At 45.7% G+C, this 142,598-nt stretch overlaps 1 protein-coding gene and 1 long non-coding RNA gene across 2 annotated transcripts; one reads left to right on the top strand and one right to left on the bottom strand.

Annotated features, from left to right (window-relative positions):
* Positions 1-50,225: 50,225 nt before the first annotated feature.
* Positions 50,226-139,633, top strand: LOC122374046 (the record flags this gene model as incomplete). Its single annotated transcript, XM_043352552.1, has 5 exons — positions 50,226-51,505; positions 56,670-56,803; positions 118,369-118,540; positions 119,972-120,165; positions 139,439-139,633. Coding segments are annotated over exons 1-5 (838 nt in total), but the record flags the coding sequence as incomplete, so codon positions are not given.
* On the bottom strand, positions 100,310-104,413 carry LOC122374045. Its single transcript, XR_006255147.1, has 2 exons — positions 104,267-104,413; positions 100,310-100,796 (listed from the first exon to the last, which is right to left on the bottom strand). It is a non-coding gene; the product is annotated as an uncharacterized LOC122374045 (long non-coding RNA).
* Positions 139,634-142,598: the final 2,965 nt, after the last annotated feature.

Genomic DNA, 142,598 nt, shown 5'->3' with positions numbered 1-142,598 from the left:
AGACACTGAAATAATTCATAAAATAAAGATATTTGCTGTAAAAGAGATAGGTGCAGATTTGGTCAAATCAGGTGCACTCGCCGGATAGCCCGTCGTGAAAAAGGCTAATATCAGGAGCTGACTTGCACACAAGTATCATTGAGGTTCAGATCCTACTCCTCTCTCTCTCTCTCTCTCTCTCTCTCTCTCTCTCTCTCCTCTCTCCTCTCTCTCTCTCTCTCTCTCTCTCTCCTCTCTCTCTCTTCCCTCCTCCTTTCTCTCTCTCTCTCTCTCTCTCTCTCTCTCTCTCTCTCTCTCTCTCTCTCTCTCTCTCTCTCTTTCTCTCCCCTCGCTTCCTCGCCAGTCGCCATATCACTCTCTTGCTGAGGTGACACAATATGGATGATCTAAAACGCATGCTCACATGATATTGCCGATCGCACAGCTAACAAACTTCTGTCTATTTCAGGTGCTGAATTTAGCGTGATCGTCAGACACCCATCATCTCAAAATACCGCCCGAGTCGCGGACACCTGATCAGCACCAACTAACGAGAACCAAACACCCTGCGGCGATCATCACGTGACCCCTAACGAGCGGCGGCTATTAGCAGCGTGAGGGGTCACGTGACAGATCAGCTAACGAGCACCGAGCCGCACGAAAGCCGGGGTGTGCGTTCGACGGTAGCCAACGTGCTGTGTGTGGCCTACCAGAGACTATTATTCTTTCCGCAGTGTTATTGTGAGGAGGTGTAAATCGTAACGCTGCGTGTGACCCATGCGGTGAATTTAGCCTCGGGCTCTAGGTCATCTGACTGACGTAGTTATAGAGAAGACAGTGGTGAAGGTATGATGATGAAGCAAGGTATGCTAAAAGTGAACAAAGTGTCGTCAGTTCTTAGATAGCCGAGAAGTGCAGAAAGAGAAGAGAGAAGTGATCTGAAGAGAAGATGGATTTTCCGTTTGTGTTCTTCAACGGGTCGAGAATGCCGCCAGGATTTCCAGCCATGTAAGTAGCATGTTCAATCCTCTGCAGAGGATTGAACATGGGATTGCACAGACGGTGTAAAACTTGAAATCACAGATGGATAGTTCATGGACTTTCACACTAAAGAGCCAATGATCATCTTTGCCAGACGGGATACAGAGGTTCATGCCTCTAAAGATAATTTGATATAGCGTCACAGCGATTTTCTTAGATTGAGTTTACTTTGCCGTATATCGAGTGTACGATCTCGCAGCACGCGTACTGCACAGTGCACAAACAGCTTTCACAAAGTCATGACATCTTATTAATCTCATCGGGTAATATTTCTCATTTCACAACGTGACTTGTATGTACCACACTTAGGTGTTTCAGTGTGTTTCAAAAGAGCACAAAGTGAAAATACCCATTGTTCAACTATGTGGTCCAACACTGCATTAGCCAGTAAGCTGTAAGAAGCTTGGATTTACCGGAAAAGATCAGTTCACTAAGCCATTCTTTGGAGGATGTATTACGACTATATCTTTGTTTATCACGTCAACTGCATGTGATACACGGAATGGGCTTCTGGCAACTGTCTGTGGTGCCAGGATGATGACGTAGTTTCAGTGTATATCCACAAACGCTTTTTCATATACGACTGTCGAAATTGGAAATTTGTTAGCTGCCAACCTTTCATATAATGTCATGCTGTCTTTTTATCAATAATGGCTGAACCAGCCTTCCACAGAAATAAATACTTTTCTTTATCGTAAATTCCTTATCGTTATTTTGATGTTCCCCATTTTGACTGGTTTTCATTACGCTAACTCTGAAATTTAGCCTTGATCACGATTTAGCCTCACCATACGCTGAGTTACTGGCTAATACTGTATGTGCTGAGTTTGCCTCCGATTGACTAGCCATATAGTAAGTCATGACAAAATCATGCTTATGCTTTGACCCCCGCTGTAAATGACCCTCATGGCTCATCCTCATCGTTTGACCCCCATGGCTCATCCAACGCTTATCACTAATCGCACACGCCACATGGTTACTGTCATTTGCAACAAATTCTTTGTCGCACCTATTACACCTGTCACATTGTAACAACCATCACATCTGTCACACCCTCTCCCCCCGCTGTTTCCAGCTCTGAGGAGAGTGAGGAGGTGATTTTCGAGGACATCAAACCCCTCCGCTCCACCCTCTGTCTGGGACCCGGAGCCAGCTTTATCGACGATATCGACGACCTTGCAGAGATTCTCCGAGTCAGGTGAGAGAATAGAGCGTGAGATTCTGGGTGTCACAGGTGAGAGATTTGCTCAGCAAGATTGTGTATGTAAAGTGATATATTCATTATTTAATGGGACTATCCCACCTTTAACCCGCGCGGGGCTGGGGGGGGGTAAATTTTACCCCCCTCGCGAATTTTTGCGATATCTCAAAAACGGCGGCGCGCAGCGCCGCCAAACTTTCAGTACCTTTTCTTACATCAATTTGACACGTTCCCTGAAAATTTGAGCGAAATCTGTCGGAAAATTTTTGAGAAATTGACGTTTTAGTGACGTCATGTTCGCCATTTTCGCCTCAAAAACGGCAAAAGTTCAAACGCCGCTAACATCTTCATTTTTAAAAGAAATCAAGACGTAACAAAAAAGGTTATACGTAATTTTACTTTGTCTATCAAATGGCGATCTCGTTTTTTTGAAAATTTTGGATTTTGGCCTAAATTTTTTCAAAAAACTGACTTTTTTGGGAAAATAATTATAAAATCCAAAATTTTGAGTCTATCGAAAAAACCAGAATATATGTCAGAGAAGTGGTCTATGTGCACCTACATACCAAATTTTAGAAGAATCGGGTCAAAAATGTGGGAGTTATTCAAAATTTTATGACGTCACGACACACAAAATTTTTGAAAAATGACTTTTTTGGAAGTTCTAGACCTCGTACGGAAACAAAAATAGCACCATTCGATTCGCCGTGAAAAACTGCATCAGATAGACACCTTTTTAGGCCTTAACAACCAACTTCAAAATTTGACCTCACTTGACCTGACCTTGACCTGACCTCGACCTGAAATTCATCCAGAGGTGGTCCATATCACTTATTGAGTGTGCCTTTTGAATTCTATGAGTAAAATGACCCATAAAACTTGTGTCACACATGCCCTTTTCTATATTTTGTTTTTTGGTGACCTGACCTGACCTGACCTGACCTTGACCTTGACCTCTGAATGATATTGTATGCAACGAATATTGTCTTGGTAGCCTAAGAACACGTTTTGGGCGATCAGTCTCAGTCCATGACTCCATTCTTCGGCAACTACGGTGCAAGGCCGATACTGTAGAAACTTGCAATTTTTACCCTTGACCTGACCTTGACCTTGACCTCAAACTTTAAATTAAGTACATGTTTTTAGTAGTTCGTGATGAGAGCTTTCGATTGGCGTTTGAATTTTCCAAATCGGACCATTAGTTCGGGAGATAACAGGGGGGGGGGGGGTAAAATTTACCCCCCCCCCCCAGCCCCGCGCGTTCGGCTGGAGACCCCAGCCCCGCGCGGGTTAACATGGGGTTTGAGTTGAGATAGCCAAGTTCGCGGCGAGGTTCAGAAACCACTATCTATTAGGTTGCAACCCCCGCGGCCTCTTGGTGTTGAAGAAATTCGTTCCCTTCATTTGAAAATGGGCCTTGCGCAAGGCCCTATCTTCAACATGGAGCGACCGTTAGTGTGACGTCACCTCGTTTAGTCATTCTGATTTAAATGGGTTTGTTCGTTGAAAAATCGCTTAAAACTTGGTCTGAACTTTGTTGTGGTGCCTACAGAGTAAAAAGAATCAGCTTTATGACAGTAATGTGGCCTGGGGAAGGAGGTAATTTTGGGCTGTGACGTCACATATTTGAAAGTTTGTGTTTGGAATATGGGAAGCCTAAGATGTTTAACCCTCGCCCGTATTGGTGTTTTTCCAGCCGCGAACGTATAAGGGGGGGGGGTCCGTTGGACCCCCCCCTTGCCGTTTCGCCCCTGATCGAGCTAGAGCTTCGCGGAAAAAACGAGCGTGTTGCCCGTGACGAGAGGAAGCCGATGATACCTAATTTTAAGATCCTAGGTCATTGGTTGACCTTGCAGGTCAGGTCAATGACCCAAAAATCGGGAAAATCGGGACCTGTTAGAACGTCGTAAAGTGTGGCTGCTATGGGGTTTTTCAGGGCGCTGATCACGAATATCATGTTAGTTTTGATCACAGATGATGTCTTTATGAATTTAGTCCAGGTCGGGTCAGGTCAGGTCAGGTCAACCAGTAGGGGTCCTGCCGGGTATTCCTAGTAGGTGTCAACCGCCTCTGACAGCTTCGTAACATGTTACGAAGGTACAAAACTACTTCGTAAACGTTCATATGGTTGCTAAATTCGAATTCAGCTCCAAAAACTGGCCTAGAAACATGTAAAACTCGAAAAAGTGAACCGAGGTCACCAAAGGTCAATGACCTGACCTGACCTTCAGGTGACCTTGACACCCACCCTAATGCATGGGGGCAACATCATATCACATGTTTGAACGCTTGAAACCAAGAAAAGTCTGCAAACGCGCGGCTAATGCGAGCCGACATACGCCGAATCGCGATTCCGGCCAAACATGGTCTCGAAAAGTAGGTCACAGGTCAAAGGTCATTGGGGTCAGGGTCATGAAATTTTCAGGGTAGGTGTAAAATTGATTAACGCGAGGGTACTGAAAGTTTCGTCGCGATCGGCCGCTTTTTACGCGAGTTATTCGCGAAAAACCATGGGGGGGTCCGTTCGACCCCCCCCCCTATACGGGCGAGGGTTAATGAAAAATAAATGCCAGAACCGTGTTCCTGGTCATCCAATCTATAAAGTCGGGCACAATTTAACTGGTTTTAACAACATTTTAGAAGGTGGGATAGTTCCTTTAACAGGCTACATCATTTGCTTGAGGTTGAGGTAAGCATTTGTAACCTGAAAACTTGCCTTCAGCAAATTAAATCATATAACAGAGTCAGTTCCCCTGCCCCACTTTCAATTCTCACCAGTAGCTATAGGCTTCTAGTCCAAAACGCTCCGCTCCGTCCTAAAATGGTTCCATGCCCCATGGTCCAACAGTTCACGACACACGTTGGTACGACGTTGGTGGGGTCTTTCCCTGAGCCGAGCAGATGTTTTTCTCTTGGCTTTCCTGTCATGTGGGTGAGCACGTGATTAATCGTCCACGCACCTGGGAAAAGACAACAATAGAGACCGCATTCCTGGCGTTCCATCGCGGACAGCCTGTGTTGTGTTACCTGGCGGATAGATGAGTAAGCATTAGTACTAATTTTGGCCACAGAGGTCGCTAGCGTGCAAAGCATTCGCTGCTCCGCCGCTGAGGCGACGTCACAACCTCGAGTTCGTGAAACGGCCGTATGGTGTCGCTGCTGTAGCCAAAGTCGAGCAATGGGGTTTGGTTTGAGCCCCCACATACAGTGGTGACCGGCTGGACGTTCTCTCACCTCTGCATGCATAGGTTGTAATCGCTCGCATTGTCGTTACTCGTTACCTAGCAACGACCTTGCCCACCCTGCCCCTTCAGTGAGCGGTGGCATTTTGGAAACAAAATGAAGATCAACAGGGAGCGTTCCTCAGTAGGAGTCATTAGTCAAAGTTGTGATTGTAAGTAGTTCACTGTTCCATGCTTCTATCCTCAGGAAACTGAAATCCTTCTCCTCCACGCCGCAACCCCCCTCCGGGCTGGACAGGCAACTTTATCTCATGCGGGCTGCTCCCTTGGAGCGGCACCGCTGCTCCCGAGGGAGCGCACCCCGTAGCCGGGTGCAGTGAGTACCTTGGGGCTGGGTGGCCTGTCCTCTGGACGGGCTCAGCCCCGGTGACTCACTAGGGTGCCTGCCCAGACCAATGTCTCCCCGTATATCCTATCATCCTCCCGGCTCTGAAATAGTCTTAATGGACCGAAAGGACCTAACCCAACAAAACAAAAAAAAATTGTAAGTAGTTAAGTTCCACCGATCAGTGATTCCATCCTCAGGATACAGAAATCCTTCTCCTCCCCACTGCAACTCCCTCCGGGCTGGACAAGCAAATTTATCTCATGCGGGCTGCTCCCTTGGAGCGGCACCGCTGCTCCCGAGGGAGCGCACCCCGTAGCCGGGTGCAGTGAGTACCTTGGGGCTGGGTGGCCTGTCCTCTGGACGGGCTCAGCCCCGGTGACTCACTAGGGTGCCTGCCCAGACCAACGTCTCCCCATATATCCTATCATCCTCCCGGCTCTGAAATGGTCTAATTGGACGGAAAGGGCCTAACCCAACAAAACAAAAAACCAAACAATAGTTTAGTTCAACGATCTTCCAATTTTTGGCCAACATCGGATAAAATGGAAACAACGATCGGATTCGTTCCGGCATAGTCACCCGTTCGAAATAAATTAAAAGCACAGTATTTGTAGGAAATATATTTACTTCTTTGTAGACCATGATTTGCTATAATTTGCATTCTTGGCATTTCGGATAAAAAGACAAAAAAAAAAATGGCTGTGAATGAGCATTGGAATAATGGACTCTGAGGGTTGAACTCATTCCATAGTCTTGTTCCATAGTCTTGTCCATATCCAAGGTGTGTGCCTAACCGTCCAAAACGGTTTGCGTGGGATGTATTGCGAGGCTTATTGGGCTGTGAAGGGGAGGTCAAAGCGTCAGTCAGTAATCTTTGTAAGCATGTGTGGCTCACGGAAACTCAAGGGTTTTATCTAGCTTGAATGCCGCTTTTGAAAAGCCGATTGGTCTCCGGCTTACCCTAGCTAATGCTTTGTTACACCACATATAAGCGCTTTATGTCGCGATCTTTGATCTTTTAAGATCATTAACGTTTGTCTAAGCACTGTAAAGGCATAGATCGGTGCACCAAGCCACGGTGCGTCTTATCTTTTGCGAACACTGAGAAGCAGTAACCATGCTTGCTCATACCTTCCAAACTAGCAGCTGCCTTCATCTTTACGAAACTGGCAACACAACTTTGCTGCAGTAGACGGGGCCTTGTATCCCGATGTTTCACAACCTCCCAATTGTTTGGCAAGCTCGCTAAAGAGTTGTGCTCACGCGGCTTATGCGTGCATGCTCTTAGCTTTGGTAAACCAAGTTTCAAAGCTCATCTGATTGATAAGTTAAGCTGGTAGTTTAAAGGGACTGTCCCACCTTAACATTAGAATTGAGTTGAGATAGCCATCTTGATGGGCGTTCTTTGAAAATCAGAGCCGTGAAAACCGTTTCTCCATCAATTACTTCATCGCAAAGAAATTTGTGTTTGATTTTGACATCTGTGCAAATAAGTGCCACAATGTATTGGTATTGGCACTTAAAACCTGTGACGTTTCCGAATTTTCCGAAGTTTCTGTATCTGTCGACTTGTTTTTATCGAAACCTTGAAAAATAACAACGCCTCTTGGAACAGCGCCCATTCGTTCCGGTGCCACGAGGTGGAGAAATAAATTAATATGCCAAACTAATTCTAATAGTCTTCTAATTCTTGTAGTATTTTTATTTTTGTATTTAAATAGTTAAGAGGCCGTTCTAAATGTGACTGAAGAATGCAAGAGCCATGAACTTATCAATGGCAGGTGTCAAGTTTAAGTGTGCAACTCTCTAAAATTAATCATAGTATCAAAATGATAAATGATTTGCTCACTGCTGTTTCAACTCCATAATCAAGACATGCTCTGAGGAGTCCACAATCTATTGATGGTGACAACTAAGGAAGAGACAATGAATGTTCACCTTTTTATTTCTGAGCATCCAAGACGACTAACCTTGAGCCGTTAAACATTGATAATACCCTGTATGCTGAAGTGTGGGTGGCCTGAGGTCGACCATGCCTAGTAAAGAACTGTTGTTTGTGTAAACACCATGCAGAGGTGTTTTGAAATAAATTTTAGTGATGTAATGTATCATTCTTTGAACTGAGTTGCTGATGGCGGATGAAAGCGGAAGTGCTGCATGTTGAATAAGAAATGCTCTGTTGGGCTTTTAAGCTTATGTTAGATTTTATAGATGGCTTAGTTTTCCTGCAGATTTCATCTTAAAGCTGTCAATAGTGTTTTACCTTTGTTTCCTGGGAGCAGATCCAGCTCTAACATGAGCATGGCCCTGGGCCTTTGTACCACAGTCGCTGCGCTGCTTGTCAAAACCTAGGTAATGTGCCTTGTTAGGCCATGCTGTGCATTTTTTTAACCCTCGCCCGTATTGGTGTTTTTCCAGCCGCGAACGTATAAGGGGGGGGGGGGGTCCGTTGGACCCCCCCCTTGCCGTTTCGCCCCTGATCGAGCTAGAGCTTCGCGGAAAAAACGAGCGTGTTGCCCGTGACGAGAGGAAGCCGATGATACCTAATTTTAAGATCCTAGGTCATTGGTTGACCTTGCAGGTCAGGTCAATGACCCAAAAATCGGGAAAATCGGGACCTGTTAGAACGTCGTAAAGTGTGGCTGCTATGGGGTTTTTCAGGGCGCTGATCACGAATATCATGTTAGTTTTGATCACAGATGATGTCTTTATGAATTTAGTCCAGGTCGGGTCAGGTCAGGTCAGGTCAACCAGTAGGGGTCCTGCCGGGTATTCCTAGTAGGTGTCAACCGCCTCTGACAGCTTCGTAACATGTTACGAAGGTACAAAACTACTTCGTAAACGTTCATATGGTTGCTAAATTCGAATTCAGCTCCAAAAACTGGCCTAGAAACATGTAAAACTCGAAAAAGTGAACCGAGGTCACCAAAGGTCAATGACCTGACCTGACCTTCAGGTGACCTTGACACCCACCCTAATGCATGGGGGCAACATCATATCACATGTTTGAACGCTTGAAACCAAGAAAAGTCTGCAAACGCGCGGCTAATGCGAGCCGACATACGCCGAATCGCGATTCCGGCCAAACATGGTCTCGAAAAGTAGGTCACAGGTCAAAGGTCATTGGGGTCAGGGTCATGAAATTTTCAGGGTTGGTGTAAAATTGATTAACGCGAGGGTACTGAAAGTTTCGTCGCGATCGGCCGCTTTTTACGCGAGTTATTCGCGAAAAACCATGGGGGGGTCCGTTCGACCCCCCCCCCCCTATACGGGCGAGGGTTAAACCTTTAAGAGTACTTTGTGATCATTGACACACATATTGCACCTGACAAACAGCAGCAAAATCACACCCCATCCTTACCTCTGTGCAGTGTCACCCAACAGACAACAGGGCTTCAAAACAGGCAGGTTCCGCATTCAAGTCGCTTCTTGCAACTATTTGACTAATGTTAGGACAATAGACGTGCTGTACAGGGAAGGCGTGTTCTGTGTAGCTCTTGAAAAATGAAGTCATGCCTAAAATTCAGTTTAGAATATTACAATTACAAATAACTTGGATAAAAGTTGCAAAACATGAACTCTGACTGGTCAGTTGAAATGTCTTGAGTCAGTGAACCACGCCTGGACTGGAGGTACATACATACATACACATACACATTTATTTTCAACATTACAAATGAGCAAAACATACACAAAAATATTATAAGATTGGTGCAAAAGAATAAAAATTCTTAAATTAAAGCACCTCTCTTAATCAATCAGTATAAAATAAACATGAGTATTACATAAAAAACACAACATAATATGAAAACAAGTCTGTTTGACCACCGCCAAGCCGCGCCACACCCACCGCTCGCTGGTTGAAATTAAAGTTGCTACCCCCAGGCGACACGACGAACCGTCCGGCCCGCCGTCCGCCGCTGGATGCTATTGGTTCTGGAATCTTTTAGTTTTGATAATATAGTTTTGGAATAATTTCGCTACTTTGATCTGATCGTTTTTGTTGAGGCCTCTACCATACAGCAATAAGTTAAGTTTAGATACGCTGTTACAGTTGTTAAATATGGGTATAATTATTGAAACTTGTCCGAAAAGTTCAGAGCGTAGCACTTGGAAACGGGGACAATTTAGAACGAAATGTGCTACAGTCTCTTTTGGGCTCCCACACTCACAGCAGGGAGAAGAAGATTTTTGGATTTGGTAGAGATGAGCTTTTAGGACAGTTGCGTTCAACCTAAGTCTTGCATGCTGAATGTTTCCAAACTTTGATCCAGTATTATTATATGGTGGGACGGTCCCTGCACAAAGTCTGGTCTCTATCGCTCGTTGGAAGGATTTGAGGCTGGGATCGGTTCTGATGGATTCTGGTAAAATGTTCCAATCTCTGGTCGTCTTAGGAATAAAAGATTGTTTAAAAAGTGATGTTCTGTTGTTTGGGAGTGTGAGATTGGTGGCATTGCGAAGAGCACGACCCGTATTGTCTTGTCTGGTTTGTGGTAGTATGTCCCTTATGTATTGCGGCAAGTCAGCGAAATGATTTATCAGCTTGTTGTAAAATATCAGTCGGTGTTTTTTCCGTCGTGTTTCTAAGGTGTCCCAGCCTAGGTCTAAAAGGAGCTTGTTATGAGATGTGTTAAATAACGCACCCGTCACTAGACGTGCTGCCCTTGCGTGTAGTCGTTCTAGTCGTAGTTTGTCTTTGGTCGTTATTAGTCCGTCGTATACAATGTCACTGTAGTCAAATATTGGAAGTATATAGGTGCTGTATATCTGGTTTAGGATGTCACGTGGTAAATATTTAGCGATTGGATATAGGGGACTTAGCGCAGTATTAACCTTTTTAATTATGATATTGATGTGGTTGTGAAATCTCAGATCCGTCGATAGTGTAAGACCGAGGTGAGTGTGACTACTTGACAGAGGTATGCAACTGTCATCGAATGACAACGATGGTGAGTGAGAAGACGTCACGTGACTAAAAATTACCTGTTTGGTTTTAGCCGCACTAAAGCTGATGAGCCAATCTGTACCAAAGTTAGAAATTATATTAAGGTCAGTTTGTAAGGATTTAAAAACTTCGTCTCGGTTTGAGTCGGCTACGGGTCGCTGCCCGGGAAGCGCAATGAGCTGTGAGGGGTTTCGTGAGTATGATGCGTATAGTGATGTGTCATCTGCGTAAAATAGAGATTCATTATGAGTGATGTCAGCGAGGTCATTAAGGTAAATGAGGGCAAGTAATGGACCCAGGACGCTACCTTGCGGGCATCCGGTATTAATAAGACGGGGCTGAGAAAAATTGTCATTAACACACACTCGGATACTTCGGTCAGCTAAATAAGACTTAAGCCATGCATGAAGTGTACCTGTAATTCCGAATAGTGTCTTGCATTTATATAAAAGACCTGCGTGCCAAATTTTGTCAAAATATTTACTTATATCTAAAAATATTGTTGTAAAATCGTTGCCAGTATCGAGTGCGCTGTACAGTTTGTGTGTGAGGTAAACAAGTTGAAGGTGAGTACTATGATGTGGCCTGTAGCCGCTTTGTTTGTCGGTAAGAAGATTATTTTCGGTTATGTGACTGTAAATGCGGTTAAAAATGATTTTTTCAAAGATTTTAGAAATGCAGGGTAAAAGACTGATGGGTCGATAGTTTGATGGATCTGATGCTGAGCCTTTTCTCTTAAAAATAGCGTGAACCTTTGCTTCTTTCCAAATTGACGGGAAATGACCTTGATTTATCGATTGATTAAAAAGTTTAGTTAGTGGTGTCACTATTAAAAGTGCTACTAGTTTTAAAATTTTTGGTGGGAGATTATCGGGACCACATGATTTGTTTACGTCAAGTGAGTTTAAAAGATTAAGTACTTCTCTCTCCGTAATAGTTATTGTATTTAAGATCGGAACCGGGGATTCTGGCGTTAAAACTGGTATTTGTTTGTCACTGGTCTCTAATATTGACTGATTAGCAAAGTAATTACAAAGTAAATTGGCTTTATCGTTATCATCAGTTGTTGTTTCACCGTCTGGTTTGATGAGTGGTGGTAATACGTGCGCTTTGGATCTTCCGGTCATTTGCCTTAAAATATTATGGTATTTGTGCGGATTGTTTTTCGTAGATAAAAGTTGCTGTACTTGATTTATCCTATACGCTTCTTTTAATTTTTTATTTAGTTCAGTAGCTACGTTTCTCTGCCGTCTCCATCTAGCCCAGCACTCGTCTGTCTGTAGTTTGAGCGCCTTTCTGAATAGTCTGTCTCGTTTTCGGGCTTCCCGTTTTAGTTCATTATTGTACCATGGCTTGCTATTTGGTCTAGTGCGTATTATTCTAGTCGGTATTGCTTTGTCTGCTGCGCTCAAAATTGCATGTGTAAAATCCACGGTGGCCTGGTCAGTGTTTTGATTAATAATATTATCCCAGTCGGTTTGTAAAAGTTCGTTTGTGTGCATATCTGCGTCGAGTAGGTGGAAATCTCGTACCGTCTTTGTAGTGCTCTCTGTAATTGGTTTTGTTATTTTCACTGTTACGTATACCGGAAAATGGTCAATCTGGGAGAATGGGGAAGCCACACCATGGTCGACCACCTGGTCTCTGTCAGATATAAAAATTAAATCTCTTAAATTTGCAGTGCTAGCGTTTGGCCTAGTTGGCTGGTCTATTAATTGTAAAAGATTCAGAGAGGACGCCATGTCTTCTAGCTGTCTTTCGAACGAAGTGATTTCGCTGTGATTTTGATGGCTTTTGTGTAGATAATTGTTACCGGCGTTAAAATCTCCTGCAATTAAAATCATGGTCGGATTGAGGGAATGAGCGAGTGCCACACTTTCGCCTAATGTCTCTAGAAATTCGCGCAACTTGTCTTGAGACATTTTTGGTGGGATGTAGACACAACATACTATTATTGTTTGTTTCTTTATTTTTATGAGCGTCCAGATCCACTCTGTGCTTCCAATTTCGAGTTCTGGTAAGCGTTTTGCTGCAAGTGAAGTCTTAAAATAAACAGCTACACCACCCCCGTGTCTAGAGCGATTTTTCAGATACGGTTCGTGATAATTATCGAGTTTATAAAGGCTAGGGTGTATCGTATTGTCTAACTTTGTTTCTGTCAACATGAGAATGTCGGTCCCAGAAGAGTCAGCAAAGTCAGATAGTTCGTCTAGTCGGTGTGGTGAGGTGATGCTATTGATGTTCACGTGGGATACTTTAATGTTCATGTTATCGCTACTGAAAGGACCAGGGTTCGACTCTATTCCAGATTTTAAGAGTAATGCGGGTGTGTCGTGATATATGTTCAGGATCCACCATGGGATATGAGGAGAGAGGGAAGTAGTAGGATGTGGGTGGTTATGAGAGCGATAGTTACCAGAGTCCGTGCAGGAGTCAGCAGAGAAGTAAAGTACCAAAGAAGATGTTGCCAAACAAGTGACCGGGTTGTAGGCTGGCGGAGTGGGGAGCCCAAGTTGTTGGTTAGCGTCAGGAGAGGTTGATGGTGCCCTCCAGCTGGCGGAGACGGGACGGGCGGCCGACGGCGCACCTGGAGGCAGCGGGTAGCATGGAGTCAGTGAAAGCGGCGTTGGGTTAGGCACTGCATGCACGGTGACCGGAGCACAAACATTATTGTGTACGTTACAATACAGGCTAGGATAACTTATCTATACATAATATGATCGGTAGAATAAATAAAGTTAATTGAACAAAAATACCGTCGACAACCAAACAAAGGAAAACAACCAAAAATTTAAACACGTTATGCACATACTCTGGTGAAAACAAATGCACACAATGAGGACTGCTCCATCTAAACAACCCAGCAGAACCGGCAGCAAAGCAATCGCGTCGACGGCTCATCAGACCTAGCGGAGCGCCGCGACGCCTGCAGCTTAAACGTACGTACGTGACCGTCTGTCTCAACACTCATATTCCACTACCACGTCGTACAACCCCGACACGCCTCCCTCAGCGAAAAAAAAATATCACTCTCACCCACGCTACCCCGCCCCCTCCCACCAGCTCCCCCGCCCCTCCTCGCTCTACCCCACCCCTCCAACCAGCTACCCCGACCCCTCCCGCTCCCCCACTCCCACCACAGAGCGAGTCAATAGTCTCGGAGTAATAAGAAGTTACAAACTGTGAGTATGAGCAGGACGTGGTCGTCGCTCTCTCGTCGCCGCGGTTGCCCGCAAACGCGGGACGCCAGGTCGTCACGAGTGCAGAAGGGCCGGCCAGCCGGCCGCCTCAGCGACGGCGGTCAGCTGATCGCTGGGCGCCGCCGCGCCCTCCTCTCGCGTCACCGCGGCGGCCGGCGCGGACCGCGCCCAGCCTGCCGAGCCGGCGGCGTCGTCGATAGGCAGGATCACTCACTGACGGGTGAGTTTTTCCAGGTCGTCCTCGGTCTGGATCTTGTGCGTTGGTCCTCCTTCCTTGATCTTGACCTTCATCTGGCACCCGTCACTCCACGCCGCCCACAGCTCGCCGCGGCGGCGGAGCTCGCGGGCCCGGAACATCACCTTCTGGTTGGCCTTGGTCAAGTTGTCGGTGACGAAGATCTTCTTCAAGTCGACGCCTTGGATACATGACGTTCTGGGAGGTATCACCTCCTTGAACTTCCGGCGCGCCGAGTACACCTCCTCGCGTTTCGTATAGCTGACGAACTTCACGAGCAGCGGACGGTGCACTGGCTGGCCGGTGGCGGTCCTCTTCCCCTTCGTCCCGATCCTGTGAGCGCGGTCTATGTCCGACTTCTGTACGACCACGCCGACAGACTTGGCTAGGTCGATACCAACCTGGACGGGGTCCTCCTTGTCGGCCTCTGGCAGGCCGTTGATGTTGAGGATATTCCGACGGGAATATTGCTCAATGTCGTTTATATCCGCTGCTTGACGAGTGACGAGCTGCTTCAGAGTACCCACCTCCTCTTTCAGCGCAGCGATCTCGGCGTCACGCTTGTCAAATTCACTTTGAAAAAGTGAGAACAGTGATAGTTTTACTTCAGTGTTCGAGAAACATGCAATCAATGCAGCTTCTAGCGTTGCAGGCGTGATAGCTGGTTCACTCCCAACCATGGTGAATGCGCACTCCGGTCACCGTGCTCACTCACTGTCCACCAGCCGTCACTGTGCGCGCTCAGCAGCCCTCACCCCACTGGCGGCTCACCGGGGCCTGTCAACTCGATCGAGCGGGCGCGGAGCGGTCACGACCCGGCGGCGGTCAAGGCCGAACTCAGTTCAGGTGGTCAGTTCCCTGACTTGCGCGACCTCGGGCAGGAGCTGTGGTACTTGTACATGGACAAATTGAATAGATGCTAGTCTAGATCATGTCGTGGCTGCAGTCCAAGACATGTTCACTAGTTGCTGTTGCTGCCGCCGCCTGCTGCTGCCCTGCGTACCGGCTGGCAGCTCACTGCTGGACTGTTTGCGCGCCAGGCATCCTACTGGACGAGTGGGGTGGGTCGCAGATCTTTGAGAGTGAAACGTTTGGTCTATGTAAATGTAGCTGAAACTCTTACAACTAATCTAATAAAAAGGCAAAATTTCAGAGGACTCCATTGGTGTCTCAGTGGTGACAATCAGAACTTGATCAGAACTGTTATCATGCTGAATGCTGAAACTGAGAATAGGGCTGAGCTGGTGGGCTAGAATTTAATATGCAGGCTTACAAGGACCCCAGTTAATCCACAAATTTGTCAAACTTGCCTGTAGGCAAATTTATGCAGATGAAATGTTTCTGGCAGATCATGAGATATTGAGAATGTTCATGAGATAGCCCTGAGGCAAAATGCTATTCAAGCTTGTTCCGCAGCTCGTTGCGTTCCACATGAGCCACTAAATCAGAGTCACACAACTCTGCCAAATGTGCTGAAAGGCCACGATTTTTCCAATAGGTAGGTATATTTATTATTTTTCACAGACACAACAAAAATACAAATGCAGTTCACTACAATTCATTCTGCTTCAGTTACAATTGCTGGAATGTGTTTTGCAGACTTATTATATTGAATCTTGAACAGACTATATTATATTACTTTGCTCATGGGCCCAGGCCAGTACTGCAGAGTATGGCTCGCAGGTCGCCAAGGAGCACTGGCCCAACTCCCAAGCTCAAAATTGACACAAACCTTTCAAACAGAGCCCGAAAATTCACACCAAAGGGGGCTGAGGCCTGAGAGAACACAAAAAATGCACCAAACCCCAAAATGGCCAGTCAAAATCTGCACTGACCTCAAATCCTCACAATGCTACACATCTGCACCACAGCAAGCCAAATTCGCACCCCGCTACACTACATCCGCACCACACTAAACCAAATCTGCACCGCACCACACTTAAATCCGCACCAGACGAAGGAGTCCGCACTGACAAAATCTAGACAAAATTGCCCTACTTTGCAGTCTGGCTCATGGCCATATCCATTGTGATTCTTAGGTCTGATTATTGAAGTTGAGCTCACTTCCATCATCCATGTGCCCAAGACATTGTGGGCAGCAGCAATAATCAAACATCAATATCTTGCTTTTGCTTATTAGGGAGCATTCTATAACCTTTTAAAAATGATAAATAAGGCCTTGTTGATATTCTTTGCAGTTTGCGACTTTCTTCTGGACAAAGTTCAAGCTTCAATTTTCCAATTTTCATTTCAATCCCTTCCATGAACATTGAACATGTTTACCAATTTCCTGAGTTCATGCGCAATGTTTGTACTATTCGCGGCAGAACCGTAACAAAACTTTGTGCCACCGATTTGGCAGCTAGGAAAAAAACTTTGCCCGATAAAAAACAATCATATGACGTAATCGATCCAAAAGCTTTAAATTGGAATTTTTAAACAATTAGCCAACTATGGGCCGAATGTTTGCCAATTTCGTGTAGAGGGACCCATAATCTATGTCTTGCAACACAAGAACAGTATATCAAAGCAATTTTTTGAAGGTGGGACAGTCCCTTTAATGAGTTCTAACTTGCAAGAGCGGTATTGGTTTGTAGGACAAGTCTCCCCAGATCCCGCATTACCTCCAGCTATCATATAATCATATATCATATATTGGTGAATCATATAAGGCCTAAACTACCTCCAGCCTAAAGTCTAAACTATAACGTATCCACTGACACTTCAAGAAACAACTAATTATCTCAAAGTTGTGTGTAGCTCAGAGCCAGGCTATTTATTTAGTCTGACTCAAGGCTATAGAACTCCTCTGACCACTGTTTTGTACAGAACCACTGTTTTGTACAGACCACTGTTTTGTACATGTCTGCTGACAGACCTATGCAATGTTTCAAAACGTCATTTCCGGCTGTCGATGAACCCCAATGTGAAGTGCCTCTTGGCGCTTAGGCTGGAATTTATTCAATTCATTTACAAAAAAAAATATTTCGGTCATTTTTGCAGGTTCGTTTAATGAAACTAGAAATAGGATCTCGCGTTTTTTCATCAAAGTTATGATCGACATTGTGCTAATATGTAGCAATGCGTTTGTCCTCTGGGCACCAGCCTTTTCTGTTGATTGACTAAATTCTGTTGTCTTAACTTTTATATACCAGACGAATCAAAAGCCCTTTAGAAATGCGTAGCAAACGCTATCAAAGTCAACGATTACCTTGTTTACGTTGAACAACGTAATGGAGAGCTGAATGCCGGGCCACGTGTACGTACTTCGGCTGAATCATTCAATCGCCGTGACCAAAGACGCTGTCCTTGGCTCGAGATCAGGATCGTGGCCCAGGTCAATACTGCAGCACACGGCACGTTTTCTCGTTAGGGCTATAGCCACAGGCGTGGTCTCGTCGTTCTGTGTGCTTGTCGTTCCCTTCGTCGACGGTAGAAGTGGAACCTTGCGCCGGGAGAGACATTTCGTGGTCTTCACGAGCAGAGAATCCGGACTCACGACTCACGTACGGTTCAGACGACTGGACAAAGTGTGAACCTCGTCAGGTCGGGTCAGAGAACTAAAACCATCCAAGGAGCTCACGGCAGCAAGCTGTATTTGCTGAGATAGGCTGCATGGGTTGTTTTAGGGTGAGGTCAGGCTTTCTTTCATACCCCTGCTGTTCGTTCGTGACGCCATTTTAAAAGCAATGGGTAAGCGTTCATCATATTCGATCATGTTTAAATCCTATTAGGTTAGGTGCCGCAATTGTTGAAACATCGAACAACGAACAGTACAAAACTTCATCTTTTCAAAGTTGGTCTAACAACCGTCTAATAGTGAGACTTTCGCGCCATCTGCCGACTCCTAACTGCACCTCAGTCCGCCTGGCTGGAATCGATGAAACTACTTCAACAACTGGGCCATATGTCCCGAAGTCAGTGGCGTAGCCAGAGATCAGCGAAAGGGGGGGCCATGGTGCTCGAGGGGGCGACTTTTTCCCTTGAGAGGGGCGCCATTGTCAGCTAGTGACAGGGGTGTCAGTCTAAAATGTAACGTCATGTTCATGCATGATTTACTAGGTGTTGCAAAATACAAAGAACCAGCTTTCGCTGATTTTCATAAAATCCAATTAATGCAATTTGCAGCCTGGTGTTTTTTTTATAAAAAACCTTGCTCTAGATGAATTTTTATCATGATATAGGAAACGAGCTCAGGCTACGGACATTTTATTCTCAAAATACGCATCCATGCGAATTCGAAACGGGAAAATAACTATACGTTGATCGATAGGCAGAATATTTATTCTTTGCAAAAAAAAGAAAAATATACGGGCTCACTCACTGATATGAAGTGACCTGTGGGCTGCAGCCTGTGGTCGGTCGACCGGGGTTGCCGTGTTTAGAATCTCAGAGCGCACGTATGTAGGATACACGCTGCGACTTATTGCCTAAATTGGAATCAAGGAAAGACTTGAACATTTGAGACCATGAAATCCACCATGAGATCCCAACTCATACCAGCAGCGACTGCAGTCAGAGGCGACCGAACGCTGACATACGTTCTGGATTTTTTCTCCACACATCACCTTTACAATTCGATGTCTAGTGCGTGCAGCCCCTACTTGTGGACATGCATGACTGCCTCCAGTGACTGACTGCCTCCAGAGGAAAACAACTAAAAAAATAAGTTTTTATTAAAATCGTTTTCTGCAATAACTTTTGACTCCAGACAGTGACGACATTTATTTTGCCAGCATCGTATTCCTCTCGTCGAAACGCGTCGAATGAACTATACGTCGACCTTGAAAGGTCATTTTGAAAATTTGACCTCAGGTCAAGGTCATGACCTTGACGGACAGGGTCATGCTGCATATCACCCGATCCGTATCGTCGAGCTGAACACATCTGACGTGTTTTCACCGCTTTAGCACGTCTCTATCAAAAGGTATAGCCAAAGAAATGCTGGTGACGGTTCATGACCTGAGATGACCTCAGGTGCACACAGAAGGGTCACAGGTGCATTTTGTCGATTCAGTGTGTTATGTTTACCTATGAACCGGTGTTTGAGAGGGTTTTGAACCACATTCGTCCAAAAGAGGCGCATTTCAATTTTCTCCAATTGACTTATACCTAATAGAAAAGTTGCAAAATTGACCTGACCTTAGGTCATGGATATCAAAAGCCCGAGATAAACATTTTATACATATTGTTGTCTTATCAATCTCTGAAAGTTTCAAAAGTGATCGTTCCGTCGGTGTGGCGCACGCTGGCGGCATCACAATAATGGGCGGCAATGCGCTGGGGGCAGCACTTGCATTGAGGGGTGGCATTGTACGGTGAATGGGCGGCGTCGCATTGAGGGGCGGTATCGCAACGAGGGGTGGCACTAACGAGGCTGCCTTATAAAAAACGCTTGGCACATCCTAGCCCAGCTCGGAGCCGCCTGGCTGCTGCATCTTGAAAATGGTCCTTGGTGTCGATGAGACAGCCCCATTGTCAAATAATTACCTACCTAGCGTCAGTGGTTTCGGGGGGGGGGAGGGGGCGCTATTGATCTTGAATGGGGCGGGGCCACTGAAGTCTCCATTCAGATGGGCGTCAGTGACTACTGGAGGGCGCCAACGAGCTCGGATAGGGCGAATGTGATCTTTAGAAGGGCGTTGAGGGGCGCCATTGGGCATGGATAGGGCCGCTGTTGCCTTCAGCAGGACGCCGGACGCTCTAGAGGGGCGCCTTGAACTTGGGTGGGGGGACTGTAGTCTCAAGGGGCGTTGTCTCGGATGGGGCGAATATGATTTTCAGAGGGGCGCCGGGTACTCTAGAAGGGCGCCATTGGTTTCAGAGGGTTGCCATCGATCTTACGATGGGGCAGCTGTGATCTCCGTTTAGATGGGCGCCAGCGACTTTTTAGGGGCGCCAGCGACCTCGGATGAGGACGACTGTTTATTTATTTATTTATTTAGGCTCGTTACAACATCCACGTAGTGGCTTTTACGTTGTAGTGTCAGTATACATGAAAATCATCTCACATCTCGGGCATAGATAAAAAGACAAAAAGAGAAGTAAAATACAAGAACACGATAAGAATATTAAAATACCACGATAACAGCATCTATAAAATGTTGAGGTAAGCTAAATCACCATCCAATAGGTACATGAAATATATGTAAAAGATGACAGTAAATGGAGCGGTACTAAACGACCTAAAAGGCGAACGAACAATGACACCTAAGATATAAACATTGCACAAACAATCACACTAACGCATTCTCTCTGATATTCTTCCTGCACTGCCTAACGGTCGGCGCCTCCCGAACAGCTGGTGGCGCTCCATTCCAGCTAGCCACGGCGCGGTAGGTAAAGAAGCGCCGGGCACGTTCAGTGCGCACCTTGGGTAGCTGGAGCTGCCCAGCTTCAACGGCCCGGGTGCTGCGTGCTGATATGTCTGCGCGGGACTCGACAAGAGTTTTTAGATTTGCGGAATAAGTTCCGTCTTTTAGAATCTTATGAATCGTGAGAATATCCTTTTCCACAATAAGTTTGTCTAAATTTTGCCAATTAAGCTCAGCGAACAACGGTGTGACGTGCACGTTGCGCCGTGATGAGGTAGTGATTTGGGCAGCATGATTCAGCACCTTCTGGACTCGTTTCCGCTGGACATCCCTGCACCCACCCCAAACAGTAAGGCAATACGCTATATGTGGGAAGACCAGAGCCTCAACAATGAACTTTTTTACTGCGGTGGGTAAAGAATGGGAAAATTTCGCCAGCCCTGCCAAAGTTGCGTATGATCTCCGGATCACCATCGAGACATGGTCCTCCCACTTCAGCTCGGGGTCCAATGTGACGCCTAACACTTTCATCTTGATTGCTGGCCGCACCTGCTGTGCGGCCAGCTACTGTGATCTTGAAGCGCACCGGACGCTCTGGAGGGGCGTCATTGGGCTTGAATGGGGCGACTTTAGTCTCAAGCGGGACGACTTCAGTCTCAAGGGGGGCGCTAGTGGCTCTCTTGAGGGCGCTATTGATCTCGGATAGGGCGACTGTGATCTTAAGAAGAATGCGGGTGCTTTAGAGGGGCGCCAGTGGTTTCAGGGGGCGCAATCGACCTTGGATGGGGCCGAATGGGGCAGCTGTGAACTTCAGAGGGGTGCAATCAACCTTATGTAAATGGGGCGACTGTTCCGTTCAGGTGGGTGCCAGCGGCTTTCAGGGGCGCCATCGACCCTGGGGGTTTCGGAATACCTATTCTGGTTTCCGGAGGGGCGCCCTTAAACATTGGGGGGCTCAGGTCCTATATGGGGCTGTCCTGGAGAACATTGGGGTGTCCAGGCACCCCTAAAGAGATATTGAGTTCGATCCCTGCCTGCACATCGCTTTTTAATTCATGTTCCCTCTGTAAAACGGCACCAGCCTAGTCGGCGCTAATTGGGGCGCCATCTGGGCGGCTGGGCGGAAAGGGGGGCCATGGCCCCCATGGCCCCCCCCCCCCCTGTCTACGCCACTGCCCGAAGTTCTCTAGCCACCTGGCAAGATGCAATTACGAGGCGAACTTTGTGAGCAATCGGTTCATCTGGTGAATGGTGAGATGGATGATCGTACCGGGAGCGAGTCGGGTGTTCTGTCAGCGCTTGACATTCGTGGTCGTGAAATGTCCATCCAGCGTGTTTTTATGCAAGTGGAGTGAATTAAGCGGAATAAAGTTCATCCAGTGTGGTTAAGTGCAAGGATGCTGCAGGCCTGTCACTCTTGTCTCATTTTGATTGTGTATTTACGTGCTAATTGTTCATCGGCCTCAAACAGAAACTCTATTTTTCTAACTATTTTAACACAAAACAAATAAACAAACAAACAGACGGAGAAGCAAGTACAAACAAGCAAACTCTTTTGAACCCACAAATATAACTGCTAACTATATTCAAAGTCTGCTGTAGACATACGTCATTAGCCTCAGGCTAATGACGTCATCTGTAACGGCATTGGAGCACCAGTGACGAAGGAAAATTGAGCTGATTTTAGCACGTTGCCGAGTCCCCTGATCAGGCCCCTGATATCCAGTTACAAGATGGACTGCAGGTTTTAAGGACGGTCATTTGTAAATATCTGAACTGGAAGGAGGGAACAACAAGGCGGAGGGAAGCTGTGACGAAATGACTTGCTGCTGATGGCATAACAGGAAACACTGACTGCCAATATTGACCTAATCTCAATTACGAACGCACCGTCCCAGTTCCTGGGAACAAGTTAACAAATAAGTGTGACATTTGCTCCCAAATGAATGAACTTATCTGAGATGATGGAAGAAACGATATTTGGTTCATTTAGCAGAATTGTTCCCTAGAACAAATTACAGATAAGTGGCCTTGAAATAAATCAATCTATTGCGTGCCTCAGAATGAGCGTTATCCGATTACCGGACTTGACGTGAGCTCCGCACTTTTTCAGAACAGAAACTTACAACAACAACAACAACAACAACCATTTATTTAGAGACAAAGTTGTCGACAGTGGTGTTATGGGGAGATGGCACAAAGGCCCACAGCCTATCACTAGGCACCATCCCCCACCCGGTTTGGTCATGTTAGCTTAGTCCTGGCCATTATATCGAGCAGCGACTGAAAGTAATACAGAGCTCCAACCAAGAAAAATAAAACAAGTAAACAAGAAATGAAATGAATACATTAGAACCGTTCAGTACATTTATGAATTATTAGAACCGTTTCGTGTCCAATAGGTATTTTTGGAAAAGGAACGCTACCCTCCGGGAGCAGTTCAATGTGTTAGTGTTAGTGCCGTATATGAGTGTATCGTGTTGTTCAGTAGATGTGAGGTGATTGAAGTTCCTACCAAGTACAGTTGATATGCTTTGGAAAAGGTTTTGTCTGATTGTCGTGTATAGTGGGCAGTGTATTGTGAAGTGCATAGTAGTTTCTGTTTTGTGACCGCACCGGCAGTGTGGATGAGGATGTTTTTGTATTTTAAATAAGTGTGCGTTTAGCCCCGAGTTCCCTAATCTGAGTTGTGTGTGTAATGTGTTCCCACGTTTACTGCCCATTGTATTAAATTGTGGTGGCCTCTTTGCCCCAAGTGCTTCCGTGAGCTCTCTCTTGAATGTGTGTTGGGTTTCCTGAGACCTTATGTGTGCTGGTAGCTTGTTCCATTTCCTAGCGGTGTTGGGTAAGAATGACTTTTGAAACTGTGTGGTTTTGTTTTGAGGTAAGGTAAGTGAGGTCGAGTTTCTTAATGTTCTGGTGGTGTCAGCGTGTCGGTGATTGGGAAGTTCTGTTTTTATGTACTCTGGGACAGAGATACATTTGTAGAGGTGCCAAAGTAGCGTCAATCGGTGAATTTCTCGTCTCGTTGTTAGTCGGTCCCAGCCAAGTTCTAGTCTAAGTTTGTCGTTGGAAGTGCTAAAGTATGCTCCTGTAATAAGCCTTGCGGCACGGTTTTGTAATGTCTCAAGTCTTCGTTCGTCATAAGCCGTCAGATGTCCGTCAAAAATGGCGTCACAATAGTCGAAGTGTGGTCGTACATGCGTCAAGTATATCTTCTCTATAACAGGGCGTGGCAAAAAGGGGGCAATTGCATAGAGTGGGCTTAGTGCTGTGTTTACTTTTCGTATTATTTCATTAACGTGTTTGTGGAATCTAAGGTCACTTGAAAAAGTCAGTCCCAAATGTTTGTGTGAGTCAGTCATTGGTATTGTCTGTCCAGCAAAAGTCAGGGTTAACAAGGGACGGGAAGGGTTGTTGCTGAAGGTTTGACAGACAGTTTTTGCAGGGCTGAATGTGATGGCCCACTGTCTTCCATACTCTTCAATAAGGTTGAGGTCGCGTTGCATGGAATTTTGCACATTGAGTTTGTTGTGTGAGGTATATGGTGAAAAAAGTGAAATATCGTCAGCGTAAAGCAAAGCGGTATTTTCTGTTTTGTCGGCTAGTCCGTTAAGGTATAGGATTGCTAGTAAAGGTCCAAGAATTGAGCCTTGTGGACATCCGGTATTTATTGTCTGTAGGGTCGATGCTGAATTTCCTATTTTTACCATATGTTGTCTGTCAGTAAGATATGATTTGAGCCAGTCGTGCACTTTGTCAGTAATGTGGAAGTCCGTTTTGCATTTATAAAGAAGTCCAGCGTGCCATATTTTGTCAAAATATTTACTGATGTCAAGGTATACTGTCATAAAGTGTTGTCCCTGGTCAAGTGATTTGTACATGTTGTGTGTAATGTGGGCTAGTTGGAGTTGAGTGCTGTGGTGAGGTCGGTATCCACTCTGCTTGTCAGAGAGAAGTCGATTGGTCGTAATATGTTCATATATCCTGTTGAAAATGATTCGTTCCATTATTTTTGATAGGGATGAAAGGAGGCTGATGGGGCGATAGTTGATCGGATTTGATGCAGAACCTTTGTTTTTGAAGATGGGAGTGATATTTGCAATTTTCCATGAGCGGGGAAATGTTGCAGTTTCTAGAGATTTGTTTAGCAACTTGGTGAGAGGTTCGTATATTAAGATAGCAGACAGCTTTAGTATTCTGGCAGGCAGTTTGTCAGGACCAGTGGATTTATGCATATCTAATGTATTGAGGAGTTTAAGGACTTCTTCTTTTTCCACAATAATATTACTTAACGTTGGTACCAATGTTGGATTTGTGTTCGGTTCTGGGCCTTGTAACATTGGGGTGTTGTCAAGTTGTGTTTGAGAGGCAAAGAAGTTATTCAAAAGGTCAGCTTTTTGTTGCTCGTCAGTTACTGTGTTTCCGTCAGTATTGTCCAGAGGTGGAATCCTTGCTCTGTGTCTGTTTCCTGTCAGAGTCTTCAATGTCTTGTGGTACTTAAATGGATTGTGCTTCAGGTTCAATAGTTTGTCGGCTGTTGTTTGGATGTAAAGTTTCCGTTGTTGTTTGTTTATAAAGGTTACATAATTCCTCTGCTGTCTCCATAGGTCCCAGTCCAAGGTTGTCTGTCGTTTTTGTGCAAGTCTAAAAAGTCTGTCCCTTTTCCTCATGCTATTTTTTAAATGGTTGGTCATCCATGGTTTATCTTTGTTGCTGAAGTGCACTGTTTTAGTAGGAATGGCTATAGAGGCTGCTTCTAATATTGCAGATGTGAACTTTTCAGTAGCAGTATTAATGTCACCTTCCAGCAATGTATCCCAATTGGTATTAATTAGTTGTTCTGTCATTTTGTCAGCATCTAGCTTGTCATAATCCCAGATGGTGACTGCATTTTTTGATGTTTTTTGGGGGGCTGGAATGTTCAAAGTGGCAAAAACTGGGTAATGATCAAGGGTTGAGAATGGTGGAAGTATGCCGAAATCTGATATAAGCTGTGTGTCATTGGTTACTATCAAGTCTCTTAGATTGGCCACTTGAGCTGTTACTCTGGTAGGTTGGTTGATTAATTGTGTCAATCCAAGTGTGTCAAATGTTTCTGCAAGTCTTATGTCAAAGAGAGTTATGCCACTGTTTGCTGTAAGCACCTGATTTAGGTATATGTTTCCAGAGTTAAAGTCACCAAGTAGTATTATTGATGATGGTGAAAAGAGCTGTGCAGAGATTATGCTATCAGCTAGTCTGTCCGTGAAATCTTTAAGACGTTCAGAGGAGAGGTTTGGAGGCAGATAGAGGCAGCATGTCAGTATTTTATGTCCATTGCTCTTTACCATTGTCCAGACCCATTCTTCTCCATCTAGCTCAAGCTCAGGGATTCTGGTGGCTGAAATATTTTGTCGAATGTATGTAGCTGTTCCTCCCCCATGTCTAGTTCTGTTATTTAACAATGGTGCTTGGAAGTGTGGTATTTCATAAAGGCTGGGATGCACTGTGTCACTGAGTTTTGTTTCTGTCAGCATAAGCACATCAATATTGTTCAAGCTCGTGAAGAAAGTGAGTTCATCTAGTTTTCCAGGTGCCGTTATACTGTTGATATTGACATGACAGATTTTGATTTTGTCATCGTGCAGTACTGGCCCTGGGTTTGGTTCTATCCCTGCAATTAGAAGGAGAGTCAAAGCAGTAATGAGTGTAATTCTACCTAATTTTTTCCACTGTGATATGCTGCAGTTGTGTATTATGTCTTTGTGTGTGGTTTGGTGTTTGTGTGTTGTTTGGTGTTGCTGAATTGTGAGTGTGTAGCATTGTAGGGAGTGACTGTGATGTGATGTACAGTGATTGAGTGCTCCACGGAGGGTAGGTTTCCCAATTAAATCAGATATAGAAACTGGCTCAAGGGAGGAGCAGGGTAGTAAATACAGGTTTATCTGCTGCACTATAGCAATGATATTAATCAAAAACCAGGCTGTGACATTCAGACACCAGTTGAGTGTTGGATAATAGCTGAAGGCTGGCAACATACCTAACATGGTAAATAATCGGCTGACAATATAACAACACATATATAATCGGTGTAGCAGAAAACAAACATATGACATACTGATAAAAAGCAACTAAGTGGATAATTAAATAAAATCATTGTCATCAAATCATTGTTGAATGCAAATATGCAAATGAGAAAATACAAACACATTACAGGTAAACTATTATCAATAACTAGGTAACAAAATAATGTACATGTAATTAATACAAGATAAATCAAACTAAGCATTGCTAAATGGCTCGTAAGTAAGCGCAATACTTCTCAATCAATGGCCGAAGTCCATATGTCCATGACAGACCAACATGAACCCAACATGAACGAACCCACTGTCATCCCCACCAGCTCCATATGTTCACTTCCCACCCTTCCAAACCCAGCCCACAGCCCCCTAATCCCAGACAATTCAGCCCTCCCAAACGCACGCAACTCTTTCCCCTGACCTTCCAACCACTGGCATGATACTAACCTATACTAACTACTTACCCTGACAGCCATGGCAGCCCAAGGCCCCGACAGCCGTTCACAGCCTCAGAGACACAACTGGACACAACAAACTGAAACGACCGGCACAGGCACGAACCATCGCACACTCGGCCCGCTCTCTGTGTCCAGCAAGTGTCGGCCCGTCCAAGGCCCGTCTATTGACTATTCTGTGTCCATCAGTGCGCCAGTGAACGTCTAAACTGCGCCATTAACACAGCCAAACTTTGTAAGTGGCAGCATACACTCGTTAGCGGCCAGATCGAGTTGAAGGTTTACCTTGGTAGCGCGGAGAGAACCTTCACGGCCAGGTCAGGCCATCGGCACGCTGGCCGGCAGCCGCCGCACGTGCAGGGGCGCACATCGGGGAGCGCACCGGGTCGGGCAGGTGATCGAGCCGGCGGGGACGCTGTGGACCGCCGTGCGCCGCCCTTTACTTCTGCTTGCGTCCGCTCCCGCCGCGGCCCGGGACCGGCCGAAATCCGTCACCCTCCTCGCCAGCGGCTGACAGGTCTGGGCGGTTGGCAGAGGCGCGTCCAGGCTCGGCTGTCTCGGGTGCGGGCTCGAGCGCTGGGTCATCTCCGACCAGTTTTTGAAGATCGGCGAGGGACTTGATGATCTTCGTCGGCGCCTCAGATGTGACGCGGACCTTCAACTTCCCTGTGTCGGACCATGTTGCAAAGAGCTTGCCTTTTCTCTTCAGTTGCCTGGCCGCAAACATGATACTCTGGTTGTGTTTGGTCAGGCTGTCCGCTATGAATACGTTCTCCGCCTCTGTGGCCGTGATGAGGGAGCCGCGGCCGAGCTCAGCGCTTCGGATGCGCTTGCGAGCGGCATACAGCTCCTGCCGTTTTTCGAACCGCGTGAATTTCACGATCACCGGTCTGGTGCCACTGCGGTTCTTGTTGCCCAGTCTGTGTGCCACGTCGATGTCTGTGGGGAGGAGCTCAACTCCGACCGCCCCCGCCAGAGCGACGATCGTCCGGCTCACCGTCTCATCTTGTTTCTCAGGTAAGCCCGTGATGGAGAGACAGTTCTTCCTCGAGTATTGCTCCAGGTCATTTATTTCTTGCCGTTGCTTTGCGATTTCTTCCTTGAGTTCGTTAATCTCTCGGTCTTTATCTGCAACGGCTTCAGTCACGGCTTGTCGGACGATGGGCAGGAGAACCTCATCCCTGAGCACCTCGGTCACTCCGGGATCTTTGAAACACTCAATCAGTGCCTGTTTCAAGTCTTCAGCCTTAAGCTTGGCTGGCATGGTGCCTGAGATGTCACAGACACGTTACCGTATCACTGTCGTCAGTGAGTTCACTGTCTGATCACTCGGTGCGCGTATAACGGTCACTGGCTCGCAGAGCGCACCAAAACACGTCCGTCCGCACCGGTGGCCAGGTGATAACTTAGCCATGTTATTGTGAGTGTTAGCAATTTTAGCAGTGAGTGAGCAGGAATGCAGAGACCAAAGCTGGAATCAAAAATTCAAAAATCACTACGACGGTCTTAGATCCCTGCCAATGGCATGGCCACGAATCGTTTCCAAACTAACAACGATGTAGCTGGTATGCCGTGAACCTATAGGCCATGTTATGTTCACTAGCTTTTCAGCAGACGCTGTATGTTGGTCTCCGCTTTATCGTCATTAATTAAACACAATTTTGCATGGATCGGGATTACTGGTTCTTTTTTTTTGTCCAAATCCGGATGAAGGAAATGTAATGACATGGTCATTTGTCACTGGTAACACCTCACAAAATGTTAGAGGGAAAGCCAGCGGTAAGGTAATACAATATTGCTTTGAAAACTTAGTCCTGTTGTATGGTCCGTGAATCCGTAATACCAGATCTGCAGGCATCTTTAATTTCAAATCGGCCCATTCATTGCAAGCGAAGTAACTGTTCCAACTCCTCAATTTTCCCACGGTGTTAGCGCACGTCGTCCCGTTAGCCACACGGGTGTGGAATTATTTTGCGTGAGGTGTGTAAAAACCGGTATCAACGGTTTCCCTGTGCTGCCGAGTGTTGTCTGGCCTGTTATCATTTTCCTCTGATGAAATAGCCTCACCTTCATGAACAAGATCCTCGTTACTTGGAGACATCAGAAGACGTCACGAGTAAAGTGCATTCATAAGGTTCGGTGGTTCATGGGCGCTTGCATACTCCTGCATTGTTGAGTCAGAATCATTTTTAGAATAATGGGCGCATTGTTTTTTCCCGCGCCCTGCTGGGGGGTGTTTGAACACCCCCCCCCTTGTGGTTTTTCGCGAATATCTCAAAAACGGCGGCGCTCCTTTTTGGTACACCTTATCATACATCAATTCTACACATGTTGTGAAAATTTCAGACCAAGGTCATTCAAGGTCAGGTCAACAGGTCACTTGAAGTGACCTCACCTCATAAAAACTTTCAAAGTCTGTCATAGCTACACCGAGTGACCGATCGCTTTGAAACTTTCAGCGATTGCTAAGAGCAATAGCATGTACAAAATGTATATCTCAGAATTTTGATATCGATGACCTAAGGTCAAGTCAATTTTGCGACCTCCCCATTATAAGTCAATGGGAGAAAATTGAAATGCGCCTCTTTTGGATGAAAGACATTATAAACACTCCCAAACACCGAATTACAAGTGTTTTAGACACACTGAACTTGAAAATGGTGTCCGTAACCCTTGTTTATGCCCTGAGGTCATCTTAGGTCACGAATGGTATCTAACAGTTTTTCGCAAATAACTTTTGATAGAGGCATACTAGAGCGATGAAAACGCCTTAGATGTGTTCAGCTCGACGATACGGATCGACTGATATGCAACATGACCCTTTCCGGTCAGGTCATGACCTTGACCTGAGGTCAAATTTTCAAGTTGACCTTTCAAGTTCAAATTATAGTTCATTCGATGCGTCTTGACGAGAGGAACACGATGCCGGTAAAAGTAAGCTCGTACAAGGCTTGGGTCAAAAGTTATTGCAGAAAAACTGTTTTCGAAAAAATCGGCTATTTTTGCAGTTTTTGCCCCCTGCAGGCAAAACCGTTGACGTTAGGTCAAATCTGAGGAATAACTCAGAAAGGGCGTTAATAGGGCTATCGAATGCGCTTTTCCGCGGCGCTGTAGCTCTATTGGTTCCCGAGTTATGCGTTGGCTTCTTGGAAATTGTCGACATTCGACCTGGAAATCGGCGAAATTTTGCCTTCAATGACCTCTGGTGACCTGACCTTTGACCTGACCAAAAAATTGACCGAAGTGATTTCGTCATTATTTTTTACGCTCTTTCGAACGCCGCCTTCCGCGTATCGCTACGTGGCCCAGGAGCCGAGTTACAAGGGGGGGGTGTTCAAACACCCCCCCCCCCAGCAGGGCGTGGAAATCCAGGACCCCCAGCCGGGCGCGGGTTAAGCTAATTCCATGCCCTAATTTACTTGTTGAAAGTCCTATTTAGATGATTTACTACCTAAAACAATAAAATGCAACAACAGACGGAACGCGGAACGTCCGTGTCCTTAAACGGTTCCATTCTACAAATTGCAAACAGTAGTCTCCGCTCACTGTTATTTGACGTTCAATGTTCCATGCCCCACGTAACCCGACCTCCACCATTCAAGGTCACGTCTATCGGTAACCCTTGAAGGCGTCTCTTCCAATGCCGCCACTGCCTTCCCGTCTGCTCAGACGCCACATTTATCCTCTCAAACACACCCTCTTGGGCCGACCGAGACAACCAAATCTCGTCAAGGTCATCCTTGAGCCGCATTTTCCGAATACCTCGCCATAGTAGCCGCGTCCGCGTCAGGGGCGTCTAATCCCGCGTCTGGCGAGCGGGGGACAATCGCCAGCCATCCTCTTGTTTGTTCTTTCCCACTTGTTTGTCTTGTGACCTGACTCCGAAGTCATTCGCCGCGCGAGGTATCCAGCAATCAGCATCCACTGCCCGCAGACTCTACGCTAAGCCTCTTGAGACAAACTACACAGAAGAGAGACTCTACAATCTACATGTCCCGCGGGTGGATTCCGCTACCTGCTATGTTCGTCCGATGCAGTTTATGGCCCCTCTGTCCAGTAAGCTCCGTGCAGAGAATACCAGCGTCCAGGTACTGACTCGGCCGGCCTGCGGAGTCGCCCCAGGCACTGGTACACTCACCGGAGTCTTCCGCGATTTGGCGGCGTCTTATGTTAGCGATCGTTTTCCTTTAGACGTATTTAAAACCTGACTAGCTACATGTGTGTATGCCATGTTTCTGTACCAACATTGGTGATATGCAAGGTGATGACGTCATATAAAACACGTGAGAGAGCGATCACTAATTGGTGATTACCTGTCGCGACTGGCTCGGCCGCGGCCGTGGCGGCGATGGCCCCAGCACCAGTGTTGTGCACAGGTCCAGCCTGGTGAGGGCGGTCGCAGCGAGCGACAGGTGCACAGAGTGGTGCGGTGGTGCTTTTGGTGCTCTGGTGATATGTGGTGCGTCTCAGTGGTGTTGGTGAGTGGTGAGGAGTGGTGAGGAGTCCCCCACGACAGGTTGTTGTCCTTGAAACAGGTGTAGTCTGGTCACTGGTGAGGTAAAAAGTGGAACATGGTCCGTGCTAGCCCGGCTCGGCAGAAGCTGGGTCAACGGGGACATGCAACCAAGCGGAAAACGCAACGTGGGTACTCAGTGGATACTTTGATGTTACAGTACGGACTACGGGGGCTACCCCATAGCCAATAACCATACAATTACAAACTGTACTCAGTTTGACGGAAGGTTTGAATCTGAGTTCGAAGTCAAACAGTAATCTTAGGCTAAGAGTAAGCAAGTACTCAAACATGTTAAGCTAATTTCATGCCTCAAACAAATGGTAGCCAGGGAAATGCATAGAACTATTCACATGACAGAAATGGTGATGCTGTCACGTGGGTGTCATGCATGCTCGCTGAACCTTTGTCAGGCCACGTTTTCGCTTATTCATGTGTGGAAGGGTTCACAAAACCACCTATTCGTTCACGACTTGGCTCATCTTGTGAAAAAAGTATTGGAAAATATCGCAATAACTGGTCACTGACTTAGTGCTAAAGTGCTTTTCCGCTTGATAGATGACAGGCGGCGAATAATTGCTGGCATGTCATGTGACACAATGCTATATGACAGATTAAACCTGAATGTCACGCATAAATTCATTTCAGCTGGTAAGGCTTTGTCGCTGTATCAAATATGAAAAATGACCGGAAATCGCACCATGATATCTCTCCGTCCCAAGAATTAAGCTTGTCATGGTTATCCCGCTGTGTGGCGATTAATTAATTAGCATCTAAATCTACCTGATCACTCCAGCCACCCTAAGGATACCGATTTATCAACCAGCCACTTCCTGACTTTTCTACGGAAAATCGCCAGGATTGGACGAAGAACGGCTAGCGTTAAAAGATCGCATCTTAGCAAAATTCCAGAGTGATCTAGTAGCATTCGAATGCACGAACCCAGCGAAAGGAGCGTGATGTCTTCGCAGTGGGCAAAAATCCAAACCGGTGTTGCAGCACTTTTCCTTTACGTGTTTTATGCGATGGGCGCGATCTGTGACGGAGTAAGTCAATTTTGGTGATTATGCAAAGCCTTATCCTGACACGCTATCGCTGTGTTTGTGAAAACAGTAGCGACAACACATCTATCCATATCTTCCTTTAGCCGACAGGACTGGACTGATGGCTGAAGCTTTCGTCGCACATAGCCCAATCTTATAAATGCCGTAGAAATGATTTGGTAGCACTGGGTGAAGTTCAGCTGCAGTAAACGGTTATTAGATGCAAAATGTTGCTAACGCATTTCAGTTCATCGCATAATGACCGTCGCAAGAATCGTTCCGTTTTCTCGGATATGCATTTCTCAACAATCGGACCCTTATATTTGCTATCAAGTGCCGCGAAGAAAAAGGTACGGTTCTTTTTAAGGTTGGACCTGGATGGCGGACCAACCACCATCAAACCATCACAGGTGAAGCATCCCGGAAACCATATAGGAGTCCTTTGCGGTCCAGCGGCGGCGTTTAGTCATCGATGGTTATGCATGACTCATAATTATACCCAGGGATATACATGCTGAAGGATATGCCTAATCCATAGTTAAACTCCAGCTTTAATCTGGTCTTAAGTCGTTGAAATGGAATTTCCGGGACCGGCGGCTCGGTTTGGTCATCTGTCTATCCCTTTGGAGAGGGTTACTTGCACGGAGCGCGAGCGAACAATACGACTGACGCTGGCAAAGTTCACGGCTTACCTGAGCTAACCAAACCACAGGGCTGGCGTTAGCAAGCTTCACGGATGGTGTGAGCCAACCACACCGCATGTGGCTGACGCGGGCAGCCTCACGTAACCAGGAAGTGAGGTCGAGACGGCGTCACACCGAATTAAATCGAATCGAACCAAATCTCGGCGATTCGAGTCGGATAGTTAGCGATTCGGACCAATCTTAAAATAACTTATCTAAAACAAACTTGAACAACTGAACTAGCCTTAAACTTAACCGATTCGAACTAAATCTACCGGTTTCACAAAGGTTCTATCTATTCTATCTATGGTCTTTCAAGTCAAATTTTGGCCATTTCGAACAATAAACAAAAGTACCGCGCTTTATTTTCACTCTTTTAATCTCGCCACTGTAACCTCTCCCTGATTCGCAACAGGAAAGCAAAGCTGCTTGGCTGAGGAATGGGCATTTGTCTCGGCACGAATCCGTCTCGGACCATAGCGGACGGAGATACGCTTTAAACTGTAAACAGTTACAGTGGTATGACGTCATCTCCAGGGCGGTAACAGGTGCGGTCTGTCCGAATCGGTCACCATTGGTCAAGAACGCTTCCTGGATTGGTCCAGCGTCGCTGAGACGGCAGTGATTTAACATGGCGCATCGTCAGAACTGCGATTACACGATCTGAATGTAAAGATGGCCACTCTACATATAGGTATGTCAGCCGACACAAGCTGAATGATAAACCGCCGGCCCGACTCAATGCAAAAGTGGCCACTCTACCTATACTTGTTAAGCGTGCGGGCGGAGTAGTGGTGTGTTCTATGGGACATTCATGGCGCACGTTTGGGCGTGCGACAACTCTGGCGCATGTACGGGTCGTTGTTCTTTATGGTGTGGTTGATGTGGTGTGAATACTGATGTACCGAGAGGCGTGCCGTTAGGTATTCACCGCTAGAGCCGGGGGTATTGTCTGCGACATTTGGGGCATATGAAAGTGTGTGGTGTGCCAGAAGGGTGCGGGAAGGTAATAAGTAAAAAGTGATTAAGGTGAATAAGCTGATAAATACGCATTAAGTCGGGTATAAAGTAGTCACAAACGTATCTAATGCTGTTGAAATCGGCGGAGTATTGATTAAACATTTTGCAGCTTCGATGGAAATGTCATTGGCATTTGTATACTTTCTAAGTAAGAACTAAGAAGTTGTTTGTTATTAGCGAAAAATAAATCTTGGAAGCATTTGCTTGCCAGGTTATGTTTCATTGTGCGCTCACGTAGCTATTCTTTCTCCTATTTCTGGCTACATATACATTATACAGGCTAAAAGTATGACCGATCGTTCCCAGAGAGCGCAGCCCTCCCCTGTCCCCACCCACGCCTCTCTCAGGCGTCTCTCATGCGTCTATCAGACGTCGGGCGGGACGTCTGGACGTCTGGGCAGACGTGGCCACCCGCTGCGATTCGCCACGCTTTCTCGCTGCTCCCTTCCCACGCGCTCGCCTGCGCCCGACCGCACTGGTCCGCCTCACAGACTTGGCTTGTCTCGGGCTGAGGACCAGGCCTGCCTCATGGACTCCGTCCGCCTCACCAGCATGGCCTTCTATATCCCTCGTCATGTGTATAGGACTTTTGCCTGCCTCATGGGCTATAGGCCTGTTTCTGTTTCTCGCAGTTATGCCTGCCTCATGGATTCAGCCCGCACCTGCATCCTTACGGACTCGCCAGGACTCTGCCTGCCTTATGGACTCGCTGTCTCACAGAGGTGCACAAATAGCCCAGCCTGTCTCCTACACGGTCTCCGATGGCTCCGGTTTGTCTCACCGATCATCCTTAGGTATATCCCAACAGGCAACATATCTATACTTTCAAGTAAAGCTGGTTATTTACATTACAGTGATTAATATTTACAGGACGTAAACGCTATTAAGTGTTTTTAGTTCTGAAACTATCCGCAGATATATCGTCATTTTTAAGAAGCCGACAGACATACAGTATGCGCTGATTTGGGCAAAGTGCGAGGCAGGACTTGGTACACCTCCACCTGAAATGCATACTGGACACTGCTGGTGTATAAATAGACTAGAGTGAGGCGGTCTGGTTGTTGACTGTGTCTGGAAACACTGGAAAGTCAAGAACTACCCTCATAAAACCATAGGGACGCTCAATTAATTCCTCTCATCCAATGAGGGTTCAGTTCCACATGGACCAGACGGGCGTCCATCTGCCGTCCGATAGCGTCCCTCTCCCGTTTAGTGGGGCAGTTACTACTTGGCGGGCTGAAGGTGAAGTGACGTAACGCTGCAGTGTACGGTGCACATCAGTGTTTCTGTTTAGGAATATGAAACTTTAAGGAGTGTGTAACAAGTTTTTTCCTGGATCAACATTACTTCATTTAGGTAAGAAAACATTATTTGAGGACGATTTTGCAATATTTGCTAATGGGACGAAGCCCATTAAATTGCTATGGAATACCTATCATATTGAAGACCACAAACGTTCAGAAAACGTTTTGACTGTAGGCTCTAAGAAGCGGCTTTAAATCCTTTTATAATCCATCGCTGACTACACCTAGGTATACTGCAATCTATACACATTTCACGTGCATCGCTAATCTCTTCGCTAATACAGATCCTGGACTATTTTTTCTTGCTTAGCAAACCTCAGCTGCCTTGTAAAATTTTCACGACGCATTCATACATTACAGTTTAGAGGCAGATAAATCCGATATTCCTGTTTTCTGCGTGGCTCTGTGAGGTCGGTCCCTGCCATGGATGGTGTGAGACCATCCATGCTGCCGATCGTTCGACGCGCTAGTTTTATTGGGGGTTATATGACCGAAGGACATCGACGGCCGACGGAACTGCCTCGCCTGGCGGGGTCACCAATGTGGAACACGCTGCCGGTTTTTCCGAAGTAAAACTGGAGATTTGCTAGACAAAGTTAGACTAAGTGAAATTAATGTACTTAGCCATATGAAAGCAAATGTTTGACAGAAAGTAAGCGGCCATTTTGTCGCTGCTGGAGACAACTGCCGGAAAACTAACTGCATTCCCGCAACATCCAATTACTCATCGATACATATCAAATGAAGCAGAGCAGATTACCATATTATTTTTCTTAGGATGTCGGAATATAACAACATGTTAAAATACCAAAAAGGTGCAATATCCTTGTTTATAACACAGCCTTTGTTCTGAGTCTGTGCCTTTGGATGGATCTCATGTGCTTAAAATCTTTAGAAAAATGCACTAAGTATCCATTTGAATTATTACTTATGCCAACATGAATGGTAGAAGAATAATCAATTGTAATTTGTTGTCAAGCCTAGATGTGTTTTCTCCACTGTCAATGACTGATTTCTTCTTGCTGAGTAATGTTTTGCAACCTATTAATTTCTATGCCAGTGGTGGCTCAAATATTACTGTTATAGCTATGCAATGTGTAATCTTATATTGCTTAAATAAAGTTAGGCAAATTCAACTGAAATCATGACTGTAATATTTGAAATATGTCATCTGATTGACCTTCATCATACCAACATATAGCCTGGGCAAGGATTATGTCAAAAATGGCAAGGCAAGAGGACAATAGAACAAGTCAGATTGTATTGCCACTCCTTAAGTCAGAGAATGAGGACAAGTTATAAGCAAAAAGCACAGATCACCTTGAAATCTTGAAATCAATGTCAAAGCCTACCTACCTGACAACTTGTATTGTCTCCCTCTTTTTAAAGTAATGCAATGCATTGCATTACTTTGTATGTACTATGTACCTACCTAGCAATGTACCTACCTAATAGGTGTGAAGTTTATGGAGAACTTCACAAACCCCATTACAAATCAGTTTTATAAGCATATGCTTCAAATTGCTATGCTTCCCACACTAACTGAAAGGTTTTTGAGCAAACTCATGAGCAAACTCCATGCCAGCATATCTTGTTATTGAGTAAACATGTTGACTACTTAACCGACCATTCCTTTTTCTATAATCATATTAATTACAATTCTACACAGACCTTTAGACAATTCATGACACGTTTTCCAACCACAAAATTATTATACACAACTGAACACAAAGCCTATGTTGAAAATAATCACATATCTCTGTTGCATTTTTGCTGTATAGGTACCTGTCCATAAAACATGAATAATTTGATGTTGTGAGCCTTGTGCCCAGATGAATGTTTGTGGTATTGGTGTTACAACAAGGAAATTGAAAATTTGTCATGCAGTTTAGGGAAGTTATGCCTAGGTAATGTTCAAAATGAAGTGAGATGCCTTCAATTACTAAATCTCCAGTACATTGAAGAGCCATATATTCTTTTGAAGGAAATTATTAGGTACCTATTTACATTAGAGCTAGGTAGGTAGTTACCTGCATGTTAGCATCTTTCAATGTTGTTCTTTATCAATCAAAATGAATGGAAAATTTAAAAAAAAAATAAGTAGAAGTGATCATATAGGATAGGTAAAGCAATTTCACAATTCATTTGACTTTCAGTTTCAGTTCTCATCAAGCCAATTAGGTTGGGTACCTTCCTACTTACCAGCACCTCCATAATCGCTCCCCAAAATGCCCCCTCGGCCACGAACCTCTTATGAAGAGTTTATAGAAGTGCAGGCTGCAGATTTCCGGCCCATGCAGAGTTTTCATTTCTTTGGCAATTCCTTAACTCCATTTGGAGCTCACAACCTTCTATTACCACACCATCACAAAATATAATGTGAAAGTCCTTATACACTTTGCTTACACTGCACAAGACACACATCCACAGCACAGTACAGCAACTGAAGCGAGCTGTTCACTGTTACAATTATCTTTCAAATTCAACTGACACCAATAGCTGGTTACCACGCAACGCGCTAGCAAATGGCGTCAGCTTGTCCCACGAATGGCAGTTGCTATGGAAACAAGCTGACGAAACTTTACCAGAACCCATTTTCGAACAGGAGTTTTGTTTTAACTGATAGGCGCCCCAAGAATTTGTGCGCCGTTTTTCGGAATATGCCCACCACTTTCGCAGTTTTTCATCCTACATTTTACCTACACGGTGTCTCATGAGACACAATGTTAATCCAATGGGAACTGTCTCGTGGGTGTCTCATGGAGGAGATTTGTAGGAACTGTTTTTGAAGACACCTAAAGAAATGTAATGACCAAATGCCGTTGACAGCTGATTGTACCGACCAATTGCTACCAGTTAGCTGTTTTTACAGGGTGTTTCACTAAAAGTGTCAAAAAGTAAAAGGTCATAATGCACATAATAACAATGTTTTCTAAGGAAATTTGAATATCATTTCATCCGCAATTGTTGGACATTTGAATATATAAAAACGATATCACCGTCACTCAAACCTATTCCACACATCTGCCCCTTCTTTTGATGCACCGTTTCGGCACGTGTCCGGAGGTGCCTCACAGCCCGTTTTCATCTTCAGCGTCCAGACTGTCGGCAAAGCCTTGAATTGTGCTCTTCAGCTCCCGAAGTGATGCGACTTGAGTCTTCCTCAGCTCTGCGAGAGCTACTGAGTCACTGACCAAACCAGAGGCTTAGCCTTGACAGATCGGGGCTTCGCGCTGGCCAGGGGCGGGCGGCGAGGCAGCTGATTATTCGGCCCAGGAGCTTCTGGTCCAGTCAGTTCCTGGTGGCTACAGCCGTTACAGTGGTTGATTTTAATAACTTGTAAGGCCCTGGCTATTTCTGATGTTGGAATTAGCTTCTTGTTATCTTCAAAGGCCCTCAAAAAGACCCTGACCTTCTCAACGGTTTCCGCCGAGAGGTGGGGGCAGCCCCGCCTTTTTTGGACTGGAACCGGCATCGAAGGAACCCTTTTAAACCTCTCAACAAGCCCTTTGAAACTTTTATAATCTGGAACGTAGCGAGGTGAGAGAGTAAAAAGTTTCCTGAAAAGTCGGCCTACGGTTTCAATGTTTCTGATGGCACCAAATGTACATAAGTGTAATTCATCCCTCCTGTTGCGGTGTAAATAACCTGTTCTTGTTCTGCATAAGGAAAAAATGACTAGTAACTTTGGCCTCCTGCCCTCGCTCCGTATGAGTGTAAAATATATCTTAAATGGATAAATAATAAATGTCCAAAAATTTGCAACAAAGCCACGTGCGCAGACACGTGATTTGCATATTCTATATATCTTTAATAGGCATTTACTTTTTGACACTTTTAGTGAAACACCCTGTATAGTCATTTTTGTACAGAAAACACAAACTGAAATCTGTCTCGCGGCTACCCTCTTCGGCTCTTTCCTGTCTCCTACATTGTAGGCAAGTAGGAAGGTTTGTGCACCTCTGATGTCTCACCAATGTGGATTGCTGTTTCTCTTGCCATGTCTCTCGGACTTATGCCTGCGTTATGAATAGAAAAAGCTGTTTCTGAGAGCCATACCTGCCTTACAAAACCAATCACGCCTCACGGACTTCTAGCTGATCACGGACTCGGCTTTCTTATTGATCCGGCCCGTCTTGCCGACCTCTTATCCCTCGCACGACCAGGCCATTTCTCATAACACGAACGACCAGGGGGGGGGGGGTTGTTACGACCCCCCCCCCTGGCGTTTCGAAACGGAAGGTCGTAGAGCTTAGCGGAAAAAACCAACGGATTGCTCTCAACGAGATCTCGCGATTGGTGGTATTTTTTTGGTCCTAGGTCAACATTTGACCTACTTATGACCGGTCAAAGGTCAAATTTTCCGAAAAAATCAAACTTTTTCAACTTTCCGCGGCGATTGCGGCAAAACGGTGGGAGATATCGACTTGAAACCTTCACTATCGTGTTCCTTGATCAATTCTCTATCGTTTGGTATGTATTTCGTTTCCCTAGCTCTAAAAATGGCGCGTTGGGAGCGCCGGAAGTCGGCAAGGTCACAGTCGGCGGCAGAAATTCGAAAAATCAAAATTTAAATTTTTGAAATCTGATTGTATTTTTGGATTTGGGAGGTCCATTTGCTCCCTATAGAAGCTAATATTGCTGCATATTCCCATTGAGGTGACAAGAATTAGCAAAATAGTGGTTCGGGCGCTTTTCAAAAATAGTACCGGACGCTGTTCCTCTTGTGACGTCATAGCTCCGTGACCTGACCTGACCCGGTCAATTTTCTTGCACCACACGATAGCCAATGCTTGCCCCAACATGCATGGGAAGTTTCATCATGATCCATCAAACAATGTGGGTATCACCGGCAGAAAACCTAGGGATTCGGCGCACACGTTTGGTAACTGTCGGCCGGAGGCTGTACCTCTTATGACGTCATAACTCCGTGACCTGACATGACCCGATCAATTTTTTTTCGGCAAAAGATGCGCAAAGGTTGCCCCAGAGGGTATTGAAAATTTCAGCCCGCTACGACAAGCCGTTTAGCGTGCACTTCGAAAAAACCTCAGGGGGGGGGGTTGATACAACCCCCCCCCCCTAGGCGTTCTAGGGTTATGTCTCTCCGACTTGTGCCTCTCTCAGGGACTCACGCATGTCATAAACACTCATGTATAACGGCCTCGCACCTGCCTATGGCTTGGACTTGTCTGACAAATCTTGTCAGCTTATTCAACTCCAGCTTTCTGGACGGGCTCGTGAGGATTATCGTGAGGCGTTCGTGTGCTCGGATAGCATGTGAATTGCGAATGAAGGCACAGGTACACCAATGCGTTCATAGGTATCGTGAGTTGGCGATACATGTCTGGCTCGCTGGCGTGCTAGCGAAATCGTGAGTCAGCCTGCACGCTCTAATTCGCGAGTTGACAGGGCATGCATGTCCAACAGAAGTGGCAAAAATTCACAAATTCACTGTTACGGTCCTGGCTTTAGTAAGATATTGTGGGATAGCCGAGGTAACTCAGGTTCTAAATGTTCAAAACTTGTCCATCCCCAGCTGCAAATATGTCGATATATTTCGTTTCGTATAGTAAGATGTTGATATGCACTCGTTGAGGCGGTCATATAAATGCACTTTTAACTTACATGCTCTAAGCATGAGCATGCATGCATGAGCATGTATCTTAGGGATCATTCTACCCAGATGGGTGTCTCAACACGCGTTTGTCACGTCGGCGCGCGCCTGTGGGTGATACAATTCGTGTTAACAAACGCAGATGAGTAACACACACGGGATTAGAGAGTTTAAACTGTCGGCTCTCTGTCGAAACGCGCGTGATTAATGCCGTGTTTAGATTGGTGTGGCACCGGCGTGAGAAACCGGTCCCTTCACACTGAGCTCTTTCAACACACATCAAGAAATGTCCAGATCGGTTGAACATCTGATGGGGTGATATGGTCTAACGAGTTGTGATCGAGCACTTTCAGAATTTGGTGGTGTCAGTTTGTAAACGATTCTATCATCATGCTGCATGTTTTCGCACGACTGTTTCTAAATCGTTTCCTATATTAATTTAGAGATGTTTGGTAGTTTTTCAAATCAATTTTTCTTACAGAACAAAACACTCTATTCTAGTTACTCTGCTATTGCACCACTGCACTGCACTGCCCGAGTCATTTTCTAAATCACTTGGAAAAATAAAAGTAAATATTCCAGCTGAATCTGAAAGTGCAATTCATTTTCCCAAATCATTTATTTCTGCTATTCAATCCCATGAGATTCATTGATCCACTAAAGGCATACAAGTTGGAGCGATAACCAATTACGGAACCGGACCAGGCATGAAATTACGGAACGGTCGCCGTCGGCGGCCTGGTTCAGACTGCTCTTTGGATGTCGCTCGGGGAGTGACACGATTTTCGCGGTATAACCGAGCTCTTAAATCCCTCACTGGGTGTGTGTGAGAGTTAGAACTCCTCTGGGAGGCTGCGGGCGATGGAGTTGGATAGGTCAGGCGTGCGTCAATGACAGAGATTGGAGGAAGTGGGTAGGTCATGTCCGCTGAAGGAAATAAAAGAGTGATAGGAGAAGGAAAGACATTGAATAAAACTCGCGCTGCGTCGATGAATTGAATGATAGTGTTTAGGGAAATGCGAGTAATGACTGTTAGATGTTTTGTTGTGCTCGGATTCGTTCAGTTCATATTTCTATATAGCATGCTGTTTGATTTTGGAAGGAAATTTTGCGCTACGCTTGCTCCAGGTTTGGTCAACTGTTCATCTTCTGTTTTGTTGGTCACGTGACTGGCCAGGCCACATTGAGGTCAGCTGAGGTCAAATGTCAAACGTAAGAGGTCACAGATATGCTTATTAGGAGGTTGACCTAAGGTGACCTCTGGGAGACTAATAAAATCCAGTCCGCCAGGGCTGTCATTTTGTTTGACCGGGTTAGTGGCACCCTGTCTAGTTCTGGGAACGTATTGGCTAAAGAATTAGTCAGCTAACTGTCACGAATATGTTACGGAATTATCTGAAACATTGCGATATTGCCTTCAACATAGCCCTTGATTGTTTCAAGGAGAACACCGAGTTCTATCATCTTTGAGAATTTTTTTCCTCACACGTAGAAACGAATGAAGTTACGCCCAGGCCCATGTCACTCCACTTTTGATGACATCATAAGGGGGCCCCAGGACAATAATGGCGTGGTGCGCCACAATCGTTTCAAAGCTACTTACCAACAGTTGCCATTTTTGAAAATATTAATTCGAAATAAAGTTACAAGTAATAAAAATATTGTAATAAAGTTGTTGATTAAATCGATGCCATGTCTAAAAACTTACTGAAAAATGATTTATTCATAGTAAAAATATAAGCTCGATGCGTTTTTACGTTGCATTCCTGCAACTGCAGAGGATTTTTAAATCGTCTATATCTTCAAAACCGGCCATTTCTTAGCATATTGCTGCTCTTTTTTATCGCTAGAAAATTAGTTGTACTTTCCAATGACATCAACGGTTGAGCGATATGTGTACAGTGTCACCAACAATCTTCAAATGAAGTTAGCCATTTTTACATTGTAAAGGAATGGAGTACCCCTGCGAGCATCAGGGATGACGTCACTCAGGATCTGTCTCTGATTGGTCGGCGGGGGAGTGACTGTACCTTCTATAGATGGCCTTGGTTACGCCCATGTTCGCAATACATGTTTAAAAGCTAGCCTTCCAGGAGCTCAAAGTCATTCTAAGTTCAACCGCAAAAAAGCAATTACGAAACATATTGAATGCCGGCATTGCCTGTGGTTACCTTGCATCGCAGTATCATTGACTAAGTGAATGCCTTTCACCGCGAGTAAGACAGCGTTCGACTCAAGATCTTCTAAATGAGTGTTGTGCTGTTGTGCCACCTTTTGCAATGATCCAGTTGAAAGTTGTCAATTACGACGAAGAATGGAAACTAAATGCAACGATTTAATACAATCCGGTGGGGACATTAAACATTCCATCGATTAGTGTTTGTATATGATATTTTACGCAACACGTCAAAAAAAAAAAATATTCCCGCTCCAATTATTTTCGTGGAGCTCCAACCTCCACTTGCCACATTTCGCCACGCTTGCATCGTTAGTGTTTTGCTGCCCATTGAATGTGCACTCGAGCTTCCGAGTGGCATCATTAATTTTGTCGGCCCTCGGTGGGTGGACGACCGTCGAATTTCAGCAAAATGCAGCGATATTCTGCTCGCAGACACAAATTCGTCAGCTAAGAGATGGACGATATCGATGGGCGACCTTAGCGATCGGAGGGAATCGTTGCGCATAGAAAGACGCTGCTTTTTTGCGGACTTGGACGACTTGGACGACTTGGCCCTGGGCCAAATACGGCGACGCTGTGCTCAGCTGAACGCTGTAGTAAAGATGAAATCACAAGCTGAGGACTTGCTGAGTAGACGAGTGACGGAAAGTAACTTTGATTTCTTGAGAAATGTCACAGAGCGAGCTTTACGTTCTTCAAATTATCTGTATTGCTTTATTTATGTAGGTAATGTATCTTATTCGCTGATGATAAAGTGAATAAACAACAAACCGACTGAGGATACTGTGCTGACTCTATCTTCTTTACTTCCTCTTCCAATTTGAACAGAAGCCTGTCTCAATTTTCCCATACTCAATTTTCTATTGTAGCACTCACTCGAGAGCATTGAATTTAAGTGGAACAGACTGAAGAAAGAAACTCCCATTGTGAAGGGCTGAACAGAGCCCAGCCGCACGCAGGCCTCTCAGAGGCCGGCTTGCACGGCTATGTCGATCGTGTCGGCGGCAACCTCTCACTTTCTCCGGGTGATGACCTTTGACCCGTGACCTGGACCTCATTAGCGTCGGCAGTCGGGCGGAGGGTCAGTCCAAGATGGCCGCCGCCAGTTGGGCCCGGCTGTCGACCGCATGTTTAGATATGTGATGGATTGGGGGTGTGGTGTGAAACAGTGTTCTGATGATTTACTGGATGAGTCGGGGTGGGGTTAAAGAGGGTTTATCATAGACTGATGGGTGTGAATTCATGGAGTTATGGTTAGGTTTGCTCATCCGATATGAGCCAGGAGCCTGGGTAGTATGCCGCCAGCAAATGTTTGGCATAGTTATACGAGCGAGCGAGCGCAGCGAGCGAAGTGAGTCTTTTCAATATAACGGAAAAATCTCAGTATGAGCGGCCCGGCCCGGCCCGGCCCGGCCCGGCCCGGCCTGTAACGCTTTTGAGAGGCTTATATCTCAGCAACCGCTGGACCGATTGGCCTGCGGTCTTTTTTGTTGGGTAGCCCCATCCCTTCTACCCCGTAATTGACCACTTTTGATACATCTCAGTGACCGTCGTGGCACGTGCCACGTGAAAAGTCAAGGGTGTTCAAGCTGTTTTGCAAAAGTAGTGATTTTGAGAGGCTCATATCTCAGCAGCCACTTGGGCGATTGACTTGCGGTAATTTTTGTAGGGTAGCAGCATCCCTTCTACCCAAAATAGGAGACTCTCAATGTATGTGGGTCACCCCCAGTGCACGTGCAAAATACAACAATAAGAGGTGCCAAATTTGTTCCCATTTCAGTAACTCGGTAATTACTGGGGCGATTTCGCTGAAACTTGGCATACCTACAGGTAGGCACCCACCAGGCAATGCATTCCCATGTGTTGCGGTTAGGGTGCTACTGCACGTGCGCACGTGCACGGGGCGTTTCCAGATCTCGAGAACGGCTGGGCCGATTGCGCTCAAATTTGGTACACGGTTGGGGACCAGTTAGTAGGGTGCCGTGCAAAAGTCATTTTGGACCCCGTTTGCACGTGCGCACGTGCAGAATGCCGCTTCCAGATCTCAGGAACGGCTGGGCCGATTGCGTTCAAATTTGGCACACCGCTAGCGACCGGTTAGAAGGGTGCTTTGCACAAGCCCGTTGGAAGCACCCTCTCGCCCTTCCGCACGTGCAGGGCTCACTATCTCGCTCGCTCGTTCTTCGCCCAAAAGGCGTTTTACTGGTTGTATTGAAAAGTAATGACAACTAAGCTAGACCCATCAATTGACTTTAAATAGTATGCCATCTAAAGAACACATCATATGACAAAAATGCGAACAACATAGGCAACTCAACGGAGCTGCTTGGCATCGTACACACATGGGTCGCTTGCATGTTACGTTGCTGAATCTTGCTTGAAAAAAAAAATCATTACAAAAATTCAATCATGTAAATGTTGATGTTTCCCCGCCCTCATTTCTATGCGAATGATATCTGTTTTCAGCCCACGTTATTTTGTACCGTCCCTAGAACGATGCACACAGAAGCACATAATTGCACTTTGTGTGCAACTTTTCTAATTATCTGTTGTATACATCTCTCTTGTCGAGTTTCCTCATTCAGAGCACTCGAGGATACGAAAATAAGTAATAAAACATTCTGACAAAACACTCCATGCAACCAATGCCGTCTCTCCCCCGTCCTCTCTCTCTCTCTCTCTCTCTCTCTCTCTCTCTCTCTCTCTCTCTCTCTCTCTCTCTCTCTCTCTCTCTCTCTCTCTCTCTCTCTCTCTCTCTCTCTCTCTCTCTCTCTCTCTCCCTTTATCTTCCGTTCTCTCCCCTCGCTATCTTCATCTCTCCCTTACTCCCTCTTTTCCTCTCTTTCTCTCTCTCCCTCATTTCATTTCATCTTCCTCCCCTCTCTTAACAGCAGTACGTGCACGCATACATTCACCCGTGCTCCGATCGTCCAAATAATCCAGTTTCCTCGCCCATTTACAACGTGTGGTAAAGGTAGGCCACGTACCCAGCGATGGTGGCAGAATTTGATACTTTATCTTAATTATTGCTGCTGGAAACTGACCAAATTGCCTCACCAGACGCGCACATTCGGTACATTATGCACTGAAAACGAGAAAATGGGCAAGAAGGTTATTCATGTTCTTCTTTTCGAGGCATATTAAAATGAATGAGTGTGTTTTAATACCAGAGTCTGGTATTTTTGACGAGACAAGCCACTTAGTAAATCAGCATGTCAGAAAAGATATCTGCATGCATGTTTCACGCTCTGTTTTTGCCTTCGGCGAGACAGTTGGGTCATGGATCGTGAGAAAGTGTTAGTTCTGAGGCTAAAATAACTTGGTTCCCTGGGAGTTACTTGGCACATTCTTCGAATCGCTTCCACTTTCATGCCAACTTAGCATGTCTCTGCATATTTTACTTTGTTCATGCTCTCCATAATTTATATTCCGCTATGCACTCTTTCGTATGCGGTGAACCCTGTCACACTAAGTTGAGTGCAGATGGCTATTTGCACATCAAACCCCAGGCTCGGAATCAAATCCCGTAAGGTTCTCACATGCTTCTGTTCTAAATTTTCCGTCAGAGTGCTTCAGAGCAAATGACGGAAATTGCAGAGGTGCCGTTTCCCTCTCGTGCTATTACGTGAGTCGTTTCGCCAGCACGATGAGAATAATTAAAGCGCATTCAGCCATGGAAACTAATCTTTCAGGTGAGAGGTTGATCTTTCTTGGGCCACGACTGTGAAGTGTGTATGTCCGAATATTCTTGCCTGTTACCGGGCCAGTGGATGTTTATAAATTGTTCGCCACTCTCCAAAAATGTTGTAGTAACCGTAAACGTTTCCGAAAAGACGAGCTCGTAACAAATTTGTTGGAGGCTGATTGCGTGCTGTGAAATAAGGAGAATATGTAGCATGTGATGCCTACTTTGAAGAAGGTTTGCCAATACTTTCATTCGAGAGTAGCGTTGTTGGCTGTTTTTGCAGGTGCCTTGCAACTCCAACTGCCACGCTTTCATGCATGAATTTCTTCTACGTCCGGAGTTCTATAGCCTTGCTACGTCCTGACATTTTTATAAGCTGTCGTGTAGCTTATTTTCCTCGATGAATATTTACATCATAAATGTCCGTGGTCTGTCTATTGACTAATGCTCACACTTCCTCGGCCCATCCATTCCCCATAGAAAAAAAGCGCAGTGAATAGACCTAATCGGTCCGAATATCGTCACGGTTGTTAGCATGAAAAATGGCCCATTGATGAGCGGGCGTCAGAGCGTAGAAAATGCATGCTTTCTGCTTGGCGTCTGGGCATCATTCAACGCAATGCGTTATTGCTAGGGAACGCGAATAGTTGTGTTGCCAAGGGGAGCTTCTATTAATAGCAGACATGGGTGAAACTATAGCATGTATGAATGAAACCCGACATAGAGCTGAGTTGATGCATGAACGTCCGTGATCCATCACTAAAGTGATGGATCTGTATGTATGTATGTATGTATTGACATCGCGTCTCATCCACTAGTGTGGCTTTTCATGAGAACAAGTACAGATATAAAATCTGTATCTGTAACTGCCACGGAAGTTTGCGTGGTTTATATAATGCTGGTGAACATCATGGCATTTTCATATGCTTTCGCATAGCTTATCCTTCTCGATGACTATTTACATCAGAAATGTTCCTAGCCTTACTATTGACTAAAACTCACACTTTCCTCGACTCCATGAAGGCAGCGTTCTAAGATGAATATAGCGTTTAGTAATACTACTTGACAGTAAGCAGGTCACCTATAAACCATGTTAAGTATGTAAAGTGAAACTGTTTATCGTAAAAAGAATGGCCGACAATAACCCGTAACTCAGCTTCTACCTCATCTTCCCTGCCAAGTTTGCCAAGGTTGTATATGTTCGTCTGAAACAACAAAGCTAAAGGACAGTAATGTCTCCGTCAGCTTTCATCTGATCGATCCTCTATTCTCGCCTAAGCTATGACCAGACTACACCTGTGAGTTCACATAATCCTCCTCTTTCCAAGAACTCCTTTGAAGTGAAAAGCAAGTGTCTGCAAATGCGGTGATCAATTTGTGTTAACTACAAGCAAAGGCTGGAAGTGATTGTCCGTCATCAAATAACGTCGAAATGCAGTGTTTCGCCAAGCTCGTCTCATGGTAAGTGAAAAGGACATTGGGCAGACTTCGGAGTAACTTGGGTCAGACTTGGGAATATATGTGTTATATCGGTTGCAAGGGAAGTAGAAAGGCTGTCTTTTAAGCCTTCTATCTTGTCTGTTTGTGGAAAGCAGTTGTTGGAAACTGTTAACCGCAATAACTTATTTTATGTTTACAGTGTGATGTGTGTAGTTGTTATTTTGTTGTTCCTCATGTACCTATACGGGACTGATCCACCTAAAATCAAAGTTCCTTATTGGCCAGTAGCTGGTTTCACCCATCGGATCTACTGTGAATACTAAATTCTTGCCTGAGGTATACAAATATTTGTACCTATTTAACACAACAAAATTTCATGCAACATTTTCCATAGTGCGCAGCCCGCCATTTCCTCTACTTACGGTCATGCGCTGCCCACGTGAACGTTATCACGTGACCTATGGCCCGCAACGTGGCAACAGTCACGTGGCAGCTATCAGTGTCAGGTCGGCAGGGGTCTGCGCAGGATCACCTTAATTGAATTAGTTGCGGCTGTGTTCCCTGCCTGCCCTGGTCACTCAGACTAGTGGCTATGTATGGTATGTGATAGCGCTCACCTGATTCGGTAACTAGAGAGAAATATATATATATATATATATGTATATATATATATACGAAGCGGATGAGGAAGAGGAAGAGGTAGAGACAGAGAGACGGAGGCGGAAAGTCTTTCACTCGCTTGCTCACTGGCGCGTACTCTTTACACTCCGAGACGTAAAGAGTACGCTCAGCCTCTATTGAAGTCAGTCACTGTTAGCCTATTTCCTTGCTTTTATTCTTTGTCGCCTCACCATATACCTTCTCTCTGCCTCAAGAAGGTTTATTTAAGTTAAGTTGGTTTCTTTATTCGTCTAATAATGCTTGAAGAATGGTGCACTCTGCAAGTCCTGACGTTGTTAGCCGCAGCGCCATTCGCCCACTATTGGAAAGCCTTTTATCATTGGAAGAGCATTAACCTTTATACCTTTTTATTGTTTAAGTTATTTTTACTCGAATGAAATTAATGGTTGGTAAGCTTGCAAAGTGCTGTTAACTATTTTTTATAAGAATTGATCGATTGAAGATATTTTTTTCGAGATGCTGCAAGTAGCATAAAGTTATTTGCATTCTTGTCTTTTGTGCTCAAAACCAAGGCCCTCTACTCAAAACCTACAGTAAGTACAGATTAATCTATTCCAAAGCTGTTGAGATCTCAATGACGTATGCATATTGATATAAAAGCTCGGGGCGGTCCATAATGCATATCATCAACCCCTTATCAGTACAAGCTGACTCGGTTAAAAGTCTATAAAACCACCCACGACCTTAACTCATCAGAAAGCATCAGCCTGTTCCTAGACCGAGGAACATCTCCATAAATCGTTTTCATGTTGTGTGGAACTCGTTGACCACAACGACACTCCCAAAGTCGTACCCTCTCAGACCAAAACGAGGGGCTCCTCGGTCCACATGACAGCTCGATCTCAACTCCATGCAAACTCATCGTGTCAACCGACCCATTCCTCCCGAACTTGAGGTCAAAGTCAATGTCACCTGCCGTGACTGTCGGCGGCCGGTCGCTGCCTCGCGACGGTGCCTGGGGCGTTTGACCCGACCGACGCCGGCCTCCGTCGGTTGCGACGAGAGTCGTCGCCAGCGACGCTGGCCACTGCAGAGCTCCGTCGGGGCTGGACGGGTTCGCATCGGTCCCGACGATGTGTGTCGGTCGGCGTTGAGTTTGATGAGGTGGCGGAAAAGTTCGGTGACCCTTCAGTGACTTTTACACTGGTGATGATAAGCAGCGAAGCGTGTTAGTAGTAGAGGAGTGTCTTTATGGTGGAGTGGTGATGGTTGAAGTGGTGTTTGGTGAAAAGTGAGGCATTGTGATGTCTATGTGGACGAATTAGCGCAAAGTGTGGCGTACGGATCACAGTCAGTGGCGTTTTGAGGTCAAGAGTGACATTTGATCTTCTCCGGAGTCAAGCGAACGACGTTTTCGTGATCTCAGTGAAGTTTTTCCGCTTTCCTCGTAAATCAAACTTACCTTCCTTCAAAAACATTTAGCTATCATCCACCTATATGTGCGGAAAATTATTCATCTCGGATAACTGAATCTCGGGCATTCTGCAGTCCCTAACTAGAAATCCCCGAATATCTCGACAGTCACTTTTCGCTGAACGCTGACTGACTGCTGACTGCGTGAGACATTGTTTACCTGCGTACATCAGGGTGTGCTTACACATCTTTACCGGCTATACGGAGAACTTTGCGTCCTGACAAACTTCTGCGGGCCGTGGCGGATAAGAGACACCTGGGTTCCGAAAACCAGGGACTACGTCAGCGAACGCAGCTTCCGAGAAGGACGACGAAGACGGAACAGGTTCGGTGAAGGTCGGTGCGAAAGCAGACGATGCGTGCTGGTGCGAAAGGTCGCTTCATAGCGTTGGCGTGCTCTTGAGAGAAAACGCAAAAGTGTCGTATTGACAAGCTCGCGAAGAAAGATCAGCGTCTGCTGGTTCTTTGCTGGCAAGAAAATATTAATTGAAGAATATTAAAAAACTGCCTGTTCAGAAGAGCAGCGGGTTCCGCTTTTCGCAGTGCTGTGCCGTGCGTAACTGCAAGCAGTTGATCTCAATCTTCTCTTGACCAGCACTTAAACCTGGGTCCTGTCACAAGACCGACTATCAGATCTCAGACCAACAAAATGAAAGAATGTTGACTTTGGAAGCGTCAACCTTGAAGGGCGCTGACCTTGAACGTTGACCTTGACCGCGTGTGCCCCGCGGCGGAGTGTCGTTTTGCGGCGTGTTTGATGTCCACTGCCCGTGGATCCGATGCTCGGAGGGGTTCTGGTCGTTGAAATGAATCGCCCGGAACCGAAGCTGTCCTTCCATGCTGCCGCCTTTCTTCTGCTCCGCCTGGAGCGCATGAGGAAGGTGTTCAAACGGCGCAGGAGCAAGCAGCGGAAACCCAACTGGTAAGCGATGGTCGCCTGTGAATCGAGGTAGTATGTGTTTTTGCGTTCCTATCGATGGAATGCAGGGGTAAGCTTTGACGATGTATTTTATTGGTTTCTTTTTATTGCAAAACGAATAATGATCCTTTTTACAAAACCATTTCTGATACATTATGTAAATTTTCACTTTATGCTTTTTTATTATGTGCACCAAGTCGCTTGCTTAGCACTAAATTATACATAACAATTAATAGAATATTTTGAAATGAAATTGCATACCGGACGTACACTATTCATTCTGTTTTGATTTTATCGCTCGCAAAAAAAATGAAAAAAGTAAAGCTAACTTATTTCAAACACAAAAGCTACAAAGCTAAATCAGTTCCTCGGCACTTGGTCTTGGGCAACGTCAAAGGGAGCACCAGGCAGAATAAAACCATCGATTTTTGTGGCCTGCTGAATTGCTGTTTGGACAGCTAGCGTGGAGGGAAGGGCCTCTGTTTGCCCGAACTATGGAGAGTGATTGTGGTGCTCCGATTCCGACACTGCGTGTGTGGGCGTGATTTAGTCCGTAGCCCTATTTCTGGCTGAAAATAAACGCCAGTTTTTGTCCGAATCGGGTGGTTGGATGCCGTTTTGTAGCCGGTGAAGAAGTAAATAAGAACGATGAATTTTAGCTGTTTATGTATGTTTTTTTATTCCTGCGTTAGTCTTTGAGTTAATTGCTCTTGACCGGATCAAAAATGCGAGCAGGGTTTGTTAGCTAAAATCGTTAATGTATCAGCATTTCTTGTTTGTTTCTAAAAATAGTTCACGATGATAAACACAAACTGTTGAATCTTGCAAACTGTTGAAACAGTGCACACACATAATTAGGCTATAAACTTATTCAGCTTCCATTACGATTATTATAGATCCAATTTACCACTATAATATCATTGCAATACATATATCCGACAAATAACAACATTCCTCGACGCACGGAAATATATACTACTGGGGGTGCGTTCGGAGAGGCAGATTCCCGGGGAATATTTCACGCCGGCATGAAATTTCCGCCGAATGTGCCGTTCGGAGAGCGATTCCCGGGGAAAGTTCCGCGGAACGGACGCGGAAAGCGCGGAATCTAAAAAGCATCTCACGCGTCGTTCCCGTCAAGATGGCGGCGCCCATCGGTATGCTCAAGTGAGTATATTATTGAATATAAATGGATATTTCTTGCGTTTGTTTCCACCCTGATCAGTTTTATTGCAAATCCAACAATTGATAATGCTTACTCAGTTGTGTGATTGTCCTCTGAAGCAATGAAAACGATAATTTGAAGTGTTGTGTTGTGTGTGTTTGGGGTGGGGTGGGGGGGGGGGCACAGTACGGGACTTTTTGAAAATAATTGTGATTTTTCTTAGTTGTTCTTTCTTCAAGAGCTTCATTCTTATTACATCTTGCCATAGATGTAGCGTTCCAAATAACCAAATAACCCAAATAACCCAAACAAAATCCTACGAACTCAACCTGGCGCAGTAGCGGCGATCCTTGAAATTGGCGGTATGGAATGTCCCTCTCCGAACGCAACACGGGGAATTTTCACGATGACGGGGAATATTCCGCGCTCTCCGAACGCACCCTTGGATGTTCTGTAAACAGCATTTGTGGCCTGTCGCCAGTTCCGGGGCTGTAATTTGTTAACTGAACCCTAAAGTTGTTGACTCGTTGTCGGTCTTCCAATGTGGTCTGTCGGCGTCTTTGCGTGAGTACTTTTCATTATTAAGTATTCATTTGTGGAAGTACTTCATCGCGTCGTTTTTTTTGCAAGTTATTTGTCAAATGGTTTGATGTAAGTTTGACATGCACCATTTATTTACATATAATATTATGACCGGTGTAATATTTAGGAGTCAAAATGGTTTGGCCTAGGGGGAACCGCCATTGCCGACCAAAACTTGGCTCAGATGATGCTGCCCTAACAAAATATGCTATTTGATTGCTGTTAGTAGGTTTGCTGAATAAACAAAAAGAATATTTCTTTACCTAGCAGTTCAACACCAAAACAGTATTCGCCAATCCTCAAAATAAAACTCAAATCCGTGTAAAATAAATTGTATGTTTGCCTTGAGAGACTTCCGGTTAAATACTGCTTGGATGACGTCACATAACAAATAAATTCGCCGTCGAATGGCACTGGCAGTCATTGACGACGGTGGAAATTGCGCCTCATTTCGTGTTCATGACTCTGACGGGAACCGGCTCGTCCCAAGGACAGATATAAAGAGCAATATCGATTATTTGAATTCCAGTCGCTGAAGTTTCTCTCTCCTCTCTCTCTCTCTCTCTCTCTCTCTCTCTCTCTCTCTCTCTCTCTCTCTCTCTCTCTCTCGCTCTCTCTCTCTCTCTCTCTCTCTCTCTCTCTCTCTCTCTCCCATCTCTCCTTTTGTCTGTTTCTCTCTGGTCTATAGATGAACACAAAGTGAAGATCGATGTTGATTCGGAGATGTTGACAGACAGGAATAAATCATGCATAATGAAATCCCATGAGCTGCTCTACGATGCCAGAAAGACATTTTTTATCCGAATTGAAATGGTTTCTGTCTGCAAGCATCATGAATTATTCTATATAGATTCGGCTTGAGCCTTGTGATCTGACGGTTGTAAAAACTATTGCTATGTGTATTGTTTTTTTTATAAACGTCACTTTGTAAATGATTGTTGCAGTTGGACGACGGACCTGAATCATATTTAGCTTTATGCACCTGCATAAGCTTTCTGCACTAGTACGCATGGCATCAGTCATGCATGCTATTCAGTTGAAAGCTTTCCGCAGACCAACTGCCTATCACCAACCTATGTCGCACTATAAACGGAGCACTAACAGCCAGTTGATATGAGTTTCCGGCCATGATAATCCGGTCCCGATGGCCAATTTTCACTTCGCACGCCTTTTCAAAGGTCACTTGGACGCTTTTAGGACTTTTCCAAGACGAATGCAGCGTCACCTCCAGCCGTTTCTCCATGTTAAAGCTGAGCTTTACTGAGCCGGACAACTTGGATGTCCATTTTCCATTGAGGGATATGTCGCTGGGGCTAAAAGTCGATGGCTTTCGGAAATCGGACTCGTGCTGTGAAATGTAATGGGGCGATGTTGGCTCTCAAAAGCCGGCCTAGCAGATCGATGATAAGGTCAATGTCACGGCTGAGAAGACCATTGATTGGCGGTCTCTGTAGAAAGGGTGCTGAACGTGTTTGTATTTCGTGAGTCGTGGGGCAGAAACGGACGTTTAACGCGTGACTGCATTCATGGGTGGAGAATGTTTGAAAAAGTTACCCCGGCCGGCGACCGATAGTCGCGGGAAGACGATATACGCACGTTGTTCTGAACGGTCATCATCAAACCCCTATTCTGACGCATGGAATAGGATGCTGTGCTTGCTCAAGGATGAGCGTTGTATCCGACACCGTATTATTCATAACATTTTTGGAATGATCGAAAAGGCAATTTCCTTTTAAGTTATTATTTCTTTTTACTTAAACTTGCAATTTCACACCAAACCCAAACCAAACCATATGCCATTTTGAGTACCTAAATGTTGCGTTTTCAGCTTTTTATTGTGTCTCAAAATAGCTACAAAAAGACAACTCACCACAGTAGAAGCTTTACAGAGAAACTGACAGATCGAACCAAACAAAGCACTAAAATAGGTCACTGACATCCACGGACGCAGCCTTTTTCAATGTTGGGCGGCTCTTATAAGACAAAAAGGGAGTCGATCCAGAAATATCGACCTGTCCCGGTCACGTAGCTCAGTCGCTAGAGCGTTGGACTCCGCGTGGCGAGAGCACGCGTCCCGGTTACAACAGTCCGAGTTCGAAGCATGATGGCCGCTCGGTGTTTATGAGCACCCTGACGGGTAAGCTCATAAACGGGTGTGGTTGCGGTTGGTGGCAGGCCAGTCGAAGGCAATGAGGTCAAGCAGTGGCTTTGAAAAAGTGCGCCGAAGGCGCGTAAAAATTTCGAAACTGAACAGGATTTGAGAGCAATCTTGGCATTGGCCACCACACGCGGGTCTTAGGGTTGGAGACTATGGCAAGTTAAGTAAATGGTAAATACCTACCTGATTTGCAATATTACGCCCATGGAAGTCAACATTCGAAGAGCGTGAGTTTTCTTTTCTCGTATGGAGACAGCTTTTAAGATTTACAAGAGTAGAAAAGTTACCCCGGCCGCGCCGGGGTAGGCTGAAAGTTACCCCGGCCACGGCCGGGGTGGCCGGGGCAGGTTCTCCACCCATGACTGCATTGGCTCTTGTTCACGGCATATGATGTGCGAGTGTTTAATCGGTCTTCAAAAGTCGAATAGCTGCGCAGCCATTCAAAGTTATGTGTTGCAAGTGTTCTTACTGAAATTTCGTCCGACGATATAATGATATGGATTAGATTAAATTCATTGTTTTCTAGCGTGTTTTATATTCATATCCTTTTCAATGAAAAGGTCTTGATAAAGCGACAAATGAAGATGTGCATAACTGGCGCACATTAGTTTTAGCTCTTCGGCGTACTATAAAATCAATACCACTATAAATCAGTGCCGGAATCTGATTCTGAAAATTGACGCCGTCCATTGACATTAATATCCAGTGGCGTCATCGATGCATTACGCCAGTCGCGTCATGTAGTGTAGTGGCTATCGGATCATTTCTCATAAATCGAAACGACGCATTGACTTGGGCATCCGTGTTGTGATATGCGCGTTGTTCTACATGGCTTGTTATACTTTGCATTATTCAAACTAAGATATGCGTGAGTTTTTCTTGAATATTTTACCGGTGGCTATTGGTTGAGAGCTTTATCATGTTTCAGCAAATTAATATTGGCAGTCTACGGTGAATGATTACCATTTGCCATTTGATCCCAAGCTGTCTATTGTGCTGACCGCTGTCTGTTCCCTGTTTAAACCAGATTTGGTGTCAATATTGACCCAAACTTGACCCGATATTGACCCGATGTCTGGTCCCTTTGTCGACCCACCTCTGGCCTACATCAACCCAAGTTTAACCCCTACGTTTACCCCCTGTTTAACCCCTACGTTTACCCCCATTTTACCCCTACGTTTACCCCTGTTCAACCCCTACGTTAACCCCCGTTTAACCCTTACGTGTACCCCCGTTTTAACCCCCGCCCCTCTCGTTCGCAGCCAAGTGACCGAGTCCGGTCTCCCGGCCACCTCACGACCTCAGTTGGTGCGTTCACGGACGCTGCCCGCCATCGTCGTGCCCGGAGCAGGGGACGGCGACCCAGACTCGCAGGATGATGGCGTCGACAAGAAAGGTAAGCTAAATGTGTATTTTATTTCAAATGAAGCTTTGAATAGATCGTCATATGGTCTATAGGGCTAGTAAAGTGAAAAGGAAGGTGCGCGTCTTTATCAATAACTTTATTTTTAATTGATCGACATTTAGTATGTCTAGTAAATGGTTAGTTTGCTCAATTCGCACATTGTCATGTTACATGGATATGGATTAATGCAACCTATATGTACGGTATACCCCCTTCGATATGCTGGCGAGTAATCTCACCTCCCCTCATGACTTACCCCGTTTTCCTGGAAAACCAATTTACGGTGCAGTGTAGGTATTTCTGGGAATATTAATCCACTGATGGTAAGGTGATTATGAATTGCTACTCAGTAGTGCTTCTACTGTGAGTAGGACTTTTCATAATATTTAAAAATTTGATATTTATTTTATCATCAGAAACTCTAAAGCCCTTTAGTGAGCGCTGTAGTAATGTGATTTAGAGACTCATTAGCCTCGACCCAACCTATTTGTGGCTGGTGCTTTTGAAAATAAAACTGGTAGGTGCCTGTAACATTCTGAATTAGGCTTCACTCTAAAACGGTCTGAGGTTTTAGCATTGTGGGGGCTTGTTCATTTCTATTTTAGACCCCATATCTACGTCTATTTTGGTGTGGTCCGTAGGACGAGCCATTCCGCTACCCTCATTTTCATGATTGTGCTCTACTTCAGCCGTTCTCTGCTTTTGTCCCATCTACTAATTTTAGCTATTCTGTGCCAAGTTTTCTACTTTGTTTTACGCTTGCGTGCACGCTCTGGTCTATTTTGGTGCCAGTCTGCTTTGCATTGCAAACTACGCAGGCGCCCGTTCAGACGCTTGTCCTGTGCACTCAGTTCAAGGGCCTATAGTGGTCTATTTTGGCGACCCCAATCCATCTGAGAGGGGTCTAGCTGAATGTTCAGTGCATGCTTACGACGGAGGGGTTGATAGAGATGCTAGGCTGAGACGTCACTGGGTTTGTCTGGTAATTTTTACGTCGCTATGACCGAGCATACAACAAATAAATTGGAGTGTGAAACACATTTGATAAAAAGGGACATCGATACGTAGTTGTGGTGTTTTCACATACATAGGTTTGTTACGGTAATACGGCATTAACTTGACCTCATTCATACTCGCGCCATTATTATGCTTGCCTTCACGTTTTTGTATGCCATTTTCTATGTATTTCAGCATTCTTCATATTTCATCATCAGCCACCTCTTTCGTTGCATTATCCTTTAATGATCACAAACTACCCTGATGCTGAAGACGTGCTATCGTAACTCCCTGCGGATATCGATCACTCATTTAGGTGGGGAAATTCATTTGGCTTTAGGTGAAGTCAACAAGGAAGGAAGGGGCCCGAGCCAGCCATATGCGCCAACATAACACTTGGTTGAGGTGTTTGGAACATTTTGAGTCACCAAAGAACGTATGTTATACAATCATGGCTTTGCAAGCATGCAAGACATGCGCATTGAATACGTTTTAATCAGCCGCTTGACTCTAATCTTTATCTAGCTTATAATACATTTCGATCATGCCCATCCAATGCAATCCCTACATCAAACAAACCCCTACATCATCTGCACCTTCAAGAGCAATTTACACCAGAAAACGATGTTTGCCTGCGACAGGTGCAAATACGAATTCAGCGAGCTATTCCCGGTGCAACATACCGCCCGCGTATCTATTTCGGGAACGAAAATTGCGTTGTCCCTTGTTAAATACTGCAAACGTCTTTCGCCTCGCTAGATTGCGTTTGCGGACGCAGTTGTGTCCAAAAATGTCACACAGTGCACTTCCACGCCTGTCGTGAGTCCGGTGTTCTCAATTTTGTGTCATGGCTCTCTAGGGGCGGACACGGTCTTTGTCTAAGATCGGAAATAGATTCGTACTTGAGGCTTGACGCAACGATACAGCGCTGCTCCGAAGAGACAGCTTCAAGAAATTAAAGTTTAAATGTGTTCACTGTGAAATGTACGTGTCCATGCATGATTGAACACTCACGTGTTGATGCAGAATTAACACACCATAGGTCAATTTTCCAACGGGATGTCGCTATCTGTCGGAGATTTTATCTCCTGAAGTCTCCCACAAGTTTAATCAGCCATGCGAAAAAAAGCCGCTGATGTCAATACATATGAGTTTAGCCCGCTGATATTATTCTTTCACATCGGCGGCCATTTTTTTTTCGCGTGGCTGGCGAAATTCGGGAGTGACTTTTGACAACAAAAAAGATATCATAGCCAACAATTTTCCTGTTAGGAAATCCACCTCAGATCAGGAGTGTTTTTATGAAAAGAGAAAATCAATTATCCCTCGAAAATGCTTTGTTTTTTATATACTTATTAGTTATAGTACTTCCATATAGCTTATCGGTTGAAGATACCAGTGAAATCATAAACGAATTTATTACCAAGCGCCCATTTAACCCTCGCCGGCACAGGGGGGGGGTTGATGCACCCCCCCCCTAAGGTTTTTCGCGAATAACTCGCGTAAAAAGCGGCCGATCGCGACGAAACTTTCAGTACCCTCGCATTGATCAATTTTACACCTACCCTGAAAATTTCATGACCCTGACCCCAATGACCTTTGACCTGTGACCTCTTTTCTGTGACCATGTTTGGCCGAAATCGCGGTTCGGCGCGTGTCGGCTCGCATTAGCCGCGCGTTTGCAAGCTTTTCGTGGTTTCAAACGTTCAAACATGTGATTTGATGTTGCTCCCATGCATTAGGGTGGGTGTCAAGGTCACCTGAAGGTCAGGTCAGGTCATTGACCTTTGGTGACCTCGGGTGACCTCGGTTCACTTTGTCGAGTTTTACATGTTTCTAGGCTAGTTTTTTAGCTGAATTCGAATTTAGCAACCATTTGAACATTTACGAAGTAGTTTTGGTGCCTTCGTAACATGTTACGAAGCTGTCCGAGGCGGTTGACACGTATTACGAATACCCGTCACAACCCCTACCGGTTGACCTGACCTGACCTGACCCGACCTGGTCTAAATGCTTAAAGACATCATCTATGATCAAAACTAACACGATATTCGTGATCAGCACCCCGGAAAACCACATAACAGCCACACTTTACGACTTTCTAACAGGTCCCGATTTTCCCGGTTTTCGGGTCATTGACCTGACCTGGAAGGTCACCCGATGATCTAGGACCTTAAAATTGGGTATCATCGGCTTCCTCTCATGACGGGCAACACGCTCGTTTTTTCCGCGAAGCTCTAGCTCGATCAGGGGCCAAACGCGAGGGGGGGGGTCGTACCAACCCCCCCCCCCCCCTTGTGCCGTCGAAGGACTCAAAATGGCCTGTGCCGGCGAGGGTTAAGATAGTACAATTCAACACCACCATCGGGATTTCTGCTCCGTCTTGAGCCTTCGTCTGGGAGGCCTGTGCGCTCGTAATATCCGATGGGATGACTTTTACTACTTCAAACAAGGTTTACGCTAGGGGTTGAGTGGTGTCAACACGCCCGCGGCGAAATGACCGCCTGACCTTTGACCCCATGCGTGTCACAGAACCATCCACGCAGAGGGGTGTGCACCGATTAATTGTGACCTCTGACCTTAGTGGAAGACTAAGCCTTAGGCGAAGACTAAGAAGGTGGGTCGTCTCCTTGCGAGGGAGTTTTGTCTGTACGGATAGAAGAGGAATCAAATAGCAGGAATAGTGTAACTATATCAGATGCGGGCCTGGCGTCAGTGGTATCAGCTGATGTTCGGTTAGAACATGGCGCATCAGCTATGCGTGGTGATGACTGTATTTAGGCTGCAGTTACGGAGGGGAGCTTTCTACTCGCTTCTTGGAACAACGCATCTGTATTTACGAGCTTGTAACATGTGAGCATCGATCCATGTAGTTGGTCACGCACGTAGTAATCCGGCGTTACATTGCTTCTTTTCTGGCATCGACCCAGCGTCTTTGTCAGTGCGTGCTACGCTACACGAGTTTGGGATTGAGCTATGGAACGGTTCCTTGCAATATGGCACACCATATTCGCGACGCATAAACATGTTGCATTAGCTATAGCTATTTGAACGTGTATATCTACGCATATGCAGATTGCAGAGGCTGCCGTTTCCTCGGCACAAAATACTCTCATGTCAATAGTCATTCTATCTTAGTCTCTGTCTCTGTCACTGTTGGATTCTCTGTTGCCGTCTCTGTTGCCGTCCGTCTCCATTTCCTTCTCCCTCTCTTTCCTTTTCTCTCCCTCTCCCTCTCCCTCTCCCCTCTCTCTCTCTCTCTATCCCCTCTTCTCTCTCTCTCTCTCTCTCTCTCTCTCTCTCTCTCTCTCTCTCTCTCTCTCTCTCTCTCTCTCTCTTCTCTCTCTCTCTCTCTCTCTCTATCCTCTCTCCTCTCTCTCACTCTCCCCACTGTGTGTAGGCCACACGGGTATCACCGACCGTTTGTCGTCTTATCCACAACGCACCCAATTTGAGTCAGCGCACGCACTATAATTTGTCAACACTGATGGCTCCATTACCCGCCGCGGTGTGTTGGCGCCAAATGGCGTCAGTTTTGGCGCGAGAGGTGTGTGCGTGACGCAAGTCGCACACAAACTCGTTCGAGAAACGAGCGCACAGCGTGGGTTGTGGGTCCCAATCTCAGACGCTTTGGGAGAAGGCTGTTTGTGAAGCGATGAAACGACGAATGGTGGAGATTGGACGGGATTGGGGACCGTGGAAAATGCATTGCATAGTAGGATGGATTTTGTGTGCTGAGGCGCGAGGTTCTACTCACAATACCGGCGAGAAGTCTCGAACTGGGCCGCAAGAGCGCCCCAAGCATATTGTCACCCAGCTGAAACTTGTCGAAAAGTTCGGCTTTTCAGTATGCATGGCTGCAGTATATAACACTAAGTGCCTTGTCTGTCATCAGATCAGCGGGCCTTAGAGACTGATGAACTTACAGAGCTCGAGTCTGGGCGTTCGATCCCCATTGCGCAAGATTGCTTCCCGGGATGCAGAAAAGTTTGTCTCCCGATGGACGTTGTCAGTGATATGCCCCGCAGGAATCAAATCTGTCTTGAGAATTAAGTGCTGGCCTGGATCTAGTTAGAGAGGGAAGGCTTTTCTGTGGGTGGCCGGGGTGCCAGCCAAGCTTGCTGACATTGCATTTCATTTTGATATCCTCTATAGCTGTACTTCACCTCACATCACGCCCATGCATACATACACGGGAATGCATGGTTATAAATAAATCCATCCCACAGGGATTCTTTCTTAGAGGCGGGCTCTGAGAAAAACAGCTAAAAAAAACAGTTTCCGTCGATAAACAGCGCATGGCATTTCCCCATTTTGAAAACACCATCATTTTCCACGTTATCTCAGATCTACTCTGGAATCATCTTTTTCTAAGCCTTTTTGAACAAACGAATAGTATGTGCGGACCAGGAGTAATTTTGACACTATGGTATAATGGTAACTCTCTGCTGACTGCAAATACTAAACCAGTATGACGCCTTTTGGGGCGACTAACGGAGCGAGCGAGAGGGTGAGCCTTGCACGTGCGAAATTTCGAGGGGGTACCTCCAGCTGACTTGTGCACGGCACCCTACTAACCGGTCTCTAGCGATGTGCCAAATTTGAGCGCAATCGGCCCAGCCATTCTCGAGATCTGGAAGCGGCACCCTGCACGTGCGCACGTGCAAAATGGGTCCCAAATGACTTTTGCACGGCACCCTACTAACCGGTCCCTCATCATGTGCCAAATTGGAGCGCCATCGGTCCAGCCGTTCTCGAGATCTGGAATCGACCCCTGCACGTGCGCACGTGCAGCAGCACCCCAACTCTGGCACATGGATATGCATTGCCTAGTGGGTGCCTACCTACATGCCAACTTTCAGCTCAATCGGCCAAGTAGTTACCTACCGAAATATTGCAACAATTACAAAAGTGACACCTCTTTGTTTTGCACGTGGCACGTGCATCAGGGGTCACCCACATGCATCGGGAAAAGTCCAATACTTGGTAGAAGGAATGAAGCTACCCTACAAAAATTACCGCGTGTAAATCGGTCAAGTGGTTGCTGAGATATAAGCGTCGCAGAATCGTGACCACGGCCGGCCGACCGGCCGGCCGGCCGCTCATACTCAGAAATTTCCGTTAAAGGGACCCTCCCACCTTAACATTAGATTTGAGTTGAGATAGCCAAAATGGGGTCCCTGACTCACAATTACCGGTTTCGGCACTCACAACATCGAGAAATGCCTTAAATCGGAAATATTGAATTTCAAAATTGCAGCATTTTGATTCAGAGGGGCTAATGCATAGGAATACCCCTCTGAATGTGTGACGTCATCGCAGATATCTAACGATTTTTAAATGTTTGACTAAAACGTTTTGTAGCACGCGGTGGTATATGCTGCTTTGCGCGCAACAAATGCCGCACTTTCAAATAAAGTCGCTAGGAACAGCGGAGATCCCAAAAAGTAAACAAAAGTAAAAGTCCAATATCTTGAAAACCGGTGAATATTTTTCGATGAAATTTGGTAGATATTCGTTTTTGCTCTTTCTGAACCGAGCGACATCACTTTCATGCCAATTCATTAACTTTTTTGAAGGTGGGAGGGTCCCTTTAATCTAAGGAAAGACTTCGCTCGCTTCGCTCGCTCCGTAATAACAAACCAGTATAACGCCTTTTGGGGCGACTAACGGAGCGAGCGAGAGGGTGGGCCTTGCACGTGCGAAATCAGAGGTGAAAAAATGTGCCAACTCTCCAACCGGTGTTGGAGACAGAGTCTCTCCAAAAAGGAAGGTTGTCGGAGACACAACCACTTTCAGTTTACCTATTCTCCTTTCTCGTTGTTGCTTCTAAGTTCTTCACATTTTTCTCTCATGCACGCAAAAATTTCAGATATATTGAATCTTACTTCATCACGAGAACTTCATAGCACTATCCATTGGCTGCTCCGGAGACACCGGAGACAAAAGGTGGCAAGAAGGTGATGACTCAGAGCCGGCCGCCGAATCCATAAAGACGATTCTCTTTGATGCTTGCCGCTAAACTAGACCTTACGGCTGTCTCCGGAGACACGGAAAAATTTCAGTAGCGAAAACGTTAGCACGAATCTTGCGCACTTGTGACAACGCGGCGCAGCTTCTGAAAATGCCGTTGGGATCGTTGGGATAGAAGCGAGGGTAATGTGTTTGAAGCGACGGTAGATACCAGTTGAATCTACAAGGTAAGAGGAAATAGTGGAGTTTTAAAGCAAAAGTATATTATATATTGTAGAAAATCCATTGTGCCATTGATGTTTATTGGCTAATGCAGAAACGATCGTTTTTCTTTCATTTGTTTTATATTTCCATGGTTAACAGTTCAGAATTTAGGTCTGAGTGACTGAACTGAAGCATGACTGCATGTAAAGTTGGTGCAATACATTAATTGCTTTGTTATATCTACATATACTTTAAAAGGAAATATAAAGATAATGCTATCCCAAACATCATATTTGAACAGGTTGTGTATGGATTGTAAATCCTCTATACTAGCAATCATTTACCTACATCTAAATATTTTACAATTAAATTGCTGAAATAAAATTCCTATCACTTAGGCAATCTTGCTGCTTTGATGACAGATGAAGACAGCACAAGGAGCTCTAGCAGCACATTTGCTTATATCAGGTTGAGCTATGAGCAAAACAATTACCATTTCTCCTTAAAAACTAAATTTATTCACAACTTAAGAAGCAGGCTGAAATGATCAGACAACCTGAAGTGATGTCTGTTGTTGATTGTACTTCCATTCTTTGAATTTTTTAAGGATTCAAAATAAATTAAGTCATTAGTAGGTAAGGTATTCATAAATCATATGTTTGTAATTTATAAGGCTTGATGTTTGGACTTCAGAAATAGTCTCTTGTCTTATAGCATCAGCCCATGATGCCTAAAACTTGTGTCTATGTACCTACTCATTTCACAATAAAAATGGTTTGATATTTGCAGATTATAGTGAAGAGCCTCAATGCAGGCTAACAACAAGCATTTGCCTATAGTATGGGGACTATTCCTGACCTTTCTGTTGGAGATGAGGAGCAAATGCTGCAAAGTCATCATTTTGCAAATAGGAAGGTATTCAATCTTGGTGGTTAAAGAGGCACCCATCTGGCACTTTTCAGGTAAGGTCAGGGAGCAGTTTACATAACAATGTGCGTGCATCTCAATGATTGAAACAACCAAAGCCTGACATTGGTGCTTTTTATTGTAATAATGCTATTTTCATTTTGGTTTATTTTCATACCAGCATCTTCATGGCAGATTCAGCATTTATTTATAATTGTGTTTGTCAATTTTGCTTTAAAATAGTAGGGATATGCGATATGACGTTCTCATTATCTATGCTAAGTTCATTTGAGTAACCAATTCAATCTCTTTCATTTCTTCATTTCTCTACCCCCTGCCAACGGTGGCCATGGCCATGGCGGCTGATGGCCTCGGGCCGGCAGCAGCGCCACCTGCTTTGAAAATCGGACCCCGAAGGACGCCCGGCCCGGCCCGGCCCGGCCGGCGGACCGGGCGACCGGACGGCGGGGGAGGGAGGGGGAAGGGGTCCCGACGACGGCAGCATTGAAATAGACTAACAAAATTCTTAAGAAACACTTTATCTCGAATATTCGGGAGACATTTTAAGGCAGGCGTGACGTTATTCAAATAAGACTCGCTTTTTATTGGAGAATTGGTAGGCAATAGGCATTTGCACGTTACTCATTCATTACCCTTCTGTTTTGAAATAATAACCGGTCATTATGACCATAATTACGGTATTAGCCTGCTTTGTCTGTCTTGGGTGTACACCAAAATGTTGGAAGCCTAGCTAGTAGCTAACGTAAATTTCTTCTTAATTCCAACGATTTGTTTGAACAATAGTCCTTTCAAAAGCTGACACTTGCGTCCGGCTTTGAACTAGTTTAAAATATAAACATTCAGATTTCATAAGTATTACTGATGCAACAAAATAAGTTAAACATCTTCATTACCTTGCCTATATGTAGATGAAACAGAGCAGCCGCCAACACCCACGTCCAGCCGATCTCCTCACAGCCTCCACACTGCTGCCCATTGCCCAAGGACCGACCGTAACATCTGTGTGCCATAAAATGGAACAACGGCGTCTTTCATCAGGCGGACCCCAATACGGACGCCACGCGGATCGTCCGTAATCGAACGCTTGGTACAGGGCCACTGTCGCATGGCTTAGTTCGATTTTGTCTGGTCTGATACAAGTTCTACAAGCATTGGCAAAACATCGGTGCAATAGCTATGAGCTCATGTCTCGATTTAAGGATGAGGGTGAAAGCCAGTAGCGAAATCCCAGGTGCAGTAATAAGTACAAATATACACTTCGCATTTTTGCTCGAGACATTCGTGACAGCTAAGTTTCAAATGCTGGCAACATATCAACACTGCCAGTCTTCCAGTGGGTATTGGTGGGCCCAGATGGCAGAAATATATATTTTGACGGTATTAAAGGTGACACACTACCCAAAAAGCAGCCCTGAATTCAAAAACCTTACATTTCCACTTTTTAATGTTTTTTTTTGTGTGCTTTTGAAAATACTCCACCTTTCTTCTACCGAAACTTGGTTGTCTTTCATAGCTCAAAAAAAGCTGGAAAGGTTGAATAGATAAAGGCTTTTCGTGTAAAAGCTTTCGATTTCTCTGGAGCAGGGTTGTGCTCGACTCAAAAAAATTTGCCGACTCGACTCATCATTCAACTTCAGAAAGCCCTGACTCAACTCTGACTCAAACATAGAGCTGATTTTTTTCCCTTGACTCGACTCATGACTCAAGCGGCTCAATAAAAATATGAGTCGACTCAAACTTGACTCAAAGGTTACATTTCAAAAAATGAGTCGACTCAACCTGACTCAAAATGTGTCGTTGAGTCAAATGAGTCGACTCAAAATTGACTCAAAGATAAAAGTTTTTGAGCGGGGGGGGGGGGGGGGGTGCGAAAAAATCAGGCAACGTGGCCATATATATATATATATATATATATATATATATATATATATATATATATGGACAAGGGATGGCAGATGCATGTGATTAGGTTTGATAATTAATTACCCCATGGTATGATATGCCTTTAACAGAGGACATTGCAACTTGATCCTACTGCTACCCAAATTATTTTCGAAATAAAACTGAAGTATGAGATGAGTGCATATTTAAAAGTTAAAACTTATGGTACTTCAACTTACGTAATTACCTCAGCATTACTTGCTTCATTTATTTCTGTGATAAGTCACCAGTTAACAGTTTGTACTGCAGCTTACACTTACCTGTGAATTGTGATCTCCCGTCCGGATTTGTAATAAATAAGTTGATAACGGCATGTCCTTCTGGCCTCCGTACTCCGTAGATACTGATACTAGCACTGGCTCACTGGTCATTACTATCAATTAACCACATGCTTGCACTTGCCAGTCGCCACTTGAAGCCAGGAGGCTGGAGGAATATTGCTGTCTCATTTATTGACTAATGACTAAAATATTCAAATTTTCAATATTTGGCACCGGTGAGTTGTCTTTGTTCCCTTATTCGCCCACGCTTGCGCCACTAGATGAAATTATTGCGCCATTTAAGGTCTCGTAACCATGCTCAAAAGCCAAAACGTTTGTTTGCTTTGTTCAAATGCAGTCATACTCAGATAACGTCAACCTAGTTTTAAATTCAACTTAACATGGTACTTTAAATTAAATTAAATTAATCTAAAAATAATATATAGTAGAAAATGTAAAAACATGACCTTATTTCCTCGATAATTGCCACAACTAATGCTGTACAAATATATACTTTATTTGAAAAAATGTAATATTTCGACCACAGGTCTTTTTTTTTCTTTTCAAAAAAAATTACATTTTTTCAAATAAAGTATATATTTGTACAGCATTAGTTTTGGCAATTATCGAGGAAATAAGGTCATGTTTTTACATTTTCTACTATTTATGAACATGTTCCTCGCACAAGCACTTACCTCATTAAAAATAATATATCACCAATAACCATTTTATTTTTTATTTTCATTGGCGGATTACCATAAAGCGTCATCAAACTCGGACGCTCGACGCTGAAGCTGCTGAAGGGTCGCGCCAAATTCGTCTCAATAGTCAAAAGCCGCACATAAAAGCCTGGCTACACTATGCGTTTTCTGCGCGTGTTTTTTTTTTTGTTGTGAGTTTGCGTGTTTTGCGTAATATGGTTCTAGAAAGAAACGATATTACATTTTTGTTCTGTTTTTTTTTTATGGAAACTTTACATTGATATAAAAGTTTTATTAACTCATTTAAAAATTGAAAAGGAATTTTAGTTATGACCTCTTTTCCAGAGCGATTCTACGCAAACTAGCAAAAAACGTACGCAGAAAGCGCATTGTGTAGCCAGGCCTTAAGAACCAAAGTGAGCTTGCCGACCGAGAAGAGAGCTGTGGCCTTGAGGAGGTGGGGTGTTGTTACATTTGTCATCACTCTGCGGCTTCTGCCTACCGAAATCAAACGCTGTTTCAATTTTTAGGGTAAGCAATTAAAAGTTTTTCGGCTTTGCCCCCCTCCACCAGATCGAAGGGCGTAATCATAAGAATAAATCTGACTTTTAGTGATAAACTTGTGAGTTGTGACAACAGTGGCGCAGATTACCTATTCACTTAACAAAATGAATTATGGTGCATATGGTTATTAGTTGTTACTTATCTGTTAGGATAAGGAGTGTTTTTCTTTGAATGATGCCTTTCAATTAGACACTTATTTAGACCATTTTTTTCTAGAAAGTTGAGTCAGCTGACTCATGTTAAATGTTTGACTCAACTCAACGTCAAAAGTTATTTTACTGACTCAACTCTGACTCAACTCAACGCCTTTGTATTTTTGTTCGACTCAACTCTGACTCAACTCAGCAGCTCAACATTTTATCCGACTCGACTCAAATCTGACTCAACAGCTCAGCTATTGCAACCGACTCGACTCAAACCTGACTCATTTGAGTCGGAGTCGAGTCAAATTTCCGACTCGACTCATGAGTCGAGCACAACCCTGCTCTGGAGACAGAGTCAGTATGCTAGTTCATTCAGTTGGAGACAGCCTAGACATTTTTTTCACCTCTGTGCGAAATTGCGAGGAGGTACCTCCAACTGACTTGTGCACGGCACCCTACACACACAGAAATATTGAGCGATGTCAAGTTCAATATACTCGTAAATAGTTCAGATAGCTTCAAAGTTTTGCTTCACTTAGTAAAATATCTTTAGTTTACGTATTTTCGTGATAAATAAGCAAGGTATCCGTTGCACAACGCCATAATGAGTAAAGGCATCAAGAATAAGTTTGTTTTTATGCGACGTTTATTGGTTAAAGGGACTATCCCACCTTTAACATGGGGTTTGAGTTGAGATAGCCAAGTTTGCGGCGAGGTTCAGAAACCACTATCTATCTAGGTTGCAACCCCCGCGGCCTCTTGGTGTTGAAGAAATTCGTTCCCTTCATTTGAAAATGGGCCTTGTACAAGGCCCTATCTTCAACATGGAGCGACCGTTAGTGTGACGTCACCTCGTTTAGTCATTCTGATTTAAATGGGTTTGTTCGTTGAAAAATCGCTTAGAACTTGGTCTGAACTTTGTTGTGGTGCCTACAGAGTAAAAAGAATCAGCTTTATGACAGTAATGTGGCCTGGGGAAGGAGGTAATTTTGGGCTGTGACGTCACATATTTGAAAGTTTGTGTTTGGAATATGGGAAGCCTAAGATGTTTAATGAAAAATAAATGCCAGAACCGTGTTCCTGGTCATCCAATCTATAAAGTCGGGCACAATTTAACTGGTTTTAACAACATTTTAGAAGGTGGGATAGTCCCTTTAACTTACAAACATCGGCAGTTTTTTTACACCACACAAGCATCTTTACGCAAAACAGGATAATGTAACAGCAAAACAGATGTTCAAATACCTAACTGATATGTTTCTATGCAAGGCAAGTGTATCCATACGCGAATGAGTGTTGTGTCGCACTGGTAATTGCGGTACACATCCAGAGCACCGTTCGTTTACGTCGATCCGTGTAAATTTAGCGAAATTTTGAGCTCACGCTGACGGCGGCGGCGCCATTTTCGCAATCTGTCAGTTGTGCGCCGGGGACCGCGGGGGCCGGCGGGGGTGGCTGCAGTGCGCAGAGTGGGATTGCCCATTCTTGTGCGATCAGTGAGATAAAACAGTGCTGTGGTGCTTATCTAGTTGGATAATAAGCTGAGTAATGAGTGAATAAGTGCAAATAATAAGTGAAATACTGCATTGTGGTCATCATCTGATAACTGCAATCAAGACCGAGTCTGAAATCTGAAGCGGAGCGACATTAGAGGAGCTGCTGGAAATTATCCAGCTTTGTCGGAGTGCTAAGGTGGGCTTGTAATTTTTCAACTGAGCTGCTGTCGTATTATGAAAATAATGGATGCACTTTCATGCTTTTCTAGGGTTGATTAGGTATAGTTATACTAATATTTTGCCTGATAGGCAATAGAGAGCCGATGGCTAATTAAATGAACGATAATTTTGGCACAGTGAAGTAGTGCGTACAGATGACATATTTTTATTTATTAATTACGGGCAGTTGACGGGAGACGGGCGGTGGCTGCGGCCTGTAGCGGCGCCCCATGCATTGTGAAATATCAGCTTATGTATATGATAAGGTTGTGCTTTTGCGCTAATCTAACTTTTATTTTCGTCAGATGTGATGTCGATTCTTATAAATAAACGACAAACAAACAAATATACGTGTTTACAGCATGGGGTAGGCATTGAGCATCACAATGTTTCGTTCCATTTAGCTAGGCTTGCGGCTGGCGGCAACGTCCCGCCGCGTGTCGCCGTTACAAATTTTGCGGGCCCAACATTAGCTTTACCAGAAAAAATCGTTACAATAACCGTTATATTTCTGTAAATTTACCGCCATGAATTTGTGTACGATTACCACACGAGTGTTCCTTTTGGTACTTTTTACCAAAAACACATATTTGTGCGTAAATGTAACGCGAGATTCGCGGTAAAGTGACACTGAAAGCGGTTCTCCTACACAATAGTGAAACACTCCAAAGCTAGCAAAACACACATATAAGTGTTCTTTTACCAAGAAAACAGAGTAATTTTACACCAAAAAAATGTTCCTTTTGGTACTTTCAATTACACCGTTTTTCCGCTCAATATTTCTGTGTGTGTACTAACCGGTGTCTAGCGATGTGCCAAATTTGAGCGCAATCGGCCCAGTCGTTCTCGAGATCTGGAAGCGACACCCTGCACGTGCGCACGTGCAAAATGGGTCCCGACTGACTTTTGCACGGCACCCTACTAACCGGTCCCTAACTGTGTACCAAATTTGAGCGCAATCGGTCGAGCCGTTCTCGAGATCTGGAAACGACCCCTGCACGTGCGCACGTGCAGCAGCACCCCAACTCTGGCACATGGATATGCATTGCCTAGTGGGTGCCTACCTACATGCCAACTTTCAGCGCAATCGGCCCAGTAGTTACCGAGATATTGCAACAATTACAAAAGTAACACCTCTTCGTTTTGCACGTGGCACGTGCATAATGGGTCACCCACATGCATCGGGAATAGTCCAATACTTGGTAGAAGGAATGAAGCTACCCTACAAAAATTACCGCGTGTAAATCGGTCAAGTGGTTGCTGAGATATAAGCGTCACAGAATCGTGACCACGGCCGGCCGGCCGCTCATACTCAGAAATTTCCGTTAATCTAAGGAAAGACTACGCTCGCTTCGCTCGCTCCGTAATTAAAAGTAAACTGTTCTGTGTTGTGCTGAGGAGATTATCCACCCCATGACGTCATTAGTCCCCCTGGTGACGTCATCAGTCCCCACTTGTGTCGTCGGATGGCCGTCGCCAATATCAAATGACGGTCGTTTGACGATCTAACACCTATGGGTCTGCCGACCGGCCTTTGAACAGCCCAGCGACACGGAATTTCACGGGTGTTGAAGTTATCGATTTTGGTTGCTGTCTGGAGGTCAGGCCAAAGTTGCTTCATGCTTAGTTGTTTCGACTCTTTGTTTCTTGATAGTTGATGCAGCTGTTAAAAAAAAAAACATTATACCTAAATGTCGAGCATTCTAAGGAGAGTCTCAAGAAGAGAGGGAGAGAGAGATGGAGAGAGAGAGAGAGAGAGAGAGAGAGAGAGGGAGAGAGAGAGAGAGAGAGAGAGAGAGAGAGAGAGAGAGAGAGAGAGAGAGAGAGAGAGAGAGAGAGAGAGAGAGAGCGAGGGACGGGGGACGGGGGACGGGGACGGACGGGATTTATTTTTGTTATTTTGCCATATATTTGCCTTCTACATATATGTCCGACTGCCGGCGCTATTATTGCCGTTTTGCCACCGTTTGCCGGCAGCGGCACCATTCTTTGACGACGTTCGTCGGCATTAGCACATCTGATGGATCGTTCTATTTGTCATAAAGATGTTATGTATAGCCGTAGGGATCTGTAGGGGTGTAGTAAGACTGTACCAACATGAGCGCACTGTTAATATTGTCTCTCAATACATACATATGTGCTCAATACATACATATGATGTCGAGAGGCACTTTTGTGGCGTGTAGGTAGATATTGTTTTAGTATTTTTGTGGTGGTTCATCTGTATAATTTTGTAGAGTTAAAAAGTCAACGGATGGCCTTTTCGAGATGGCAGATTCTTTTGTAAGACGTGCCATAACTTCAAAAATACCGTCATTCCATGTCAAAAAGCACTCAACACTGATTAGATATCGCGATACTCGTGTGAAATATAATGCATTCTTCATAAGGCCAGCACAAGTTTTTGGTCGTAACTTTTTCCAGCTGTTAAGGTGTTTTTCGCGTTGGGCTCCCGCGCTGTGTTGTAGCGCTGTTCATCCATCATTCAACTACGAACTTACGTACTAGGTCTTCGATGTTTATCAACAAAACTTCAAAGTCGTTTTAATGATAAATGTCAGCTATTATTCTACGTCATTCTATCTGTATCTCTTTGCCATGCCTCGCATCTGCCTTTGCTTACACCTGAGCATGCTCACACCTATTCCTTTCCCCGCTTAAGACGAAACCATTCCCCCAGCATCTAAAGGCGACAAATTCCAACTTATCCCATCCATCACTAGCAGCTTTTGCCACCAGCTCGTCCCTGCTGCCCCGTCCGTCGCAGTGGCAGAGCTAAGGCGAGCCCACTCCGGCGAGCCGGCCAAAGCTCGTAACTATCTGTCCCCCAGGGGGGGGGGGGGGGGGTTGCAGGGAGGATCAGGGCGGTGCCAACTCACTGATGTGATGCCTTCGATGTCCGCCCGTTTGGCGTCCGCTTTGTCGTAGGAAATGGTAGTCAATCGCTCTTGGCATGTGGTGACTTGCTCTTGGCATACGAGTACGAAGCGCATTCGTGGAATCCATTGTTGAAGTAAGTGCTGTCTTGAAAGCTTTATGGAATGTTTTTTTTCCGATAGGTATATTTTGCAATATTTGAGTTTTGTGATGTGCCTACTTTCTGCTACTTTTTTGTTTCAAATATGTTCACGATGAAGTGGTATTTATCACCAAGCGCTCTTGTGTTGTGTTGCAATACATAACACAAATATCGCATAGCTTTAATAAAAAAAACATTTATTCCTCAAGTCGCTGACATATTCATATGTGTCGTTAGCTCACTTTTTGGTCATATTATCATCATTTTTGTGTTACTTTATCTATCACATGTGTTTTTGTTTATCATTCCTTGGCTCTCCATTTCGGTAACATTGCCATCGCATTTTTGCTTCGATGTCGCCCGACAGTGCAATTCACTACAGACAAAGTGATGAATTGATTTTACCATTGGTGTTACTGCTCGAACGCGTTTCAATACATTGCCGTTCCAAGACAAACACTGCTCCTTTCTTTGATGGCTTCGGAGAACTGTTGTGATTGCGAAACTGGTCGAAAAGTAGCATGGTTGCCTCTGTCTTGGATTGACGTTTGGTCCAAACAGACCAATTGGTTGAGGCTAGACTATGCCAATGGTGTGAGACATTCCACGTATGGTTTGTTGTTTTGTGACGTCACATAACTTACTGATGACGTCACCAGATAGACAAATGACGTTGATATCATGGGATCACAATGCCGTTCGTAGCGTGAATAATCGAACGGCATTTTGAGACCGTATGGCAACAAGACTTCGTAGTACGGGTGTCGTAGACAGAAAATGAATCAAAATGAATATTTGCTGTTATTTTTTCTTTTTGCCATGATCTGAGGTCTTGGTTTCACGCATGGTATTGATGCTCTTAGTGCGAGCCCATTTCCATGAGCATCTATAAAAATTAGATGATTTACGATGAAAATATTGTTATTTTATCATCATCACGCCCTTGGTGCTCTCGATCCTCGACGCTCAGTTATAGCTGAACCTTGAAGTGTCTTAAGTGTCTAAAACCATTCAGAGTTTTTTCTGGTTCAGAGTTTTGTCTTTCAGAGTTTTTTGTCTTATCGTAATCTACCGAATCGTAATCCACCGAAATAACGTATCGTTTTTACCGAATCCTAATTCCCAACATAAAAACATATAAGACGCTCTGGCGTCACATTGACATGCTCGTTTTGTTGAGCGCCTTTGACGTCACTAACTAAATTTTTGCGCGCTTAAGATGTTGATTTTTTCTTGAAGTGTCCTTGACTGCAGTGCTGTGCCAGCTTTTGGCTATACCGAGAGACTATGCAAAGTATTAAGTAATGTTTGCGTAATTCCCAACCCAATGCGATCGTTGGAGCTCCTATTGCTGACCACTGACCATTGTGGCCACATCTCTGGTCGATAAAACCATTCGTCATCTCTCCCCCTTGCTCATTAACCCTCGGTCATCAGTTCTGTCATATGCAGAATTGCCTCAGGCGTCTGTGTGTAAGGATGGTGCACGCTACACGGTGTAAGAATGTGTTTGAAAGAGACGAAGCGACAGGGGAGAGATACGGAAAAATGGGACCATATATGAGTCAACTTGCATGTATTGTAGATGACAGCAGTGATAATGTTAAACCCGTTTTAAACTGAGTGTTGACCTATCCATAACTTTGCCCATTTCTTACCGTTAAATGATTGATGTTTCTTATGCATAGACATAATACATAATTTTTTTTCGATGGGAAAATGTGCAGAGGATCAAAACATCAATAAAACGGCTCAATGGTATAATGGAACAAAATTGAAGCAGAATGCGAATTTGAAGAGAGCTGGATTTGACTGGGATATGAGTCACAAACGGTACCAGAGCTAGAGGGCTGGGTTGAAGGGACGATAAGAGAGAGGCAGAGTGACTGAAGGGCTGGGGGGAGGGAGAGCGTGGGCGAAAATGCGAAGTGACCAGACGGCCGGAGGGGGGGGGGGAGTAGTGAGAAGAGAGAGAGAGAGGAGGAGTAACCAAAGGAGAGAGGAGAACTGGGGGAGAGGGCGAAAATGTTGAGTGACTGGACGGCTGGGTTGAGAGGAGTGGGTACGGGTGGGCGAAAATGCGGAGTGACCGGCCGGACGGGTGGGAGGTTTTCGTTACGGCACCTCGACTCCCCACCAACCGCTCAAGTCATACGTTATGGATGTGGTCGTGGGTAGTCATCGCGACGCTGGGGTCCGTGGTGGTCCAGTGAAGCGGCACCTCTGGGAGAGAGGGTGAGGGGTAGGGGGGGAGAGAGAGAGAGAGAGAGAGAGAGAGAGAGAGAGAGAGAGAGAGAGAGAGAGAGAGAGAGAGAGAGAGAGAGAGAGAGAGAGAGAGAGGGAAGGCGCAATGGAGCACACCAGTTCACCTGGAGAGTCAGAGAGGGGCTAGCCGTTAAATGGATTGGTCATCCACAATACATGACCTGCAATGCAGCTTGACGCAGCCGGGGTTCTACGATGGGAATTCGAGAGAAATAATGCAGAACGGCGCAATATGGGGCTTGGTGAGGCTTTGGGGTTGTGCTGGACTTCCGGCTTTGCTTTTTTCAAGATTTATTCGCGAAGCCTGATTGATTAATTATGTTGCTAACTAACACATTTGCCGCTAGGCATTTGATGCTGTGTTTATTTCATGTCATCCTATTTTTAGAAAAATCAACATAGGCTGTGTGAAATCAAGTGATTGGTGCTTTTAATTGAGGCATTGTACCAAACAGGATGCACTTAAATAATAAATAGCTATATTTGTGTTGAAATGTCACCGGGCAGACCCAGCTGAACTAACAAACAGATAATAAAAACCTTTTATATCCGGTTCAGCTGTGTCCATGTCACCCGCGGATCAAAGGAAAGCCCAGACGCCTCAGCTGCTTCGAGCGGATTCTTTTCTGGACCATTTGGCCAGCATAGCCTGCAGCGTTGGCCTAGTGGGTCGAATCGTGAAGTCTACGTCCAGAATTTGTATGGGCCTTAGAGCTGCCAGTTTATGGGTGTCAAACCCGGAGCTGACGCTGGTGGGAAGCTCACTGTGATATTTGTGGTCTTATTACGTCATCGGTAGAAAAAATGCAGGAGTGAGTCACACGAGACTTGTTGATCGGTCTCAGATATGGTCAGACTACATATGACTAAATAAGGTTGGCTGTATTCCAGCGTATTTATAAAGCTGTTGAATGCCCTATCGGAAATCACACACATGCAAGTTAATACGATTCAATACGATTACGTTTAATTCAATACGAATAGCACTTCGGTCATGCTGCTATGCTATTTAGGGTTGTAATCACTGCTTCACGTGCACTTTGCGCACAGTATCTCAAAAGTATTCAATACTTTTGCGATACTTTCGCTGTATTGCTGAATAGTTTTCATGTTTTCTTTTTGTCCTCCAGCCACCCAGCTACAGAGAAAACAACCAAACAAGCTTTATATGATTGCCTTCCATTCGTCTCCAACGTCTCTTTCGAGGAAGTTGTCCGATTTAGCTCTTTGTTTGTTTGTTTGTGTCAAATATGTTGGATTGCGCTTGCATATTAACTGATATCTATGATTGAATAAACACAGAATCAATGAGATTCGTCAAAAATGGAAGATATGATTTTATAAAAGCTCTAAAAGCACACAAGGAAAGTGGACCAATATTGAGTTGCTTGAATCCCTCGTATATAAATATCTTGATAAGTTGCCCATTTTATTCTCTTATTGTATCATGACTTTTATTTGGTGTCGATATTTTAAGTAGCTTATGTGCCCAGTATTTTACTTTTGGTCAATATTTATGATGGCTTCAGTTATGCATGATTCCCGCCTATATCATTGCTTTTGGTGTTTATTTATACCTATGACATACATTTCCAATACCCACACCATTCCATTCACTTACCTATTCTGAGTATACACAGCAGTCTCCGGGTCAAGGCTCACCCCATCCCCGTTTTCCGGGCGTTTGTCCCGCGGGTGCCACCACGCCTGGCGCGCGACAGCCCCTGATTGCATTATAGCCGCGGGCGAAATTAGATCCAGCACGGCGAATCGCCAGGTCACGAACACGACCAGAGCGGGCAGGCACTTCGTGATTCGGTGGAGCCGTTTGGGTAATGAGACGATATAGGAAGGAGTTGGTGGAACGGGGAAGTAACGTAGGGAGTGGTTTGTATGTATACTGCTTCTGTGAAAAATGTTTGCTGGAGACCATGCCTAAAATGTCATTTGTAGCCGATGGCTCCTTAAAAATGTCGAAATTTTCTAGTAACATTGTATTTTACCTGAGAAACATAAAGATCAAGTTACACACCGCAGTATACCTACAGATGTCTATTATCTGGTGGACTTAGGTACAGACTAGCTGGATGAATATTATAGGCGAATTTTCTGCGGTAAGAAGGCATCTTCTTTGATCTGAAATAACAAACCACTCGCACGTCTTTCGTTCACAATTCCACTCACATTCGACCTACCTCGGCGATAGCACGCTTCGAATTCTTCAGTGAATAACGCACTCCTTCGGTATCTCGGGAATGTAATATCTGTGATAAACCGGCAAAACATGCCACCGGGTTAGACATCATTGGTGACTTCGGTGTCACAGCCTTATAACGAAACAAAATTTTTGAAAGTTGACTGAAGTATGCATTGCTAAGAATTTATAAGAAAAATGTGTTCGTATTTGCTTTGCTATAGATTTGTTACCTCTCTATCCGTAAATGTTTTCGTTTTATGGATTGATAAAATGTTGTGTTTTAGGCCTTGCTTACCTTTCTGCTTGGATTATGTTAAAGTTTCCTTATTTCCATACGTACGGAATGTAGGCATCAGCATGACCGATCACATGTGCTGAGTTTTGTTTGCTGCTTGAAAATCTTGAACTTTATGGGCTGATAAGAAAAGAGAGCATAATTGGTTGCCATCGCACATATTTTAGCCACCCAACATTTTCAACCCCACGGATTTTGCACACACTTTTCAAAGCTTGCTTAAAACTGGCTCAATCCTTACCCTTGCTTGAGGTTGTGTAATCTGGACCACAATTATCGAATTATGCGAAATTTTCCAGAAACCAGCTCAACCCACCACCTTTGAACATCACCCCTCCAAGGCCTGCTTTCACTCCTTTTCCCCGAAACTTCTGCAGGCAGCACCGTCCCGAGCTGCTGCAGCCCGGACGTCTGAGCTGCCACGCTCCGCAGCTTTCAGCTCAGTCCTTATCACAAGGGTCGCGGAGTACCGCGGAGTGGGGTATTCAATAAATGGGAGGACCCGGGTTGACCTTATTGACCTGTTGTTTGTCGTTGGTTTGTGGTTGGTCACTCCGGGTCACCGTTAGTTTATCGGGTGGGTTTACACGGTGTTCGTTTCAATTTAATTATTCGTCATTGTGTGTTGTCGATCTTTGGTTGGTATTATGTTGGCTGATCTGTAGCGAAAGTGGGATATTGTGTGGTAATGGCTGACATAGCTGACATTGCACTGAAATTATACATACACGATGCTGAGTTGGAAGTCTGTGATCCCTTTGGTTACACTAACCGCTGCCATTTGTAACTGAGCGCCGTTTCTGTTTAATGTTACTCTATCGATGATACGGTCAAAGGCTTGAGCTTTTCCATCGATATAGTACGCCAGCGATGATCATATTCTGATCATTTATCACACGGACTGCTGATGACCTGTCAGCAGAATGGAGAGATAATGCGAGAGCGGATGGGCATGTGTGGACTATCTGTCTTACTGTCCGTTCGTTATATGGTTCAGAAAGATATGCGAATGTGTGGCATATAGCACATGGTCAGTGGCCTATCTAGATTGGCACAAGGCAGTCTGGAATCTCTGTTCCGTTTCAAGCTTGCAGCCGAAGTGCTCTGCTGAAAGCATTGCGTGATTTCTGTATATACAGCTCTTACATTTTAAGACGCAAATTCTTGAGCGGAGGAGCGATCTGCCGAAGAAACTCCGACTGCAAGCTTGATATGGAACAGACTTTATAGTCTGGATTGTCTTTGTGGTTTGTCAACGTATAATTTGTGTTCTTATGAAATTATGCAACCTTTGTAGTGTTATCCAGGGATATTTTACGTAAATTATTTGCAAGAAACGTTTTTTTCTGCCATGCTACAAGCGTTATATAATAATGCATGCATTAATGATCACTTGATGATGCATATCAGCTGCAATTTGCCTAGTTACTGTGACTGTGTTAGTGTGTTGGTTGCACAGAGCAATCGTACATCAACAGCATTGCTGTTAGGAATGAAATATTAGCGAACACAATGTTTTGCTCAAGGTCTTGCTAAAGTAGTGAGCTGATCATATCATGAAAGCTCATTTCTCTAGGACGGTTTTGAATATTTCCTTATTGCGCTTTCATCAACTTAAAAATGAGTGCAGTGGATTCCAATGAAATTTCTGCGTAGTACAGAAACGTAAATAATAAAACAATGTCCTTAATGGGTTCTTTATTACCCTTAGAATCGTATTAAATGTTTTATCGGTGCAGAAAGAGCACGAATTAAATATGCAACAGCAAGCAGCTGCGACTTCGAAATGTGTTTTTAAAGCGAAAACTGTTCAATGCTTTTTTATTATGAATGAAATAAGATACTATTGAAATAATACCTATTGGTCTTTAGAGTTTCAATGAATATTTTGCGCAATTCAACACCATTCATTCGGCTCATTTCGTGCAAGCCTATGATTCTGAAATGAACCCTTTTCGTCGGACTATATAAAAGCTCGTACTGAAAGAGACCCAGACGCCAGGTCAGGAGGGTCAGAACAATTTTCATTATCCAACCAAACATTACGATTGGAGGTCTTCCCGCCTTTGCAGAGAAAAGATTAGAGCTTCCATGAACCCGGGTGGCGAGGGAACCAGGAGAGCTGCTTTGAAACTACCGGCCTAGCTCGGCTTGAGAGCGTGTATTAGTGATAGTCCCATGTTATTTAGGCTCCACTCCAGCTAAGTTTCTGCAGAAGGGTTCATTAGTTTGACGTGGACACGCTAAATGTCTAAAAATGTGGAATATATAAATTAGAGGTCTGCACCGGCCGGCTGCAGCCGCGGCTGGCTGCAGCCCCACGGGTGTGGGCCGGGGCGGCTGCAAATATCTCCAAGAACACGGCTACGGCTGTGGCCACGGCTGTGAGATTTCAAGCTCAATCTTAGGTACTCAAATATAAAATTTTAAATCCTCAATCTTACATTCTGATAAGCAGTCTAGCCTGTAAAAAATCATAAAAAGGATGCCCAGCAACATTGAAAGTGGTGAAGCCTTTGAAAACCTGTAATGGTTTTACCATTTGCTGTAGGGGAGTTTGCACCCTGGTACAGAATACTAATTATAGGTACCGATTGTTCCTTCATCATCAAGAGCTTGACAGTTTCAGAAAATGCAATATGTTGCATTGTCACATCCCTCTCAAATCAATCTCACCTGGTCCTTAGGAGAGCACCTTACAGCTATTGAAGACGAGCGTTCAATAATTCTTTCAGGTAATAGAAAAAGAAATCACGTCTAGGTAAAGGCAGGTAAAGGCTTCATAAAATATTATCTAAAATAACTCTTAGATGTATTTCTGGATTTTCGGCAAGTCCAATTACATAATATAAAACTGGTGCTTTATGTTCTAACTGGTGTGTGAGTGACCGCTAACAGAAAATGCTGATCAACGAAGCCAATGGAATTAGATTATAAGTGAGCATGAACCTTACTTACGGTTAATTCACATGATGGTGAAAACCCTGAACACGTAATTCACATGACGGTGAAAACCCTGAACACAATATTTCTTACGCGAGCTGTTGACTTTACTAATAAAATGACGTCTTCTTCTGAAAACGTTAAAATTTGATAATGGGACCGTATTAGAGCCGGCGATAATCACGGAACATTAGTGTCGGGGCAGACTGCGGCGGGGCAGACTGCGGCGACCCCTAGGAAGAACAACTAGGGAGAACAACATGCGACAGAGCATGTTACCACGACAATGGAAGAATGTAGTGTAGTACCCCTCCCCGGGCCCGCCGCGGGCTGGCAGCGGCGGCTGGAGCCGGTCCGACCGACCTTTAGCCGGCCGGGTCAGGTAACCGGGACGGCCGCGCCGCAGCGCCGCGCCCGGGCCGGCCGGGAGACGGAGTCGGGTGCCCGCCGGCGAGCCGTCGGCAAGGGCGCGGGGCACATTAGTCGAGTTGAATGTTCACTGTTCAGTTTTGAGTGCGAGTGATGTATGTATGTGTGAATCGATATGTGAGCAGCAAAATCCAACAAGAAAACAAAATCCGTGAAAGAAAGGCAACGCTGGCAAACATCACCACCATAGTCTTCCTACGCCGAACAGGTTCCACACCAACTAGCATCAGCGAGAGTAAAACTAGGATACTACTGTGGTCGCGATGGCCCCTCGCCGGCGAAAAACTGCAGGTATGTTACTGGACATTCCCTGCTACCTAGCTAGGTCTGTCGACGGCTTTCACCGCGTGCATGGGGAGATTACCCCCCCCCCGGCGCCGGGCGCCATTTTGTCTCGCCCGTTCCTCGCCGCGTCCCATAACACGCCGGTGGTGATTGCCACTTGCACCTTACTCACTCATGTGATCGCTAACGGCGATTCAATATAGCATACATGATAAGAGTTTGCCCCCATCGCCCCCCCCCCCTAGCCGAGGCCGGGCGCCGTGCGCCACATTACTGACCATAACGAGCCCTACACTGACTGCAATCAGGTGTCTCACCACCTGCAATGTGCCTGGGGAGCAGCTCACTCCGGTGTGATTTGCTCAGTGTATGAACCTGTGACTTTCTGTACATTTATCTTGTGCCCGGCCAACCAGGATGACCTCCTCTTCCGTACCTACAATGGTTCTTTCCACCCATGTCATTGCTTGCCTGGCCCCAGTCATTGACGTTCTTAGCCTGCCATGCATTTTTAGCCCTATATACTCTTTGCTTGCCTGGCATCAGTATTGATGTCCATGGCCTACGCCCAATGCCCTGTCGCCCTGACGCCATCTTGGCGGGTCCGACCAGCCATTGCGTGATCGTGACGTCAGCTCTAGGTGGCATTTCCAACGCTGGTAGCGCCGCGGGCGGCGGCAGCAACGATAGCTACTGATGGTCACGTGGTTGCCAGCGGCGCAGGCGCGGGCGTGTGACACTTGACCGTCCTCCGCACCGGGGGGCGGCCGGGTGACTCATCCGGCGTGACGTCAGCTGCCCTTGACAAGGCCGTGACGGGCCTGTGGCCGGCGGTCGGACTGCCGTTGATCGGGGGTGTTGCCTTGCACCGGTCTGCAGCGGACCGACTGGGGGTCAGGTCACTGCTGGCAATGTGCCACTCTGTGGATGCACGTATGCCTGCTCCTATGCTGCATTGCTGCCATGGGCCTGTCCACCGACCGTATACCTACACGGAACGCGCACCTACCTGACACCAGTTGGCAGCGCCAGACTGTGACGCAAAGATGCATTTCCGACCCGGCGCCAAGGCTGAGAAATAATAAAGGTCGGCAGACACCGCCTCCGGCGGCGCCTGTTTGCAGTAGTGGCCTTGTCCCATTCCCTCACCTGTCCACTTAGACTCCCCTACAGACATCAAGGGCTGTTTGTGATAGCTGCATCTACACACATGCACGGCACGGATGTCCGCGATAGCCTCACCTGCAGACATGCACGGCTGTCCGCGATAGCCTCACATACCGACATGCACGGCTGTCCGCGATAGTCTCACCTGCAGACGTGCACGGCTGTCCGCGATAGCCTCACCTGCAGACATGCACGGCTGTCCTGCAGACGTGCGCGGCTGTCCGCGATAGCCTCACCTGCAGACATGGACGGCTGTCCGCAATAGCCTCACATGCCGACATACACAGCTGTCCGCGATAGTCTCACCTGCAGACGTGCGTGGCTGTCCGCGATAGCCTCACCTGCAGACATGAACGGCTGTCCGCGACGGCCCCACATTGTAACACGTCAGGCTGTCCGCGATAGCCTCACCTACAAAAAGGCACGGCTGTCCGCGATAGCCTCACCTGCAGACATGCACGGCTGTCCGCGATGGCCTCACCTGCAGACATGGCCGGCTGTCCGCGATGGCCCCACATTGTAACGTCCGGCTGTCCGCGATAGCCTCACCTACAAAAAGGCGCGGCTGTCCGCGATAGCCTCACCTGCAGACATGGACGGCTGTCCGCGATGGCCCCACATTGTAACCCGTCAGGCTGTCCGCGATAGCCTCACCTACAAACAGGCACGGCTGTCCGCGATAGCCTCACCTGCAGACATGCACGGCTGTCCGCGTTAGCCTCACCTGCAGACATGGACGGCTGTCCGCGTTGGCCCCACATTGTGACACGTCAGGCTGTCCGCGATAGCCTCACCTAAAAAAGGCACGGTTGTCCGCGATAGCCTCACCTGCAGACATGGCCGGCTGTCCGCGATGGCCTCACATTGTGACACGTCAGGCTGTCCGCGATAGCCCTACCTACATACATGCAAGGCTGTCCGAGACCTCGCCTCCAGACATGCACGGCTGTCCGCAATAGCGGAGCTAGAAAAAAGCACGGCTGTCCGCGATAGCCTCACCTGCAAACATGCACAGCTGTCCGCGATAGTCTCACCTGCAGACGTGCACGGCTGTCCGCGATAGCCTCACCTAAAAAAGGCACGGCTGTCCGCGATAGCCTCACATTCCGACATGCACGGCTGTCCGCGATAGTCTCACCTGCAGACGTGCTCGGCTGTCCGCGATAGCCTCACCTGCAGACATGGACGGCTGTCCGCGATGGCCCCACATTGTAACACGTCAGGCTGTCCACGATAGCCTCACATGCCGACATGCACGGCTGTCCGCGATAGTCTCACCTGCAGACGTGCGTGGCTGTCCGCGATAGCCTCACCTGCAGACATGGACGGCTGTCTGCGATGGCCCCACACTGTTAGGATCCTAGTTTTACTCTCGCTGATGCTAGTTGGTGTGGAACCTGTTCGGCGTAGGAAGACTATGGTGGTGATGTTTGCCAGCGTTGCCTTTCTTTCACGGATTTTGTTTTCTTGTTGGATTTTGCTGCTCACATATCGATTCACACATACATCACTCGCACTCAAAACTGAACAGTGAACATTCAACTCGACTAATGTGCCCCGCGCCCTTGCCGACGGCTCGCCGGCGGGCACCCGACTCCGTCTCCCGGCCGGCCCGGGCGCGGCGCTGCGGCGCGGCCGTCCCGGTTACCTGACCCGGCCGGCTAAAGGTCGGTCGGACCGGCTCCGGCCGCCGCTGCCAGCCCGCGGCGGGCCCGGGGAGGGGTACTACACTACATTCTTCCATTGTCGTGGTAACATGCTCTGTCGCATGTTGTTCTCCCTAGTTGTTCTTCCTAGGGGTCGCCGCAGTCTGCCCCGCCGCAGTCTGCCCCGCCGCAGTCTGCCCCGACACTAATGTTCCGTGATTATCGCCGGCTCTAATACGGTCCCATTAGTGTCATGCGGGGCAGCTGATGTGGATAGCGCAGGTGTAGTTACCTACCACCTACCTTGGTTGTTTTCTCTTTTGGCGGAAACACGGTCTCAACTTCCCCTCCTCGCTCGCCCAGGTGTCTGTGTCTGCCGATTCCTTCTTGCGTAGCTGAAAGACGCCAAAGGACCGCCAAAAGGATGTATGAGAACCAAGCGCCGTCGCAGCAGCCGCCAAAGCCCAGGGTGGAGGCGTCTGTGTACAGGTGGAGGTCGGCAGGTGGTGTCCAGGTGGGTGGGGTGGAGGCGTCTTTCAGCTACGCAAGAAGGAATCGGCAGACACAGACACCTGGGCGAGCGAGGAGGGGAAGTTGAGACCGTGTTTCCGCCAAAAGAGAAAACAACCAAGGTAGGTGGTAGGTAACTACACCTGCGCTATCCACATCAGCTGCCCCGCATGACACTAATTAATCTTTTTTTTTTTAGAGCAAGTCTTCTACTGTTTAGTATTATTATTTATTGGTTATAATTTTTATGGCTGTTTATAGTGACACAAAACAATTTATCGCCACTTCTTTGCTATTGACGTCAATAAAAACTCAAGTGAAATTTTTTGATTGAAAGAGGCAATTGTGGCTCGCACGTCCTTGGGGATTTGAGCGAAGATCATTATTTGGAAAAATCAAAATAGATGAATGTTTTTCTTTCTTGGATGCTCACTAGTGTTTTGATGCCTTGCATATCAAAATAGTTTGAGACTTGCTCAGAAGGCTGCTTCAAGCCTGGCATATCACACCCCAGAAAATATGCAAGGTAAGAAAGAAGCAAGAGTTTTGACTAGACAATCACTTTTTGACAGTCCATCAACTTCAGTTTCATTTTCCATACCTAACATTGATAATGAAAAGCATCAGGGTCTGTTGTTCTGTCCCACAGCCATGCTTCAGGATTTGGCATTAGATGTCTACACTGCTATTGCTTCTATTCTGGTTCGTTGTTTATGTTTTCTGTTGATGTAGGTACCTACCTACCCATCTTTCTTAACCCCTTGCAAGGGCTTGTGTAGGCATGCGATGCGCATCAGGCTTCAGGCCTTCCGCCTAAAGCCAGGTACACAACCACTTAACCTATGATGCTTCATGAGCTTGAGAATCTATAGCCCATTGCAATGTGCTTTTGGCTATATGTTTCAACTAAAAACAACTTATTATATACTATTTGGTTGCATTTCATTGAAAGTATCCACGGCCGGCTGACGGCTGGCTGCCCACAGTTTGCCACGGCTGTGGGCGGCTGTGGCTGTGGAGCCACGGCTGCGGGGCGGCTAGGCTGTGGAAAATTGCAGCCGTGCAGAACTCTAATATAAATGCAATTGTAGATGAAAAGTATTACGTTATAATTTACCCTGGACTCTTTTCCTAACCACCGAGGCCAAGTTTACCTTTTTGAAATTGCTTTCCAAATCACACTTAGCGATTAAATCAAATGCTACACAATTATTCCGATCATTATTCGCCTCTTATTACTACCCCTAATAAGGCATTCATCACATTCATTCACCGAATTAATTAACATGAATGGCACGTAACCTTTCGCTACGTTTCGCCACAGTAACAGCGATTACTAGCCATCGCCAGGGAGCACTAACAGGAAGTGTTCTATCCGCTCTGCTGTTCCTGCTTTTGATAAGAGTGGTATTCGGCGGCGGCAGAAACCAGCTGCGTCGCGATGGCTAACATTGCGCTACATTTGTCTCCTGTCAAAAAAGGCGTCTTAGAAATGGGGTGGCTGTGCAACGTCATAAAACAGTTTTATATATACATGTATGACTGGTCCTTTTGTGTTTCGTTTGGTGTTATTGCTTTCTTTAACTCTAATGAAAGCGTAAATATTTATAAAGATGTGTCAGTGTCTTGTAGTTAGTGCACTCAGAATATTACATGCAACTTTGATAGCTTTGGTCTGTTGGTTATAATGTAGTCATGCATATGAACGAAACAATGCATGTGTGAATACTACCACTTGTTATTGCTACAGCCTTACTTGGAAATATGTTGCTTTATGCATAACAAGAGCAGCGATTATGTAGAAGCTGTTTTAACAATTAGTTTTGTTTGACTCACGTCATGATTAAATGTGAGTGTTTGTTTACATTACTGGGCAATATTTTGAATTGTTGTTAATCGAAGTTTAATCAGTATGTAAAAAACACGAGCGGCAACTGTCTAGATAGCAACCTTGATTCAAAACAGGCCGACATGTTTAATGCGTATTTTGCGAATGTAGGCTCTAACATTGCAGCAGAACTCTTACCTCGCAGACAGGATGACACGTATGTCGATCCCCAGATACGTCCCCCTGTGGTGTGTGCCACAAGCTTTGAGCTTCAGCCCGCTACTCTACCTGAGCTGTCAACAGCGGTGCGTCTGATGAGCAATTCGAAAGCTGTCGGACTGGATGGAGTCCCCATCCTGGCCATTCGTCGTTGTTTTGCTGTGATCGGTCCGCTGCTCCTTCATATCATTAACACTTCAATATCAAGCGGCATATTTCCAGAAAAGTGGAAAATAGCGTGTGTAGTTCCTTTACATAAGAATGGTGATCACAGTCGCGCTAGCAACTATCGTCCAATTTCACTTCTGCCAGTCATGTCGAAAATCGCTGAGCGTGTCGTGTGCACCCAATTAACCCACTATCTCAAAGAAAATGATTTACTAGGTAACAGCCAGTACGCTTACCGCAAGGGCCATTCAACGGAAGACGCCATCCTCGAGACCATTGCCTGTTTAGTTTAGTTTAGTTTATTACATAAACACTCACGGGATATGGTGGGCCCATTGACGAGTGAAGTACACATTTCAGACAACAAGTTAAAATGGGTTAAAAATACACATAATAAGATACATACACTAAAATGGATCAGCAATGCATTCGACAATATGCCACGACCAGTTTCTTCCACTGCAGGGCGCTCAGGTGCCAAACGTCTGCCTCACGCTGCTCGTTAAGAAATGTGTTGCACGTTCGCGGAATGCGACAAAATAGTCCCTGCTTAACAGTGGTCACCCGCGCGTACGGTACATGGAAACGTCCATCAATTGAGCAGCAGATTGATATTCGCGAATATCAAACTAAAAATTCGATATTCGGACGGGGAACGCAATAACTCAAGAACCAGTGAACCGATTTTGATGAAAATGCCCTCATTCGATTCCTCGTTCCTTATTGCAGGTTGACAGCGATTTCCAGGTCACTAGGTCATGATCTTCAAGGTCAAGGTCAAGGTCAAAGGACGGGGAACGCTCTACAGCCTAAAGTTACCGTCCGATTGGCTTGTAAATGGTCTCAATCGATTCCTCGACCCCGATTCCAGGTTGACAGCGATTTCCAGGTCACTAGGTCATGACCTTCAAGGTCAAGGTCAAGGTCAAAGGACGGGGAACGCTCTACAGCCTAAAGTTACCGTCCGATTGGCTTGTTAATGGTCTCAATCGATTCCTCGACCCCGATTTCAGGTTGACAGCGATTTCCAGGTCACTAGGTCATGACCTTCAAGGTCAAGGTCAAGGTCAAAGGACGGGGAACGCTCTACAGCCTAAAGTTACCGTCCGATTGGCTTGTTAATGGTCTCAATCGATTCCTCGACACCGATTCCAGGTTGACAGCGATTTCCAGGTCACTAGGTCATGACCTTCAAGGTCAAGGTCAAGGTCAAAGGACGGGGAACGCTCTACAGCCTAAAGTTACCGTCCGATTGGCTTGTAAATGGTCTCAATCGATTCCTCGACCCCGATTCCAGGGTGACAGCGATTTCCAGGTCACTAGGTCATGACCTTCAAGGTCAAGGTCAAGGTCAAAGGACGGGGAACGCTCTACAGCCTAAAGTTACCGTCCGATTGGCTTGTAAATGGTCTCAATCGATTCCTCGACCCCGATTCCAGGGTGACAGCGATTTCCAGGTCACTAGGTCATGACCTTCAAGGTCAAGGTCAAGGTCAAAGGACGGGGAACGCTCTACAGCCTAAAGTTACCGTCCGATTGGCTTGTAAATGGTCTCAATCGATTCCTCGACCCCGATTCCAGGTTGACAGCGATTTCCAGGTCACTAGGTCATGACTTTCAAGGTCAAGGTCAAGGTCAAAGGACGGGGAACGCTCTACAGCCTAAAGTTACCGTCCGATTGGCTTGTAAATGGTCTCAATCGATTCCTCGACCCCAATTCCAGGTTGACAGCGATTTCCAGGTCACTAGGTCATGACCTTCAAGGTCAAGGTCAAGGTTCGCGAATATCAAACTAAAAATTCGATATTCGGACGGGGAACGCAATAACTCAAGAACCAGTGAACCGATTTTGATGAAAATGTCCTCATTCGATTCCTCGTTCCTTATTGCAGGTTGACAGCGATTTCCAGGTCACTAGGTCATGACCTTCAAGGTCAAGGTCAAGGTCAAAGGACGGGGAACGCTCTACAGCCTAAAGTTACCATCTGATTGGCTTGTAAATGGTCTCAATCGATTCCTCGACCCCGATTCCAGGTTGACAGCGATTTCCAGGTCACTAGGTCATGACCTTCAAAGTCAAGGTCAAGGTCAAAGGACGGGGAACGCTCTACAGCCTAAAGTTACCGTCCGATTGGCTTGTAAATGGTCTCAATCGATTCCCCGACCCCGATACCAGGTTGACAGCGATTTCCAGGTCACTAGGTCATGACCTTCAAGGTCAAGGTCAAAATCAAAGGACGGGGAACGCTCTACAGCCTAAAGTTACCGTCATATTGGCTTGTAAATGGTCTCAATCGATTCCCCGACCCCGATTCCAGGTCGACAGCGATTTCTAGGTCACTAGGTCATGACCTTCAAGGTCATTTACATTAACAGATTCGCGAATACAAGGTCAATGAAGGGGAACGCTCTACAGCCTAAAGTTACCACCCGATTGGCTTGTAAATGGCATCAATCGATTCCTCGACCCCGATTCCAGGTTGACAGCGATTTCCAGGTCACTAGGTCATGACCTTCAAGGTCATGACAAGGTCGCGAATCTGCTGTTAATGAAAATGACCATGAAGGTCATGACCTAGTGACCTAGAAATCGCAGTCAATCAGGAATCGGGGTCGGGGAATCGATTGAGACCATTTACAAGCCAATCGGACGGTAACTTTACGCTGTAGAGCGTTCCCCGTCCTTTGAACTTTACCTTGACCTTGAAGGTCATGACATAGTGACCTGGAAATCGCTGTCAACCTGGAATCGGGGTCAAGGAATCGATTGAGACCATTTACAAGCCAATCGGACGGTAACTTTAGGCTGTAGAGCGTTCCCCGTCCTTTGACCTTGACCTTGACCTTGAAGGTCATGACCTAGTGACCTGGAAATCGCTGTCAACCTGGAATCGGGGTCGAGGAATCGATTGAGACCATTTACAAGCTAATCGGACGGTAACTTTAGGCTGTAGAGCGTTCCCCGTCCTTTGACCTTGACCTTGACCTTGAAGGTCATGACCTAGTGACCTGGAAATCGCTGTCAACCTGGAATCGGGGTCGAGGAATCGATTGAGACCATTAGCAAGCCAATCGGACGGTAACTTTAGGTTGTAGAGCGTTCCCCGTCCTTTGACCTTGACCTTGAAGGTCATGACCTAGTGACCTGGAAATCGCTGTCAACCTGGAATCGGGGTCGAGGAATCGATTGAGACCATTTACAAGCCAATCGGACGGTAACTTGAGCCTGTAGAGCGTTCCCCGTCCTTTGACCTTGACCTTGACCTTGAAGGTCATGACCTAGTGACCTGGAAATCGCTGTCAACCTGCAATGAGGAACGAGGAATCGAATGAGGGTCTTTTCATCAAAATGGGTTCACTGGTTCTTGAGTTATTGCGTTCCCCGTCCGAATATCGAATTTTTAGTTTGATATTCGCGAACCTTGACCTTGACCTTGAAGGTCATGACCTAGTGACCTGGAAATCGCTGTCAACCTGGAATCGGGGTCGAGGAATCGATTGAGACCATTTATAAGCCAATCGGACGGTAACTTTAGGCTGTAGAGCGTTCCCCGTCCTTTGACCTTGACCTTGACCTTGAAGGTCATGACCTAGTGACCTGGAAATCGCTGTCAACCTGGAATCGGGGTCGAGGAATCGATTGAGACCATTTACAAGCTAATCGGACGGTAACTTTAGGTTGTAGAGCGTTCCCCGTCCTTTGACCTTGACCTTGACCTTGAAGGTCATGACCTAGTGACCTGGAAATCGCTGTCAACCTGGAATCGGGGTCGAGGAATCGATTGAGACCATTAACAAGCCAATCGGACGGTAACTTTAGGTTGTAGAGCGTTCCCCGTCCTTTGACCTTGACCTTGACCTCGAAGGTCATGACCTAGTGACCTGGAAATCGCTGTCAACCTGGAATCGGGGTCGAGGAATCGATTGAGACCATTTACAAGCCAATCGGACGGTAACTTTAGCCTGTAGAGCGTTCCCCGTCCTTTGACCTTGACCTTGACCTTGAAGGTCATGACCTAGTGACCTGGAAATCGCTGTCAACCTGCAATGAGGAACGAGGAATCGAATGAGGGTCTTTTCATCAAAATCGGTTCACTGGTTCTTGAGTTATTGCGTTCCCCGTCCGAATATCGAATTTTTAGTTTGATATTCGCGAACCTTGACCTTGACCTTGAAGGTCATGACCTAGTGACCTGGAAATCGCTGTCAACCTGGAATCGGGGTCGAGGAATCGATTGAGACCATTTACAAGCCAATCGGACGGTAACTTTAGCCTGTAGAGCGTTCCCCGTCCTTTGACCTTGACCTTGACCTTGAAGGTCATGACCTAGTGACCTGGAAATCGCTGTCAACCTGCAATGAGGAACGAGGAATCGAATGAGGGTCTTTTCATCAAAATCGGTTCACTGGTTCTTGAGTTATTGCGTTCCCCGTCCGAATATCGAATTTTTAGTTTGATATTCGCGAACCTTGACCTTGACCTTGAAGGTCATGACCTAGTGACCTGGAAATCGCTGTCAACCTGGAATTGGGGTCGAGGAATCGATTGAGACCATTTACAAGCCAATCGGACGGTAACTTTAGGCTGTAGAGCGTTCCCCGTCCTTTGACCTTGACCTTGACCTTGAAGGTCATGACCTAGTGACCTGGAAATCGCTGTCAACCTTGAATCGGGGTCGAGGAATCGATTGAGACCATTTACAAGCCAATCGGACGGTAACTTTAGGCTGTAGAGCGTTCCCCGTCCTTTGACCTTGACCTTGACCTTGAAGGTCATGACCTAGTGACCTGGAAATCGCTGTCAACGTGGAATCGGGGTCGAGGAATCGATTGAGACCATTTACAAGCCAATCGGACGGTAACTTTAGGCTGTAGAGCGTTCCCCGTCCTTTGACCTTGACCTTGACCTTGAAGGTCATGACCTAGTGACCTGGAAATCGCTGTCAACCTGGAATCGGGGTCGAGGAATCGATTGAGACCATTAACAAGCCAATCGGACGGTAACTTTAGGCTGTAGAGCGTTCCCCGTCCTTTGACCTTGACCTTGACCTTAAAGGTCATGACCTAGTGACCTTGAAATCGCTGTCAACCTGGAATCGGGGTCGAGGAATCGATTGAGACCATTAACAAGCCAATCGGACGGTAACTTTAGGCTGTAGAGCGTTCCCCGTCCTTTGACCTTGACCTTGACCTTGAAGGTCATGACCTAGTGACCTGAAAATCGCTGTCAACCTGGAATCGGGGTCGAGGAATCGATTGAGACCATTTATAAGCCAATCGGACGGTAACTTTAGGCTGTAGAGCGTTCCCCGTCCTTTGACCTTGACCTTGACCTTGAAGGTCATGACCTAGTGACCTGGAAATCGCTGTCAACCTGCAATGAGGAACGAGGAATCGAATGAGGGTCTTTTCATCAAAGTCGGTTCACTGGTTCTTGAGTTATTGCGTTCCCCGTCCGAATATCGAATTTTTAGTTTGATATTCGCGAACCTTGACCTTGACCTTGAAGGTCATGACCTAGTGACCTGGAAATCGCTGTCAGCCTGGAATTGGGGTCGAGGAATCGATTGAGACCATTTACAAGCCAATCGGACGGTAACTTTAGGCTGTAGAGCGTTCCCCGTCCTTTGACCTTGACCTTGACCTTGAAGTTCATGACCTAGTGACCTGGAAATCGCTGTCAACCTGGAATCGGGGTCGAGGAATCGATTGAGACCATTTATAAGCCAATCGGACGGTAACTTTAGGCTGTAGAGCGTTCCCCGTCCTTTGACCTTGACCTTGACCTTGAAGGTCATGATCTAGTGACCTGGAAATCGCTGTCAACCTGGAATCGGGGTCGAGGAATCGATTGAGACCATTTACAAGCTAATCGGAAGATAACTTTAGGCTGTAGAGCGTTCCCCGTCCTTTGGCCTTGACCTTGACCTTGAAGGTCATGACCTAGTGACCTGGAAATCGCTGTCAACCTGGAATCGGGGTCGAGGAATCGATTGAGACCATTAACAAGCCAATCGGACGGTAACTTTAGGCTGTAGAGCGTTCCCCGTCCTTTGACCTTGACCTTGACCTTGAAGGTCATGACCTAGTGACCTGGAAATCGCTGTCAACCTGGAATCGGGGTCGAGGAATCGATTGAGACCATTAGCAAGCCAATCGGACGGTAACTTTAGGCTGTAGAGCGTTCCCCATCCTTTGACCTTGGCCTTGACCTTGAAGGTCATGACCTAGTGACCTGGAAATCGCTGTCTACCTGGAATCGGGGTCGAGGAATCGATTGAGACCATTTATAAGCCAATCGGACGGTAACTTTAGGCTGTAGAGCGTTCCCCGTCCTTTGACCTTGACCTTGACCTTGAAGGTCATGACCTAGTGACCTGGAAATCGCTGTCAACCTGGAATCGGGGTCGAGGAATCGATTGAGACCATTAACAAGCCAATCGGACGGTAACTTTAGGCTGTAGAGCGTTCCCCGTCCTTTGACCTTGACCTTGACCTTGAAGGTCATGACCTAGTGACCTGGAAATCGCTGTCAACCTGGAATCGGGGTCGAGGAATCGATTGAGACCATTAACAAGCCAATCGGACGGTAACTTTAGGTTGTAGAGCGTTCCCCGTCCTTTGACCTTGACCTTGACCTCGAAGGTCATGACCTAGTGACCTGGAAATCGCTGTCAACCTGGAATCGGGGTCGAGGAATCGATTGAGACCATTTACAAGCCAATCGGACGGTAACTTTAGCCTGTAGAGCGTTCCCCGTCCTTTGACCTTGACCTTGACCTTGAAGGTCATGACCTAGTGACCTGGAAATCGCTGTCAACCTGGAATCGGGGTCGAGGAATCGATTGAGACCATTTACAAGCCAATCGGACGGTAACTTTAGGCTGTAGAGCGTTCCCCGTCCTTTGACCTTGACCTTGACCTTGAAGGTCATGACCTAGTGACCTGGAAATCGCTGTCAACCTGGAATCGGGGTCGAGGAATCGATTGAGACCATTAACAAGCCAATCGGACGGTAACTTTAGGCTGTAGAGCGTTCCCCGTCCTTTGACCTTGACCTTGACCTTGAAGGTCATGACCTAGTGACCTTGAAATCGCTGTCAACCTGGAATCGGGGTCGAGGAATCGATTGAGACCATTAACAAGCCAATCGGACGGTAACTTTAGGCTGTAGAGCGTTCCCCGTCCTTTGACCTTGACCTTGACCTTGAAGGTCATGACCTAGTGACCTGAAAATCGCTGTCAACCTGGAATCGGGGTCGAGGAATCGATTGAGACCATTAACAAGCCAATCGGACGGTAACTTTAGGCTGTAGAGCGTTCCCCGTCCTTTGACCTTGACCTTGACCTTGAAGGTCATGACCTAGTGACCTGGAAATCGCTGTCAACCTGGAATCGGGGTCGAGGAATCGATTGAGACCATTAACAAGCCAATCGGACGGTAACTTTAGGCTGTAGAGCGTTCCCCGTCCTTTGACCTTGACCTTGACCTTGAAGGTCATGACCTAGTGACCTGGAAATCGCTGTCAACCTTGAATCGGGGTCGAGGAATCGATTGAGACCATTTATAAGCCAATCGGACGGTAACTTTAGGCTGTAGAGCGTTCCCCGTCCTTTGACCTTGACCTTGACCTTGAAGGTCATGACCTAGTGACCTGGAAATCGCTGTCAACCTGGAATCGGGGTCGAGGAATCGATTGAGACCATTTACAAGCCAATCGGACGGGAACTTTAGGCTGTAGAGCGTTCCCCGTCCTTTGACCTTGACCTTGACCTTGAAGGTTATGACCTTGTGACCTGGAAATCGCTGTCAACCTGCAATAAGGAACGAGGAATCGAATGAGGGCATTTTCATCAAAATCGGTTCACTGGTTCTTGAGTTATTGCGTTCCCCGTCCGAATATCGAATTTTTAGTTTGATATTCGCGAATATCAATCTGCTGCTCAATTGATGAACGTTACATGGAACAGGTTGCGCTGGCGCAATGAGCGAGGTGGTATACATAGAGGCATGCTGTTTAGCAGGTAAGCCGAATCGATGTCCTGTCTGTGAATATTCCGGATAAACATCAGGTCGTGCTGCTGCCGCCGTGCAGCCAGAGACATCAGATGAAAATGTTTCGAAAGGTTAGCAGAGTTAAGTTGCGCATCGGCAATACGACATCGACCACAAAGCCACATAAGAAATTTCGTCTGTACACGTTCGAGGCGATTTAGATGGGTGGCCGCAGCTCCTCCCCAGATAACGCTGCCGTATTCCAAGATAGGCCTTACATTGGCACAATATGTGCGGATGATAGCTCTGTAATCACAACGATACAGCGATCTTCCATGCTTTCCTGTTTGGAAGGACCTGATTAGGAGCCCTAATGCTCTATTAGCTTGGCGAACAACACGATCGATCTCGCTGCCAAACGTCAGTTTTTCATCCAAGATAACACCCAAATCGCGCATTTCACTGACTCTTTCAAGTGCTGCGCCTCCTATGGTATATGCAAATGTTACTGGGTGACGTCGCAGAGAAAGAGTCAAGATCTTACATTTAGCAGGATTCAGTGTTAGGCCCCACTTCCGTGACCAGTAACATAGCTCATCTAACTGCCTCTGCAAGAATTCACAGTCGGTATAACGCTGGCCTGGCCTGGCCTGGACTACTGATCAAATCGATAGGGGCCATATTGCTTCAATAACAGCAATAGACCTGAGCAAAGCGTTCGACAGCGTCAATCATGAAATTCTTTTGATGAAACTAGCGTGGCACGGCGTCCCATCACACTGGTTCAAAAGTTATCTGAGCGGTCGTGGTCAAATGGTTCGAGGTGGTTCTGAGGTTCTTCCCGTGAAATTCGGTGTCCCACAAGGATCAATCCTGGGACCTGTTCTCTTCAGTCTAGTCACAGCTGACCTACCAAATTGTATACCTCATGGCCGCGTTATATGCTATGCAGATGACACTCAGCTTTTGGACAGCTCGCCGACAGACAGCGAAAGTCTCATCCAGTTCAAAAGGCGTTTGGAATCTTCAATGGCCTCAGTGCAGACATGGTTCACTACCAACTCATTTAAAATGAACGTAGCCAAAACTGATTTCATTCTAATCGGCACATCATCAGCTTTGCAGAGAGTCTCTGATTTCAAACTTGACTTCTGTGAAAGTTCGCTTGAACCTTCAGACAACATTAAAGTATTGGGAGTGAAAATAGACCAAACGTTATCCTGGCAAAAACACATTACAGAAGTTTTACGACGCTGCTACTCTATTCTATCGTCCTTAAACAGGTTCCGGCGTCACTTTTCTGCTGAGGCTCTTATTCTGATTATCCAGGCACACGTCTTTTCCCAGATATTGTACTGCTTGCCAGTTTGGGGTGGGGCCTGCAAAAACCAAATATCTCGCGTTCAGAAAGTAATAAACTTCGCAGCCCGTGTAGTAACCGGAACACGCCGCCATGAGCACATCACACCCATCCTAAGTGCGCTTCAGTGGCCAACAATTGAAGAGCTCATCAAGGAGCGTGATTGTTTAAAAGTATTTCGCGCTTTGAATAACTGCGACGCCCCCAAAGCTCTAAAAAGGATGTTTCACCAAAGATCAGACATAACCACTCGAGTGACCCGCCTGGCATGTACCAATCGGCTCCACCTTCCAAAAGTGCGTCTGTCTATTACACAACGATCTTTCCCGTACCGAGCCGCAACTGAATGGAATCGACTTCCAATAGAAACTACACAAACAGCGTCAGAAAAAGAATTCAGGAAAAAACTTAGGTGCAAAAACGCGTGAACCATACCAGCTCACTTGCTCAGGGATAGTATCACGGATCGCGTATACTGTGTAATGTGTAGTGTGTACTCTGTGCCTTGCTGTGCGCCATGTAGTGTATGTTACCGTAAGTTGGCACCTTGCCGTGTACATCTGTGTGGAAATTTGTGTTTACATTACTGCCGTGTACAACTCTACCATGTTTAAAATGTCCTGAAAAACTGTGGGAACACGGACGGACATTTAATGTTAATACAGTTAATACAGCGCACTTCAAACGTAACTTTTGGCTTTTATTTACTTCCACTAATGACGAATTTTCAGGAATTGTATGCCATTTCCATTAGCAAGACACGAACGAATATAAACTGAGCAATAAATGGACTTATCATTTTCCGTGATGATTGATCGAGTCTCGCACTTTCTTATTTCACTAACTATACTACATACTTGACTTTGCGTGATATCTAATGATTGAACGATCGATCAAACCTTGCATAGGTGGTGGATAAAGTTTATAATTGTTTTCTCTTTACTATAGGTAATAAGGCATGCAAGCATCACACCGAAGTGGTGTGTTAGTCAACCAACGCATCAGTGTAGACGAAATCAGTCTAAATTTGCGTGAAAAGACCAGCAGCTCGCCTGCTCATAACTCCTTTTTACAGAGTCGTTCACAGCTGAATCGTGCCAGTCGGACGCCGACACCACCAAATTACCTCAGTCGTTCTATAGCCTTGCCTCAGTCAGTGGACTCAATGGAGCATTTGCTCCGGTGGTAGAAACCACTCTTCGCTTTTTGCTTTCCTTCTCCCACCATGTCCTCTCTGCCTCGTTCCTCTCTTCTTTCACCCTCTCCTGTCCTGTCCCTCCCTCTCCCATCCTCTCCTCTCCTCTCCTCTCCTCTCCTCTCCTCTCCTCTCCTCTTGCCATGTTTCCCAATGTTTACTTTTTACCACCGCATGCATTTGTTCCTGCGGCCCTGCCAAATGATTTATGACACGCAGCTTAGAAACAACCCACAGAACCTACGAGTACATAAGCCAATCACCCCGTGACCATCAACGGTCGATTGACAGTCAGCTGTTTAGGCCCTGGGGGCATGTTGAGCTAGCGGGCACCGTGTCGGGGCGGGGAATGGTGCGGGGTGGGGAGGGGTGGAGTGGGAACAGAACGGTTTGCGAGAGTCCGAGCTAATGATTTGGCCTTAGGGCCCTGACAGGCAAAGCGAACCACTGCACTTACTTGGAACGTGCTTATAAAAGGGTACGTTCACTGCATACGTTGCAACTAGAGATGTCAATCGGATACCAACTTTTTGGTATACCGATACCAAACCGATACCAAATTGGTATTTGGTATTTCAAGGCGAGTGCATTTGGTAGTTTGTTGGTATTTTGAATCCTCACTAATGTAAAAGAGGCTGAGAATTTGGTAAAAAGTTGGTATATTCCTCATATTCCCATCTCGGTTTGGTTTCGGTATTTTTCCATGGATATAGTTGGTATTTGGTTTGGTTTCGGTATCACGATTTTCCGTAATTGACATCACTAGTTGCAACATAGGGATAAAGGGACGTACCACTATGTCAGATCTGCTGGTTGGTTGGTAAGGTCCAATTCTGTGGAATTTTGTATGATAATGTATGGTTACGCATTTCTCAGTCTGATTATAGGGAACGTACCCCAAGGGGGCCATTCCTTACGCTTATAATAGTAGGAGAATGTGACGGTCATGATGTTATTGTAATTTTATGCAATATTGATATTTCCGGAACCACTTAACTTGACATTTGTGGATGCTTTGTGAAATTGTGACCTATCCGGATATGTAAATTTGTCTGAATAGCTATGCGTTACATAATAGGGCAATGCTTTTTATAGATACGTGAAGAATCATTGACCTTTTCCTCGAAAATGTAAAAACAATGCCAAAAGTTATATTGAATGCGGCGAGCTTTCGGCTACAAGCCTTCGTCAAACCAACAAAATGACACGATACCATTCGTGTCATTTTGTTGGTTTGACGAGGCTTGTAGCCGAAAGCTCACCGCATTCAATATAACTTTTGGCATTGTTTTTACATTTTCGAGGAAAAGGTCAATGATTCTTCACGTATCTATTCTCGCTATGTTCCTCGCTAAAGCACTTCACACCATTTATTTCATCGACAATGCTTTTTCATTGATCTCTGAGGCAATGTGCGTAGAGAGAGAGTCCTGCTACGTTGTTGTTACAAATAGAAATAAAAATACCATAGTTAAACAATTGCCATTGTTATGTGCTATATGTGGCTCATTTGACGTAATCGCTGTCTGCTCCCTATAAACGAGCATATTACCCCACGCTATTTCGCAATGCTAGCCTATTGTTAGCGTTACTCGCTACACACAGACCACCTAAGGGATAAGCCGTGCGCGATTTGTCTTGAGTTGTCCAATATACCAATGCCAATCGACTGCTGCCGCTGGAAATTACTCCTTGTGACGTGACCGTCAGTTATCTTATATTGTATATTTGTGGTGCTGGTGTGGGCTTTGGTCATAAATATTTGTCTCCTTAAAGCCAGGGGCCGGGTGATTTGGGTTACAGGGTGTTGTTTCATGTTTGGCTATTTATTATTCACCGGAAGTTATGGGAGTGCCTTCAGTACCGTATATCTATAAATGACCCATAACACGCAGGAATCAGCTCATTTTCGCCCGTGATGAACAAATGATAAAAGTGCATACCTACACTGAGAAAAAAAATGACACCCTTTTTGATCCGGCAGAAAACCACTCCCAAAAAAATCACGCCCTAAATGGGGTCAAAATGACTCCACGATAAACTCCTATCAAAACTCCAAAGAAGGAGTAAAAAATACTCTATAAAAAGAGTAAAAACGACCCTTAAGAAGAGTAAAAAATACTCCCCAGGAGAGGTGACTCCTTTTAGGGAATATTTTTTATCCTATTTAGGGGATATTTTTTACTCGTTTGAGGGAGTTTTAATAGGAGTTTACCGAGGAGTCATTTGACCCCATTTAGGGAGTGATTTTTTTGGGAGTGGTTTTCTGCCGGATCGTCAGAGGGTGTAAAAAATACTCCCTCAAAAGAGTAAAAAGTACTCCCTTAAAGGAGTAAGTTAATTTTTGTACACCCCATTTTCAAAAGGCAGAAAATCACCCATATATATATATATATATATATATATATATATATATATATATATACATCCATATATATATATATATATATATATATATATATATATATATATATATACATCCATATATATATACATTACACCCATCCAAAATATATGTCCATCAGCTGAGTTCAAAATGTAAAGAGTTCAATTGAATGCAAGTCAATTTATTTATAACCAATCGCGCCGACCGCAGAGCAGCTTCACATGTACATGCACAGACCTATAGCCCATTTGCAAGAGACGCACTCGATAGACGCGGACAGTCGCTCCGCGCTCTGTCTTGATTATGATTTGTCAACAGCCCTCAGTCTCGCACGCACTCTCACTGGGCTAGAAGACTACTATGACCTACATGACCTTGCGTTCAGTTTTTGGCCATTTTTAACAAATAGCACAAAACTATTTCACTTTCGTGTGAAAGCGCTAATGAAAAACAGAACGGGAAAAGGCGCCTCTGTCATAGGAGAAGCGTATTTCTCGTGCCTTCACCTACTATGTATGTTAGCGTCTTCTATATCCAGCTGAAAGATCTCGTCGATTTCAAGGATGGCCGGCCGTCCCTCACACGGCTGCGTCACATCTTCCAAGGCCCCAACACTTCGAAGCCTCAGCCAAATACTGGCATAGCTCCAAATCTGAAAGGAGGGGAATATCACAGTCGTTTTAGAGTACACCATGCATCCTGTGTCGCCCGGGAGAAATAATCAAGTAAAGGCCTGGCTACACTATGCGTTTTCTGCGTGCGTTTTTTTGCGGGTTTGCGTATTTTACGTAATATCGTTCTGGAAAAAACAACGATATTACGTTTTTGTGATGTTTTTTTATATTAAATTTTAGTTAATGTAAGAGTTATAATAACTTTTGTATATAACTAATGTAAAAGTTATATTATTTATAACAAACGCAAACCCGCAAAAAACGCACGCAGAAAACGCATAGTAAAAAGCCAGGCCTTCAGCACTGAAGTGAACGTGACAACAAGGGGCAAGGATATAACCGAACAAAGGGAAATGACAAGAAAATGTCCTGAACACTCACATGGTAAACGCCGATAACCAGCGCGACGTCAAATGGGAATTCTGGTTAGGGTTAACCTTGAAGATAAAATTAAGGTAGATCCGATTTCTTTGAATGAGAGGATTAGGAATACAGGTGGCCATCAAACTGCTTTAGAAAACACATGCCGACGATTAACTCTAGGAATTTTCACGCCAATATTTAATAGCTATAATGAAATGACCCTAGTGTCGTCATAAATGACGTCACGCAAGGTCAACAATGCAAAAGTGAAGCATCGCAACTTGCAAGGAGTGCATGGAACCACGATTCTGTGTGGTTGAGCTAGTTTGAGATCGTTCAAACCGGCGCCAAAATAGCAGTTTTCATTTTTCCCCATTGACTTGTAATGGTGAGGTCCGTGACCGACCTGACCTCATGTGAACTTTAGGAAAAATCCGAGATATACAAGTTGTGAGACCTCTGATGGATATTAGGTCCTAAAAGCTACATCTCCCTGTGAAAGCTCCTCTGGCACTGAGGGCGTTGCGAAGTTGCGACATCTGAAGACCGTGCAGAGGTTCACGTATGACGTCATAGGTCAGTGACCTGACCTGACCTGAAGATGCGGTTGGTGTCAAAAGATTCGGCTTGAATCAAAGGTCAGGTATGCCAAGTTTCAGCTCTTATCACCAGCGTGTTTGGAGCTATCGCAAAATAAAACCCTATGGGGGAGGGGGGGGGGGCAACACCCCCCTCCCCTCGACCGAGGTTTATTAGTTTTTAATTTGGGATAGCCAAATTAAGATCCCTGGCTCACAATCACCGGTTTCGGCGCTCGCAACATCGAGAAACACCTTAAATCAAGAATATTTAATTTCAAAGTTGCAGTACTTTGGATTAAGAGGAGCTAATGCATTTGAATACCCCCTCTGAATGTGTGACGTCAGCGCAGATCTAGTGATTTCAAAATATCATATAAACTTCTTTGTAAAGCAGTGGTGGTATATGCTGCTGCGCGCGCAACAACTGCCGCACTTCGAAGATACCAAATTATTGCGTCCAAATGACGTAGGAACAGTGTACCTCCGAATAATAAAGAAAAGTATTAAGTAATTGTCTAATATCTTAAAACCCGGTGAATATTTTTCAATTAAATTTGGTAGATATTCATTTTACTCACTCTGAACCATGGGACATAGGGATGCGGAGCCGTGGAAATTTGAGACGGCTTCGGCTTCGGAGAAAACAATCGGCTCCGACTCCGGGTGAAATGTCATGGCGGTTCCGGTTTAGAGTAAAATGGGCCGGCTCCGCCGCTCCGACTCAGTACATCCCTTATGCGAAACAATGGCCGTCACCTGATGACCGGTCCGCAGGTTCTGGGCATGCAGTAGACGTGGGGATGGAGGAGCAGACAGGACTGGGAGGTTGATTGCGTACTGTGGAACACTGGGGATACGTATTCAGTTTTTTTTTTCACGTGATGGCCCGTGACGTACCACATGTTTTACTGCCTTGTACTGCCAAACCGAACTAGGTCAATTATTTTTTTCCTCTTAAAAAAGAGCGGGAGTTGCCCCTTCTTTGACGGCTCCGGCTTCGGACTATATTGTTTCAAGGCTCCGGCTCCGGACAAATTGTGCCCGCTCCGGCAGCTCCAGCTCCACACCCCCTGATGGGACATCATTTTATGCCAACTCATTAACAGTTTTGAAGGTTGAAAGTTCAATTTAAAAGCAGTTTTCTCAAATAAAAATTGTTGATTTGACTTCCTATTCTGAAGCAACTAATCGATGCTGGGGGAAGAGCAGTTTGTCCCTATTACATTAACCCGTCACCGCCTGGGCTATTTCCGTACCCACGACAGCCTGGGGGGGGGGGGGGGGTCGGATCCGACCCCCCCCCCCCTGTTATCTCGAGAACCAATGGTCGCATCGAGCCCCGCGAGGCGGCGTTCGAAAGGTCTCTACGAGACCTTCCCAAAGCACTCTTAAGATTTTAAGATTGAGGTCAACTTTCGGGTCAAGGTCAGGTCAAAGGTCAAATTCTGGGGTTTTGCATGATTAGGCTTACGGACAGCGGAATCGATAGCTGCTGCTCTAAACTCACCAAAAATGACCTCAAAGGCCTAGTGAAGGTACCATGTGCGTATAGGGGTCATACTAAGTACGGGTCAAGGTCAGGTCAGGTCACGAAAGGTCACGGTTTTCACTTTCTGCTACATGGGCGTGCGACACATGTTTTATGGCTTATTTTTCACGCCGAATCCGATGGTAATGGTTATATGTGACCCCAAGTCACTGTGCTGGTGATAAGTGTGCATTGAAAGCATAAAAAATCGTTTATACCATACATAACTAAACGAGGGCTGAGAAAAAAGGTCAATTTTTCAACTTTTTATTTTTGACATAAAAATGCACTTTTCTAGACGAGCTTTGTCCCAGGAATCTAGTGGTGCCATTTGTTTTCACATGCGATGTTCAGAAGTGCCTCTAATTCACGAAAATGCTTATGACGTCACCATGCCCTATGCATGTTGGAGCTATTTTTTACAATTTGGGGGTCAAAAATCAAGATAGAAAGTTGAAATTTGGGACATCTAATGTTCTAACAGAGCTCTATAACATATATTCCGGTTTTTTGGAAATTCTCAAAATTTTGGATTTTATTAGCTGTTTTCCAAAAAATGTAGTTTTTTGAATTTTTAGGGGTGAAAAACGCATTTTATGGAAAATCCGAGATAGCCATTTTAAAGAACTCGTTAAGCTGCGTTTATTCATGTCCTTAATTTGCAAATTGCTTTAAACCCTGATTTTTGGCGATTTTTTAAACATTTACCACTTTTTGACTAAAAACGCCATGTAGTTACATCACTAAAATCGATATATCTAAAAAAAAATGAAATTTTTTCTTAAAAATTACACAGAAGACGTCAAATTGATGGGGAAGAAGGTATGCCAAGTTTCAAGTTGATAGCGTAAGCGGTTCTTGAGTTATTCAAGAAAAACGGAGGGGGGGGGGTCGGATCCAACCCCCCCCCCCAGGCGGTCGCGGGTTAATCCGGATAAGGCAGTGAGAAATTGTACCAACACGTATACATACCTACCCCAGGCATCCACGGTGTGCAGTTCAAGCCGACAGCAGTCATGCTCCCGCAGCAGTCACAGCTGGGATTTCCAGCCACTCAGCACACTCAGAATGGGGAGGTGCCCACTCGCATTGCGCTGATTTCCTGCCAATCTTGACAGCATACTCCAGGGCCCGTATTCAGGTCGACGGCGTAAGTACATATTTTTGCGTAAGTACAAAATTTGTATTCAGGTTGACATACTTAAGTATTATTTGCGCCGAAGCCATCTACTTACGCCATTTGGTATTCAGGTCGAACAGCGTAAGTAAGTTTGGTATTCTGGTCAAAAACTTAAGTAAAACCTACGCCAGTTGGTATTCAGGTTGACATACTTAAGTTAATGCGTAAGTAAATAATCTACCTACGGTATTTTCCCATTGGCTATGGATGGAAACTCGATTGCTTTATTTGCTATTACCATCGACATTGCTTGAATTCCTTAGTGACAAAGTGACAGAAGTGTTTCATGTTTATTTCGTAGGCCGGACTGAGTGACAAAAGTGTTTCATGTTTATTTCGGTGCAACTTCACCCACTGCACCCGTGGTTCCTACACTAATAGGCCCATGGATAACGCTTCGGCGATACCTATCGCATAGAGGCTGCAATGTGGCCCTTAGAGAACAGTGTCAGACCCCCAGAGGCCGGCGTTGGACCCAAGGGTCAGCGAAGGGCCTCAAAGGCCCCAGATGGGGCCCCAGAGGCTGATGTGGGCCCTCAGAAGCAAATGCGTGGCGCCCAAAGGTAAGTCTTGGGCCCCCATAGAACATAAACGGCCATCAGTGGCCGGTGTAGAGACCTCATAGGCCAGTTGGGGGCATATAGAGGCCAGTTTAGGGCCCTCAGAGACCAGTACAGGGCCTGCAAAGGGCAGTTTGAGACCATCAGAGACCGACTTGGGCACTCAGATGCTAATGTGGGTCCTTACAGGCCAGCATGGGGCCCTCAGAGGTCAGCGTGGCCGCCGTGAGGCCCTAAAAGACCGGCATGGGTCGGCGTTGGACTGCAGAGGCCAGCCTCAAAGGCCAAAGATGGGCCCTCAAAGGTGATGCGGGCCCTAAGAGGCCGGCATCGGGTGTTCAGAATCCAGTGCGGGGCCCTCAGAGGCTAATGTGCGCCCTTACAGCCCAGCATGGGGCCCTCAGAGGTCAGAATGGGGCCCGGAAAGACTGGCATGGGCCGGCGTTGAACCCCAGAGGCCAGCAGAGGGCCCTCAAAGGCCAAGATGGGCCCTCAGAGGCCGATGCGGGCCCTTAGAGGCCGGCATCGGGTCTTCAAAATCCAGTGCGGGGCCCATAGAGGCTAATATGTGTCCTTACAAGCCAGCATAGGGCCCTCAGAGGTCAGTGTGGGGCCCTAAAAGACCGGCATGTGCTGGCGTTGGACCCCAGAGGCCAGCGGAGGGCCCTTAAAGGCCAAGATGGGCCCTCAGAGGCCGATGCGGGCCCTTGGAGGCTGGCATTGGGTCCTCAGAATCCAGTGCGGGGGGCCTCAGAGGCTAATGTGGGTCCTTATAGGCTAGCATGGAGCCCTTAGAGGTCAGTGTGGGGCCCTAAAAGACCGGCATAGGCCGGCGTTGGACCCCAGAGACCAGCGGAGGGCCCTCAAAGACCAAGAGGGGCCCTCAGAGGTCGATCCGGGCTCTTAGTGGCCGACATCGGGTCTACAGAATCCAGTGCGGGGCCCTCAGAGGCAATTAAAGGCTAGTCTTGAGACAGAAATGAGGCCACCAGAGCCTGTGTGAGGCCCTCAGCCGCCGGTTGGGCCCCTGAGACCGGTTTAGGGGCCCTTAAAGGCCAGTGGAGGGCCCTCAGAGGTCGACGTGGGTCCTCAGCGGTCAATGTGGGCGCTTGACCGCCACTGAAGGGCCCTCAGAGGTGAGTGTAGGACCCTCAAAGACCGGTATAGGAGCTGTTAATAGCTGGCGTGGGTTTCTCGAGCCTCGTGACAATCGAATACGGGCCAGGGCCCCATACGCCCATGGGGGCCCATCGGTTGTTTGGGGGGGGGGGGCAAATGATATGATGGCCCCCCCTGATTTGCCTTTGGGGGGGGGGGGCCATGGCCCTGATGGCCCCCCCCCTGCGACCGCCACTGCCGGACTAACACCATTATGGCTAAATTGTGATAAATGCATTCTCACCAAGCATCCATTCGCAGCTTAAACCGCGCACCGACGGGGGTCTGCGCCAACTTAGAACCGACGGGGGGGGGGGCGGATGACCGCCCCCCTGAAATCTCGAAAACGAAGCAAGATAGCGACAAGTGGTAAACGGCATGGGGTGCGCACGGGCAGGGTCTACAATTTTTACAAAGGTCATTTTCAGGTCAGGTCAAAGATGACGTCACAGAGGTCAAAATGGCGGCGCCTGATATGAAGAGATTTTTTTCTCGAATAACTTTCGAAGTGGCCGAGCTAGGAAACCCTCGCCGAAACCCTAGGAAGCCCTAGGGTTTCCTAGAGCGAGGGTTAACCCTAGGAAACCCTAGGGTTAACCCTCGCCGTGCTGGTGGTCTGAGTTTTCCGTCTCGTGCTGGGGGGGGGGGGAGGCGTTTGTAGGCCCCCGTCTAACTTGGCTCCTGGAAGAGCAGCAAAAATAAGCAAGGAAATACCACTGGCATGTTAAGGTCAGGTCAAAAGTCAGGTCAGCAGAGGTCATCAAAGGTCAAATTTCGCCTATTTCAAACAATTTTCGAAAAACCGACGCATAATTCTGGACCACCAATAGAGGAGCTACAGAGCCGCAGGAAAGCGCATTCGATAGCCTTTTTAACGCCTAGATTGTGCCCTAAGATTTGACTTCAGGTCAACAGTTAAGCCTCCATAGGGCAAAAAAACTAAAAATAATCATTTTTATAAAAAAAAGTTTTCGGTAAAAACTGTTGACTCAAGAGAGTAACGACATTACTTTTACTAGCATCGTGTTCCTCTCGTCGAGCCGTCGAGTCAAATTCACTCTAATTTGACATTGACAGGTCATTTTGAAAAGTTGACCTCATGTCAATCTCATGACCTGACCAAAAAAGGTATTTTTGCATATCAGTCGATCCGTATAGTTGAGCTGAACACATCTGAGGTACTTTCACTGCTCTAGCCTATCTCTATCTAAAGTCGTTGTCGAACAAACTGTAGGGGACCTCCCATGACCTGTGGTGTCCTGTGCCAAGGTCAAGTGAAGATCAGGTCAATGTCCTTGACCTAAGACGACCTTAGTTCACTTTTCGAGCCCATCATGTTAGGTACTAGGATATTTTTTGGAGATAATGTCGAATTTGGCAACCATTGTCCATTTGAACATTTGTAGTTTTGATGTCAATGGGCACAGTAGGGTTCCCCCGCCCCCACATGCATCCTCCAAATTTCGTCTCTAAAGCTTCCATAGAAGCTGAGATCTTAGGGGTCGACATTCGTCCCCCCCCCCCCTCCCCTTCAATGGCCGTAGTTCTCCGAACTCTTCCAATGCGCGTGATAAGTCAGCTAAATACGAGTATGGCTTGTTGTATTCCAGAGAAATAGACGAAACATGTAGGTACGACACGTAGTAACAATCTCAAACAAGCTTTCCGCCCGCTCTCATTTACAGGCTGGTGTGGGACATAGTTGGAGCACAGTCTCCTGCACCCAGTCGCCATTCCATCACCGATGCGATTCGCTTAAGGGCGAAGCTTTGCAGGCGCTGTTCTTCAGTGATTTTCTTCAGCTCCTCCAGAATATCTTTCTGGACCGCCAGCATAGCTTCCACCCGGGACCGGTGTTCTTCCCCTTCCCCCCTTCGCGGACGTTTCTTCGGTGGAAGCTGCGAAGTGCTTGGATGGTCGCCGTTGGTTACATCTTCCACAGTTTCCGACGTGTCCACGCCCCCCACTACACCGTCAACTGCCTCCTCCCCGATCACTTCAACTATCTTAATGCTCAGGCTGTTGGGAGGTGGCGGTGGAGGTCCTCCGCCGGTTTTCTTTGTTTCGGCCTTGTACCTGCCTACATCTTTCTTGGCTTGAAGCTTCAAGTCGTTCCACTTCTTTTTCAAGTCATCAGTGGTACGGCTGATCGCGGTTGCCGCCTGCATTTCTTCCTGTATCGTTTTCCATGTTTCTCCTTTCGTTTGAGAGCTGTTTCCAGGTCCAGAAAATTTCCCCAAGATTGTGGCTTTGTCGAACATTTTTCCATCGATGATCTTCAATGAAATGCATTTTACTCGATTTTACAACGCATTTCTTGAAATGCCTGTAAACGGTGAAAATTCGACATTTGACCTGACCTGTGACGTCATCGGTTTGACCTAGGTCAATGAACTTGCGTCACAAGATAGGCCCCTGTTGGGGCTATCCAACACCGTTTGCCGCTTGTCGCTATGTCGCGTGGTTCTCAAGATCTTAGGGGGCAAATTGCCCCCCCCCAGCAGGGCGCGTGGCTCGGCAGACCCCAACGGGGCGCCGGTTAATTTGCAGTGTAAAATTTTTACTTCACCGTTACCTGTGCAGATGAAAAAAGTTTTGTTTTTTACCAGTCAGTGAAGAAAAAAATTGACCGATCTTAACATGCAATGATGATTTTTATGAATGAATATTCCTGCAGTCAATTCATTCTCAAAATTAGCTACCTAGCACATGGTTTGACAAGACTGCATGTCTGATATCATCATATCCGAGTCATTGGGTAAGAAGGTAGGTATCCAGGTACAAGCAGAAATGGGGACAGTTTTTTGAAAAGATGATAATCAGGACAGACTCATCAAATAAATGCAGAAACATTGTTTTAGATGGGCACACGTTGAAAATATAAGCAAATGGGCTAAAATTTCATCGTATCAGTATGGACCTATGGTCATTATTCACAAGTTATGGGCAACAATCAGCACCATCTTCTCTGTTCAGAGAGGATAGTGCTCGAGTTGAAGGTGAAAAACTTCTTCACAATGTAAAATTAAAATAATTCTGAAAATAAAAATACCTACCAGGTTTCAGAGAGCTACCCAGCGACGCATTATCATTACGTTGCTTATATATATCCTGATCATTACCCTCTCTGAAAACGAAAGGCACGCGACGCGTTGTTTGCGCCGTAGTTTGTCACGCTGGCGCCAGCAAATGCGGCTACTAAATAATTGCGTTGCATTAAACCGAACCCGGCCCCCGACACCGTAAGAGGTGCAATTTCCCTCGAGACATTACCCAGCCTGCATGGCATCAAATCGGAAGAAACTTGCACCACACAGTTCAAAAATGATAGAGGCTGTCACATATGTATAGTATTTGCCATATCTTTCATCAAATCATGAGATAGCTTGCGTCCATGTTGCAGCCTGGACACCAGTCCGAGGATGAAATTTTTGTTCATTTTCGAAAGGCAATATTTTTATATCAACAGCAATCTAAGAGTTTGTATGTATCTTATAACGAAGTCCAGTGTCTTATCTTCTAAAAAATGCATTACAGTCATAAAAATACTGACTAGACTCCCTACAAGCATTCTCGACTGGTGACTAAAAATCGAAGAATTTTTCATCCTCGGACACTCTGTAAGAAAACAGCTATAATTTCCCTAATATTCAAGATTTTTCGATTATATCTTCAGCAAACATGGAGAACGATCCATTTAACATGCTAATCCAAACAGCAGATGATTTGGAAACTTCATGAAGGCGTGAGAGATCCCCGCGGTTACCTGGAAAATTTCATCCTCAGCCTGGCCTTTTTTATGCTTTTTCATCCTAATTTCATCATTCAGTTGTAGAACTAGTTTAATGCAATTCTTCAGGGAATGTTTATACAAAAGCAATAAATTAATTTAATTTTAATTTTTAGACATTATTTGATTGATAATATTGTATTATCGAGTGTATTTATCTGCACTTACCTACACCTTTTTATTGTTCTGTTTCTTTTTTTAATCGAGGCAATCACGAAGCGCATGATACATACACTGTGCTGAGATATTTCCATGTGTCATTGTCATTACTATCATTACTGATTGGAAAGGAAGGTGCGTATAATTTATCATGTATATTTTTTGTGGTTTTCATGATAGGTGCAGTTTTTAACCTTCTAACATTATTTTGGGACATTTTAACCGATTTGAATAAGGATTTGGTGCATTTGTGTTGAAAGATGAAAATTATGAGCCAGGATGAAAAATTAGCAGATTTCATTAACTGTGATTTTCCAGGCTAATACCGGAAAAATTTTACACTGTTAATTTGACACCGGCTCGTGTCTCAACAAATGAATTTCCTAGCCACCATACGTCGGCCGGAAAAGACGTCATAATATGTGTATATATTTTTTATATATGTAATATATATATTTATTTTAATATGTGTATACATTTTAAGATATATTTTTAAGATTTTAAGATAAAAACGAGTGAAAGTTTATTAAGTAATATGTAACTAATTAGCTACGAAGCTACGTCATCAAACATGCATGCATGAATGCATGCACATACATTCATAAATGCGTGATTCAAGCTTCTATTCTATTCAAAAAATGACTTACGTGTCCTCCGGAGCACACGTAACTTCACAATGATAAACAAATGGACATACTTACGCCAATCGTAAGTAGATTTGACATGAATGCCAAATATACGCCTCACTTACGTGCGCCGTTCGACCTGAATACCAAAATGCAAGATTTACGTAAGTTGTCTGGAATTGAACAATTTTTACTTAAGTATGTACTTACGCCAAAATGATACTTAGGCCGTCAACCTGAATACAAAAACTACTTACGCATTTGCGCAACTTAAGTAAAACTTAAGTTACGCCGTCGACCTGAATACGGGCCCAGATCTGGGAATGTTGAAACAAATACAAATAAGTAAAAAAAAAAAAAAGAATACATCTACACCTTTTTATGCGCAATTTCAAAAAGTTAAAGACCAAATTCAAAACGTTCACGTGCATTTCGAACATAAACTTTTTGAATTTGGTCTTTACCTTTTTGAACTTGCGCCTAGAAAGGTGTAGACACTAGACTGACATAAATGAGCATAAAACTGAGTCTAGTCAAAGGAAACTGGAGGACTAGGAGCATATGTCCAGTGACATCATCATAGTCTACATATTTTGTCAGTCACAACCTTCATACATTTACCCAAGCATAAACTAACGTACATGTGTAGCAGGCATCTTACATGCAGTCAATGCTTTGTGAAAAGCATGAAGAAATAGTATGCAGTGCTCTAGCGAGGAACATCTTGATATATGTAGTTTGGTTTTCAAATGACCTTTTCCTCGATAATTAATTGAAAATGCAATAAAAAGCAAATATTATATTGTTTGGCAAATTTTCGAACAACAGTTCATTATCAAGCCACATGAAACAATTGTCAATTGTTTCATGTGGCTTGAGAATGAACTGCGTTCGAAAATTTGCCAAACAATATATTTGTTTTTTATTGCATTTTCAATTAATTATCGAGGAAAAGGTCATTTGAAAACTAAACTACACTTTGTGAAAAGTCTCTATGATCCAGTTCTTGAGACATTTACATGAATATCATTTTAAGTTACCTACGCATTGTAGATGTTAAGTTTGTAGTTTGTTAGGTTGTATGTTAGAAGGTAAGCTTAGGTGAAGTTTGATTGTTTACCTAATTCTAAAAAATGAATAATTAGGAGACTTTTATGATCAATTTCATATAAGTATCTCAAGAACTGAAGCCAAGCAACTTTCTTCAAACAGTTGGCAGCATGTAAGATGCCTGCTATAGTAATACCCAACCTACATACCTACAACCCACCAACCTACAACCTCACAACCTTAAGCCATGGATGGATACTTCATCCATGCTTAAACCTATGCAGACCTTTTGTATATGTACTAAGTTCAACCATCACTGTAATCGTCTCTTTGAACACAGCACGAGAATTGCTGGCTGAATTACTGAGAAAACTGGATGGCGCACATTTATTTCACAGACGATCAACTTTAATCAAAATTATTTCTACCTGGTTCCAGACTCCAGTGTCCTAGAACTAGTTGATTTCTGTGGGAAATGACATTCAAAAGAAGACAATTTTCCACTCTCAACTTCAATAAAAAAGAGCATTTCCATAGATGGTCTAAACAACATATTGATTCACACATTAGAAGGTACATCCTACTGCATTTGTGAGGAAATGCATGCTATCAATTCATTTTCCTTCCATTTTTACCACCATCTGTTTTTTTTTAGGTTTGCCGGACCCAAAATTTTCCACCCTCTTCCCCTGTCCACTGAATAATTTTCCCCTCTGACACCCAAGTAAAAATGTAATTTTGAGTCACTGTTTGGTTCCTATTTTCCCAGAATTGCATCTCGTATTTACATTTACAACCTTGCAGGGATACTTATTGGTTAGCCACACTTTGATTAACATAACAGCATTTTATCATTGTTAAAATCTTATTTTGAAATTATTATTCATAGCTCCAATACTGATACAAAGTGCACTCACCAGTTTTCTCAGTTAAATCAGTCAGCAATTTTCATGCTGTGTTCAGAAGACGCTTACAATGAGGGTCGAACTTTGAAGAAAAAAACTACAATACCAAATAGCCATTTTGCACCCTAGGCTCTAAACTAAATAAGAACCGTGTCACATTCTGGCACTGAGCCAGACTGGGAAAATACACATTATGCCAAATATCTCCGGCGTAGTGGTGGGATTGCGCCGAAAAATTGAGCGCATGTCTGGCATAATTTCACATGCACCAAATTCAGTGCATGGTGGCCGCTGAATTTTTTGGCGCAGGGCTGCAGCAGAATTTTAGGTATTTTTCAAGCTGAGCTCCTAACTACAATTGTGACACTGTTGATACAAACATGCAACAACAGAAATGTTAGGTTTTAGGTTAGGTTAGGTTGTAGGTTTGTAGGTTTAGGGTTGTCGGTTGGTAGGTTGTAGGTTGTTAGGTTGTAGGTTTGTAGGGTGTGGGTTGGTAGTTTATAGGTAAGTAGGTAAGGTTAGGTCAGGTTTGATTTTTTCTTTTATTTGCTAGGCATATAAGATCATTTTTGGATTTAGGATGTCAAATACTGTAAGAATATGAAAAAATTATCCTTGAAATCTACTCAGGACTTTATCTTGACATTTACCAAATTTTACTGCGAATGGTGGTCACCAGATATTTCAGCACGCTGGTCAATCTAGCAGCAGACTCGCCCTGCGAGCTGGTCTGAAGAGGGTCTGAACTTGCCACAGCATGACGCTAGTGTGACACGCGCATTGTGGTATTGGGTCTTCATGGGAACATCAACTGATTCAGATTCTCAAACAGGGGAGAGCGTCCGAGGCCCCCGAACATTCCTGGTTGACATAGCCTTCGTCGGTAGGTAGATGTGCACATGCTTTATTGTTATGTAGAAGTGGCTTACTTCGGCACAAGTAGGCACAGAGGCGGATCCAGCTCAGAGGTTTGGGGGGGGGGGCAAACCATAAAAATTTATTGATTCTTTCCATGCATCGTCCATAGGCGTAATGTTAAAATCATGCCGTTTGGGGGGGCAAATGCCCATTTTGCCCCCCCCCCTGGATCCGCCACTGAGTATGCACCCAACTTTCAGGGCAAATGATGCAGAAATTTCACCGCAAAATTGCTTGCATCGAATTTCGGCACATGAGGGTCTCACGGGCGTCCGGCGTAGTGTATGGATGTTTTCCAGTCTGGGCACTGGCACCAGCACTGAGAGGCGGCGTGCTTAACAATCATTTGACAGGCGAATTGAATGATCTTGATCTAATGCGAAAAAAACAGGACAAATAGCATGACAAGTGAAATACGTACCTTTCTTCAGCGGTTCAATCTTATAGATCTCATTCTTCGATCAACCCGCCACAACAAACACGTGTCGCGACACAACCCATCACAACAAATCGGAAACTAGCGTCACGCAGCGCCGCCTGATATAACAAATGTTTTTAAAATAAATTATCGCTTTTACCATATATCTCACTTTCAATAATAAAATATTTTTGAAATAAATATAAATGAAAAGTTCATTTAAAATTATAATGTAAATTCAAATAGGTAGAGCTAAAAATTAGCCAATAATATCGGGGGGAATTGGCCAGCAAATAGTTCAGCGCTTGTCACATGCAACCATCATGTGGCCAATACAACTGAGACGACAGATGCTGGTAAAAAAAGCAAGCGAAAACAGGGACGTACTAAAGGGGGGGTGGACCGGAGCCCCCACAGTGTTTTCGGGGCCCGGGATGGAGTCGGGGCCCCGCGGGCCGGGGGCCCCACGTTGGCCGGAGTCGCGTCAGAGTCTAGGGAAATTCGCAGGAGTCCCTGGGGTCACGTTGGGACGGTCGGGGTCCTCCATAGCAGCTTCCCCCCCCCCCCCCCAACTCTGGGGCCGTGCAGGGGCGGTGCGCCCACAACTTTGAGACGAAATACTGCACTTTTTTTGCAAATGTTTCCTTTTTGTTGACAAAGCCAAGGGACGAAAAATCAGTGGCCTTAAACCGGTGAGAAAACTAGAGTTGGGGGTACCCCAGGCTGATCTCTATTATGGTGTGCCCCCCCCCAGTCTGAAAGTAGTTCCCGCGCCCCTGCCCTGGGGCCCTCTGACCGGACTGACAGCTGCAGGGTCCTTCTTGCTGCCTGGGGCCGCCTGTGGATGGCCGCTGGTGTCTGTGTCTGACCGCGGCCCCTCTGACTCCTCAGTGGAGGGGGCCCTCTATTATAGGTGAGGGCCTTCTGTCATGGGTGGGGCCCTCTGTGGAGGGGACTCTTTGGAGGGGGTCCTCTGTGGAGGGGGCCCGGGATTCCTCTGCCCCCTTAGCTGAATCCTAGGTATACGTACTGGGGGGTCGTATCAACCCAACTCTCCGTGTTATGAGAAATGCCCCGCCCATGATGCGAAAGTTAATGGACTCTGTAAAGGGAGTTTTGTATGGTTTCAAAAATACACTTTTTCGGGGGTAAAATATACACCCCTTAAAACACCATCGTCTTCGCTTGACACGCTATAAAATACCCTTAAAAGTATATTGTACTCTGTAAAGAGAATTTTATAGGGTATCAAAAATACACCCTTTTAAAAGGTTTAATATATACACCCCTTAAAACACCCTCATCCGCTTGACACCCTATAAAAAACTCCTAGAAAATATAACGGACTCTGTGAAGGGGGTTTTTAAAGGGTGTCAAAAATACACCCTTTAATGGATAAGGTGTTGACACCCTCCATGACTCCCCTATTTCTCCTTGACACTCTGAAAATACACCTTGAAAAGAGTCGTCATAGGAATAAAACTCACTTTCAAGAGTCATGTGACCCGTAAAAGGGTCTTTTAGAGAGTGTATACACCCTTAAAACTCCCTTTATTTTTTTATAGGGAGTTTTTATTTTTCTCAGTGTATGCACAAGAAAACGTTTAGGTATGCAGAAAGGCTTTCATTGTAGCGCGTATGACTTCGTATTACCGGAAGATATGGGGAAAGGAGTGCGTCAAGTTAGTTTGAAAAGATAGGACTGACATTTTATAAGCATAAAAACACGCTATCCAAGTGAAGCTCTTTATGATTTAAGTTCTAACTGGACAAAAGGAGGCGTTGATTAAAAAAAATATATATATTGGATCATTGATTTCCTTCCCTACATGAGCAATGAACAAGAGTCACTTTTTCACAGATAACTCGGCACTAGTCTATTTCTATATTTTTGTGGAAAGCCCTAAATCTAGACCAAAACCTTGACATGTTGCTGCTAAATTGAACTGACGTCGATGTGATTGCCACTGACAGAGCTCGATGTGGATTCAGACGTTCCACGACAAATCGACAAGTGCCCTGCAAATCGACAAGTGCCCTTAGGTCACGTGACCTTAGGTCAACTTTTGACCTTTCGACCTTTCGAGGTCAACATACATATCTTTCGATGCGGATCGACGAGAGGATCACGATGGTGCTATTAGTTTGTTCCTAGCTGGGACACCTTGAAAGTTATTCGAGAAAAACTTCATATATATGTAGTGCCGCAATTTCGACTTCCTTTTTGCTCCTGTGACGTCATCTTTGACCTGACCTGAAAATGACCTGTGTAAAAATTATAGACCTTATCCGTGTGTACCCTGCACCGTTTACCGCTTGTCGCTATCTTGCTTTATTCTCGAGATCTCGCTGTCGCTCCCGCTCGTCACGTGACCTAAGGTCAACTTTTGACCTTTCGACCTTTCGAGGTCAACATACATATGTTTCGATGCGGATCGACGAGAGGATCACGATGGTGCTATTGGTTTGTTCCTAGCTGGGATACCTTGAAAGTTATTCGAGAAAAACTTCATATATATGTAGTGCCGCAATTTTGACTTCCTTTTTGCTCCTGTGACGTCATCTTTGACCTGACCTGAAAATGACCTCAGTTAAAATTATAGACCTTATCCGTTTGTACCCTGCAACGCTTACCGCTTGTCGCTATCTTGATTTATTCTCGAGATCTCACTGTCGCTCCTGCTCGTAATAATGGACAGGTCATAAAAATGACCTGACCTGAGGTCAACGCAGGGCGATATCCACTTTTTTTATTTTCGCATATGAGTGACAATCGATAAGGCTTTAATCGTCATCAGACAAAATTGCAACTTTCAGTGGGGAAAATATCAAGGTCACTCTTCGAAAAATAGGTCAAAAGGTCACGTGATCAAAATTTTCGAAAAATGAAAATACGAGATAGCCAAAATGTTTGTCGTCTGATTGTGAGTTGAACCATATAAAGTTTTTGTCGTAGAAAACCAATAGTTTTTTAGTTATAGGCCGCCAAACATAGAGCTGCAGCGCGACCTCCAGGAATTGCCCGAGGCTATATCTCGGAAACCGTTGTTCGGAGAAAAAAATCCTTGCCACAGCTGGCTTCCCCGCCCATCACAACCCCTTACACCAGTTTTCAACGAAAAATAAAATATGAGGGTGCAAATTTAACCCTAGAACGCCTAGGGGGGGGGTTGTATCAACCCCCCCCCCCTGAGGTTTTTTCGAAGTGCACGCTAAACGGCTTGTCGTAGCGGGCTGAAATTTTCAATACCCTCTGGGGCAACCTTTGCGCATCTTTTGCCGAAAAAAAATTGATCGGGTCATGTCAGGTCACGGAGTTATGACGTCATAAGAGGTACAGCCTCCGGCCGACAGTTACCAAACATGTGCGCCGAATCCCTAGGTTTTCTGCCGGTGATACCCACATTGTTTGATGGATCATGATGAAACTTCCCATGCATGTTGGGGCAAGCATTGGCTATCGTGTGGTGCAAGAAAATTGACCGGGTCAGGTCAGGTCACGGAGTTATGACGTCATAAGAGGTACAGCCTCCGGCCGGATTTTCACGAAGTGTGTACCGAGTCCCGAGGTTTTCTGCTGATGCTATCCACATTGTTTGATGGATCGTCATGAAACTTCCCATGCATGTTGGGGCAAGTATTGGCCATCGTGTGGTGCAAGAAACTTGACCGGGTCAGGTCAGGTCACGGAGTTATGACGTCATATGTGGTACAGCGTACGCCGCCATTTCTGAGAAGTGAAAGTGAAAAGTGAGAAGTGAAAAACACCATATATGATGCAGAATTGAGTGGGGAATACGTTGTTGAAGGTTTGAAGTTAATATCTCTCACCGTTTTGCCGCAATCGTTGCGCAAAGTTGAAAAAGTTTGATTTTTTCGGAAAATTTGACCTTTGACCGGTCATAAGTAGGTCAAATGTTGACCTAGGACCAAAAAATATACCACCAATCGCGAGATCTCGTTGAGAGCAATCCGTTGGTTTTTTCCGCTAAGCTCTACGACCTTCCGTTTCGAAACGCCAGGGGGGGTCGTAACAACCCCTTCCCCCCCCCCCCTGGTCGTTCGTGTTATGAGAAATGGCCTGGTCGTGCGAGGGTTAATTTTTTATTTGTCGATTTGTCGTGGAACGCCCCAGACGTAAGGTCATCGCTAATAATGTTAATTTTGCTGAATATTTGGAAAATTATTTTACTAACCCTTTTGGACTCTGTCCTAAGCGCCCCTTATATCCCCCCTTCAATATCCCCCTGGATCTGCCAGTCAATGAACGTGTGTTTAACGGTTAACCCCGGCTTGTTCCTTGCTTTCCAGACGGTCGTCATGCGATATCGAATACTGCGTCACCTATCGGCGGAGTTCGAAACTTCAGCCTGCGCAACCCGCCGAGTCCGGCGCTGCTGCGGGTTCCCAACACGGACTCTCGGATCAGTGCGTTATCGAGACTGTTGAGCCCTGATCGGCCATCGTGGACTAGCCTCAACGAGTGAGTGACGCTGACCATTTATTTTTCCCAGTTTGATGCAGATGGCAAAACCGACAGTAAATGTATGTTTGACGAGCATGGGATGGGTGCATGGGATTATGGCGCACAAAAGGTACAAACGGGCCATACGCATTTTAGGTGTCCACTTGAAGTGGGCAGTGGCCGAGCGCCGCCCGCAGTGGTTTCTGAATTTGTTTTCAAATGAATAATCGTGGCTCATAGATCACCAATAATCAAGCGAAAATCATCAAATTGCAACTGCCGTCATTCAAATAATGCGAACAAAATTTTCAATCGAAGTCCGGTTCTTGGGCTACGGCTCAACAACTTTGGTGTTCGCCTTCCTACGTCAAATCTTGTCAACCTTTCCCGGTAGCTATTGCGTCAAACCTCCGGCTCTAATTGAACGCAGCGTTTGCGGCCAAGTTTGCTGCGTCGCTTACTCAACTCGGCTCACCTGGGCTCAACTCCGGGCGAAGATTTAGCGAAGGCGACACCGAGATTGCGTTTGGTGGCGACACGTAAACCGTAACGCAAGCGGTCCGGAAGGGCGGTGAAATTAATCAACTCTGGGGGACAGAGCTACATGCGTCAGAGCACTCTGACGTTTGATTAATGAAATATTGGTAGGGTCGGTATTTTTCGAATTATTCAAATGGTGGTGTCATCGAGAAGGTATGCAGTCGTTTCGGGAGTGCCCGTGGTATTTTTATGTTTTATCGGAATGTTTGAATTTTTATTATGCGTGTTTGGCTCTAGCCGTCCGTAATTTGAAATATGTTGACGGTCATTTTTTGAAATATGTCCTACCCTCCCCTGTAACGATCTCAACAAGAAATATGAAAGTTCATTTAGATTCATGTTTCTATGTGGAGGAAGGACCAATAGCTCCCATATTTGAATATTCATTTGTTGTCTGGCTTGATCAAATGAAATGAGTGTGTTTCTCAACTTATTTCGTATTTTTATCTGGCCTGAGGCTTCTTTTGTGCACCTTTAGCCATATGTTCCAACGAATTAATGAAATGTACCTTTGCCGAAGTCGTTTTATAAAGCGATTTCGAATTTGTGCTTAGCGGTCTCCCATGCGACGGTTCTGCGTGATCAAGCTAGCTAAGACGTTGTACTTACAATTCCCGTTATAACAGAGTCCAAGTGGTGTCGGTGCTTTAGGTTTCAGTTGCAACAAAGGAATACGCTCGTTTGCTAATTATATCGATGCTTTATGGGCCAAATTACATGGAGTCCTTGCGGATAAAATTATAATGTTTATGCATCTACTGAATGTTTCATTTTTTATCGAGGCCTGTTGCTATATAGTGCCTATATATCCAATTGTGTTCTTGCTTTAAAAATCGTTCTCAACCTTTGTTGTGGGCACTTACATGTTAACATCCGACTGACGGGGCTTGCGTGTTTGTTGTGCTGCAGCTCTAGTGCCGACTGCAGTCCTACACCGCTGCGACGCTCCACATCCATAGACAGCTTGAACCGGCCCAGCCCACCTCGCAGCCAACCAGAAGACAGCTCCGACAGCCCTCCGAAGCCGGCCAGCCAATCACAGTCGCGGAAAGGCAGCGCCGAGTCGCCCGGGATCCGCCGCAGGCTCTACAAGGACAAACTAGGTCAGTGGAGCTGCGGGATTTGGGTGCTGTCGGAACCAGGCTGATCGGTGCTTGAGTTACATATCTTGAAATTTCGTAGTAAAAAAGAGTTTCGTTCGTCACCTGACTAATCGCATGCTCCCGTTTTGATTCGAAGGGGTTTAAAGTGACACATTTTGTACACTATTTTACTCACAACGCCATAGCAACAAAATGACATTGTGAGTCTTTGAGATCCTAGCCTGGTTCCACTGGACTTGGGATCAGGCTACATCCTCTTATTTCGTGCGATGAACTATAGCGACGACATGAGCTCAAAGTTCAATGTCCTGAAGACGACAACAAAGCTATTTTGCCGTACTTCACAACAGCTATTCAAATTTATCATCCATATTCCATATTAACTGTTACCGGGATCTGTAAACACGCATATTTCAACGTCTCGTTTTACGTAACGCCTGTGCTGGACATACCATGATTGACGGCACTTGTATGTTCTAGCTGCCCTGGCATATTATACTATCAATAGAGATTTACGATATGACCGTAGATCATTTCAAAACATCCCGCATAAATGAACCGTGCTGGAAGCCGTAGAGGACGCATTTGCTAAGGTTTATGTCACATCGTAAGGCTAATTGGTAGCCTCTATCAGACATGTAAAACGGATGCTGCCTTCTGGAATGCGACGTTGAAATTGAACTCTTATTGGCACATTCCGTTTGGAATGTATTTTAACGCTACGGGAAAGACAGATGAGTTGTATAATGTATAACGTATGCCACTTTTAGAATGAATAATTATTTGAAATTGTTTTAACGGACTTTCACTGGGTAGTGGGTAAAAGTTATTATTGACCAATAATAGTAACTTTTACCCACTACCCAGTGAAAGTCCATTAAAACAATTTCAAATAAGCATTTACCTGGGTATTAACTATTAAGACATGACTCTTCAGTCTCACTTATGAATAATTACACTTTATCTCGCTTCTACAAAGTGTTTCTCACAATACATATTGAATCTATCGTATTCATTTTCACCCCTGCCGGGTGTAATGCACCCAAAATGAGACGCCATTGCTCCCATTACAATTTAGACGCCCACTGTCTCGGCTTAAATCCCTCCTGTCATGGGGCTTAGAGCCAAGGTTAAAGCTGTCAGAGGTCGGGTTTTCTGCATGGCTGCGTACTGTGACAGTTTCGTTTGGACGCCTCTGTGGGATCAGCATCTTGTGGTGGAATGTGTTATAAGAAACTTAGATCGGTGACATTGAAACGATGCTCGTGGGTGGCATTGGGGCTCTACGTCTGCAGGGGTAGGCGGTCGTGGGGCTCGACGTCTTTGTGCTCACTATGGTTTTCGTGTCGTTTTATTTCCCTCATGGAATAAAACGCGATTTGATAACACTTTGATGAGCAACAAGGAATGTGAAGAGGTTTCGTGTTTAGTACCAAATTGTTGAATGAATTGTTGAATTTCGGTGTTCAATTTGTGTATGTCACCAAACGCATTCAATATTGTAATAATCACCACAATAATTACATAATTTAATTTTGATAATCACAACATACTTTGCCTTTGCATGTAATGTACCGTATATTCTGCCGTAAGTTGAGTCAACTACCGTTCTCACTAAATTTATCTTTTAATTAAGCGTATCCAACGCAAGGGCAGAGTTGCGAACTAAACCACCTTTCGCAACTATGCAGATGTACTACTTGACTTTCGGGAATGGCGGCTTTCACCAGAATGTCCCCGTTTCCTGCGGTTCATCAGTATACATTTGATGTATAATGCAGAGGCTCATTCATAGCACTTCGTCGCCAAAGAGCGCACCATTCGTAGTCAATACCGCCAACACAAGGGGCGGCACCGCTGGCGTGACGGAACCTCAAAACGCTTCAGGGTGGTCCCGGACCTTTCAAGAAAACATTAGCGAAACATTTTCAAAATCCCTGGACCATTCTCAAAACGTTTTCAGTGCTGAACTTTTAGGTGATTTTAACTTAATTACATTGTCTTTGCTAACGTACTCGTACTGCACGTTTTCAGAAACTACCAAAATTTATCAAAACATGCTTCAAACCTGCAAGACTATGTTCAGGATGAATCGTGACATTTTAGACATTGATTGTCGTCATGGAGTAATTACAAAACGCTTTATTTATATCCTTGTTGTTCCCAAAATCGTCATCGACACGCCTTTACCCTCCCCCCGCCTCCCCCCCCCCCCACACACACACCTGTCCTCCACACGCTCCTTCCTCCACCCTCCATCCGTGTCTGCAGAACACTCTAAAGCTGTTCAACCCTCCTCTAGACGTCCTCAGCGTCCCCAGAACTCCCCACAGAACGTCCTCACGACGTCCCTGGAACACTGAGCTCATACCTAGAGCTTCCCCATAGTGTCCCTCCCGCTCGCCAAAGCGTTGCTCCAGTGATTGAGAGCCCCCTGGCTGATGAGAGTGGTGCCTACCGACCGGTCTAGGGGAGTATGTTTACTCCCCGGAGTGAGCACGCAACGCCACGGTCAACAGAATGGTGTTTGTGGTCGACGACGAGCGTTCTGATGCGGTAGGGATAGTTTTTTTTCGGTAGGAGAGGTGGCTCAAGGCTGGTACGGTTATGCTTCTTTTTATATGATTTCCGGTGAAGTGAAGATATTATTGAGCCTTTGGTGGACATTGTCGCACTTTGTGTTTATATTCATTTGTTTTGCTATTTACTTTATTTTTCATTGAAATGGATTGCAACCCTGAGTGGGTTTAGCGCTTTTGCTTAGAAGTTATTGCAGATTGCGGAACCTAATTGGATAATGAAACTGGTGGCTCCAGAATAATGCGCTCATTTCCTAAGTTGTCAGGCGCTCAGCTAGGAAGCGCCTGGGCGTAAATGGTGTACGAATTGCGACGCATTTGTGTCTTTCAGCGTAAAATTTTAAACATTAGCTGTACCTCGCGCGCCGTAAGACTCGTTTTCAGCCTCACTACCTCCTGGAATGTTAAATGCAGAACCGAAAGATTTCGTGGAAGCGCTGTCTGTGGGTTAAACTATCGGCTTGGTGGAATTAGATGGGCCGTAAAACCAGCTGTAAACGGGTTGTTAAGTGTCATGAACAGCTTAACAACGCGACTGAGTCAGCCGTCGTCAGCTCGGTATGCTTTCATTGCGCTGGGCTTGGGTGCCCGAAACTGAAGGGATTGGTTCCGCCGGGTCCAATGCCGAAATTTATAGGAGGTCCTGTAAAAATTGACGATTGGCTGAAAATTATAAATACAGAAAATATACTTCAATTACTTGAATTGATGTGCTTGCGCGCAGACACATCATTTTGATGGTATTTTACTCCTCTATGTAAATGATCTTCACTATTTCAACAAAATAATTATATTCTCTATCACAGGCTGTTTTTCCATCACTGACGAATTAACTATTTACAAAAGTTTTTTGGGCATTGTTGTGCTTCGCCAGATTGGCGCACCGTCTGTTTTACTACAAACGTCGCGTGAAAGACAGGAATCAGACAATGCGTAGATAATCCAGTGTGTGATGTAACCTTGTATCCCTGACCTTTGAGACCAATCAAAGGACAGTTTTCCATCGGTGATTGGTGTATTCCGCGAGGTCTTTATTGTCCGCACACAGCACACACATCAGCAAAATACACGCATCAAAAACACACATTGGATAAAACTTCGCAATAGCCATCGCCTTGCGTAATAATTATGGGCCCTGTGTTCCTTCACAGCCAGTGTCCGACCCTCAAGTGTGTCGCTAGCGGAACTATTTTTTATTGGTTGAAGATGCGGATGTGTTCGTACGTTACATGTGAGTTACCCGTCACTTGCGTTTGGGGAAGGTGTGCGGCACAAGATGCTGTGTAATGTCGCCCGATTTCGACCGTCCTCTCCCCTCCCTCCCCCCCCCCCGCTCAGCTGTGACCCCAGTATAGCGGAAGTCTCCAGCCGTTGGGGGAGTTGACGGGCGGGCAGGCAGCGCGGCCAATTTGAATAGGTTCCCATGGTTAACCCGCGTGTGTCCGTCCACGGTTCGGGGTCGAGGCCAGCGGAAATTAGTGATTATACCGGTGTTCCCACTGGGCTCAGTTACAGTGTAACTACTGCTTGCCGCTTTCTCCGAGAAATTTGGATCGTGCGTTTTCTAAAGCATTGTCGAATTAGTTAACCCGCGCCCTGCTGGGGGGGGGGGGGTGTTTGAACACCCCCCCCCCTTGTGTTTTTTCGCGAATATCTCAAAAACGGTGGCGCTCCCGCCGCCGTTTTTGGTACACCTTATCATACATCAATTCTACACATGTTGTGAAAATTTCAGACCAAGGGCATTCAAGGTCAGGTCACAAGGTCACTTGAAGTGACCTCACCTCATAAAAAGTTTCAATGTCTGCCATAGCTACACCGAGTGACCGATCGCTTTGACACTTTCAGCGATTGCTAAGAGCAATAGCATGTACAAAATGTATATCTCAGAATTTTGATATCGATGACCTAAGGTCAGGTCAATTTTGCGACCTCCCCATTATAAGTCAATGGGAGAAAATTGAAATGCGCCTCTTTTGGCCGAAAGACATTATAAACACTCCCAAACACTGCATTACAAGTGGTTTAGACACACTGAACATGAAAATGGTGTCCGTGACCCCTGTTTATGCCCTGAGGTCATCTTAGGTCACGAATGGTATCTAACAGTTTTTTTCGCAAATAACTTTTGAGAGAGGCATGCTAGAGCGATGAAAACGCCTTAGATGTGTTCAGCTTGACGATACGGATCGACTGATATGCAGCATGACCCTTTCCGGTCAGGTCATGACCTTGACCTGAGGTCAAATTTTCAAGTTGACCTTTCAAGGTCAAGTTATTGTTCATTCGATGCGTCTTGACGAGAGGAACACGATGCCGGTAAAAGTAAGCTCGTACAAGGCTTGGGTCAAAAGTTATCGCAGAAAAACTGTTTCCGAAAAAATCGGCTATTTTTGCAGTTTTTGCCCCCTGCAGGCAAAACCGTTGACGTTAGGTCAAATCTGAGAAAATTACTCAGAAAGAGCGTTAATAGGGCTATCGAATGCGCTTTTCCGCGGGGCTGTAGCTCTATTGGTTCCCGAGTTATGCGTTGGCTTCTTGGAAATTTTCGACATTCGACCTGGAAATCGGCGAAATTTTGCCTTTAATGACCTCTGGTGACCTGACCTTTGACCTGACCAAAAAATTGACTGAAGTGATTTCCTCATTATTTTTGACGCTCTTTCGAACGCCGCCTTCCGCGTATCGCTACGTGGCCCAGGAGCCGAGTTAGAAGGGGGGGGGGTGTTCAAACCCCCCCCCCAGCATGGCGTGGAAATCCAGGACCCCCAGCCGGGCGCGGGTTAAAGCTAATGGGTTGTAAGGCACGAAGCTACAATCCAAATATGACATTTTTTAGAATAACATGATGACTTCTTATAAAATTTCCTCCTCAATATTTTACCTTTTACTTCGTCAGCAGCCACCATTGGTAAAGTATTCACTAGCGTTACGTGCTTATTCATCGAAACACTACAGAATTTGCCCTTTTCAGCAGGCTTGTTGACATTTTCTCGCGTTACCTACCTGCTCTAAATAGAGCTATCTCGGAACCGTTTAGTATCTGAAGGAAAATCACTTACCTCCCATCGCGGATGCGGCCACCTAAGGCGGGAATTTGCCAGGATTGCCGGAATCTGTCGGAATTACTGACGAAAATCCGGCGAAATCCTATCGGTTCTCTTTCGGTCGCTGATTGTTTTCCTTTGGTGGAGTCTACCGTGCCGTCAGCAGCACGAAGGCTGAGAACTATTTTCGACGAAGATGGCAATGAAGTGTTCTATAGGGATATTTCCAAGGCCATATTTTTAGATATTATTTTTTTTTATATTTAGATAGCCCATATATTTAGATATTTAGATATTTCAGGGAACCAAGGTAGAGTACGAGGCGTCTTATTGATACAATTACACAACACAGGCTGAAAAATAAGTTCTAATATAGCTTTTCAGAGGAGAGTCATTCTCACCTAAAACTGTTTTGTTTCTGAGTGTCAAGTGATGCTTCTTACTACCGATGCCATGTGAAACTCAAACGAAATTCTGAGGGTGTTGAGTCATTCAGCAGAGAACTACAATCAAAAGTAAAAGCGAATGGATTGTAAGGTTTGATTTTGTCCCTTTATAGGCTTTGATCTGAATCACATTATTCGTTTATTCGAAGAAGGGAACAAACTTGTCCTGCAAGTGACGTTTCAAAGACGAGGTAATATATGTTACATAAGCCCATTTTGTTACGGGCATTTAATCATCTGTGTAGAAAAAGCTCATTCTGCCATGAGAGGTTCACGGCGGAAACATCTGAAATCTTGTCTAAGGCCATTTACTGGATATCCTTCAGGAACAAAGCGATGTCCATGCGTATTACCATGGAATTCAAGCTGAACTTTGTTTTTATGTTATGAGTCATGCAATATTGTAGAATGTTTTTGTAGCTGTCATGCCCATTGCCCAGCTCTTGGAATTATCTACCCAGCATTTGGCATGCTTGCAAAACGTGACAGAAAATCCGTTTGCCCAGTAAGCCGTCGGCCTCTTTGAGTTTCACATTTTCATCCAAGTAAGCTTCTTTGTCAGGGGCCACACCTTTTTACGTCAGGCCGCAATAATCCAATGAATATATGATTTGCACTGCATGAAATGTCAGCTCTGGTTATGCGCCGTTCAAAACGGCTTGTACCGTTACGTCGGATACGGAGGATTATGCAGAGTTCGATGAAATGTTGCATAGTAACGGTCAAGTGTGTCATGAGTGCATCTTAGCGGATTAGTATGTTGCTAATTCGAATCGAATAATTCGGATGAATGTGTTCACATAAACCGGCTTAACGTAAAACTTTGTTCCTGGCCAAAATTGCCAGATGTAATGACTCCCGGCTCCAGACTGGCTTTAGGCTGGCGGAGCAAAAAAAAAAGATTCAGAGTTGTATTTGTTGATGAATTTAAAACGCGGGATCGTCAAACACGGTACCATTGCTTGCGTAAAAGCGGCAAAGCGAAACCTATTTGGCGTTACGTCGTTCTTAGGTATATTTATTGTGAGGCTCGATGCATGCTAAATGCACACTGTGACATGGTCTGGCCCTACGTCAATGTTTTTTGTTCCACCTTTAGCCCTGTTCTGTTCGGTATGGCAATGCCGATGTTACGAGATAGCATCTACTCAATACCATCGATTTATTGAAAAGCTGTCGGACGCAACTGTAACTAAATTTAGCTTGGTTGGCAGTCAATACAGCGGTTATTACGTCTAGACAGTATCTCTTCAGCATAGATCGATGCAGACGCAGCATAATATGAATCGTCCTTTAGTGCTTTATCTGCCGATACAGTGCTGGCGTGTTCAGTTTTGTTTGTAATCAACTTGCATTGCACACCGCGCTAACGGCTACTGGCCAGGCATTGGCTGGAAAGCGCTGGACATTTGCTGACGTATGAGCAGCGGCCAAGTACCGAACACGTTCCGATACTTACTGGGTCGCATTTCGCTGGTGATAGGTGCTATTGATCAGACTAATATGATCGTTTCACGTGGCAAAACAAGCCTGATGGATGATGATTCATTTATCTTTTGAACGAAGACTCAGAGTACCGTAACGGAACACTTGATGAAGCAAGGCCATATAAGAGTGATGAAGAACAAATAAGCTGTACTGGCATGTAACGTCTCATAATCGTACGGTCTGGTGAATTTTAACATTTGTTTCTGATTGCCTGCTTTTGAAGTGCAGATGTGAAATTTTGAAGCAATTCGGTGATAGCTATACGTTTTAAGCATATCATTGCACATCTTCATTTCATTTCACCCCTTTATTCAGATAAATTCACCTCTTTTCGCAAATATTTGGCTTCTTCCTGGCATTTTCTCCAGTCCATTCCTTGTCTTGTTTTCCTGAAGTTTTTTTTTGCGATTGCAACCCGTTCCAAAAATAGCCAATACCTTCAGTTGCCCTTCATTTGTTTTCATAACGCTGTCTCGATTTATTATGTAGTCAGCTCTTCAATATTCACTGGTAACTCGTAAATGTATGCCTGTCATTCTCCGAATTTCTGCATATGGTTATCGGGAAAACAAACGGAAAACACCGTGACGACATAGAACTCCCATAAATGACTCATCAAAAAGACAATAGGACCTTCAGTTTTCCCCTCCGTTCCCGGCTGCACTCCCTCCCTCTCCCTTTGCTCCTTTCATGACCATTGACCCCCTCCCCTCTCCCGGTCACACATGGGTGATGACTAAGCCGTCCCATCCCCCTTTTTGTCCACTGTGCGGCGCCCCAGGCGTCTCACGTAACAAGGACTTCCCGCTACCTGTATGGCCCCTCAACATAGGCCCTTCTTGCACGTGACACACCTGGACGCGGCCACCGGTGCCTGCTCGCAGCGGGAAGTTGTATAGTGGGCCCGGCGACTCCAACACGCTACGGGCCTGGATCGCACACAATTCGCGATATCGCGCAGTAGCGAAGCGCCCGCGCGCACAGGAGCACGTGCGATTTATCCGTTGCTATGACAACGTTGCAAAGCGCGTGGTGACGTAGGTGGCGCTGGTGTGCGGCGGCCGATTCGAACGGTGTTATCGCGAGCGTGGGAGGGCGGGCGTGCGGTGCTGACTGCGGAACCCGGTTTTACCTGTTGGCGGCCGGGGCCAGTTGCGGTCAGGTGCCGACGGGAAAGGAAGTGGCTGCTGGCTGCCGTGAGCGGACGCCAGGTGGTCGCAGGCGAGTCAGTAATCGGTGAGAACGCACAAGCTGCGCGTTGTGGCGGTGGCTTAAGTGCAGTGCGTGGAATGCGAAAGTGCGTGGTGAGTTTTGGACTTGGAGGATATGCGAGTGACATGTGGCAAGCGTGACACGTGAGCGTGCAAGTGTAACGTCGATACAGCAGCATGGCGTGACTGCAGCGGCTTGGTTGTGCATTACACATTGCGATAGCCGATAGTGGTACGAGAAGTGTTGTGGTCACGTACTTACACTAGTTACCCAAGAGACCAACTTGCCGTTTAATTCACCACGCATAAATTAAATTGTGGTGGCTGATCGTTGGCATTAGTTTTATGCGTCTCTTCACTAGCTTTATGCGTGGATGTTCCTGAGCGAGATCTTCTCCAGTCTAGAAAAGTCTGGACTTTTCCGAACGCCTTTACCGGAACATTTGCGGAAACACCCATCGGACATTTGCGTGTCGGACTCTGAACGCTAATGATGGCACGCACGAAACGCTAACCAAGCAGAAGCCAAAAATCCCCGTAGAAACCCCTCGCCTTCCCTCCCGAAGGAGGCCCCAGTGACTCTTTCTCCACCACGCAAAAGACGAAAAACCCAGTCATCTACCTTCGACCACCTAGGAGCGGGATCTCCGTTTCGCGCTTCGTGACTTGCGGTGGTCGTTGGCCGGTAATTTGGCTGCAGAGCCGGCCAGGATTTTCGCTGTGGCTGCCGAGTTCTGCTGTCAGCTGGTCGAAGAGCTGTCATGGATCCGCCTAGACCAGGTGGGTGATGGTTTTACGAGGTGGTTATGGTACGCACGTCTAGTTGAGACAGCCGCTAAGACTTCGCGATTTTCAGGGAGGAGTGAAAGCCAAGCGGTGGTGGGTAGATATTAAATACGGATTAATGCCAGATAATTTGCTTTGGGGGTGGCTGTGATGAGGGGTGTCGGCAGTGTGAGGAAACTAGCGAGCTATTGGTGAAATACTGCGGTGAAATGAAGTGTCATCGCTCTTAGGAATCGGGAACTTTGCCATTCGCTCGTGTAGATCGTATCGTACAGGTCTGCGGAAAAGAACAACGTCATTACGCTTCCAAAAGGTTGTCTAGCACGTTATATTTGTGTGCCGTCCTGAATAGGTTTCGTGCTCGGCGGGCTAACTGGTGCTTTGTAGTTTGTACCGTTAGGTGAGCATGTGTCCCTCGTCAAATTTCGGCGCCAATGGACGGTATTGTCTTTACGATAGGTTCTATAATCGTATCACAGGTCACTATTTCACTAACCGTCGTTAGCATTTCGTATCCATCACTTGAGCTGTCCTTCGTAACTTGCCAGCTTCTAAGAGGCGTATGCATTGCAATGGAAAAATTGACTTTAAAACATCGCATAGGCCACCCTTTTTCTCGATTCGTGTCCACGGGACATCTACTCGTACTTCTAAAATTCCATTCGCCTTTTCTTATTGTAGCATCTCCGTCAGTTCTGAATTTCAGACAAAGCGTAGATGCCATCTCTTCCAACCGATTTTCTGGGGATTTCCTTCTGTCGACAGGGTGGGCGTAGCATCTTTGATTGTCTAACACAACAGCGCTCGTCTGCAGCCGCTTTGTTTGCAGATTTCTCGACGTGAAGAATGTCTCGTATCGCGCGTTTCATCTCCGACGCGAGAGGAGCCGCGTTTGGACGCTTGTCACGATTGGTTTGGGTGGTGAATAGGTTAAAGAAGTGAGTGGGCGGGAGGTCGTAATTGCTATCTCGCGATCTTATGGTCTCGTGACTGCGTACTTATTTACGGAAAAGATGAAGTGGCGCGCCTTTTTGTCACGTTCGTTGAACCAAGCCAACGTTTATCTTTCTGATGGTGTTCGTCTATTGTTCGGGAGATTTTACCGGAATTCTAATTGATTTTGTGATTGATTCTCTCTGAAATTGATGTCTCATCGTTCGGCAAGCGTGTCCAGAACATGCTCATGCCTAAAAACGTTTGGTATCAGTTGCATATCATATCAGTTGCATACTAAATCCGTCTATGTTGAACTAGGTTTGCGATTGTCCGAGGCAGGCGGATACTGCCATTGTGTTAAATATTTTTCCGTTAAAATGTTTTACGTAACGGACAGTACTCGCTCACGATTCAAATGCACTCACTTCATGCAAAGCCATGGACTACACGCTGTTTGCTTTTCTCTTCATCGAAATCGGGCTGACTAAGTGTACAATCCTGGCGTTACATTTAGGGTGTCGGCGGAACCTGTATTCACTCTGCACTCTCATGTCGACTTGATTACTTTTAACAATGTGCGTTCCTCCGCCTAGTGCGGCTCTCGACCTTGCTGTTGAAGTGTTCTTTCACGGATAACAAGAAAACCAAACACCGTTGTACGCATATAGAAATGTAAGAAATGTTTATCTTACGCGCTCCGCCGCCTTCAATTACTACATACCTTCTGCGGATTCTCGACCAGTATTGCAAACATTGCAGAGAGCTAATATTAGCTGACATGATCCGCATTCTTGTGAGTTCACTTCTGTGACACCCACATGTGCGCTCCATTCGTCTTACAGTCGACACGCCTTAAATTCCAGGGACATCCACTCTGGCTCTCTAACAATTGAACTCTGAGCGCCGCCCTCCCTGCCGGTGGATTAGGCTTATCCGCATCCTTCTCTGTCATTCCCCTCCTTTTTCCCATGTTTTATCCGTCCTTTTTTTGCCGAGGGAGGGTCCGACACAAATGCCCGTATCTCTCGTACCGTAACGTGGGACCTGCGCCTTGGCGAGGGGTCGTCAGTCAAAGTGACCCAATCTCTGTCTCTGCCTGGCAACTCTCGTCGTGGGGAGAGGGGACGGGAGGTTACGGTCCACGGTCCGACGGACCATTGTCCGCGGTCAGTCGTCCTGTTTTTCGGTGGTCAGTGGCCCGAAACTGGTCGGTCCCCACTCTGTCTTTTCTCAGTCCTCTGTTTTTTCCTGTCCGTCTTTTCCGCTCCATCTCTCTATGCTCTTTTTTTCTTCCTCTCTCTCTCTCTCTGTCTCTGTCTCTCTCTCTCTCTCTCTCTCTCTCTCTCTCTCTCTCTCTCTCTCTCTCTCTCTCTCTCTCTCTCTCTCTCTCTCTCTCTCTCTCTCTCGCTGCTCTCGTCCGCTTGACCCTAGCCCTCCCCTCTCCCTGTCGGAATTCCCCCTCCCCCCTCCCTGTTGGGAGCCGCCAGCGGCGGCAGCTGGTATAATACACAGGGGTGTTTTCCTGGGGAGGGAGAGGAGGGACAGCTGTGTGATCACGCCCACGCAGCACGCGCGCACCAGCAGGGGGGGGGGTATTTTGGGGTCCAGGTGGCGCCATGTGGCAATGGGAGAACCATCGCTACGCAGGCTTTTGTAGGGCACTAGGATGAACAGTAGGCCCCGTCAAATTTTATAAAGTTTTTGGAAGACCAGCTCCCCTGGTGTTTTCCCATTGCTTGTTGGCCCAATAAGAAGTATGCAAAATTTCAGCTTCCTAGCTCAACGTTTGCGTCTGCCTCAAAGGCCTCGAAGTTTGCCCCATAGGGCATAATGGAGACTGCAATGCCGGTGTTAGCTGCATTGTCCTGGCAGCGGCGTTCATTGGCACAATATCGCCACGAATCAACTGCTGCCCAAGCAAGAGATGAACCAAACTAGTCTTTGCCATGCCCCCCCCCACTCACACCCCTCCCCCTCCTTACCCCCCTGATTTTGTAATGCATCGTTTGATTTCCATGCATTGTTCACGATCACTTTATCTGTTTGTTTTTTTTTTCACGATGCCTAAATGCTGATTGAGACTAATATATTAGTACCTAGCTTTAACATGCATGTGCATATGTATATTACTTTCGACTCAATACTGCGGCGGCGGCAAACAGATAATTACGAACGACAACAGCAGCAGGAGACCAATTGACGGCGGACACGGCACTGGTGACGGTGACGGGTACCGGTGTCACCCACTATGGTCGAGTCTGCGTGTCCGGTGTCGTGGCTTACCTACAAGCACGAAGGTTCTCCTGCGCGGCTTTTTGGAAAACTCTGCAGTGCGGTCTAGGAGTGAACTCCGCAATTTTAAAAAAAAAACTCGTCATTTCTTTCCATGCAACGACATAATATGAGGACGCCTTTAGGGCCAAAGGGGGCGCCCCAAATTTAAAGGTACAGGACAATGGGCTTGACCTGAATGCCCGCGTATGCTGGATACGCCTCTGCTCTGGAGGCTGAGGGGCGCCATGTTTTTTTTTTCTTAATGGGGCGCCCAATCGCCTGTGATCTTTAATGGGGCGCGTGTTACGCTTTGCAGATCAGCATCCGTGGTGTTGACTTGTGTGCCGAGTGCTCTGCCCTCTGGAAGGGGCGCCATCGTTCAGAGGGGCGCCGAATGTTCTTGAGATGTGCCAGTAATATTCAATGGGGGCGCCGGATGTTCTGGAGGGGCGTCAGTGATATTGAATGGTGCGCCAGATGCTCTGAATGGGACGCCAGCGATAATGAATGGGGCGCCCACTCGCCCGTGAACTTCAATGGGGTGCCTGATACGTGATACGAGTCGGTGGTGTTGAATGGCGTGCCAAGTGATCAAGAAGTCACTTGATCAAGAAGCCGAGTGACTTCTTGATCACTTGGCACGCCATTCAACACCACCGACTCGTCTCACGTATCAGGCACCCCATTGAAGTTCACGGGCGAGTGGGCGCCCCATTCATTATCGCTGGCGTCCCATTCAGAGCATCTGGCGCACCATTCAATATCATTGACGCCCCTCCAGAACATCCGGCGCCCCCATTCAATATTACTGGCACCTCTCAAGAACATTCGGCGCCCCTCTGAACGATGGCGCCCCTTCCAGGGGGCAGAGCACTCGGCACACAAGTCAACACCACGGATGCTGATCTGCAAAGCTTAACAGGCGCCCCATTAAAGATCACAGGCGATTGGGCGCCCCATTACGAAAAAAAACATGGCGCCCCTCAGCCTCCAGAGCAGAGGCGTATCCAGCATACGCGGGCATTTAAGGTCAAGCCCATTTTCCTGTACCTTTAAATTTGGGGCGCCCCTTTGGGCCCTAAAGGCGTCCTCATATTATGTCGTTGCATGGAAAGAAATGACGAGTTTTTGAAAACTGCAGAGTTCACTCCTAGACCGCACTGCAGAGTTTTCCAAAAAGCCGCGCAAGAGAACCTTCGTGCTTGTAGGTAAGCCACGACACCGGACACGCAGACTCGACCATAGTGGGTGACACCGGTACCCGTCACCGTCACCAGTGCCGTGCCCGCCGTCAATTGGTCTCCTGCTGCTGTTGTCGTTCGTAGTTATCTGTTTGCCGCCGCCGCAGTATTAAGTCGAAATTAATATACATATGCACATGAATGTTAAAGCTAGGTACTAATATATTTGTCTCAATCAGCATTTAGGCATCCTGAAAAAAAAAAAAACAGATAAAGTGATCGTGAACAATGCATGGAAATCAAACGATGCATTACAAAATCAGGGGGTAAGGAGGGGGAGGGGTGTGAGTGGGGGGGGGGCATGGCAAAGACTAGTTTGGTTCATCTCTTGCTTGGGCAGCAGTTGATTCGTGGCGATATTGTGCCAATGAACGCCGCTGCCAGGACAATGCAGCTAACACCGGCATTGCAGTCTCCATTATGCCCTATGGGGCAAACTTCGAGGCCTTTGAGGCAGACGCAAACGTTGAGCTAGGAAGCTGAAATTTTGCATACCTTTTATTGGGCCAACAAGCAATGGGAAAACACCAGGGGAGCTGGTCTTCCAAAAACTTTAGAAAGTTTGACGGGGCCTAATGAACAGTGAACAAAGCAGCGCAGCGTGTCACACGCGCTGACAGCTGGCACATTTGAAATGCGGATTAAATTCATTGCGGTTGATAATAATTATGGGATAGGGTGGTCGCTCGTGCTGCGCACACTATAAGTCACAGTGGCCTTACTTTAAATTGATGATCTTTTTTTCTATAAACGCATGTAGAGAAGCATTTCATAGCTTGTTTTATAAGAAACGGTGCAGTAAAACCGTACATTGCATGCAATTTGTCGAAATTGATCCAGCGAGGATCTATCCAGCATCCAAATGGCCAGCATTCGTAACCGCTAAACTTATACGAGCCAGCCAAATGGTGCTCCATTCCGCGCATAACTGGGATGAATTTCGTCAAATACTTTCATGGCTTATCCACAATGAGTGAGGACCTTTCCTTGACCACTCTGTCTGAAATTGGACCTCGCCGACGCCTCACTTTGGTGAAATTCCTGCGTCCGACGATCTTCTGTCCAGCAGTCGATGGGGGCGTTTTATTGGCCATTGATTTCTGGACGGTGATTGGTTCATAGCGCGCTCGCGGCATGATGATTGGTCGATAGCGCCGCGCGCGGATCGACAGAACAGGATTATGTCTTGTCAATCTGACCGGGGATCATAAAGGCGATCTGGCGACAGGCGACATTCAGTAAAATTCCTGGGGAACAGGAATTTAGAGATACTGGATGGTTTTATGCATGTGATTGAAAGTCGCTCGTTTTTACTGTTTTCATCGGATAATGAAACAGTTGAGACACGCATTTTCATATGTTTTGATGCGGGCATTTGTGTCCGACTGAATGAAAGCAGGAATAAGAGAAAAGTTTCACGAAGTTTTCGTTTATGTAAGCTTAGCGAAGTTGTTGCTAACGTTTGAATAACTTGAACCACAACAAGAAACTTCGTTAGTGCTGTGCTCAACGCTGAATTATCCTTCCTAAATTGACAAACATCAGCAAAATGAAAATAGGTTATCATTCAGAACTATTGACATAAGCGCTGGGTTTGGCAGTGTTTTCTGCAGCGTATATTTCTGCTGCAGTCCTTACCAGCGGGGCGTAGAATTGACGTAATATGACTCATCCTCTTATAATTTATGCACACGCTTTTACTGTACTAAATACCACATATTCCCATACGCTCACTTTGTGATCATTTTTAGCAACTAATGCCGTCCCTTATTTTGGTAAGTGCGCCGCGAAGTGCGTTTTCCGGTTGTTTTTGGTAGCCTGAGCAACTCGAATTTACCGCGACGATCGGGTCGAGTGGTCGCCAGGGAAATTAAGAGCGCTCTGAACACTTGTCAACGCCAGTTTAGAGCATCTCGAATGTTGTGGAGGGTGATGAATGTTGCTGACCGGATGTGTTTGTCCTTTAGGTATGTTGCAAGGTATGCCTATATAGGGCCTTGTTTGCAACTTCAGTGTGTGGGGGCGATGTAGGAAATGCTCTCTTGGGAGTATGAGTATTGAATACGTGATATTGCATTCCAATATATTCCGTGAAATGGACCTAAAATGAGTAACCCTACGTCTGAGATATGTCTGCTTCAATTGGAGGGGAATGTATTCATCCTAGAATCTGAGTCTTTTATTTAAGACACGCGCAGAAGTACTCGTAGTCGTGACTTTCCATATTTTTACTTTTGACTTCCATAGTTTTGCTTGTGATTGTTACTTTCGATATTTTTCATATTCCATAATTTTGTTCCTAAGCACACTCGAGTGGGTTTCCGCCATTCTCTAAACGTGATCGACCGCCCCCCACGGAACTACCATTCTCAATTCAGCCGATATGCATGCTCGTTTTCCCATCCTTGTGCCAACCCGGGCCGAAGATTGACGCATTATGTACAGACCTGACTAGGCCCTGGTGTGACGTGGGCTGGGAGCACACTTCTAGGAGGTTGTGCAGTCTCACTGACGGATCCAGGGTAATTCTTAGAAGCATTATATATAATTCTTATTAGTAATTCTTAGAAGCCTGTTATATGGTCTATTATTATATTTGTCATGACCCCTATGGTTCATCTAGTAAATTTTGCATTACATAAAAAATATGTCTTGTCTTTTTGTATCAGACCAAACAGCAACCAACCACCGGTATGCACTGAGAAAAATCCTGACTCCGCATGACACCCCCAGGGGGAGTTCACCAAAACGACACCCCAAAACTCCCAGGTGGTACTCCTCATTACACCCCTTCCAAAACTCTCCATTACACCCCAAAACTTCCCTCGAGAAACTCTCTGTAACTCTCCCTACCGTTTTAGAAAACTCTTCCTTACTCTCCTTTACCCTATCAAAACAAACAACATACTCCCTGAAACTCCCTTCCATTACTCTCAATGACTCTCCTACTGCCTCATAATTACTCCCGATTACTCCATTCCATTATTCCCCAAAACTCCGTTTACATCTTCATGGTATACCTCTTGTTACTCCCCATCAAACTCACCCAAACTTCCCATCACTCCAGTCCAGCCCCTGCCCCCCCCCCCCCCCCGAAAATAAATATTGGACGAATAGCGTAAACACCCAAAGCTCGTGTACCGAAGCACAGATAAAAATATATTTCAAGAAATGTGTATTCAAGTGTATTCATAGGTGGGATGCTTAAAAAATTAACAAACGCTTTCGACATCCCGCCGCGGCACGCTCTCCGGGGATCTCACTCCATATGCTTCACGGTCGCGACTTTGGATGTTAAGAATCCAAAAGGCGGCCTACCACAGCAGGAATGCTTGGTCTGGTGGTGCCGCTACCCTACCACCTCCTGGGCTTCGACGAATACTGCGTCTTCTTCGTCCGGCTCTCCTTTCACGATGGTGGGATGGATATTTGGCTGGCCTCCGTTGGCTTCCGACGTGTCTTGCGGGATGCGCTGCAGGCTCTTCAGCTCATCCCCTGCAAAATGTTAATAACCATGAAATTATAGGTACACTTAACATTGCGTGGGAGGAAATGGAGGAGAAAGAAAAAAAGAAGGAGGGAAATAGTGAAGGAGAAAGGGAGGGAAGGAGGGGAGGGATGAAGGAAGGAAGGAAGGAAGGAAGGAAAAGAAGGAAGGAAGGAAGGGAGGGAGAGAGGGAGAAAGAAAGGGAGAGAGAGGGGAGGGAAAGAGGGAGTGAGGAAGGAAGCGAGGAAAGATGGAAGGAAGAAATGAGGGAGGAGACTGAGAGGTAGGCAGATGAGACAAGATGGACGAGACGAGACATACGCGACCTGACGTGTTGGCACTGATACTGCATTTCGGCACATGATGTCAAAATAATGAAAGCAAGAGATTGCAAAGTTAGCATACTTTTTATGCACTACAATTTTGATAAAGTTTCAGTGAAAGTCTAAAGGGCAAGTTAATAGCCTCCATCTTAGTTGCAGACACAGTAGGGCAATGCTATAAAACGTGCCTACTTGAACGCTCAAAAAGTTGAGCAGGTCGCTAAAAATAAGCTAAGGACGTTATACGCTGCATAGGTACCCATGTCAACATTAAAGAACGAAATTCAATTATGGACACTTTCTAAAAACATACAACAATTTAGACAAAATTTATTTAAACATGCTGGTTTGTCGGTGGTTTTCATAATTCATGGGCAGTGGCAGGGTAGGTAAGTAGGTAACTGATTTTTTTTTATATAGGGTCTAAATCAAGGCTTTTATGCCAAGATAGTTTAATTTTCTGGCTCTGCTTCGAAAGCCCTTCAAATTTGAGATTTGTCATTGGTATGGATATTAAAATAATTGGGCAATAACAATAGGATCCATGACGTGTAAAGCTTGTGTAATCCTAACTTTCCATTTTATTCGAGGGAAATAATGTATGATATTTGCAAATACCTAGAACCTCAGAGCATGCTGTTTCCGATCTTTATCTCACTCAGGAACAAAACAAATCAAATACCCTTACAGAGACCATTCCAGCCCATCAAGAACATGGGGTTACCATATGTTCTCATCACAGCATTATAACACTTTACACTATAAAAGCATGATGGGAAATACAGCTAAGCTTGCTTACCTTTAAATCCAAAGTAAGGTCCAATTATCCGTCACGGTCACTGTATAGGTCAGGTCCGTCTAAGTCAACACGCTCTTCACTAACACCTCGCCCGCCGCCCCGCACAACGTGCTGTGTACTACGCGCAAAAGATGGCGGCCACCGGCAGCCTCGCGACGTATGCTAAAACCCCTTCGTAACTCCCCTTTTACTCCTGTCGGAACGTTCGGGAAAGGTTTTTCGGGAGTAATGGAGAGTTGCGTCACAGAGTTATGGGGTGTCACACATGGAGTCATTTCGTCATCCTTTAAGAACTCTTGAAAACTCTTCCGCAAAATGAGGAAGGCTCAAAGTTACCCTAGAACACACTCAATAACTCTGCTGGAAAGGGAGTTATCAATGGTTTTAAGGAGTTTTCAGGGGAGCATTTTCAAGAGTTTTGACCCATATGGAGTCAATTTTTTTCTCAGTGTGCAAGCTCATTTCAGGTAACAATCCAACATTGCGCATTGCGGTACATGAACGTACCAAAGTCTGCAACACCCAATTCTGACGGCTCCCCTGCAGACACACTGTGATATCCGCTGCTCCGGCCGCGGTTGGGCAATGTCCATCAGGGGGCGGTTTTAATTCATCACCGCTGGCCGACGTGACGTCTGTGAGGTGTGGAATTTCAGATGGGCTACCTCCCAACGGGCGCCGTACCTCAGAGCCCCGCACACCCGAGCTGGCATACATGGATGTGGACGTGGATGTGGAATGTGGCACACCGGACGTGTGGTGGGGGATGTGGATGAGTGATGTCCACACTCACAGCGGCTTCCACAGGGGAGATTCACGGGGGTTTCACAGGAAAACGGAGGCGGGCATTGGTGAGGTGTTGTCAAGTTATTATTTGAAATATTACTTGAAATCATCTGATGTATTGTTGGCTCGGGTTTAATATATTGTGCTCAGGTTTCACGTTCATGATTACATGACATAATAATTTACCAGCTTCGTGCAATTTTTACCCTCAGCCTCATGCACTCTGCCCAATTTCCGTACTTGGTTTCGTTATTTGTTTGCTGGTGTCGTTGGTAGCACGTTTCTAACATTTCATATTTCACATAATTGCAGCTTCATGTAGGATGGGTCGCCCGCCCATACCCACACCTGTCTTCATTTCCAACAGTACTTCGTACTATCGTACTCTTGACTACCACTGAGTTTCTTAGTAAAACCTCCCGAAACTGAACGGCGCGCTCGAGCGGTGCCGTTTCCGGGAAATCCTCCTCCAATGTGGCACCGCAAGTCCCATGTCACGTCGTGGCTCTGCCCAGGTGGTGCACTTTGCAAACCAGATCCCCACCCCACCCCCATCCTAATCCTCTAGCCACCACCACGTAACCCCTACCCACCCACTCACAATCCCTCCTCAACCCATCAAGCACCCACAGTCACAACCGACTTGAGCCAGACTCAGCTGGTGTGCGCTCCCAAAATCAGCACCGTGCGCTCTTGCTAGTTTGTGCCGTAAGTGACCTTTTGCGACAAAGCTGACTGAGTATTGATCTTGGGTCGAGGTGATACCAAGCACCACGTTCTAGCCTATCCTGAAGTGTTTGTGTCGATGCGTTACATCCTGTATACGGAAGGTGGTTTTGGTGGCTTTACTGCAGCCGTTCCGCTGTGGATATAACTGAAAACCCTGCCGTTCGTGCCGAGGTCAGGAACTAATGGCATAATTACCTACCGCTTTGCGGTGGATATCCCGCTTCGACCGAGTAGCTGTCGGTAATGACTAATGAGTGATATCATTTATAGATAAAAAAACACTGACAAGTCTGAATGTGTGACGTCAGCGCAGATATCTAACGATTTTTAAATGTTTGACTAAAACGTTTTGTAGCACGCGGTGGTATATGCTGCTTAGCGCGCAACAAATGCCGCACTTTCAAATAAATTCGCTAGGAACAGCGGAGATCCCAAAAAGTAAACAAAAGTAAAAGTCTTATATCTTGAAAACCGGTGAATATTTTTCGATGAAATTTGGTAGATATTCGTTTTTGCTCTTTCTGAACCGAGCGACATCACTTTCATGCCAATTCATTAACTTTTTTGAAGGTGGGAGGCAGGGCTGCGGAGTCGGAGTCGGAGTCGGAGTCGGAGTCGGAGTCGGTCGGAGTCGACAGTTGTGACCGGAGTCGGAGTCGGAGTCGGAGTCGATTTTAGAAACCCGAGCCGGAGTCGGAGTCGGAGTCACCGAAAATCTGTCGACTCCGCAGCCCTGCTAGGTCTGCGGAGTCGGAGTCGGGAGTTGGAGTCGGTCGGAGTCGACAATTCTGCCCGGAGTCGGAGTCGGAGTCGGAGCTGGTTTTTGAAAGCCGGAGTCGGAGTCGGAGTCGGAGTCGCCGAAAATCCATCGACTCCGCAGCCCTGGTGGGAGGGTCCCTTTAAGCAACATTTGTTTTTTTTTTTTGCAATAGGCACAATACCGCAAGGACATTGAAACAAATGTCTCGTTTTGTGTTTTGCCTGTGAGAAAAATGATCGCTTATTATTATTCTTTTTCTTCTTTGTTCCCAGTTGTGTCCATTTATGTTATTATCCATGATTTCTTAAGAAGGATACAGATTACAGAAAGGCTCACAGACACCGTTATCATTTTTGCATCTAGGCTTAACCTGTATTTACACAACACTTATAACATTCTCTGCGAAACAAACCGAACAAATCGCCATCGAGGCTCTGGAGTGCGTATCAGGGTAGCCACCAAGTCTCTGCTGTGACGGCTTACCTCGCCGGCGAGCTAAGATCGATAGGTATGATCGGATTAACCGTACTGCACGGGCACCTGCAGCCTGAGACCGGGTGGGGCAGTGAGACTTAGCTGCCAGAGGCAAAAACGCATTCTTGGTCGGTGTTTGATGGTATGGAGTGGTATAGGGACATTCCCATTTATGGTAAAAACTTACTCATTCAATTATTGCTGTTGTGCCATAAATGGCGCTGCCAGACCTGTTGATTTTTAGGATATTTACCATGTTTTATTTACATGTTACCCATAGCATCAAATTTTCTTATTCAATTATATGCATACTTCACCGTTTGCTTTAGCGATTGAGTTCCATAGTGATGCATCACACAACCATGGTTCATTTGCAGGTGTTGGTGGGGCCCATGCTTGTAATAACTTCCCGTTCCAATGCCCAAGTCGAGTATAAATTGCATTTTATGGAGGTGAAAGTCTGTTCATGCCACTGTTTCTGTCACATTAATCGTGCCAAATAGACATATTTTTGTAAATCAATACTTCATCCAAAAGTGGCATCAGCTATGCGTAGGTAGCATCGCGCGTTTGCGTGAGTGAAATATGTTACGTACAATGGCTCTCTTGAGCAGCGCTTGAAATTGGCTTGCGTGTGAGATGGCGCAGGGTGGTTCATTGCCGTGGCTCACGACACATAAGGCACAGTGTATATAAATACAGTGGCGGCAAATGCGCTTGGTCACGTGACCAAATCTGCACGTGCGGTTGTGGCGAGGGCACTTCCCGAAACTTGGTGCCAACGGCCTCGCGGCCCATAGAGAATACATGGGACCTTTTCTTTTCAGACCTATCGTCGTCTAAACCAAGCCATTTAGTGCAAGGATACGACTGGTTGAGATTCAGTAGTCTTTTGGCTACAAGTTGGCATAAGAAACGTATTTTTATCGGCAAAATTCGCAAAGTATTAGGTGGTTTTCCGATACCCTGCACGCCTCCTTACCCCCGGCGGCCGACCGGAGGAGTCAGTAGCGCTCCACTCACGACTTTTGGCGATAGCTCAAAACACCTTACAGTAGAGGGCTGCT

The sequence above is a fragment of the Amphibalanus amphitrite genome, unplaced genomic scaffold (genome assembly GCF_019059575.1).
Source record: "Amphibalanus amphitrite isolate SeventyFive unplaced genomic scaffold, NRLGWU_Aamphi_draft 001593F_arrow, whole genome shotgun sequence".
Lineage (NCBI taxonomy): Eukaryota > Metazoa > Arthropoda > Thecostraca > Balanomorpha > Balanidae > Amphibalanus > Amphibalanus amphitrite.
The sequence above is the reverse complement of the archived record's forward strand: the minus strand, read 5'-3'. Positions and strand labels throughout refer to the sequence as shown.